Source organism: Falco peregrinus, chromosome 8 (assembly GCF_023634155.1).
Source record: "Falco peregrinus isolate bFalPer1 chromosome 8, bFalPer1.pri, whole genome shotgun sequence".
NCBI classification, from domain to species: Eukaryota; Metazoa; Chordata; class Aves; order Falconiformes; family Falconidae; genus Falco; species Falco peregrinus.
In genome coordinates this window covers 5,189,567-5,315,333 of record NC_073728.1, presented here as the reverse complement: position 1 = coordinate 5,315,333, position 125,767 = coordinate 5,189,567, and the positions used below count along the sequence as shown (strand labels likewise).

Genomic DNA, 125,767 nt, shown 5'->3' with positions numbered 1-125,767 from the left:
CTATGTAACCATAGTACAAGGAACAGAGCACTATTCAGTATCAGAACACGAGGATTTTGTTTTGGGTTGTCCTGTGGGTTCACTATGCTTCAGCAAGTCCCTAACTTTATGTCTCAGTTTGCACAGCCTTGAGAACTAAAATGATGCCACATTTTAAAAATCATTGAGTAGTTCTTTTGAGGAGTCCTCCTTTTAAAATGTTGAAAATCATTTCTATGGAGTAGGACTCCCCAAGAAAAATGAGAATCAAGTGTTGATCCCTCTCTGAATGCGCTGGGGCTCCTTGTTCCCTGCTAACTCTGAGTTTCTGAGCCACACCTCTCAGGCTAACACTGCAGATGGAAGAGCTTTCCAGTTAATTTTCACTCTTCTTCACAAACTCCATTGCTTCCAAGCCACAACCTGAAGTGATCAATCTCATCTTGTTTAGTTTTTAGGAAGGATTTAACTCGAAGTGCTTCTTTCCACTTGGAGATGTCTGGCCCCAGTAGTTAACATTCAAAGCTCAGGCACAAACTAGTTTAAAAGAGCATATTGTTCCAGCACAGGCTGAAACAATAAATCAAAGAGAAAATATCCTTCACTGCTGTAAACTTCTAGTCAGACAGTGTTGAATTCCTTCTGCTCAAGCAAAGCAAAAGCTAGAATTTCCAGATGTTCTACCAAAAAAAACACCCCCAAACCCCCAGACTTCTAAACTTTCATTTTGCACAAAAGCAAAGTCATTTAATTTAAATCTTATGTACATGTTTCTGGAGTTCATGAAGCTGTCTGAATCTATGATAGCCTACCAGGGACTCTCAGGCCAGCAAGAAGCCCACAGTCCTTGAACAGCAGCAGCATACATTCTTGGTAGTTATACGCTAGAATAGTTTGAAGACATCCTAATCCTTACGAACAAAATAAGGAAATATATATGATAAAATATATTTTAATTGCATCCAAATTGAGAGCACTTAACCATTACTAATGTTTTTAGCAAACATGTATAATCCAGCTGCAAAGGTTTGAAACAGAGTAGATATGCGGGGCTGCCACCGAACAGCAATTAAACAAATGAAAACAGACTGCAAAGGAGCTGGGAGGGTCCGAGGATGAAAAACTCAAGAGAGTTGGCTGCAAGGCATCTTATGACGTTTCCCAAAGCTATTAGTTGTGTTTACAGACAGGAAAAAATCATCCAAGGAAAACACAAGAAAGATGAATTGAACCATCAAGCTTTCTACATGAAACAGGCTGTTTGGAAGGGTGGGATTTTTTAGAGACTTCTTGTTGTTGTTGTTTTAAACTGTGAATAACTAATCTAATGCCAGTTTGAACTATGTTTCTCTTCTACTGCTTCAAAAATTTTCCAATATCCAAGCTACCATTGTCATATGTCTGCTTTGCAAAAGGAAGAAAAGGAAGGTTATATACTCAGACACTGGTAAGGTAGTAAAAAAAAAAAAAAAAAAATTAAAAAGCCTGAAAGCTTAAAATACCATCCACACTGTAAACAAAGGCAACTATCAGATCTGCAAAGCAAGACCTATTTAGGTGTTAGACTTTCTACTCAGTCTGTTCCTTTCTTATCTCTCTGACTTCTGCAAAGCAAATACAAATAGAGGAAATGAAATTGGTTTTACCCTTATTTAATTTTCAAATAATTTTACACGTGACTTGTAACTTATTTAACGAAATAAAATGCAGAAAGTGTATTTTTCAAAGTTCCACTATACACTCATAGTCTAATAATAAAAATTCTCAATTTAGTCCAGTCTTGAAGTAATATCAAATGAAAGTTTGAAGCTGAGAGGGGAAAAAAAAAAAAGCAGCTAGAAAATACCTCATGCCAAGTGCAGAATCTGAGGCAAGACATATGGAAATTCACAGTAATTCACCAACATCTCAATATTCCTTTTTTAACAAAACAGTAGCTCTACATAGCAACTGGGGAACAGTAACCAGCAAAGCCACTTTATATGCCCAAGTTTCCCATTCTATCAAGATACTTCTTCTGGTGCAGAATCAAAAATTGTTGAATAGATATGAATCACACAATGATGCTTCTTTGAGTGCATTCCAGAAAATTCAACCAAACTAGTTCATCTGGGTCATGCAGACTTTCTTTCCACCCAAGGAAACATTTTTTTTTTTTAATTGCAGCCCCACATAAGGAAGATGTGATGAAATCATCTTCACGGTTCCGATTTATGTGCGCTGGTTTTCAGATAGCGTGGTTTCCCTGGAAGTTTGTTGGCCCTGAGCTCTTCAGACTAAGCTCAAAGACAGTCACAAGTGAACAATTAGACATAATCATTTTGGGATACAAAGAAGCCATCACCAAGTTTCATATGTTTTTTACCATGACATAGATTAGCAGTTTTCATTCCCCAAAATACTTGCATCTGTCATCATTTCTGTTCCTACCAAAGCAGTCTGGTATTTCAGGGTAGTTATGCTTCTCCACAGCTTCATTTCCTTCACTTGGACATAGAAGAAACAGATGAGGGATGAAGAACTGTATTTTGAATATTTGAAAGTGACCCCAATTATAAAGGCACAAAGCTTTCTGGAAAAAAGAAAAAAAAAAAAAAAAAAATAGCCTTTTTTCCAGTTTGCTGTGGAAGCAAAGCTCATTCATTTTGCCTTATCTTTTTAATACATTGTCAAGAATCAGTGCAACTGGTGCTTTCTGCAGTCTACTTTCCATCTTAGAAATATGAATTTCTAAGATCTCTAGATCTGGTTTACAACTTAATCAAAACCAAAGAAATTGGAATAGGTACTTCTGTACGCTACTTAAAGTGCACACAAAATTTTAAACCAGGTATGGTAGTCTTATTTCATAGCCTAATTAATAAAATACCTTTTCCAAGCAAACATAGGCAAAAGGCAAATCTCATAAAAAGAAAATGGACATTCAAAGCTATCACAGGCAATTATTGCAATTTATGCCCCAGATAAAAGCTTATTTGTAATCATTTTTAACCAGGGAACAAATCAAACCAATTTGTACCAAGAGTATTTATTCTGCATTCCAGTCTTTTTATTTGCCTTTAAGTCACTTTTCTGAGCAACTTAACCTCTAGAAACCTAACACTTGTTTCAGGCTTTTCTATAATTACTACGAGATGTTTGTGGTTATTTTATCTATTGAATTATTTCTCCCCACTTTACTTTTTTCAACTTTGTTTATAACTATATTTCATCCGTGTGACAATAAAAATCAACCTGCTGGATGAAGCGCGTACTAATTTCACGCTTCAATAGCGGGCCCATATTTTCTGTCCCACAGTAAGATATTATTAGGCCTCACTTCCTTCTGCCTTTATCGCAGTCCGTACTTCGGTAATAAGGATTTCATTGCATCATTAATATAAACTCTAAACTGTGTGTCCAAAGTCTCAATGCTGTTGATACAATAATTATAGAAATAGATATAAAATTCATCCAAGTGATCAAAACCTGAACCCCAGGGAAATATTACACTGTGACTAAAAGGAAAAGTTTGGACCAACATCTGAGCACAGCCCCTTTCTCTGGCGGAGCTGGAGAGCTTTCTCCTGCAGCAAGAAGGAAAGCAAAGCAGTGTCACTTCCTCCAGCTTCAAGGCATCACTCATCAATTTCCCTAAAACCGCATTTCTCACTCCTATCTTTTTTCTTTGGAGGTCTACTTTTATCAGTATAGATCTACCATAAACAACTCACTTCACAGAGACTACTGCAGCATTAATATTTCCCATTTTTAATTCTCCATTTAAACCAGACACTCCTGTTACAATGTTATCTCACCGTTTTCTTGGCTATTAGTAACACTGTACTCCATGTAATAAAATGTTAATTGAAATCTCAAGACAGTCATGAAACCATTCAGGAGTTTAACAGCCATCTTGCAAAGCAAAATTTTGGTCGGTTAATGACAGAAAAGTTATTAGGTCTGTCTCATTAAAAAGAAAAGCTCTTTTCAGAATAATATATGTATTTTTTATGTCTGTGCATATATTTTAGTTTGATTTGTTTCAAACTCCAGCAGAACCTCCCAGCAACTGTTGTGACTAATTACCAATGCCAATAAAATGACACTATAATTATATATTTCAAGCTCCCTTTTGATAACAACCTCCTATATTCCAGCATTAATGAATTCATACTATCTTGCCCAGCTACCATAAAGAGCTTAGTGCAGAAATTACAAATATCTTTGTCAAGAGCAGATGACGAAAAACACTTTGTTTTCCCCAAAGATGCTGTTACTGTGTTTGGAAAATTGTATTTTACCCATTATGAACACAGCTTTGCTCTCCGAGATGAAACACCACTAGTGCCACTGAAATAAGCGGAGTTACCAATCTGCAAAATCAGCACAAGCATGAAAATGAGGTCCGTTATGGCCAAATGTTTCACATTAAACATACAATTGCTGGCATAAAACCTAATGCCTCTCATGTTCGTTTCCCTTAAGAAAGGGGCAGGATGTGACTCAACAGAATGTTCAAGTCACTTAACAGATCTCCGAAGCACTTTGCATTTCCAGTTTGAGTCTAAAAAAGCATTTGAGGAGCAGACTAAGAATAAATCTTAATTAAGGCATTAATAGTACCTCCCTGGCAGTAAAATGATTAAATTTGGTCCACTAAAAATGCCCTCCCTTGTTTAAAAAATAAATATATATCTATGCTGTGCCTCTTCAGTGCTCACAGACCCATTACCATTTTACGGTGCTAGCAATGAACCTTCCATTCAGCGAACACCGAATTCTACACAAACCTGTTTCAAAGCCCAATCCTGCTGCCAGCTCTGCCTTTCCACAGAGATAAATATGCCAAAAAGGTTTGAGCAATGCTACTTTCAAAAGCATTGTACTTCCTAAATACAGATTTTTCTTAACTTAGCACATCATGAACATGTCCAAAACCGCAATTCAAAGTTAGTTATGCAGCAATATAGCACATGATAGTAAAATTACATGGCAAATACGACATGGCATGTCTGTAGTTTCGCAGAAAAAAAAAAAGAGGCTACACATGAAGGAACGACCCTGTCTGCTTCAAACAGCAAAGGGTCCCATCATTATTTGCTAATTTTCAGAGACCTTAAGAGCCTTAAACGTGGAGACCGCCACGCTTGCTCTTGGTGCGGTTCGGCTAGGAGTGGTTCATCGGCAGTGGCACAGAAAGACGGATGTGGAGGTCTGGAGGGCTGACACCTGTTTTCCGTCCCACAATCAAGCTTGGCTGCAAATGCTGGAAAAAAGGCAGAGGGATACCAGAGTGGACACAGAACAGCCTTACAAATCCACAGAGGCTTTCCCTGCTGCTTTCTTACTTGCCCCAGTTCTAAGCAAAGGAACGGTTAATCAGAACACTACACATGAGGCTTATTCTCACAAATATTAAATATTCTCCGGATTTCCAGAATTAAAAGAAGTATAAAGATAGTTTCCTGGCAATGCACAGATTTTGAATATCATATCATGCACTGGTCACAGTGAGAAAAACTGGAAAAAACTCTTGTCCTGCAGTTTGCACAGCACCTATCTAGTAAGCTGGGATGCATGGTGAGTAGCTGCAGGGGAATTACAGAGGTGTAGAACGGTTACTAGCACCATTGAAATTAAATTAGGGGATGCCGAAAAAAAACTGAGCACCCTTTTCACTACGCAAGCTTTTTACTCTGTTGTTTGATTTTTTTGGTTTAGAAATACTGTAATTTTAGCATTGTGACTGCCGTTCCCATACATCTGACTACCAGTTATATCATTCCAGACAAGGCTGGTTGCTGCTGGCCAGATGACTCATTATCAGCCATCAAGTTTTCCACTGTAAAGAATAAACACTGTAGCCACTCAAGAGGGTGAGAAGATGCACATATTATATAATGTTAAGAGTAGCAGAAATAACTAAGAACTACAAAAGTATTTACAATTATTTTTTTTTTTTCAGTAAGCATGAAGCTTATATGCTACCATGATGTGTGCGTAATTCAGCTGATATGGCTGGGTTTGACTGCTGGCATATTTACCTACATTGCAAAAGAGACACCGGCACCCGAACTGAATTGTTAAGGTCACATACGTTTTTGAAGGTATGCTATTAAATGCATTTGCTCTCTTTATTTTATAAAAGCCACCCACCCTGTACACACCAGCTTGACTTTCCAGTTCTTATACCCTCCACAAGATTACTTTAGATTTTCTAAATTGCAGATATTATTTTCCTTCATTTTGTTAAAATATGTGGCTTATTTAGGTATTTAAATAAAGCAATTCCAGGAAAAGAAGGGGATTCAGAGGTTTGATAACAAAATATAGGTATTTTGACTGGTAGGCTTCTAAATCAAATGTAATCCACTCCAACAATACCTGAAAGTTAAATTTTAGTATGACTATATAGGTGATCTATGGTTTAAAAATTATTTTCTAGTGAACAAGTGTTATTACTGCATAAACTGTCATAACTATCCATCAAAAGATGCCCTAGAGGCTGATACATGCTTTAAAGTTGGCTCTCTGAATTAGGATGAGTAAATTAGCAGCTTGATCTACACCTGTCCGTACTGAGTCTGTTCTCATAGAAGATAAAGTTTATTTTTTAGTAATATCAACATGACATCTCACAAGTATATCTGATTTTAAAAAACAAAAACCAAACAAACATCCAAGGCCTAACCATCTTGACAGAATCCATGTAACCCTCAATCATTTTGCTATTATACTGCCAAATTAGAATTCTCCATTCACAAAATCCATTCAGTCTACATGGATATGTACACCCTACAGATACTTATTTATACACACACCTATGTAAATATGTATATACCAAATGAAGATCAGGGCAGCATACCCTAACAAGGATTTCTTAATTCCTGATTTCTTAAATGTGCCTATGGCTGCGACAGCTTTGGCAGTCACAAAATCCCACCTCTGCTCCAAAGACCATCACCGTGCTACCGATTACACGACTGCTCACTGATTTCCACAAGAATAATTATTCCAACGAAGGTCCTGGGGATATGAGGAATCAATCACCCAAAAGAGGGCTGAAGACCCACCAAGCCCCTTAGTGCCATCATCTGCCAGAACACCACAGCATACAACTCCCCAGACATTCACTGTATGCCCTGCCCCCCCCCCCCACGACACCCCCAATATTTTCAGATCAAGTTTTAAATGCATTAATTTTCTGCTAAGATCCTAATCCACATCCTGCTATATCTCACAGAGCCTGAAGATTAAACTGATATAGTTTAGCACAAGTCTTTTCTTAATACTTTTACCCTGTGACTATTGCTTAGGCAGTAGCCCTTTTATGTCCTTTCCCTCCCTTCACCATAAAATTAAGTTTCAGGATGTAAATTCAATCTGTGTATTCTGTCAGCTTATTTTACCGAGCATTCAAAATATAAACCATTCCCCCAACTAGCTGATCTTTACTGCATTACAAGACTGACAGTTTCTCCAGGTTTGCTGATGAAATGCCCCAATATTTTGTCATTAGTATGATAAGATACAGAAAAGGGAATAGATTCTTTTTTTCATTTTCCAATCAAATTAAAAGAGTCAATGGTTCTTAAAAAAGAAGCTTGCACATACAAAACTCAGGAAAATTCCTTTCACTTGCTTTCCTCCAGGAGTAGCTAAAGGTGTACAAATATAGGAGTGGCAAATTCCAGAGAAACTTCAAATAGATTATTCTATTTAATCGTATTTATCATAAGATGGTACTAATCCTTCCTTGCGGCCACGTATTTTAAAGCTATATTTGGATACTGAGAAGCGTAGGCAGCTTGCAGGGAACTCAAACTATCATTGGCCTGATTTTTAATTTAAAGTGATTTTGGAACTTGCCTGCTTCCATGCCCACTCAGATGGATTCTGACATAAGCCCAAAACAACTTCTTATTTCCCAAGAAGAGGAAAAAAAAAAAAAAAAAAAAAAGGGAAATTGCTGAAGCTTTCAGGCATCTCTTGAGTGGGAACTCCCAGCATAATCCAGGGGTGAAATCCTATGGCTATGAAAGGCAAAAGTCCTACTTGCACCCAAGATGCCCAGATTTCAAACCAGTCTCCATTTCCCTGACAACTGACAAGAGTTTATAACTTACTGCATTCTGCAGGAGTCTAGCGACAATTCCAAACATAAATCTGGGCTTAGGGTACGAAATTACATACTGAATAGGTATTTTATTGTCAAGGAAATATTAAATCACCATCAGCTATTTTTTAATCAATTTCACAACAGAATGAGAATATCAACACACAGCTGCACCAGGTATATTTGCCAAAGAAAGCTGTTTGCAAACACGACTTCTAAAGAGCAATTGCTTTCTTAAACCTTGGGAAAATGGGAAAGCAAAACCTATTAAAAATTAGAGATTAAGAACTTTATTTTCCCTTGCTTTTATTCAATTCTGAATAAAGACTGCAGAAGCAGGGCATGGGGATGGTTCTAGAACTGTTAGATTCCTGTTACAGTAGAAACACACATTAAAACAGTAAGCTTAAATACACTTTCAGCACCAAATAAAGATCTTTGCTACTTATTTGGGTATCAGAAAATGCCCACGTGTACCATATACATAACGCTAATGGTCAAGATAAATAGGGTTAAAGTCTATGGTTTATGTAGCAGACAGCAAAAATGAAAAGGCAATAAAACTGTTGGTCCAGGATATTCATCACATCGGATTAACATTATCACACACAACAGCATGCAAACATCCTTCCAAATCAGATGCCTGTGTACACCCCTTCTCTTTTCACCGAGAAAAACATCATCTTTGGGGTTCTTTCTGAACATTATAAAGACTTCCTGGGAGGCTGTTGGATAGCTTATTTTCTCTTGCCCAAAGGAGCCAGTTTAGAAGCAGCAAAGCAAAGACAAGAACCAGGGCCAGAAAAGATGCTCAGACACATGCTGCTAGAGACATGTCTTGGTTTCTGCATAAGGACCAATATAAAGATTTCCTGTAGGTAACGTTACAAAGACTGCTTCTTTAAAACACATCTGCAAAAGTCAAAGTCTGCTGCAAAACCTAAATCCTACTTTTGGATGGAGAGAGAAGTTCCCCCCCCTCTTCCAGTATCCTCAGGCTTAGAGAGGCCAGGCCTTCTCCTCCACGCTTTCTCTCACAGAGAATGTCAGCTCATATTTTGCAATACTTCGTATTGCAGTTGACACCTAGACATAGTTACAAAAGACATTTCTGCCAATTTCCTACTCAGTGTTGAACTTGATAGAGAGTAAGAATTTTCTCCAAAGCCAAAACATCTGTTAACACATTATCCCTCAGGTACATATGCAAGCAATTCTCCTGCAAGTTCTGAAAACAAACCACCAAATCTGATCAAAGACAAGGAGAAAAAACAAACCAACTACAAAAAGAACACAACCGGGAAAAGAGAAACAAAATAATTCAGCATTTCAGAAAATTTGGTGGGATCAAACATCCATGTCATAACGTAACACACAACAAGAAGCTGCCGTGTTACCACAATAAAGAAATTACTTAGATATAGATGTGAAGTTGCTGGACCTGTGCATACTGCATCTACTTCTGCATACGAGGGAGACTGTAGTGGGTGGATGCTTTCTTTAGGCGAGTTAGCCAGCCCTAACCGTGGGAGGGAGTTCAGTAGATGGAGTTCTAGAGTTCCCTGCTGGCATCTGGCCAGGGCGCTGCTGCTACTACCTCCTCTCTTCTGAAAAAGCAGCTGAAGAACTTGCTTATCATATGCAAAAGCTATTAGAGGACATTAAACAACTGGAAACTTAATTTCCTCTGCTTTTGTTCTTTGCAGACTTATTTGTACCTGAAGGAGATGTCTGTAAAATTCCTACCTCTCTAAGTAGGCAAAGCTACACAGCAATTTTGTACAAGTATTAAGAATTATACAGACACAGTGCAGTTGCGATTGCAGTCTTTGGACTAGAATAATCTAAAAATATTTTCACAACCGTATGGCAAGTCTCATTACTACCTTCAAAGAAAGAAAATCCCATAGAATTAACGTTTCTTTAAAATTCTAAAGAAACGCAATTCTAAAACGCCCAAACATCTAAACATATAAACTAATTTAAAATAAACTGGCATCAAAAAGCGATGGTCCAATAGTGACAAAAAAAAATTTCCTCATTACATATCATCCACCAATGTGTTTTAGTAGTATGTAAATAGAGAACAGGAACAGTTCCTACATACAACAGGAAACATTTCATGAAGGTAAAGCACTTTGAAGTCCGCTCCTGTAGGGTTACACACACCTGGCTCTCTAAGCAGCAAGCACAGACACAAGGAGACATGGATGACTTCTGTTACCCTGCCTTTTCGTGGGCATGTCACTCAAGTGAAGGGATGTTCAGCCCGATTTCCGCACACACAACAGTTCTCTGCAAAATTCAGTTGTAATCAAAGCGTAGCACAGGCTGCTGCCACCTCCATGGCGCAGGCACATCTTTTGCTTCACACAGAAGTTACTTGGAAAAGGTGAGAGAGTTAGCAGTAGGAGTAGGGAACTTATTTCTCATTCATCGGAGACTAAACATAGACCTTGTTTGGAACTCAGCTTTGAAATGGGATGAAAATAATCGTAATTCTGTAATCGTAAAGCTGAGTTTATTCTTTCAGTTCACACAAAAAAACTTTTACAGAGTAAATGGTTATTTCCCAAGCTCCTTGGATTGCAACAAAAGGCATGCCATGAGTGGGTGTTAGACTGAAAAAAGCGCCCACTTTCTCCCTTAGCCGCCAGGCAGAGGTTATTAAATAAGCTGAGATACGTTGCTCCAGAAATATGTTTTCCTGCTCATATAACCTGAAACCCTGGGACTTGCTCTAACATACCATAGTTTTCTGCCTGATGCTTTTCAGTCAGAGTTGTATGTGTTGGGATGCTTATAATTCTTTTTCTTAGTGAAGCGGCATTGCAATTCATGGTTTGAGTTACAGGGATAAGAAAAAAGGAATAGCAGAAGTTGCCCATTCAAATCCAGGGTATACCTGAAAGGAGAAATAGGCTGCAGCTTGCTGCCAGCAAAGACAAATGACCTGGCTTGGGATAAGTGGTGAGGCAGTGGCCTCAGCTGCTTGGTGGTCCCCACTGCGGAGGCGAGTGACATCTTCACCATCACCTCCTCAACTGGCACGATTCACTCAACAGTATTTTAAGGCAACAGAAGGCAACAATTTGCTTTTCTTCAAAAGCTACAAGGGAAACTGCAGTGGATTTCAATGCAATTCAGGAGCAGGTCAGACAATGCATAGCAAAGAATAACCATCTTATCAGCTACCCCCAGAAAGACACATCTTTTGCTTAATTTTAGAATGCAATTTAGAAACCAAGCTTTAAAGAAAGCATCTAGTCCTTTCAGTCTTGTTAGAAGAAGTGACATCTCTGGGCATAGATGGAAGTTTGTAGCTAGAGCTGGCCACAAACTGCTCAAAAATGCTGTTTCACACATCTTTGTTACATGACCCTTCCAATGCTCTAAAAATTCTGTAAAATCCCTTGAGCTGATGAAAAACATCACTATGAGACATAGCACTTCTTTCCCAATGGAAGAGAGGGAAAAATTAAAGCAAAATATTTTGCATCTACAAAATAGTTTTTTACAAACTGGCAATCTTTTTCAGGTCCCATTTGTTTTTTGCCAAAACAAGTGACCTATAATGCTGCTTTTGTGTGTGCAGTTACATGTAAACAGCAAGGCATTTTCCACTTACATAAGAGCTTTCTGTAAAGAAAGTCTTCTCTTGGAATGGTGCTTGCTAGCAGTTTGAATACAAATATTTTCTAGACTGCAAATCCAGTTAATATTCATGAAAAAGTTATCTAAAGCATGAAGCACACAGGTATTTCAATTCTATACATATATATAAAAATACACTATATATTAAATTAATATTTAGGGGGAAAAAAAACAAAACCAAAAAACATTTGGGACTTCTAATCAGCATTATACTACCTAGATATATAATTTATCCTTACATGCTTAGAACACCAGTATCTCTGATTTTGTCATTTCTTAACCTTATGTACTACTCAGCAGCACGCTGTTAGATCACACCACTGTATGGAAGATATCAACTGCTACACGTCTACAGTTACCAAAGGGTTAAACCTGATGGAGTGGAAAATACTTTCCAAATCAGAAGGCCTTTATAGTGTACTGTATGTGATGCAGGAACTCTTCAAATTGCTTCCAGACAGTGTTATTTTTATAATTCCAGCAGAAAAGCAAATCCTATCCTACACATTTGTTCCTTTGGTGCAGCTTAGATGAAGAGTGCATGTCTCGTAAATCAACTGTTGCCAAAACTGCTAAAAGAAAACTCAGATGCAAGTTCAGATAAAGCATTAAGGAGGTCAGGACAGGAATTCTGTAAGCCCTCACTTTTACACTCCACTCTTACTGTCTGTGGGAGCTGTGCTATTTAACTTCTGGGGGTTGTATTTGGATTATTTATATATTTATTTTCCCCCCCTCTGTGAGCTAATCAGAATGTGAGCAGCAGTGCAGCGGCTGCGCAAATGGAACAAACCCAAAAGCTGTGGCTGCTACCAGGTGCTCAGAGGGGCAAGCGAAGAGTAGCAAGAGAGGAGCGGGCAGACAGACACTGCAAATGTTTTTGTTGTTCTTGTTACGGTTCTTCGTTACTGTTTTACTTGGTCCGAGATGACTGAATTTTCCTACTGTTTTTACAAAGCAACACTCCAGAGCTGCATGGCAGCCTGGAAGCCTCCTCTCCACCAGCCTCCCCTCCACCAGCCCCTAAGAACTGCAGCTGGTGCTACCACAAAGCGGTAACATACAGCGTTTCTGCACGGCAGCAACCTGGGACTGCTGCTGGGGACGGCAGAAAGGGACTCATACCCACAATATTCATTTCCTTCAATGTAGTTTCTACTACATAACACATAGACAGGCCTTTGTCTAGCATACCAAAACGATGCTCCATGTGGCTTTTTCACAGACTGAGGGCAAGGTGACCTTTCACTCATCTCTGGAGTATATATGGAAACATGAGCTAGGGCAAAGTGCCAGGCATTGGGAAAAACTGAGACCTCTACCCATATGGGTTTTCCATGTGTTACATCAAAGGCACGTAATTTACAGTTTAACTCTGAGAGTTAAATTGCTAATACCTAGTATATAAGCAGGGAACTAAAGCAATTTACAAGCACCTTTTAAATTTTTTTCTTCTGATGGCTATAAAGTTAGTTGTCAGCAAATTTCACGCAGTAAGTGAATAAGCATTACAAGGCTACAACCGTTCCCATACCTTGTCAAGAGGAGGGGTGGAAAAAGCACTGCTTTTTGTGCTATATTTCCCGCTGCATTCCCCTCTGTGGTCTCCACATTGCTAATTTTGCAGTATGCAATCTTCTCATCCTGCAGGGTCAGAGTATTTATGAAACTTTTCCACCCAAAACCCCCCATATTTTAAAATATATCTATTAAATTTCACTTTTCCAGGTACGTTTAGAGAAGTATGTAGTTTATGGTTTGACCCACTGTGAGACCAGAACCTTAAATACATGCAAAATTCTTGGTTTGTCCACTTGATCTAAAAAAAGCAATTGTACTTCAGGCTCCTAGGAAGTACAGCTTGTTGGCTTGTAAGGTTATTGAAGGTCTGGCATGGGGGAACACAAGATTGGAGCAGCGTGAGCTTTCAGATTCCCATTCACAACAGCAGAACGTGGTATCACAATGTTGTAGAACATCAGGTTTGAGTTGTTTGGGGTTTTGGTGGGGTTTTTTTTTTTTTTTTTTGGAAGGAGGGCATATTTGTTTCTTTATTAAGATGACAGAACAATGATGTCAACACTTTGGGTAGTTTGGAGGTTTTTTGTTGTTGGGTTTGGGGTTTTTTTTTGTCTATACATCTCCTTACAAGTTTATCAGTGTACTTTACATCTTTATTTTTCCCATCAGTGTAATTCTCTAAATAGTTTTAGATCCTTCATCACATTTTATTGTGCATTTCCATGTCTGATGCTCTTAGAAGCCACAAACAAAGCTGCATTCCTAGTGCAGCAGTCATTGCACAAACACGCATGGAGCCACACAGCCCTTTCCCAACACCCAGAGGTACTCTGGGAAGTTCTCAAAGAATAAGAGTTCAGTGTTCAACTATAGTTGAATTTGAATGGGAATACATCACCATACAGCTGGGAAAGTGTTTTTCATAAAAACCCAGTGGAATTCGGAAGTGCTTTAGAAATAATAGTCATCTATTAAAAAAAAAAAAAAAACCACCATGATTTATTCTAATAAAGTTTCCCAGAACCAAACTTGATTCCCATCATATCTTATAGGATTTTTTCCATAAAATATTATGTTAGAGAATGCAGAAACCATACCTTAACAAATGACTGAAAAGGTTAAGTGAAAAAAAAACCAAAACATTTTTTAAGAAGATAACAAAGTTGCTCTCCTCCTTTCCCATTTATTATTTGGTCTTAAACTCAGACTCCTTCCTTTTCACAAGACTCTTCCCTTTTCTCCTCTGCTACATAACTTAGTAAAGATCCCAAACTACCTGATGAGAATCACAGCTAAGAAAAAAATCACACATCTGTGCAGCATGGAAAAACATGAAACTCACAGTGACTTACTGCAATGCTTTAAGTGCCTGTTAGAATTCCAGTGAGGAGGGAGAGGGAATAAAAGAACATGAATTCAAACTTCATAAGCATGAAGTTCAGAATTTTCTGTTCTATATAGAAGAAATACAGAACTAATTCATGAGTCCAAACCTACAAAGTTTCTAGCAGGCAGAAGTTGCAAGCGTTATTGTTACTATGAGTGATGATACAAATGAGAGTCTTACTAATTTTCAATTACAGTTTTGGCGGAAGCCATAACGACCATACACCAAAATCTGGATTTACTAAAGCATCTGGGCTCAAGCACGGTTGCTACCGTTCTTTTATCATTCAAGAGAGCATCTCTGTCACACCGCCAAGGAGCCACAGCAGAATTTAAGATGGTAAGAAAACAGACTTCAAAAGCTAATGCAAACTGTGCAGGCTTTATTGCTTTCCAAATTAATAAAACACAACCATCCATAGATACTGCTCATATAAAATCTCTAGTTATGTCTTTATAACTTACAAAATTGTATATAAAGATGTATGTCAATTTAAAAGAAAATATTCCACTTGTACAATGATTTATGTTAGATAAATGCAGCTGAGCGATGCCACACAGGCCTGCATGCAGAAGCTCAATCAAAAGAGGCTTTTTAGATCAGCATTTCAAAAACCGGTCAATGCTGGCATATCCAAAAGGATTGTTACTAGTTACTGATTATATACAGTTTTTACCACTAATTCCTTAGTGTTCTTTCAAAACACTGACTGATTTCCGAGCCCCAGAGGCACAGTGAATTCACCTGTGGGATTTTTGTGTGTCACACTCCTGGATCCACAGCTTCAGGCAGTGTCCTGCAAGAGTGTCTGCTTGCAAAAACTTCAATAGGGAAAAAAAATAAAACAAACCAAAAAACACACAACCCCAAAGATTTCTCAGTCCTTTAGAGGGGTATATGTGAGGAAAAAGCCCATCTAATCAAGTCCTCGCTGGATGTTTCCACATTGTAAAACCACTGTTAAATAGCAGTAACTGTTATCTCCAATGAGTTTTAATGCAGAGTAAGGAAGCAAGCTTACATTTTCTCCCTATCGCTATTATTTGTTATGCTGTGTAATCCCTTTGTGCTGTAGCAGCTGGATTAGTATCTCTGGGCCAAAGCTGACTACTATGGGGAAGATGGGGGGGGAAATATTTGGAGATATATTTGAGATTAAAAAAAAAAAAAAAAACCAAAACCACCATGGTATTTTGTCCCCCACAAGAAAGCTTATTCTTTTATTATTCCAGACAGATAAAAATCTTTATAAAAAAGATGGCTGTGTTATTTATGATCAATACAATTCCACAAACAGCCCTGCACATCCACTCATACTGAGAAAAAAGCCAATGCCACAATTCAAGTTCCCATACTTTCCTCTTCCTTTCTCACATTTAAATTCACATAGTTTTAGTCCTCCTTGATTAGAAAGAAAAATCACTTAATAAAAACCATCCAAAACTATAGCTGACAATTCCCCTAAATATTCACTGCTACTTTACAGAAATAAGCTTCAAAGTTTGACCACAGGAGACCTTAAAAATTGCCCATTTCTAACCTTCTGTTGGTTCAGCATAAAGATAGACGAGGCAAGAACTTTATACTCAGTTATAACATCTTGACTTGGTGGCAACACCACCCACAGTCCTCTAGATTCCCAACATCTAGAGGATTTGTTAATTTTTACCAAGTCATCCCGTCCCAACGTAAAACACAGAATTTTGCAGAAAAGCTCTTTATAGCTATTTCAAGAAGATAAAAGGTTTTAACAATTTCTCTTACCACTTTAGTTAGTATCTATCAATATACCTTTTTTTTTCTAAAAAATACATGCAGAAAAGATTTGAAACCACAGATCTTCATTCTGTCACAGATAAGTTCTGTAAGGCTAAACATCTCAAAATTTGGTTAATGTTCAGGGATTGGTTTGGGGTTGTTCAGTTTTGTTATTTGCTCTTTGTTTTTAAGGCAAGCAAAGTACATAAGCAATGAAGCTTAGCTGAATCGCTTCTCAAGAACAAAAAGATCATCTCTTCTACTTAGCAGTTACTTCATTTTGTTCATTTCTTTAAGATTTTGTACATTCAGAGTCCCGGTCAGAGACAACATATTCAAGGATTATTTCCTCAACCTCTGCACAAAGACTACAACTCACCTACAGTGAAGTTCCAGCTGACATGGCCACATGCTAATGTGAAAGACTCCTTCTGACTGCTTTTGGAAGAGCCCCCACCAAGCCTAACACACCTTTTCAACTCTACCTAGTCCCACCTGGTTTGTGAATTAACCTGCTAACAACCTTGATGAGTCACAGCAGTCACTGGGATCCCTTTTTCACTAACCAGTGAGCACCCATTTCTTAGCTACTGCACAAAATAATCACAGAACTGTAGTTAGCTGCAGGTGTAAAGCCAGCTTTTTTATTAACATTCTGCTCTAATGGGTTGCTGTATCTTTTTCTAGGTTTCTTGTCTTAACATTGTTAGTTAGTCTTAAGAAGACTCACCATTCAGGCGTAGATTTTCTATGAAATTAACCCATTTCAAAAAAACAATCTCCCAAGTAACTGTAGTTCCTCAAGTGTTTTAAAAAAAAGCAAATTTTAACCAGGTGGGAGTTAGCATAAAAAGTCTCATTTAACAGTGGAACACGTGAAATTCAATTCTGGCTGTGATAATGAAATGCAGGTTTTTATTTTTAAGATAATGTTCAGATACTTATTTTTAACAACCTTTAAGGGCAGGTTTTGTTTAGCAGTGCTCCAGATCAGTGACTCCCACCCACCCCATGGAAGTGAAAGCTAGAAGAATGCAGCAGGTACTGTAAATACAGAAAAGCATCAGTGCCCTTGGATTCGCTCAGTGAAGTATATAGCAGCAATTTGTTAAATGTGTTAAAATATTTCATTGTGACTGGAAAAGGGGGGAAAAATCAAGTTAATTTTAACAGTGTAAGGCAAGTAACCCTTTACAGAAAATCCAGCTATCGCAGAATCTGGCAGCATTAAGCATCAGTAACTTGGCCTCTATAACAGCATTTCTATTTTGCACTCCAATGGAGTCTTAAATATTTTAATAATAAAATAAAAATCAGAACATATTTCAGCTACTTATTGAATACAGTCTCTATTTCAGAATAATGACTGTTATAAGACTCTCAAATCCATCCCTTTTCACCAAAATGGTTCTTTCCTGCCAAGTGGATCAAATCTGCTGGTAAAAATAAAATTTCCAGTTACAGAGTTATATTAAAAAAATTACACATTTTGTCTTCAAACAACTGAGGTTTCCCTTCTATAATGACTCTTGCCCAGACATGCTTATGCACAGAGGACAACTTTCAGAATTTGGATCTGGAGACCTGCTGCATTCATGCCCCACACTGAACCCATTCATCATTGCGAAAGCTAAGCCTTTATCATCGCAGATGGAAATTAAGTTTTACATTAAACACACTAGTATCTTAAATCTGGTTTTATCTGACAGGATTTTGTCTGCAACGTGGGCAGGACAGCCCAGCAACTAAGGTTGGGCTATGACCAGAAACAGTAAAGGGACTAAACCACAAGCCTGGCAGGAACTGAAGCTCTGGTGGAGCATGCAGCTGTAGCCCGACTGCCCACACACACACGGGTAGCTTTTACAAAAGACCGGGTGGCTGGTACAGCCCCCACCGCGTTCAAAACCACAACAAAACTAAAATTGGCATTTCTCACAAACAGTTTCAGAGAGGGGGGAAATAAAAGCATTCAAGCACACAGGATTTTGCTGCTAAACATCTTTAAGATCTGCCCTTATGCATCTCACATGGATCTTAAGGTGGATAAATACCTTTAATGACCTGGATTTAGCTGTCCTATGATTCTAAATCTCAGCTAATGACTTTGCTTATTTGTCTGCCAAAGTATGAAAGTTACGAAAAATACAAAAATTTAGAAAAAAATACAACTTAAATATCATAAATTATCAAATACCACAAGATTCAGTTTTACTTTTTACAAGAAATCATGTTCTTTGTTACAGCAAGTTACAAGGTATTTTAGGCTGATGTACAGTTTATGGAAGCTCCAAATGGAAAGTTGATGCTGCAAGGACTGGACAAAGCTGTCCCGTAGAAGGATATTACTGGATCCCATTACCTCCCACATTTTGGCAGGCCAAGGCTGGTGCTATGGCTTCCTTGTTACAGAAATGTGGCGGGGATTTGGCCGGTCTTGTTCCCTGCATTGAGGCAGTACATGTAACGAAATATGCATTTCTATAACTGCTTTTCAATTAAGGGTTGTTATTGGAAATGCTATATGAAAACTAATTCTCAACTGTTTGTCTACTATATTGTTGGTAGTTTTCAGTACCTTTAAAACTACTATGTCCTGCTACATACTTTACTCAGGCTGATCTTTTTTGCAAACAGATCACTATCTTCTCATTGTGTAACACAGAGATTTTTGTGATCTAATAGTCCCACATATCAGCGTGGCCAGATTTCTTTCCCAAAATAAAATCTGTGCAAACCGGTAAATTAAATCAGGCTGAACACAGGAGCAATCTATGGAGCACCAGGCAAAGGTCATGCTGCATAGCTTGGCGTGCACACAGCCAGGCGGTACCCAGAAGATCCCTCACTGTTTGCTAGCTGCTCAGGGCACAGACTTGTCAAACAGAAATTCATAATAGGGAAAACGCAATTAACTGCCATATGAGAAGCCCAGTAAGAAGCACAGATTTAGTCAACTGACTTAATTCATGTTAAATAGAATTCCCTCGTGATCTTACAGCTGGACTGCAGAGAAATCACTGTTCTGCAACGGAATGGAAAAATGTTAATAAAGCCATGGCTGGACAAGACTTGTGAGTCACTACAGAGCTATCCAAAGGGATACAGAGGTCGTCCACTCGCTAGAACGTGGGCTGAAACAGTCACTGATGTATTTTCCAAGAATGCCAATAAGAGGCACTCTCAGGGGAGCACAAGACAAGAAACTTTGCCACAATTGCAGCTACAAAGATGACTACAGTTAAGAAATTCTGGCAAACATTAGTGGCTACAGTAGTAAGCCAATGCTGTACTCAGAAATCTTTGAGAATGCAAGCACTGATAAGGAAGCAAGACATTACGATAGCATCACTGGTATGAGAGTTTGTGAGTATTGAATGCATTTATTAATTGATTCATTCATATGCATTCTGATCAAAGAAAATATCTAGATTTAGTGTTTGGGACTCATGACTGAATGTTTGAAGGTGGCTTTGGACATCCCTCTCTGAATTACGGGATTAGTGGGTATTCCTTGCTAGGAAGGAATGTAAGCAGTGTTACGTTTACTGCTGTACTTAGAGTTTACCTACCCCCCTCATTCCACAGAAGAGGTGAATTCCAATTACTGTTTTCAGACTAGTGAAAAAGATGGACATGTAGGACTACTTGATGAAACGATAAATACAGAATATAAAATCTGATTACATTATAAACCAGCCTTTCTGCTTTAGGTTATGGATCAGCCTCAACTAGTTTAAATGCAAGGATTTATACTTTTATTTACTATATTATTAATTTAGTATTAAACCAATTTTGAAAATCTACCTCCAAGGCTCTAGATGGTTTAAATTAATTTACAATATGCTAAAATGCAATTAAACTAAACCACAAAACCTTGGCTAGCTACTACTTTCCTCTTCCATAATTTACAATGGAAGCATTTAATCTGCTTGGCAGAGGCATGTTTGCTGTATCAGTATCCCTAGAAGCCACCAAATTCAGCCTATTTCTGAGTGAGCCATGCAGAACCCCTGGTCTTTCAGCCCTTGCAAGATGACTCGGTGTGCAGCCGAGCCACTTTAACAACAGGGAGATACAGCTCTGGCAGCTCTTCTAGTTCCATCTGTAGCACACAGAAACACACGTTGAGGAAACTCTGACATGAAATGGTTAGAACAAGTAGAAATCACCTTCATGAAATGACATTGAAAAGCACTGGTCCCATATAAAATTAAATATGTAAGAAATACAGTTTTAAATGAGGACTCAAGAAAGGCAACAGAAATAGAGGACCTCAACCTTCTTTGATTTCTGAGTGGTCTAAGGCTGAAGAACAAGCCCAGCCATTTAGGTGGTACAAGGCAATGTGAGTAAGTCTGTAACTCTATGAGGTCACCTTCTGTTAGCCGATTTTGTCACACTCCTGTCTGCCCCAATTTCATCATAGGCATTATTTTCATGCTCAGACTCAGTTTTGGGCAACGTGTGTTATTTGCCTGTTTTATCCTCTGTAAGTAGAAAGCACAAGAACCATGACTCGCCTTCACTTCTTTGCCACCCTTCTGGTGGCAGCAGTTTGGTTTAGGTGTGGCTAAAGGCGGGGCTGGGCCACAGCAGCCTTGCTAAAGGTCACCAAGCTTTGACTGAGAAGTTGTTTGGTGCCCACATTTCTTCACAGACTGCAAGCTCTCCGCTTGCTTCAGATGTCTGTCCACCAGTTATTGTTTGATGAAGGTTCTGACTCAGATGCAAGAAAAAACAAAATAAAATCAAGGATAAGTTATGAATAGGCTCTTTGACTTCCCATGACTAAACCTGCATGTTTAACCACGAAAGCAGAGGTGGCGTTCTGCTGCCACAACCGTCCTCCCCTTGTATGATAACATATGTCACCACGTTTTAATGGTGTATGTGTTTTAAATGAGGAAAGTAATCACAAAACTGTATGAAATCACTATGCCAGATGTTGATGTAGTAGAAGAGGAATCCCAGAGATATAATAGACTGGAAGCCACAGTTCATCTAGGAAGCCAACCTGGAAAACATGACTAGTGCTGTGGGTAATGCTGGAGTTCAAACATCTGTCTTTTCTCCCAGAAAAGAAAAACCGCACACCCTGGAATTTTTTAGAGCTACATATATCAATGCACGCTCTGAAAAATGCAGTGAACTTTTACGTGCTATTTTCTGTCTGCTTTTTAAGTAACCTCATTTTGAGTGTAGACATGGCCCTTCATTTTTGTCTAGAAAAGATGACTAATACGATTTTAGTTAGAAATGTGCAGTTTTGAAAATATCGTCCTGTGTTTTGCATCAACTGTCTACACCAAGATGGGAAATATTAATCACTGTAGCAGTCTGCCACACACAAATAGATTCAGCAGATGTAAGATTTAAGTGAAACTCTGTGTGCTCACGATGTAAAATTTGGAGTAAATCCAGTACAAGGAAAATAAAGCACAAGACTTATTAAAGGAGGAAATGTGAGAAAGAAGCGTCCTAGACATCCTTCTCATTCTTGCCTTCTTAGGAGGACACCATGCTGGGCAACCATGGGGAAGGAGGAATAATCCTCTCTGCAACCTGAGGAAAAAATGGGGAACAAGAGAGTCATCAGCCCTCAGCCTTTGAAAAGCCGAGTCCTGCTCAGTCACTGCTTGCACACAAGAAGAAAGTGTGTGTGAAAATCCTGAACAACAGCACAACACCCATTAAGGGACATTCCTCTGCCCCACTTCCACTGGTGACTAGATTTATAATCTGAAAGACAAACTGTTCACATGCATGAAAGTCAAAAGGATACATTTATTTATTTTTTTAACCTGATGCAAAAGTCTGTAGAAATAGCTGAAAAGTTCTTGAACCCCAATAGGATTTGGATCACTGTCATTGAATTAGAGCATGACAAAATAAATTGTGCACTACGCTTTTTTCCCCAGCTAAAGTACTCCAAAAAACCCAGACAAATAAGAGCTCTTACAGTTTTTTTAGTAAATCAAGACAAAAATCCTTACAGAAAGACAGTTCCTTTCAGTGGTCAAACTATTACCTCATCTCTCAAAGCATTATTAAAATAACATTCTCACAATGTCGGTTGGTCTTACTACCACAAAGCAGGAAAATTTGAGTAAATGGAGTATTTAATTTGCAGTCTTACTACACAGCTAGAAGTACACTAACAGGTTGTAATTCTTCCAGGATAATAAGATGTGATATATGCTGTGGCTACTTTCTGGCTTCTACATATTTCTAAAATAGACCAGTATTTTCATTTTTCAACCAAGTTATTACAGCTTTAACATCATTTTATGTTACCACTGTCAGAATATACTTAAACAACTGATGACTTAATTTTTTTTTGTGGAAGGGCTTAGAAGTATCTGTCAAAGATTCTGCCATTACAGCATTATGGTGAGACAAGAAAATAGCAAGAGTACGTGTGGTAGGTGAGACTCCAAATCACAGGCAAGACTACAAGGCAATAAAGAGCTAGGGTAATAAGCAATATAACGTCAGAGATAATTCCCTGGCTAAATATTTTTGAGTATTTGGAGGTGTCTCTGGGTTGATGAGAGATAAAGATGGCCAGCATGTGGGGTTTGGGGTGGGGTTTTGGGGGGTTTTGTTTTTGGGGTTTTTTTTGTGTGTGTTGGTTTATTGTTGGGGGTGGTTTTTTGTTTGTTTTTTTTTTAACAGAAAGCATTCATGAATGACAAGCTTCATGAAAAGAACTGGTCAGGTTGTACGTAACTGGTAGCAAAGGGATGTGGGAGAGCTAAAAATACACCTCCCACACCCCCCCCCAAAAAAAAAAAAAAAAAAAAAGGGAGGGGTAGGAAATCTTGGTATTTTCCAGAAAACTCAAGGTTGCTGAAATTCCCGTGTCTAGAAAGCAAATATGAAAAAGCTGATACAAACCATCACATAAACTCACACAAAAAAAAAATCCAAGTCTTCTAATTAGTCACAATCTCCTTTCTGAGGATATCAGTATCAAATAGCACCTGCTAGTACTTCTGTACTTTCTACAGTCCCAGTGTTCCTGCTCCTTCATGTCCTTCGGTCATGAGCTTTTGGTCCATGTTGCATCTAGTAGGGGGTGTGGAGTTCCCTCTATTCTCAACTAGGGGAAAAGCAACTTTTTCATAAAATCTTACACCAGTATTTATATTACAGATAACATGGAGTAGAATTTCTTCAACAAACCCATAAACCAGCAAAGCATGTACGGTGGGGCATATGGAGCTCTTATTTTTTACTATTCATTATCATGGTTTTCCAAGGTAATATGAAGAAAAAGAGTCAGAGATTACAATTAAATACATTTCTTGCTAAGATAGCTTTCTTATTTCTATTACGAACTTAACATAGGGGAGTAACAGGAAGTTTCAGGTTCCTTCTATGTCCTCTTAAAATCTAATCTATTTTGACTCTGTGGTCTAGATATGTTTTCATACTTTCTCTTATTCTTTTCCAGCAGTTTATCCTAATATAAACATTAGTTTAGCATTCTTTTCAATTAAAGCAGTGTTCCAATTCTTTCACTGTTGGTATTCTCTCTCTCTCCAAAGAGATCTTTTTTTCAGTACTACTAAGCCAAAGTTACTGTTCTGCTTTTCTTCACCTTCTCCCTCCTCTGAGGGCCTAATGCAGCTTTCATTTACGGGTATAAATACTTTCACACCAGGGATCAATTAATATAATTTTGTATTTTAAAAATCTGCTTCCCACCCTCCCCCAAACTACAACCTATTCACCTGCTGAATAGCTGCCACTTAGGGAGACTGAAAGGTGTGCGTTGGGATTCTCTCATCTTTATGCATTTCTCTCTTAACACTTTTGAGATAAAGGCAAAACACTAAATAATATTTCAAATTTTTAACTATGAAGCGGCCATATGCTTGGAGATGGACATAGGTAATATTACAGTTTGGGGAACAATTACAGCAGCACTGATGTGGGTTATGTTTCATTGGTTCTGTTATAACTGAGCTGTGGAATATGCAAGTACAAAACCATTTTCCCTGTCGCAAAGGGCCCATGAGCATAAAATTAAAGTGACTATGAGTAATTCCCTCTTTACAAAACCAGTTATGGATAGCATGGTTAGTAGCATGTTAAATTAGCATACACCGGTAATAATGTACCAATACCTCTGAAATTTAGGAAACAAAATTATATCCAGACCTTCCTATAACAACATAGCTTGGAAGTAAGGAGGCTTGCATCTAAAGAGCAGCGTTAAGTGCTACTTCAAGTGTGAGCTAGATTAAAGAATACATCTTTTTTTGACAGAACTATAATCAAAGAAGAGATTTTCCAAGCATTTAACTTTCTGTTCCTTGACAAGCATTGCTATTTTCAGATTTTAGACTGTCATGTTTGGAAGTAGGTTCTCCCTAATGGGTTGTCAGGGTTGAAAGCCTTCCCCACTAGAATCTGGATCAGAGTAAGGACTTCCAAAATCTTCCCCAGAATCCAATACTGATGAACAAAGTAAAGGTGGCCCTTTTATAAAGGCACAAGTATGTATAATATGACAGATCTAAACCAGTTAATACCACTCAGAAGAGAGACCTGAGGGTTATAACGCATAGTTCTATGAAAAATATCCACTGTTTGGTAAGGTTGAAAAAAAAGAAGAATATGAAGAAGTATTAGGGAAAAGTAGAGAACAAAACATTTTTCTGCAAAGTGACAGAACCTGAGAAGCATTACCAGAGGTGCAGAGCAGTCCTCATTTGAGAAATACAGAGACTTTTTCTAGGAAAAAGATACTGAAGAAAGGACTATGGCAGATATCTGACAGAAAAATTGATATTGAAGTGTACAGAATCAGTTGCCTTTCTTTAAAACATGAGAATTAAGGGAAGGTAAATTATCGAGGGGCATAAAGAGGGGCAAAAGGGATACCTTTACATACAACAGGCTGTTTTCCTGTGGAAGTCTTTGCAGCAGGATGCCACAGAGGGCAAAAGCTTATGTGATTTTCAAATTGATAGTAGAATGCAACAGTTTTATAAAACTGATAGCAATTTTATAAATTGATAGTTGAAAAAATCATCAAGATCTATTAAACAACAAGATATTACCTTTGATTACACTTAACTTTAAGCATTGACATGATATATTTAACCCAAGATATTGCCTGTTACATGCTCCTCCATGATCAGAGGCTGACAGACACCTCTGAAACGCAATTCAAGTCACAGATAGGCTTTGCTTAGGTTCACTAAGATGACTCCAAACCAGCTTGTATACCCCCCTCAAAACTGAAGGTCCCAGTCAAGGCATATCATCCCCAACCCTGAACTCTAACTCCTACTGCGTACAAAGGCCATCCCTTTAACAGCAGTACCGTGCTGGCACCAGGAGTCACAGCACCGGGGCCATTCAAAGTAAAGCTAGCCAGCATCAGCTTCCATAACATGGTAATATTTCCCTGGCAATGATATGCCAAAAGCTCTTTCAGTCTGTGGATCACGACAGGCCAAGAATTCTCTACAATCCTTGCAAAGGGGAAACCCAGATTCTCACTCAGAAAGCAGTGTCGGTCGCCGCCTTAAAACCTGTCCAAACTACTTTATCCAAACTCCTTTTTCCACACCTGCACACACTTCCACAGGCTGAGCTTGCATCATTTTTATTATTCATTATATCAAGGACTATTATTAACTTATAATAACAATTTCTTTCTTCAAGTTTTAAGGCATCTTGGTAAAGCTAATACAATTTTAGTCTGCTTTTTCTCGTGAAAATAATTTGCCCGTAAACAATTAGCACAGCATAACTGCAAACTCCATGAGGATTTCCGCAGGCTGCACTTCTAGTATAGGTACAGCAGCTGCAGGTAAGTTAAGTCTAGAACTGGCTACGTTACAACAGTGTGATTTAACTGAAGATGCACATCTTAGCAAAATGCCTGTTCCTTTGCTGATACAATTTCCCAAATTACTTTCTAAGCAAATATTTAAAAAAAAATAATCAAAAAGCAAGTTTTCTAATATTTAACCACTATCAAGTATCTTTTGTGTTTTGGGAAAAAAAAAATCCCACTGTGGTCTTTCTGCAACAGTGTTATCCAGCTTGCTTCTCCTAAGTCATTTGTCAAAAAAAAAGCTGGTATAGGCTCCTGTGAGACAAACACATGTTACTAGAACAGCTTGGTCTTTAATTATAATATAATAATGTATCTTAATATTTTGTTGTAGACTGATAAAAGTGATAAAAGATCTTAGAATTATGAAAGTTATTTATAGTCCTATTCAGAATAACAGGAGTAAGGAAATTAAAAACATGTCAAACGATAGGGAATTATTTTTGGCATGTCATCTCCTTGCACTTACCTATCTATGCATGCCAAAGCCATACTAAGGTATACTGAGATGGGGCATAGAGTTGACATGACTCAGCACAGAAAACCAAGAAATCCTGGACACCTGCTACCTGGATACCTGGAATTAAGCAGTTGGGAAGTTCCCAGGCTACTGTAATTTGTGCTGGTGACAATCCAGCATGTTAGCCAGACTCTGCAGAGAAACCTTCATCTCAGCTTGTTTCAGTACAAGTGCCTCACAAAAATCCAGACCACTGGGCACAAACACCGAAGCAGGGTCAGTCATTTTCAGCAAAACAAATGACAACCAGTCAGGAAGACTCCAAATGGTGTAAACTGAAACAGCTCACTCTCCTGTCTGCTGTTGATAAAAAAAAGTTGTCTAATTACTTCATAGCTAGTCAGCTGCTATGACTTTTTTTACATTCCTTCTAAGAAATGAATTGCTTCACCTGCACACTTTCGAATAATGAAGCGTCACAATTTTAGCAAAAAACTACAATACTGTTTTCCCAACATCTAAAAAAAAATACAAATATTAAGTAAGCTGTCTTTAGCATGGCAAATAGCTTTTCATCTTTGGTTTGTTTAGCTTATGACGACCAATTGGCTGTCCATGTGTCCAGTATGAGTATCAAGTGTCTGCTGGCAGCTAATCTACTGAAACCATAAAGCCTATCTTGATTAATATTCAACAGGCTTGCAATTGCACTGAGGGCAAGAAGTATGTAATGGTAACAGGATGCTCTCATCCTGTGCAATGTCGATTTAGAAAGAGCATTTACGTTAAAGATGAGTACAGGTGGAAACACATGAAAAGTCTTCTCTGTATAACATACTTGCTTTACAATAATTGTCTAGAGTAGATTAAAAATAATCAATAATTACAATTTATTAATACGACTTTTTCAACCAGTTGACCTAAATAAATGTAGAGCTTTGTAGAAATAAATTAGTGCACATTTAAACTTATCTAGTTACTGGAATCAAAACAGTAAGTAATTCCGTGGAAGCCTGTAAGAAATCAAGGACAATCACGTTCAGGAGAGCAGAGCAAACGTCCCCGTTTCTCTCTGCACGCCCAGTATTCTATAAGGCCAGGTGTCACTTTCTAATCCGAGTTCAGTTCCTAAATCTGTTGCAATAGTGGCATTTCGATAGCACTTTTCATCTACAGCTCAGCTGCTGGCAATGCCACCTCACGAACAGGTTGTCACCATTCTGAGCTGCTGAGGCACTTGCTGAGCGGCCGGTGCAGAGGGGACACAGATGTGCCCTTCCACGCTCGTTAGCACAGACCAACACTGACATCTGGTGCCAGCAGAGCCATTGTACACTGGGGCAAAGACCACGCTACAGCCCACGAAGGGGTTCCTAGTTTGACACTAAGATAAAGCGGCACCTCCTGTTCCGCACCAAACCACATCCGAGTTTGACCATAGGGAAAAGAAACATTAAAAATACCAGGGGTTGACTTGAAAGCGAGGAGTACAGTCACAGCATTTTTCTGCAATGCACTGTTTCCAGAATGGTGATACTGGCTGTCATATCTCAAAATAATTTTATCTGCTACTAAAACAGGGAGTTCACTGTGTTTGTGAGGGGGTTATCTTATTTTATTATGTATTATTACTTATTTTTGTTAGCTAGTATATATATAAAATACCTTATATACTTGTATCATATCTTACTACATTTTGTATTAGGATTACCTTTGCAGGGGTGCGCAGAGCTTGCACACTAAAAGAGCACAAGAGCTGTTTGTGTTCTGAACGCAAGTGCTCAAATCACAACCAGCATGAGCTCCCCTCGCTTCGATGGCTACAGCAACTACGTGCCTCACTTTGTGGGCTGGAGAGTCACCCTGTGCCAGGACTTTTGGCTACTGGCCCAAAGCCAGCTGCTGTAGGCAATGGGGATTCCGCTCAATCCGTATCAGTAACTCCAGCACAGTTAGGGTTTGAGGTACAATCTTCATGTGGACATGGTAACATCCCCATGTTCTTGCAGGCCTATCAGTGCCAAGAACATCAAAGACAGGCTGAAAAACCAGAGAGGATGATCCCAACGGTAATCCAATGACTTTTGCCAACGTTGTGAAGAACCAATTACAGTGACTGTCTTAAATAATAAAGATCTAAACTTTTACACTACACTTGGTTCTGCTACCAGCTGCTAGCTCAGATAGGTCTGTGAAAGATGCCCAGACCTGCCACAGTTACAAGCCAGCCTCACTATTCTCTCATGCAACTCGCCAACAAAGAACTATTTCCAAAGCGTGGCTGTTCTGTGCATCTAAACGCTTTGCAACATGTTCTCATTCCCATAAGGCGCTCTGCAGCCAGCAGACTGTTGTAATAATATTATTTGCAAGAACAGACTTGGAAAAAAATGGCTTTTTATTATTGCATCTTTGTGCCAGTGCAGACAGTATCCTAACTTACCAGATGTTTCTTATTTCTTTTTTCTAAACTGCACTTGGGCTTTTGGTATTTCTAGAATTTGAAGGTTTCAGACAAAGAGCTTTCTGTTACCTTAAGAAATCCAAATTAACGCTGCCTCAAAAATCTGTGATTATATGAGTAAAGGTTGATTGTGAGAAACACACCGAACCTCCATGCAAAGCGAACACTTTGGGTAATTCTTGTAACCCCACCTCCTTAAAAAACACGGAAATAAGCTCTAAATAACATGTTAATAAGCTCTGCAAGTTCCATGAATGGAAAAGCATTCATTATAAGCAGTTTTGAGGGTTTGGGAGGGAGAGTTGTGCTTGTGGGTTGGTGGTTGGGGTTTGGGTTTTTTTCTTTGTTGTTTTTTTTTTAAATTGAGCAATGAAGTAAAAAATACTGAAATCCCAGAACTATGTAGAGCCCTGTATTTCACAGGGGGAAAATTCAGAAAAATACTGATGATTTTGAATGCATGTGCAGGGAAGGGGGTGCAACAGCATGAGAACTAATAAAATGAAGCATGCTTTGTCCTGTTAGTGCAAAGTGTTACAAATCAGTTTTCACTTCATCTTAACTGAGAAGGCAAGATCTTTTTTAAGTACCACAGCTAAGTCAGCAGATGCGTGACTGAAGTATTAGGTTTTCCTGCTTGCAAGAGATGCCAGTACATTTCAGTTCTTGAATCCCTAACAAGCAGCAGATTCTGCTGTAAGAAAACATAAGCAAGTATCGAAGGCCCACACTTTACAGCACCTTATTTTACTGACAGCTTTTGGAATTCAGTGTGCAACCATTACAAGAAACACATTTGAATTACGGATGGTCTCTAAGCCCTACAATAGGAGTCTGCATTGCTTTTGAAAAATAATTGAAATTCAAAGAATGTGGAAAACAAAGTGAAACTCTCAGTCTCTGGATAATAGATAAGACAGAAGGGATTCACAGGCGGAGGGGAGTTAAAGCAATTCCAGCACAGTAATGGACAGAGGGGCAAGAAGCAATGGCAAATGAAAATGTCCCCACAACTACTGCAAAAGCTCACCATACAGTTTACAATTTAAAGTAATGTTGCATTGCAGTGAAGACTCGGTCTGTCCTCTGGTTTATTTTCTGTCCCACTTCCAGAGTTTCATCATCAGACGAAGAGCTTGTTAAACCAGGACGGATCATTTGTTTTCTTATTTAATGACCTGCACTACAAACAGGCAGATGCAGCTGGCTTCTTTACCACTTGTCTAACTACAAAATGTTGCAGTCACATACTCAGTGCCAAAAAACCCTCACCTTTTTGAATTATGCCTTTACTAACTGCTTATTGACTTTTATAGCTTTAAATCTACTACTAAGTCTAAACAATGAGACATCAACATGGGTAACCAGGTTCCCTGTGATACAATCTTTTGGCACAGTGAAACAAAGCCTGTCTACAGTTTCAAAACACTGCATGACACTGAATAACAAAACATTGAACTACAAATTCCCTCTTGTGTTTATATTCTTGCAATCTCACATACATTTTTTTCTTCTGCCAGCATGCACGGAAATTCAGGACTCATCAGCACACAATTTTAGATTTGGGCACAGTCTCACCAAAGTAAACAGTACCATATCTGATGGTAAGACTTCCACGTAGTCATTCCCAACTTCTTTAAGGTCTCATTCCTGTTGCCTTCATTTTCCTTCTTTTCCTACCCTTCCCACAGTTAGGACAAGGGGGATTCCTGGTAGGTCTGGAAAGCAACTGTAAGAAGTAGGAAGGGGTTTGCTTGTGCCCTCCCACAGGCATCTCCAAAACATGCTCAGTTTGGGAGCCTGTCAGGGCCCAACACTCAACTGTCTTTCAACTAAACTAGGAAAAGAAACCAAATAGTACAGTCTCTACTACAAGAGCTAAACATTTAATGAACTACCTAAATCAATCCTGTGTGCAACGTTAGCAAATGTCTGTGTTTTGAAGAATTTCCACTCACGGAAGCTGCTCAAGCTTGCTTCTGCTCAAAGCTGTCCCATTGTGGTAACCATCACACACATTGTGACGTAGTAAATAGAAGTAAATACATTTTTTAAAAAAAAAAAAGTAAATAAAGTAGGTTTAAAAAAAAACCCTACCAGAGTAAATACTTTTTCACTGTTCGCTCATCTTCTATCCTCTCTTTATGTCTACGGTACAAAAGGCTGATTTCTTAGTGACAGTACTTGCACTGAATTTTCACTTTTGTGCCACCTTTCCTACCCAGTGCAGCTCGGATCCCTCGCCGGCTGTGCTGGCCTTCACAGGCACTATGGAAGCAGAACAGGTGCTGCTACTCACTCTGTAGTCTCTGCAGTGGGGCAGCTGACTTCTGAGATGTGTAAGAAGCTATTAAATAACATACACAAATGGTGTCTTAAAAAAAGCTTGGAAGAACCATAATAAGCATCCTGGGACCAACGTCACCCTACTGCGCTTATCGTTTAAGCACAGATTTACCAATTTCAGTTAAATCTGAACTCAATATAAACAATAAAATTGTTAGTTTTCCACAGATTGCACTGGGGTATGATTTTAGCCTGAGGTGTAACACTTTCATATCGACTGTTCCTCACATTAAAATCCATGTGAAACCATTCTACATGTTAACTTGGGTGAAAATGCACGCATTAATTTCTCAACACTCTAGATGGGGGCTACAGGAAGACAGCTCCCGCTGTCTATACGGCAAGTTAGCCAGCTCTCAAACTCCAAGAAGTGCTTGGAGTGCTTTTAAACCACCCTGGTATGCATTTGCAGAAGCCTTTAGCTAGCTTACGACCCTGCCTGAAGTTTGGACTCTGGGCGCCCAGGAATCTCAGACCAGGCCCCCAAGAACTGCCATGTGTCACCACACAGTACCATGGGGATTCAAAGAGGAAGACTCCTTCGGAAGCTGACTGTATGCCCAGAAATGGTTCTCATACCTCTACTACCAGTATCAGCTGCCTTGCTCAGCCTTATTTACAAGTTCTGTTCTCAAAATTTGTTTCTAGACCTCCGCTGGTTTCTTACTCAGCAGCCACGTAGCAGCAGCTATTTTCACTTTGGCAACTCACTCAAAAAGAGATCCTAAAAATGCAGAGCTACACACCTCCAAAACCTTCTTTCAACAGATCTGTGCATTCCCTGATGCATGCCAGTTCAAGGGTAATTTGTTTACAAGTGCATGTAAATTTACAAGAGATTACCAGGGGAAACCAAGAGTCTGCTGCCCTTGTGAGCTTTGCACCCTTAAGTTGGAGGCACAGCATGCTCTACAATGTAATTTGGTTTTTTTTTTTTAAAAAAAAAAAGCACATTTAAATTTGCAATAAAAAACCTGGGAGAAATAGATATTTATTTTTCCTACTTATGTTCAAATAATACAATTAAAAAAAAAAAAGTAATCCTTACAGCTGCTTCAAGTAGTTGGGGGAAGCATAACATGGAAAACTCATCTGCTGTGCAAGAGGTATACTGAGTGCAAGCTGCACGGTCAGCATGGAAGCCAGGAGTATATCCATGCCTGGAAAGCTTTATTACATCCAGGTGAACATAATGACATGCAGTGAATAGTTAGGGTTGTCCTAGGTCTGACTTCCTAGATGGTTAGAGAAAGTATTTCTGTCTTTACCTCTTTACAGCTGCTCATTCTGAAAACAAACGCATTTCTAGCATACTTCACGAAATAAGACATACAACACTAGATTTTCTGCCACTACCATTCACGCATTCTTCCTGCTTTCCTCCCTGACATTTGACACAGAAGCTTGAAAAAAAGGGTCTGAGTTTCATGTGGTATCTGTTGCAGAATATAAAAATTCAGTAAACAATGGATTTTTTCCCTTATTTGAACCATGTGTGCTCTGCTCTGTAATCTACCACAGATGGTACTTTTCTTGTTACGTAGATGTAGCATCCACTACTTGTAAGGATTTATATGTGTGTGGTTTATGAGGGAACAATATAATACCGTGAATTCAAACAAACATCTTTAAAACCAACCTGAAGGGTAGTTTATAAATTATAGGGAAGCACAAAGCTACCTCACCTTGATGTACACACAGAAGGGCCGTTAAGGATGACAGAACAACTGTGTGACTACAGCAGGACAAGGCCAGACAATTTCAGCTGCTGATTCTTTTTGAGTACACTCAACGTGTGGAAGTATTCAGAGAAAAAGTTCCACTTTTTTTTTTTTTCTACATTAATTACCAGGCTGTTGATGATTTCTTCGGTTTTAATTTAGAGCTTGTAAAAAACCATGAAATAAAAATCAAGCATACCTTTAACACCTGTAAAAATAAGGCAATTAATGGATGCCTAGGAGAGTGGGTCAGGAGAGAATATTTGAAGACAGATAAAAGCCATTTCCTTTGGCCACAATAGATTTTTTTTATTATTATTAGATACACATTTGAGGTCCTTTATTCAAATTCTACAGAGTTTGAAAGAGGCTTTAGACTAAAAATTGGTCAACTGGGTATTAGGAGATCTATGTGGTTCCTCTGATGTAGGACTAAAGGAATTAAGGGTGCAGATATATTTCAAGAGATACTACTCAGAAGCTTATTGTTATTAAAAAAAATGGGTTTGATTTTAAAATATAAAAGGACAGAATCTTGAGAATTGGATTAAATGCCTGTGGCCATCAGATATTAGAAAGCAACGAGAACAACAGAAAACCTTGCCTATTACAACAGCAGTCACCACGAATGTGTGTTTTGAGGGAATTTTTAAGGTATTGTGTCTTTCTGGGATTTCAAATCTAACACACAACACAAGCACATACACATTTTGATAGCTTAAAAGTGAAAATGAGCATAACAGCACACTTTCAGGCACTCAAGGGCCATTTGATCTACTTCATTATTTAAATCTAAACATCTCTCCGGAGGCTTAACGTTTTCACTCACTAGTTTTCAGAGAAAGAATATTCATTTTAGTGCCTGAAGGAAGGTGAGGATTTTGAGACATTTTCTTGATGCTCCTTAACCTATGTATTTAAGATAAACGGTGATAAAAGTCCAGTTAATTAATGACATCAATAATTCTTCTCTCTGAATATACATTCATTGGTATCCTACAAACAATGGAGAGTTTCAAACACATGGATGAATTATGCCATCACAGGAAGTTAAAGGAAAAATTTTTAAGGTTGCTTTGACATTGCGGAAAAGGCTGTGAAAAATAGACAAGCTCTACTACCTTCTATTAGAAGCGGGGAAAACTCTTATTTGTATTTCCCTTATCTTATATACACATGTGCTTTCTCAAACGCCTGTCAGAAAACTGTCACATTGGAAGTGAATAATGCAGATTAAAACAAAGTTTCACCTCCACATCACTTCAGGCTGCCTTGAGATGCACCTACAGAACAAGCTGAAATATGTAAATGACAACCAAAACAACAGAAGTGATCTGTCAGCCAGGCAGGCAGATCCATCATAAACCTCTGGTACAAGCAAACCAGTTAAACATTTTTTTACCACTACTAGAGCCCAGTAAAACAGCTTAGCTTTATTGAGAAGCAAAAAAGAAAACCAATCCAGATTAAGAAATATTACTTTAACTAGCAAATACTACTGCTCTATTATGTTTCTATAAAATTTCTCTTGTAGATTATTGGGCTGCTTGTAAAAACAGAACTTCAAAGAGATCCAACATATGGTTTGCAGATCAGATAGTTCACAGCTTTGCAGTTAGGTTTTGTGTTTTGATTTTAAGAAACAACTTGTACTTCATATACCACATTTATTAATGGGCATAGACCTAACCATCTGGTGTGTAAGCACACTCTAATTTTTTAACCCTTATCCAGCCCAGCTGATATGTTACCATTTTTCTGTCGTCAATTTATGAAGCTTTCACTAAAATGTCAATCATTCACATAGCTGACAAAGCCTGAGATAGGAGGGGAATTCACCAAACTGACTTTTGGAGAAAATCTGTAGTTATGGTAGTCATGGTGGTCACTGCCCTGGAATAGGTTCAGCTGGGGGATTTTTTTTGTGGGGTTTGTTTTTTTTTTAATTAAAGTAAATTAAATCAAAGAAGAAATTAAAGTCCACAAAAGCCAATAAATTATTTCCATTATTTTCACACATGTGCAACACCTGAGTAACTGAGAGGGAATGCAATCCACAGCTCTAGTGCTTGAAAACAAAGAATTCTAGAGAATATAACTTCTGCCTTTAGCTACTCATCTGAGCATAGCTGCATATAGTAGAAGTTACCAGTGCCTCATTTACTCCAGTAGGAACTAAGAGTTCACACAGGCAAGCATTTGTCTGTATAATTTTCCTTGTGTTACTGAAAATCAGCATGGTTAGGTCCTTAGTGGCAGATTTCACAAATGGCTGTAAAATTCAAGAAATCCAAGGGGCTTTTTGGTTTTTCATACTATAGAATTTCATCTACTCATCATCATTTCCAGTGAATTAGCTGGGAATAGAGAAATCAACAACACATATATTAGTTTCACAAAATATTAATCATTGTTTCTGGGTATTGCTGCAAAGTTTTACTGTACAAAATAACTCGTAATTCATCTGCGCTTGTGGGTAAAATCTAACATTAACATCTCAGAAACTAACTCCAACAGGATCCACAGGTGTCTCATACACTAAAGCATAGCTATTACAGCACCCATATCATGTCAAAAATAATGATTCCACACACTAGGAAACCAAACTTATGTTTCAGAAAATACTTCTTCATACGATTCATACGTCTTCATATTTCTTCTTGGCCCTGCCACACAGCTAAGCCCCATTAATTACTGGCTTTCTTGGACTAGTTTGTGGCAAGACTTCTCAAACCTGAAATCCTACTATATTTCAAAGCTCCATATTTTCTCCAGAAATGACTTCTTAGTGCAATTACTATTTCAAAAATTTGAATATTTTATCTGTCCAAAGTTTCCTTCTTATTAGAAAAGTTAGTAATTTCCAACAGCAGAAATCTCAGCTTTGCCGGCAGGTTTTGTCATGGAACATTCCATCATGAGAGCGCCATGTGTTGTTTCATTGTCAGAAAGGGCCATAAGCATAACCAGATGGGGAGATCTACTAGAAACCCCTTACTATTTTTTCTTTCTCAAATATTATTTAATGTGGTGGCACTTCAGCATTCAGTTAGCCAGCAGTTCAGGTGGTAAATTATTTCTGTGAGGAAATGGGCCTGCAATACACTTTTGCAAAGTGCCAGCACCGGTGCAACACTGAACTCAAATGCAGATTTATCATAAGCAAAGGTAAAATAATTGTGTTAACACCAAGCATGCAATAAAACTGCTTAGTGAGTCCTCAGACTCAGAATGAAAGTCCTAACATGGCAAAGGAAGATAATGCAGAAGGTGATACGTGACGAAGTATAAGCATCTTTGCTAAGCATAGGCTAGCGCTGGCATGCTGAAGATAAATTTATGGGAGAACAGACATAAGTCCATGAAAATCCCTTCCTTTGACCCAGATACGAACATTTATGAATGCTTGAAATCAATGGGCAAATGAAGTTCTTACTGATTTACAAAGCAGTGGCAGCTGCTATGCTATATAGCTGGTCAATGCATTCCAAAGAATAGCCATGAATTTCAGAGTTTAATTTCAGGGTATTTTTGTTTGACTGACAAGAGCTTTAGATAGTTCCTGGATTTCTTTTTATGGCATCAAAACCAGTTGGACATAATCTCTGGAATATCTACTAGCGTTTATCCAGTTTTATTCTCCTCCTCTAGTTTTATAGCCTCTATTAATGGGGGGAGCGGGAAACAACCCACAACTTTCCATCCCCTCACAACAAAGCTTTTTCAAATTTTATTTGCCATGCTTCAAATCTATCCAAATGATTTGTGAAGCAACTTTAAAAAAGGAGAAGCTGTGCCTCAGCACTGTTATTGTTACTTGCAGTAAGGTTAATCAACTCTAGTTTGAAAATAAACCCTCAACAGAGCCAAGAGGCTGGATAATATAATAGAGAGGCAAAATACTCTATAACAGCCTGCTAAAGAGGCTCAAAAGCTTGTTTCATTTTAATGTCTTGGAAAGCTGCTGGTATGTATCCAACCCAGTTTTGCTTGTATGTATATGAAACTGATGAAGGTTAAACTTACAGTGTATGAACACTTCAAAACCAGCTGGTTGCTTGGAAACTTCATGCATAGGGTCCATCAGGCTCTAAAAATCTGTATTACATTAGCAGACTTAATTAATTGGGGGTTTTTGGGTTGGGTTGGTTTGGGTTTTTTTTTTTGGGGGGGGGGGGGGGTGGGGAATAAAATCAACTGAATAATAAGAAAGCAATGAAAGCCAGGAACTACAGTACATAGTCGAAGCCCAAATTTAAGATGTTTGCTCAAAAAGGTATCAGTACTTATATGATAAAACACATTTAAAGAAAAGCTAAGAAACTGAGGCATTTCTTTTGTTCAGTGATCTATGGGATGACCTGCAGATTGCTCCTGCAGTTTCACAGCAAGTGAACACTTACGTGCTGAATGTGGTGGACTACCTACATGACATATACCCTCACACACACACACAAAAAGAACACCTAATGGAAATCCCGATATTATGAGACCATCCTAATTATTTTTTTCCAAACTTTCAAGAAGACTGATACAAATTTCAGAGGTACACACGCTTCCTAATAATAAAATTGAGGGATTTCACCGACAGCTCATGGAGCTCCTTCTGCCAGTAAAACTGCTTAGAACCCTGTTCTTTAACAAAACCCAAACACACACTAACATGGGTAAAACACAAGATGTGTCACGGACCCTTTAATCCTACACTTTGCAAGCAAGCAGGCTATGACTTACAATACACAGCTCTTGGGTCTGACTTGAAAGAGATCTTTGAAGGCTGGTTCTGAAGGAAAGAATAGCTCAGTTATTAAATTAACCTTGTTTTCACATGGCTGATCTTTCACAAACCCGTGGCAAAGTTTGGATTCACATTTGTATTGAGAGTTTTGCTGGAACCAGAAGTGGGATTACAAAACCAGAAGCAGGTTTTTAGCTGTAATACCACATCTTTTGCCACTGAATACACTGTGGATGGAAAGAGCTATAATAAATAGCACAGAATGTTCCAAAGGCTGGTAGAGGTGAAAAATCTTGTGGGTTTTTGGTTTTTTTTAATCCTGCTTGGCTTAAGCTTTGTAAGCACAGACAAAAATGTGAGCAAGTCACAGCTGATTCAGACATAAGAAGATTTCAACTCCAAACTGAAATGCAATGGGGTTTTGTTAAATGCTTTATCCAGCTTTATTCACAATTCTGAAGCAACAGGAACAGATCACAGTAGGATAGATAGTATACAGAGCTAGGATGCAGTTTGATAATTTCCACATAAAATAATTTAAAATCTAAGGCTGAAGAAAAATTATTCAACGATTTCCTGAAAAAGAGTTTTGAGATCTCTATGGGTAACTCCATGCTGAGAAAGAGGGGGAGATATCATCAGCTGTCCTGCATCAGCACTTCCAGACATGTGCGGGAGGCCAAGTCTTCAAAACTTGGAAGTTATCTCCAGCTCTAGGACTCAGTCACTGCCATTTTCATTACCTGACAGCATTGGCTGAGATGCCACAGATTTCCCAACTCTCTTCAAAGAGGATTCAGAAATAAATTCACCAGCACATATCTCAAAGACTTAGGAAGACTGACAATAAATAGTGCCCCGTGCTGCAATAATAGTGATTTTTAAACTTTTTATATATAAATATAAGAATTATATACATATATAAATAAAAATTCCATTAACAAGATTATGTATTGCTGCCTCTGCTTTGCAGTAGCGTTTCTAAAGCAGAAACTGTACCTAAAAGATTAGAGGAGTTATGGAAAAACTGACCTTTTAGCTGAAAAAAATCAGCTGGCTTATTTTAGAAATTATTTAACCGGCAGTTACTACACTTGGCCTTTTATCTGTTCCACAGCATAAACTCTGACAATCTAACACACTCTCTCTTTCTCTCACTGCTGGCCAGTTCAAAGTGCATTTTCTAGCGACTATGTAATTCTGCTTTGGACTGATGTCATGGCTGCCACTCCAGCGGACCCATTAAAAATATAAAACATACACATCTAGAACTTAAGCTGTTATCCAAACCAAAAGCATGTGAGTGCAGAAGGAAGCTATGCCACCTTATAAATGAGTTTTGTTGTACAGCATCTGTTTCACTTAGAAATGCTGCAGATTCCAAACCACTAAAAGTACACACAGTTTAAGAGCATTTAAACTCTAGAAAAAAAAATATTGTGCAGCATTACAAGAATACCTGCTTCCCCCTGGCAGACTTTCTCTGATTGCAACTGTAGCCATAAACATATAATAAATTGATGCACCTATAATACTTAGCAAAAGCACTATTCTACTGGCATTATCTCATGTAATTCTATTTTAATTCACTGTAACGCAACGTTAAAGAGCAACAAGGCTGCTGCTTCAAAAAAGCTTAATTAAGGCATCAAACTATGACTGAAATACAGAAGTCAGTGTTCCTTCAAAATGGAATCTCTTAGGGAATGCTGCATGAAAGGGGAAGAAGGATTAAAAGCTTTAAGAAACTTGATGATGCTGGTCAGAAGACAAGTTGCCAAAAATCCATTTTCATGCACAGAACACTCATTTCTCAGCACATGCATATTTGAGAAGAGACAGTCAGAAATAACTCATAGGCATGTTTTGACAGATGCTTAATGAATATGCCTTCTTTCCTCCTGACTTAAAAAAACATGCCATAAACATGAGGCTCTGCATTTTGTCATAGCAAGGCCAGGTAACAAATACAGAAGAGCTTTAGTTCAGATTTACGAATCAGAAGATCAGTAGAATTTCTGAAAATGAGGATGGCATATGTGGTACTAAAACTGTCAGCAAGAAGCAATTGTTAAGAGTTCTAGAAAAAAAATGACCATTTATTAAGGTTATTTCTGTCAGTGATCTCACCTAAATATACACAAGCCTACACAACTGTGCTTTGAACTCAGGGTGATGTTAGCTAATTAACGTAGCTGTAATAGCGGAAAAGTCAGCAGGGTTAACCGTTTATCTAGTTTTCCTCAGAATGTAGAGCACACCAGCTCAAGCAAAAGCAAGTGACAGGCTAAAGAACAATACATCATCCACTACTGACCCACAGAGGCGTTAACAGATGCTGATGAAGAACTACAAATTCTCAAGCCTGACAATGAAAAGCTTGAGAATTTGAAAATGCATCGGCAGTTCATCATTTCTGAACTGTTCCTGGTTAGGTAGTGGCTAGTAACGATGAAAATCATGACAAGAAAACAAAAGCCAAAAATTTACATTTTCATAAGGAAACATTTCATGTCTCATTAGCTAACATGATACCTGGGACGCCTAGACATGGAGAGCTAACAGGTCAGAACAGACTGCCAACACAGCTTTAAGGCAGATAGTTTATCAAATATATTGATTAAGGGGTTGCAATGAGCAATCAAAAGGAATAGAGATCTTGAAAAAGCTAGGTATCAATTCATCTTTGGTTTTGTTAACACAATTTTTAAGTATTTACGGCTGCCTTGTATCATATACACAAACCAACTCATCTGTAAGTCAACTTTCCGACAAAAGGGTTTACAAAAGAGGTTCAAAACATACCAGTACTAGTTCACCTAGGAGTAGAAGCTTGCCATATACTTTTCTTTCCCATCCATCTCAAACATGTTAGGCAAAAATAATAGTCAAGACAGTAGCAAAAATTTTTCTTTCACTACAGCCACCTACAAAAACAATCTCATTTAAACTACTGTATCGATGTACACACCAGCGTAGTCTGGAGATAACCTAGGCAGCAGAAGTGAAGGTACCAGCAAGCACATGTGATTTGCTACCTCTGGTTCTGTCTGTCTTTGGGGAGAGATGGAGTAGTATAATACTATCTTAGATTTACCTTCTTTGGAGCATCTCCTTGTGATGCCAACTATATACATCACACACCTCAATGACAGTCAAGAAAAGAAGACAGTAACCTGATTACTCCAGGGGTCAACAAAGTCCCACTTAAAGAACAGCATCATTCTCTACTGCAAGTTTTGGTATCGGACGGGGACAGACACAGCTGACAAGTCCTCACTGTTACGTGGCACTGGTATCCATAAGGGAACAGGGAAAGCTTCAGAGAGACACAGAGAACTTTAAAATTTAGAGCTAACTTTTCTGAGTTATTGTCAGTAAGTGAATTAAACTGAGAACATTCCAATGCCATAATGCAAACTACGTAACATGCTACGTCATTTTCCTTCAGCCTCCAATCTCCTTTTGCTCCATCCTCTTTACTATATGAAGAAAAGAGATAGTCACTAAAGCATTCTTTTAGATACTTAGGGTCAGAGTATTTCCTTTTCCTTGCTTTGGTCACTTCCTGGAGAAAAACCACACCAATGTACAAATCCTGTGACCTGACACAGGCACAACATGCACAAACCAAAGTGATCTAATTAAACTTCGATAGCAACACATTTCAAAGCAAGGATATCCAAAAACTGTGATGACTACATTTACACTATAGTTTATTTTTGTCATCCTAAAACTGTAAGGACTTCTTTTTCTTTTTTCAAAAAAAAAAAAAAAAAAGGAACTCTTGCACAGCAATTCTTAACTTACCAAATGTAAAAATATCATTGTGAATTTTCTTCTGGGTTTTGGGATAGGTTGCTTTGTTTTGGCATGTATAATTTAACTGCTACAGTTCAGATGGCATGGTGTCTTGGAGTTTAAAAAGTTTATTGATTAGCCTTCAATAATTAACCTTATTTCTGCCTATTCTGAAAAAAAGTATCTGTAAAGAATCAATAAACCAAACAAGAGCAAACTTCAGTTGACTGATGAAGAAGTTTACTACCTGGCTGACCCATGCCAGTGGCTAACACAGCATGACACTGGCTGATAACACCACCTGACTCTTCCAGTTGTCTCTGTCAAATACTGCTGGAAGACTTTGTCTCATTTACAAATTGAATAGCTTTCTTTTTATTTTAGTAATTTTAGTGATTTTAGTAAATTAGGTGAAAAAACACCTCTAAAGCAGGAATTCTGTGTAACTCTTCAGGCACAGTTTGAGCTGAAATTATCATGTGTATCACATGACAAATTCTATCCTTAATGCTATTAACAAGGGAATATCCAGTATTTTGTGCAATAGAAAGGAGTGCTGACAGACACTTTTAGAAGAGTGCCAAATAACAAAAATGAGGGAAGATTTGGCCATCACTCATGTTTATTCTGCCTTTCCACTCCTGACAAATGTTCCCGTTACCTCTTCTCCAGAGCAGCAGTAGACCTTCCAGGACTTCCAGCCACAAAGAATAAAGTGAAGTTCCTGCTGCACTGTTATTTCTATTGAAGGGGGTATGTGCTGACCAGTATATTAGAGAGAGTGACGGTACGACAAACACCTTACAGATTGCAAAGTTGGGCATTATATGTCATGTATAACAACATGGATAGACACTGGAGAGAACCCAGGCAGCACATGGATCTTTGTTATCTTTGTTAACTTACTAGTGGTTATTAAAAAACAGACCTTGGAACACAAACCTGGACCCTTCTGGTCCCATTAGTCAAAGGCACAAACACAGACAAGAGCCAAGAGAGTGCAGATTTTTTTAGATGCTAAGCTCAAATGATCAGATAGATGACTGGGTTTCAGTATTCTTTTTTTAGGCCAGTACTAGCTATGTTTGCAAGAAATGACAACAAAAAAAACCAGAAAACTGAAAAGAATCTGCTGTGGAGTCAAGGAGATATATTTCATCAGCACATTCAGCTTCTCTCAACTACCTCATGGGAGCTTCAAAAGACAGAAAAATAGCTTGTAGTTAGAAGGAAGGTTTTCAATATGAAAATATTAAGCCCTTATGAACACTGAAAATGTTGTTCAAAAAGAATAAGAGAATGTGTGTTTATTTTACTAAAAACAAACAAGAATGAAGAAACAAAAATTATTTTTAATCTCGCTTTTAAAAACACAATGATGGACCGATTGTCCTGTGACCAACACTGGCCAGCAGCAAGTGTTAGGAGATAATCACATGTGTAGGTCAAACCTATACTGATATTTTCCCAGTGTCGAGTCATCTGAGATAGCTGGTGTCTGTAGGTGACTTTCAGTCACCCAACCTACATATAGCGTGACTGAAAATAAGAGGCATGCACAGTTATATCTTGTAGTCAGTATTTTATTTTGAGAACTTTGAACCAAGAAGAATTTAAATATTAGCTAAATTTATCATTCTTAAAGGCCAAATAAGACACATCTATTTTCATTTATTTGGGGTAAGTGTCTCTGGAATACAAAACAAAGCTATTCTTAGAAGCATCTAATGCGTAAGCATCCTTTTTTAAATGCCACATTTTCTGAAAGCAGCATAGAGGATTAAGAGAAAGTAATCCCACTACTGCCCAAAGCCAGATGGAAGCAAGAATGCAAAATATTTGTGTTAAGAGCATTGTGCTGGAAAATCCCAAACCTCTCTACAAAAAGTAAGATGTTTGGTGCTCATACATAGAGTCTGTGAACTGCAGGTTATCTAAATAGTTTAGTGAAGAGAGCAGTGCAACATGAAAAAAAAGCAACGTCATGAGGATGGCTGTGCAGTATACTGTGCTGCTCCTCATGAAACTTCCGCGCTTTCTCTTCTGCATGTGTGCTTGAAAGTAGATCCCATAAAACTGCCCTTACAACTGAACTAGTCCAAAGTTTGCAATGAACAAGTTACTTTTGTTTTCAATTTGCCTCCTGAATCTACTTATTCTGGCATTACTATTGTTATTCTGCAAGTGTAAATCCAATTTAGAGGATTTGTTATTCCCACCCCCACCTTTTACGGTGCCACCTCTAGTATCGGCCCCAGCTGTACATCACAATTTACCTTGCTAACTGCTGTGAAGTCAGAAGAGCTACTTGGGGGGATTGACAATACTTCTGAGAATCAAATCCCTACACCAAAGTAGAACACAAAAGAGCCAAATATTAACATTCATATCTCCATTTTATCTTAAATTTTAAAGCCTGGTTCTCAGAATAGATGGATCGTGTATTTCCCAGTAAAGTCAGGTGCTTTTGAACAAACTCCGAACTGAAAAGTGTCATGTGATATATGGCTTTACGTTAAGTGCTTGAAAGATGCTGGCTTTTCCCTGTTCAATACAGGAAGTTATTCTGTAGGTGTCTGGATTATGCAAAATAAGCAGAAGTCTTTTTTTCCTAAAAATATTCTAATTTTTACATAGATTTCCAAATAAGACCTCAGAAAAAAATACACAACAACCCAATTTCCCTGCTGCTGTTACAGCCACTAATACACATACCTATTTCATGGTACAGCTAAAACATCAGGACACCTCCTTGAGCAGGAATACAAGTTTTCTCTTTTTCCTACTAAAAGCCAATATATTATTTTGATTAATAACATGTCACAGATTTGCTTGGCTGGTCTAACAACATGATGGAATGCTTTTTCCGCTATAACTAGAAAAAAAATTATTCCTATTCCAGCAGATGAATGACGACTTTGCTTTCCTCTAAAGAATTGGCTTTGAAATGGGTTTAGGCAGCACCTTAAAAATAACCAGGGCTGGATACTTCTTTTACTCTAGGAGGGTCAGTTCTACTAGACATCACTGTAAGTAAACACTGGAAACAGAATCAAGCTTTGAGATGCTCAAAATAACTAAAACTAAAATATTAAAGACTAGTTTATACGGCCAAGTAATCTATATGTAGAATACCTGTAAACTACAAGTTTCACCACTCAGAGAAGGTGGGATATTCAATGGCTGATGTAGGTAAGAAATACCTTTACAGAATACATTAACCGCTGTAGCTCTAGGCTCCCAATGTATGTTCACGTCAAAATTTTACCTGCAAGTTAAACATAGTAGTCTGATGTTTCTTTTTTCAACCCACAACAGTTCATTATCATTCACATAAGAACAAAAGAAACACAACAGGTGCACTGCTAGAGAACTACTAACTACTAAATGCCACTCTTGTTAATAGCTACTATATCTCTTTCACCTCAGGAGGACTTAGTCTTTTTCCTACGCGGAGTAATCTGTACCTAGAAGGAGCTAGGTTAGTTAGGATGAGATACAGGCTTTGTCCTTCTCCTGCCTAAGCACCATACACTTTAAAGTTTGAATCTTTTGGTATTTATAACTCAGTACAGAACAAGTGATACGCTTCAAGCAAAATGCCTTGTCTTGGAGAAGTAATCTTTCCAAGTCTCAGCTGTGCTCCTAAAGGCTGAATGGAAACACATGCAATTCAGTCTTCTCCATAGGTTTTGGCTGGTGCTTCAGATTTTCAGGTATTTCTACTTCTCTCAAAATTAAATCCATAGTCTCAAGACTCTTGACTACACAGTGTCTGTAGACTCCCCTCAAATTTGCTAAAATTGATAACACTAGTGTGTGGAGAGGACTAAAAGGAATTAATTCAGGTTTTATAGAAGACTGTCTTGAAGACCTCTTGCTTGAGCACTTAATAATTATTTTTATCTCCTTTAAAAAATTTGATGTCACATTCTGGAAAGTGAATCCTGTGTTTGCCAGGGGACAGGCTTAAAAGAAAGGTTCAGCCTTTAGGCAAAGGGCAGGTTATTCCAAACACTCTCCTTACTTATTATGGCAAGGTGTCCTGGAACTAAAGAGCATGGCTGGAAATGAGTTGAAGGATACCTATTTTCAGTGAAAGGGAGGTAGAAGACAAAGTAGTTCATTCAAAATAAAATGTCACTATTTTACTTAATAGCTGAGTATGAGTCATTAGGCTCCAGCCACTCCTCTCTTCTATGCCAAAGCACTTCTATGCCACTTCCAGAGTGGGGGGAGGATGACTTAGGAGGTGACTTCATGTCAGCTCATTCAATCAGGGCTGTCTCCTGATTCCAAAAACAGATGCTAGCACAAAGAAAGTAGAGGAATGGATTTTGAAACCATGTAAACAGATAAAGGTGAACTGATAAACAACAGGGAACAGGATGATATGATTCAGGTTCCCTAATATATATCACAGGTGTACTCTTCTGAAAGCCCAAACACGGGGGGATGTCCTTCAGCACCTGCTATGGTGACTATTTACTGAGCAGCTATCAGTATCTACACAGTGTATATTTAAACATATATCCTATTGCTGTACACAAATTATAACTTCCTCACCCTCTCGTTCTGACAGCTAATTCATTAAACACCAGTGTGTAACATAAGGTGTTCAACAGTTAGCTCAGTGGAAAAAATGATCAAATTGTTCCTCTGCCTCCTTCTCCCTCAGCCCGCTGCCAGAACACTGGGCAGCTGCCAAGGGGGAGTGTACAGCAGTCACACGAGTTGATCATATTCTATGTAATGATCACAGGAGACTGTCTGAAGGAAAGATGTGGGTGAGCAGAAACAAGGCTGCATGCTCTTGACAGTTGCTGAGCATCCCTCTAGCATCCATCCCACCGAGGTTCCCTTCTCTAGCAACCCCATACCTTTAACAGCTTGAACAGGAACCAGTATTTCTAAGGCCAACCAAGACAAAAAGAAGCCAAAAGCTGCACAGAAGTTAACTTCTACTTCCTTTCTCTCTTCATTCATTTTTCAGCATTTCATATTATTCCTCCTACCCAAAGAAGGTCCAGCACCTTCCTTCCCTCCTCCTGCATCCCTCATTTAGGCTTTTAACAAATTTAGACCACAGAAAACTTTTATTTTGATTTTTCTTCTTCTTTTGATTTTTTTTTTGTGCCTTTGCAAACAAGAAAACATTGTTGCCAAGCTTTGGGCAAACAGGTCTTCTCCATCATTGTTACGCTAGTTACCTGAGAGAATAAGCCTTACCAACATCATGCCTACTCTCAGTTTAAGTTTCTTTAACCCATTTTGAACTAAATGTATGCATTGAAATGGAATAACTTGAGAGGGAAACATTACTTCAGGAAACGCAAGTATTACCACCTCTTCCCCAGACACATCCAAGGATCAGTTAGCTCTCCTAGCTACAGCTGTGCACAGCTGTTCATCAGTCACCTCATGAGCCACCACTCCCAGCTCCTATAGACAACCGCCATTTCGCCAGACTGTTCTCATATGCCTGTACCAACAATAATTGCTTCTGTCTATGTGATAGAAATACGTGTTATTTAACTTTAGCCTTTTAAATATCCATAATATTCTCTATCTGTAACCTGTCCTTCTCCTAATTAATCATGACACCAGTTCTGCTATCTGCAAACTTTGGTAATATGGGCTACAGGCGTTATTAAACAACCTGTCTCTGCCTCCTCTTTCCAGATCTATCTGCTGCAAGAGAATGCTCCTGTTCAGACACTGGCATCGTGACTTCCCCAGCTCTGGGGCTGTTTGTAAGTACAGCCACATACATCAAGCAGGCTTCAGCATTTATGGAAGTTGCTCTCAAAGAATAAAAGGGCCTCAGTATCACATATAAAATCACACAGAAATATTTCTGTTAAGAAAGATGCACCACGACACAGTAACATTAGTCCCAGACAAAAACAGGCCAAATCAATTCTTGATAAAATTCTCACTTAATACAACAAGTTTCACATGAAATAATTTAAACTGAGTAACAAAAATGCTTATCATGTGCCACTTTTACATCAGAATTGAAGATACAATTATCAAGTTCGCTTAGCTTGATCTTCAGTTTAAAATGTTTCGCTTGCTTAGTAGCCCACTTGTTTATGTAAACTCTGAATTATAAAGCCATTTTATAGATAAAATACAACTGCATTCTTTTTCCACTGCATAATTCCAAATCAAAACATGTCCAGCACTTCCATTTCTAATGGAATGACCTAATGAAAGCATCTGAAAACTGATGATTTTTTTTTCATCATCAGAGAAAAAGGGCTGGTATCATCCCAGTCTGCGTGACACTGCCAGCGTCGAGGTCCTTTCCTAAAAAGGCTTATTACCAAGTTCTCCCTCGAGTAATTTCACTTTACTCTATGTAAGTTGCATCATCCACAGAAAATGTAGAAATAAACCTCTGTAAATCTCCTTCTGTTCTCCTACGCAGAGTGAACAGTACCTACATCTTAAGTAATTTGGCCATTTTGATGGAACTGCAGCGTGGTTGCATGTGATTGTGATTATTCAGTGCAAACTGAAAAGCTAGATGTCCCTATGCCATACTGTACTAACACTGCTGGTGAAAAACCCTTGGGAAGGATGCAAAGACCCTGACAAAGAGGCCTGTCTTTGCTGCCAGGATCATGTTCATTTTGTTATCTGTGAAAGATTAGGCTGGAAGCTTCCACTGTTTAATTTAAAAAGTTCTCTTTTTTCAGACTATATGTAACTTTATGGCAAATGAAGTGGAAGACAACAGTGAAAAATGGGAACTGATTTCACCCGTACAGCACAGGCAGCTGGCACTATAGTATCTCTTTTACTATCTCCATGGATTCTCAAAACTCTGGGCTAGAAAAAAGTCAGTAATTCAGTTTCATGCCCTTCCAGTCCTTTGTACTTCTGTCAGTCCTCCACCCCAAGTACAAACTGCTTCTTGTTGTGCCGATGACATTCCATAAATATCTTTTTTGTACCTTGATCTTAGACTTCTCGGATCCTTTCACAGGGGACACAAAAGGAAAGACATTCCTCATTGTTAAGCCTCACAAGTTCCAACCCAGGGCCTGCCTTTTCAGGCTGTAATTATAGTTTACAACATTCAGCTCTGAACACTGTCTTTCCCGAAAGCCTCACCTTTTTGCCCCAAATGTTCTGTTGTTCTGTTCTGGATCTTCTAAGAATTCCTGGTGCGCTTAATGAGCCAGAAAGCTGTAACATCACACTGAGATCTGTTCCCTCACTTATCATATGCTCTGTTCACCTATCGCCTTTTCAGTGTTGTCAAAAGAAAAGGTGATATTTCTACCTTCACACTATCTTGCTTTGCTGTGAACTCCCTCCCTATTTTTTATACATTCCTGCTTGTGCTGCTGGAAAACTCAGCTGTCCTCTAGGTTTCAAAATCACAGTGAGACAAACAACTGATCTATTCAACAAAACTTTTTCCTCTTGTCCTTGAGGAGGTTCCTTTTCATCCATCTGTACCTAACATTAACCTAACATGCCTCTTAGGAATCTAGCATAAATTATTAATTCTTTTTGAAGGAAATGCTTGATAGAAACCAAAAGCTATTTTTCAGCTTGAAGTTTTGAAGCAAAATTATTATTACATACGCATCCACAAATAAGAAAGGAAAATAAAGCTTTACTGACTTTTTTTCCCCCAAAGATTATTCCATTTTAGTTTCAGGTGACTTGTGTTTTCAACATTTGGACATCCTAGGTCAAAGCAGGCTCTGTACTGGAAGCCTGAGTAATCCAAAGTGTGACAAAGTATAAACTGTATTAATTTTCTTTAGACTTCCAAGGCAGCAAACAGCCTAGCTTGCAATTGAAGTAGGTAGTATATTTCAGAGAAAAATAGTTTTCGTTGCTTTCAGTCCATATGAGACAGAGAGGTTTGTTACAGAACTTTGATATTTATTCCATTTTATTTTGGCTTATGTTTCAGTTTCTTCCACACACCTATAAATTAAACACTACTCCTCCTGCACACACCCATAACAGACTTAGAACCACAACATGGGGGACAAAAGGGTGAGAAATCACTCTTCTGACATCAACACATCAATGCCCAAAAAGGAGAACAAGAAGGAAAATTGCTCAACTCACCAGTCCGTGCCAGATACCTGCCTACCAAACACAACTGGCAAGGTCTGCTAGTGTGATGGAAACAAAAATGCTTCCTGTTACAACATTGTAAGAGTGACACTCAGAAATTACTTTTCATCAGTAAACATTCAATCAGCTTCAAGTAACAGAAAATAGGAAGAACCTGCTGCACTGTCCATAGAAATGTTTTAGCATTACAGTTCTTTGCTTGTGGGGTCTTAGCAATAAATAGCAGCATCCAAGTAAAAATAAGCTGTACAAAATTTCACTCAAACCATTTAATATGGTATTCTCTTACACCATTTGCCTTTTGGGTTTTTTTTTTATCTAAATTGAAAACTCATAATCCAGAAAGTTAACAGTTCCTTCCGTGGGCCTGAAGCACACTCATTCAAACAAAATGCAGATGTAAGCAAATTTCAGCATTTGCCATAAGGCCGACTGAAGCCTGGCTTTCTAGATTTGTACAGGAAACCTTTGTTGTATTTGGCAGCCACTCTTTTGTGGAGCTCTCAGGATTTTTTTATTTTTTTTTTGTCTACAGACATAATTGCTCAATAGAGGAAGAAAATTTAGCCACAAAAAGTCAGTTGCAAATACCTTTGCTATTTTACTTTGACAACCTAGATTATTTTGGATATTTCAAAAGCTACACATCCTCTAGGGCAAGATTATTTAACACTGCAAACTAACTTTGGTCCTGCTTCTCTGATCTGATACTTAAAAGCACAGATTCCACAGAAGTCATCATGTGGCTAACAAACAATACAGTTTATAAAGAAACCGAGTACTTATCAAACTCTCTGCCTTGCCAGCCAAGTACTTTAGTTCCTCCTATACCATCATGTAAGAGACTAAACATTTCTGACTCCTTTTGCTCCTCCACACAGAGCACTGCATTAACAACGTACCTAGTCTCTGGGGGAAGGGAGGGCCCCAAATAGCTCAACAGCTAGTCTGCTGGCTGACCAAAGAGAAGATTTTAATGGTTCTGGCAGGAGCTCTGTCTGGCCTTTCACAGCCAGTAACCGTGAGTTCTCCTAAATGATGACAGCTGCAAGTCTTAGGGAAGAGTGGAGGCAAAATATTGTATTTGACGTTTGTGGATAAATCTTATTTAATCATCTTTGAAATAGGAAAGACCTGCATATGTCAATATAACTGATAATTAAAGGACATTAGCTACCTAGACATCTACTAAGGCTGCAAAACAGCAGGACAAACTATCCACTAGTTTGTGCAATGTGTTGGGGCATTTTTCTTCAGAAACAGAGGCAACTGCTAGGGAGTGTCAGCTTCTTTTCTTCTGATAATGCTCAGGAAACTACTCAAATTTTGAAATTTGGAAGAAAATAATTTGGATATGAAAGCAGGCAAGGTTGTAGCAGTAGCAGAGTAAAGACAAAGGGCTTCAGACAAAAACACATTTCACACAGTTTTATTGCAGTTTACAAGCAGAATAGCAGTGAAGACAATGCAAAGCCTATTACGGATCCTGAAGTGAAACTACACAGAATAGACCACAAGAATTTAGATCAATTACCTTCAAAGAGGGTGGAAAAAAATTAATAAGGTCAAGCTGAAGTCTGCCATGGAAACCGTAACAGCTTGAGGATGTATTAATTTACCAAGAGCAAGCCATGACTTAAATACATAGTCAAGACAGGAGAATGTATTGAAATGAAAGAGAAAAAGAAACAGAACCAGCACAAATAAGCAAAATATCCCAATTAAACAATTTGGAGGGAAAGGATCTAGAGGAACAGGTATCTCAGGAAGTTTCTCTCTCTCAGGAGTAACACGTATGCAAAAACCAGGTAAATCAAATTAACATTAATTTTACTACAACGTCCAAAGAATTTTAATTGGCATAAACTCACACAGATGTCCTCCAACAGTACAACCTGAGGTGTTTATTCGTAAAAGTGAAACATTTTAGTCCAACAGAAAGAGAGCAAAACTAGATGAAGTATCATTTGGAACAGTAGGCTGGCTTAAGTGTTCATGAACACCAAGGTACCCCAAATAAATGTTTTCATTCCACGGTGTGTTTTCTCTCCATTTAACTAATTATAAATTGTAACAAATACCTTATAAACTCCAACAGTTCTTTAATTCCTGAAGGTAGGTTTCTTTTACAGTGTTTGCTCCAGATGGACCAGACGTATGGTTTTTAGCAACTTAGGTACTTTCTGCAGGAATACATTTCTAGCCTGTCATGAAATAAGTCCAGAAGTTCATGCAAATATTCCTCTTGGGATCCTTCAATAAGACCTGCCATCATCTGTGTCATTTGAAGACAGCAAGGATGTTGCTACTCCTGCCTGCAAAAATATGGCACTACCGTTAGTTCATTGGACCAGTACTTTCCTTCTAAGTCACAAAATCAGCTGGAGTTCATTACTATGAACTTTTTACTCTGTCAGTGCCCTGCAAATACACCGTGTGTATCAGGAGCACACTGTGCCAATATAGCATGCAGCCTCCAGAAAAAATATGTGCCACTAAAAGCTACAAAGCATTAGCAACAATCGCTAAAGGCAACAAACATAAACACAATCTTTGCTCCACCACCTACCAAGTTCTAGTAAACTGGGAAAGGGTGTGTAAAGTATGTAATGGATCGATATGTGCATACCATTTTATAAGATCCTTTAGTTATAATTACTGCCTATGAATTCAGATTGTTGAAAGAACAGGCATAGAGTGGTACAGCTGAGCAACTCTGTCTGGGTTAGGCAGGAGAGATTTTGGAGGGTGTCATGCCTAAACAACACTGCACACATTTACCTAACCTGTTAATTGCATGTAAGCTAGGAGGTATTCTCCTGTTAATTTCTGTCAGTCCAACAGACTTCAAAATACAAAGCTATTCTGTGATGACCAACTGTTGTTCCTAGTAGCTAAAAAGCCCCAGTTTGGAATACATCATGGTATGAGGTTTTTATTTTTCTTCTGCTACTTAAAGCAGCAACATTTAATCAGAATAATAAAAACACTGTACATTAAAAGACACAACTCTGAAATAAAGAGTAAATTTGGATTCACTCTCCCCTCCAACATCCTTCTGCCAGTAGAGATGATGTTAACAACCACTTGGCAACAAAAGATTTTTCCCTGCTATGAAACTCAATACAACCGTTGAAAAAAAATCCACTCCACAGCTGCTGCAAGAGAAAAACCCAAACCTAATAGGCATCACTTGGCCCTTGGAAATAATTTGGGAAATTAGTTTTACCCCAACATCAATATACTTAAAGAGGTCTGTTGGCATCGTTTACCTCAGAGGAGACCTGTAAATAGGAAAGGGTACATACCCTTCAGCAAACATCAGACTACGTGTGTCAGACAAATGCCAAGGCATGAAAGAAACATCAGTGCAAAATGCAGGAAGAAAGCAGAGGATACATTTCTCATGAGAAACAGGTGTGTGAGAGGGAAAAAACAGGTAAACCCTGCAAGCTTCAATATCAGAAGAGGGGAAGTGGGTCATGACCTGACCCATTGTATTACATTACTTGGGAAAGGACTCCCATCAGTTCTGAAGCATCACCCTCACTGATCTTATCTATGAATCTTTGAGGCCCCTCCCAGAGTTTTCTGCCATTAAAGATAAAAAAAAAAATCCTAAAGAGAGATGGTTAAGTAAATAATGAAAATACAGAAAAAAATAAGAGTCTATGCTTGCTTTCTGAATTGCTTCTGGAAAAGTAGTGCAAACGGTTAATCCAAATGAAGTAATGCAAAAAAGTACCATTTTTATTCATGGGTTCCAATTTTTTACAGTGCAACTTTTCACCAAGACACTAGAAGTTGCACCCAGACCCCAGTCTCTTTGGCCTGCCAGTCACTAAGCACGTAATCCACTGCTGGACCCTATTCTTGCCGCTTTCAACAGGAATGGGATGGGATTTAAAAAAACTGAGGGATTATCAGTAGTGGAAAAGTAACACAGGTCAGATGAACAAGAGAACAGTAAAGCTTACAATCCAGTACTTTGTGGCTGGGAACACTAGCAGCAGAACACTGTTTACACACAGTAATGCAGAGTTACAGCTTGTTTGTACCAGAGGCAAGGCCATGAACATTTGTTAGACTACACGCACAGAGTTTCTAAAGGACTGAAAGTCTCTCCATTTAATCCAGAATCTTTCTGTAAATACTGCAGTACTCTCCTTCCCTGGCTGGACAAAGCTTGGCCTCCTTTGCCAGTGGTAAGGAGGTAAAAAAAAAAAACAAACCACCAACTTTCAAAGCCATTATGGAACAGGGAACAGTAGAGATTCAGCAGCTGCTTGAGGTAAATAAGCTCACGAGGCTCATTTGATCCCCACTCCTCTCAAACTGTATCTTTGCTTACTAAAAGCCACTATTTAAAGTGAACAAAACTTGAAGCAAGATCTTCATGCAAAATAATATATTCTTACACTATGTCTGCCTTTTTATAGCACATTCTCTGCACAGACCAGTTTCAGTTCCAAAAAAAGTTAAAAATATAGGCTCTGTTTTGCTAACTAGGGTATCTTTGGGATACTCAGCATCTCTTTAGGAAGTTACAAGTTGCCTGTTTTAATTTTTGTGGAAAGGAAAAAATATCCAGCAGTAGCCAATACCTTATCAATAAAGTAATTTAAAGTAATTTAATGTCATGGCTGCTTATAAAGGACTTATTTATTCAGAGCTTCTTTTTGTTACCAGAATAGCAGAGAGATGCCAGAATACAAAACCAGCATTGCACCTCTACATCTGGCTGCTAGCAATAAGCAGTTAGTAACAATTGTATTTGACTGGCACTGCCATCACAGAACCGTACAACATAACAGCTATTTTTCATTGAGCAAAAACAAGCTTTAAAATGCATATGGATTAACACTCTGGCTCCGCTCTCTCTATTGGGTCAATCTGGAAGACACTCCTGGCACTTTATTTACCAGGCGCTTGCTGGCTCAGTTGAATCCCTGACTCTTCTGTGATTGCTTTGGTATAAAGCACATACAGATGCATAAAATGCAGATGATGCACAGCTTTTAAAAACTGCCATATGGGACAACACATATACAGGACCGTAAGTAAGTCCCATATATAGGCTAGAAGACTATTCACAACCTGTGTATACAAAAGCACAGCTGTACTTGTATGTTCAGTTGGTACCTCGTCTCCACAGAATGTCCTTTCCAAGAGGAAAGGCACAATCCAGTGAAGGAAGAAGAGGTCAGGCTCATCTACACCACCACAAGGTGAGCTTCTGCTGGCCTTTTACATTATGCTTTTTTCTATTTCCATAAAAGGAAGAGATTACTAACTACTAGAAATGGCCAGACAACAAAGCCTATTCCCTTTTTTCCCATTAAAAACAATATTAAAATATCAAGAAATTCATGAAAAGGGAAGAAATTTATGTGAAATCCATGTTGGCAAATTCTAATATGAGTTTTCAGTTTTGCTTCCTTGCAAGGCTTCTCACCTTGTCATTACCTCCCTACTAGGTAACTGATATCTCCTTATCAGAAAGTGTTGGTAACAAAAATTCTAACCAGCTCTACTGACAAACTAAATATGCTTCAAAAATTTGAGTACTTATCAGCCAGTATTTCCAAGATACTTAAAGAACTTATAAAATCAAACCATTATCACATGACATTATAATCAAGAACTCAGTAGTATTAAATATTCTTCTAACCTCCAAAAGAGAACACTACATTCAAAATCAAATATTTAAAATTAAACTCAAAGTATAACAAGTACTCTGTTTCACAATTTACCAGAGACCAAAGCATACACAGGGATGAAATTATTTAAAAGGCCAACTCTGGAATCACTATCAAAATTCAAATTTCCATTTATAAAGCCTGCCTCTACACACTCTTGACATATGCTAACTTAGTCCCTCGATACAGAGATGTCTCAAAACAAAAATTCTTTGACAAAATTATTAGTCTGAGTTACATATGTCAAATAAAAAATACTAGCTGAAATAATTTTATGATGATATTTGGCACCAGGATGTTGCAGACATTCCTCTGGCACCCTCTAGTGCTCACGGTAGTCACGAATCATGGCCATGGGGACACGGTCCCATTACAGACCAGTCTTCCTCTCTAGGAAGAGACGCTTTCCCAACATGAAAAAGAAAACTACTAACGTGCAGCACTGTAGGGGCTTCTCATAACGCCATGTGTCCCTCAGTTATAACCTCTGCCCTGGTAAATTTCCTTTCGGTAAATGAGATGCTAGGTTTTGTGTACCACAGGAAGGAAAATAAGGTGATTTCCCCTCAAATATATTCCCCAAAGAGGAAATTTAACATATGAATTCACTACCTTCGCTTTAAGCACCTGCCTTCACTTTCTAAAATATTCACCAGAATGAGAGAACAACACAGCTGCTCAGCCCAACCACTGTGACTAGGCAGAAGTTGTAAATTCTGCTCTCTACTTCAGAAGGCACACACTGTTTAATTGTTAAAGTACTTGAGATTAGGAGCCAAGTTTCTGGATGCATTATGCTCTCGCACATCCTTACCTGGTTCCCTACAACCGTGATACCCCAATGTGTGCACTACTTTCCCGGCACAATCCTCACTTTATTTCAGTGGTGTAAACAGCAGCCAAAAATACACAGCTGTGCAAGAACCGTCACTATTTCTGAAGCAGAAGTGCAGGGCCCAGACAGCATAAATCATGCCTTATTGCAGACGTTCAGATTGCGCCTGACAGTTTCCCTTCAGACATAAGAACGTTATGTCCTCAGTTAACTCGGCGAACTCACAATGCGTTCCAGCCAGGGAATAACTGGCGTTTTAACAAAGCGTACCTAACTATCTCTTCTGCACAGCCTTTCTGCCTGCTTTTAGCCAGGGAATTAGGCATTTCTCCCCTCACGCTATGGTACCCGCGCGATCCCTGACGCGGCCTGAGGGCTTGCTGTCCCCTGCAGCCGCTGGGCAGCCCTTGCCGCGCCGGTGCAGCAGCCACCGCCGGGGCCCCGAGCAGATCTGTGAGCTTGGAGACTTGGGCTAAGCTCGGGAGGCGGCAGCGGCAGCCCAAGCCCGGCCCCGGCCCCGGGCCCCCCGCGCTCTCGGCCGCTGAGCGGAGGACGCAGCCCCGCCATTACCGGCCCTGAGACGCCGCGCGGGCGCACGAGCGGCCCGCCCTGCGCGCGCCACAGCCCAGCAGCCAACCAGCGCCGGCGCGAGCCTGCCCCCGCCGCCATGCCGGTGGCGGGCGGAACTGGCCGAGGAGCCGCGGGCACCATAGAGTCGCGGCGGAACGCGGGGCGAGAGCGGCCGCGCTCGCCGGGGCGGGGGTGAAAGGTCGGGGGTTTCGCTGAGGCAAGATGGTGGCGCCGGCCACGCTCCGCGTGGTGCGATGCGGCGGCAGCACCCTCCACGGCGCCAGGGCCGTCTTCTCCGCCGATTCCAAGCAAGTGGGGCCGTGCCCTGAGCCTGCCACCCTTGGGGGGGGGGGGGGCGGATCCGGAGCTTTGCGGCGGGGGCGACAGCCGGCAGGGGTCCCTGCGGCCTGCCGCTCGCCGGGCGTGCCTGGGCCCCTTCCCCCGCGGGCGGCGCGGTGACGGCTTTGCTCCCCCGCCAGGTACCTGCTGTGCGCCTCCGGCGACTTCGTGAAGATGTACTGCGTGGCCACCGAGGAGACGCTGCGGTTGATGGGCGGCCACGCCGGCCTGGTGACGGGCATCCAGCTCAACCCCCACAACCATATGCAGGTCTGGGGGGTCTGGCCGCGGGGCCGGGGGGGTGCTGGGGGTGCTCCTGCCCCTCGGCCGAGCTTAGTGCCTCCGCGGGGGCTGTCCCGGGTGTTTGGGGGTTGGCTGGAATGGGAGGACGAGCTGGAGGCGGTTATAGCACTGTTGAGATAATGTTTCGCCAAAAGTCTTCCTGGGAGGGTAAACTTTGAATCTTGTTTTTTACAAGTAAAAACGTGAAACACCATGTGGATAATACTTGTTGAATAGAATGACAGCAAAATTGAAATGTCAGCAAAATTCCCTTTTCATTATTGAAGGGGGGAAAGGCATGTGAGAAAATCAGCAACACGTGCTGTGGTTGGTGTTTGCCCCAGTCCATTTGCTGCTACAGATGCAGATTTGACTAAATCCGTTAAGTTTGCCCAGTGGCTAGCTTCGTACTGGCAGCCTGCCTTCCCTGTTCACTGCTGCTGTGGCTCTGGGTCTCAGTTTGCCTGGAATTTCTTTGTTGTCTATCTAGAAACAATAATTACTTGATTACTTGCCAAAGTAGACTGCATCAGCATATTATCAATGATGCAAATGTTAATAAAAGTTCGCATGATGGGTATCTGTGCATGCTCTGTAAGTCTCAAGTTATTAAGCCCAAACACCCGTTTCTTTCATACTTCATGAAAATGTAGATTTCAAACTAGAATAATACTGTTGTATTTCCATTGCACTTTCTTTGAAGGCAGTACAGAGCTGATATGGGTCCTGTTTTTTTGATGATTCAGCTGCTCAGAGTCGCAGTTCCATTGATCAATCCTTCAACTTGTAAGCTGTGATTTTATATAAAAGCTGGCTTTGATGCATTACTTTAACTTACTTTTTTTTTCCCTTTTTTTTTCCCTCAGCTCTATTCTTCCTCTCTTGATGGCAGCATTAAGCTGTGGGACTTCATGGATGGGATTCCCATTAAAGTATGTTGAGCTATACCTGTTGAACACCTGTCAAAATTATTCTTGACCCATTGTTAGTGGAATAAGGCTTGCTGTAGCAGTTGCTACAAATGGGCACAAATTAGTCTGAGACGTGTTGGTTTGCCATGAACACAGCCTGAAAACCACCAATGCATGGCAGTAGTAAAATGCAGCAATTGATGTGCGTGTCACTGCAGAAATTCATGCTGATGCAAAATCTTTTGGGGAGAAAGATGGGATCTGTGTTGACATGCTAACTTTGCTACTTGCTGCACAGTGTAGCTTGTAGGGAGTGTGCAGCAGTTTGTGATGTGCCAGTAGGAATTGATACAATGGCTTGAAAATACGGGCTGCAAACTGTCCTGTTCCTCCTGTTTTCTGCTAAACAGAGGCCTTTTCCTATAGATGGGCCTTCTGCTTTGTATTAAGGGTAAGGCAACTTCAGATTTTTCTGTAAATCTGATGTCTCATATTTTATCAGTACTGTTATAAAGTTTGTATTAGTCCTTGATAGAATAAAGGTCTTTTTATTTGTCTTAGAATTGAATATTTTAATTGATCTGTCGAGGTTTCTTCAAAGCACATGTATTTTCCTTCTTGTAAAAACTTAGCATTATTCACTGTTGAAAGCCATACACATCATTGTAATAATTGTTGAAGTCCATGTCTTTTTTGTCTTTTTTTTTTTTCAGACTTTCACTGTAGGATCCAAACTTCTGGCACTGTACGCACTTGCGAGTTCTGAGGACTCAGTGTTTGTTGTCATTCCAAAGAGTGGTGAAAGAGGTACAGTATGATCAGCGTCTTCCTTGCCATCTAAGTAATTCTGTGTCTAAGCTACTGTCATGTCAGTGGATGGTATGTGGCAAGAACGTGCTTTAATTTATTAATTTTGAAAATATTTCTTAAAATCCTGTGACAGATGTCTGCAGTCCTGCATTTTGTGCCTTTTTTCTGTTTTCATTCTAGGACATCTGTTTTTAAAAAAAAAAAAAAAAAAAATTAGAGGAGTGCTTATCTTCACATTTGAAGCATGTACTGCATGTATCTGATGTAGATGCAATAAATCTTTAAGCAGTGCTTACCATGGCACAGGGTATGCTACAGTACTTCAAACTACTCTTCCACCTTAAGCACTGTTAACTCAAATAGACTTGTTCTATTTGACAGCATGCCTAGATTTTTTTCCTAGAATTTTGTCTGGCATAAATACAAACATAGCTTGACCTTACTTTTAACTGTATTGCTACAAATGTCACTTCAGAGCAAGAGCAAATATTATGCAGCTTTGCTTGGTTTCTGCTTACAGTTACACTGGTGTCCACTATCTAGTCCTCAATCTTCAGTAATGTTGTCTGAATCAAAATATTTGAAACAGTTATTGTTTTTGAAAGGTATTACAAACTTTTTCAAACTCATTAAAATATTGGAAGGTACTAACATTTAGTTTTAAGGTAGAAGAGATGTAAATCTCCTCTGTAAGGGGCGTATGTAAACTTGTTCATAAAAAACCTTTTGATAACAGGTTTTTCTTTGGTCAGATACATTCCAACTGGTCTCAGTTAAGCTGACAAAAGCAGCAGGCCAAGATCTGGAAGCCAAGGAATTGTCAGTGGTTTTGCATGGTGTGGGTGCATCACCGAAGTCTATTGCATTTGGGAGAGAAGTATGTTCACCTTTTGGTTTTGTTCTTTTTTCCTTCTGTTGAGTGTTGGTTGGTTGGGCTTCTTTTCTCCCACTGAACTGTATGCTGTTTATGCTTTTATACAAGCACAGCAGCACTGAAACAAATGGTTCTGTGTAAGACTTAGGTTTATTTTTCTAAAGAAAAGAAAAAGAAACAACAGCACTTACAATAGGTAAATATTTACTTAACATCAGCTTATTTTTAAATACTTTGTAGCAAAACATATTTTATTTGTTTTTCTTTCATGTGTAAGAACATAAACTGTACCTCCTAAGCTGTTGTTTTGTTATACAGGGTGAATATGTGGCATCAGTGAAGGACCTTAATCTCCAAGTTTATTTTTTCAAACAGAAACAGTTGAACAGGTAAGACTGAAAATGTCTGGTATTGATTCAGTCTGATATATCGTAAAGGTTGGTTTTCTGGTGATGTGTGCACATAGTAATTTGTATGTGTCAGCAACTATTTGGTTTTATGCAGGAGGGGATGTGGTCACTATACAAGAAGTTTCCCGTAGAGGCAGACAGTGAGATGCTGCATTGGTATTGGTAGCTCATCTTTTCAGCTCGGGCATATAGTTTTTTTCAGGGAAATGCTTAAGCTGATGCTGGACTGAAACAAGTGACATAGTTTGGTCAGGGCCAAAACAAGGGCAGAGGGCAGAGCAGGGGTGGAAGGAGAGAGAGAAAAAAAAAGGAAAAATCTTACGGCTTGGCTGAAGGCAAAGAACTAATGAAATAAAGAGAAAAATAAGTCTGTCTCTGTTTTTTGGAAGGTGCATGTAACTGTAACAACTTGGAGATGTTTAATTTTGCTGGCCAGAATTATTTTTATGTGCATTAGATGATCCTTTTGAAGCTTTGTTTAAAAAACAGCAAACCAACTTGTGTAACTAAAGTTACTTTCTTAATTCTTGAAGATTTTCTTTAAGTGCAATGAAGACAAAAGGTGGAAACAATCACTTCACTTGCGTAGCATGCCATCCTACGGAGGATTGTATTGCAACTGGCCATGCTGATGGAAAGATTCGCCTCTGGTATGTGCATTTTAATTCAGCCGTGTAGCCTGTAAACTTAGGTAACCATAGGAATTAAGTGAAACCTGAGCAAAGCAGTCTAATTCATCCTTAGCATTGCTTATTATGACTTCTGAAAATGGCAAAGAAGGGCAAGTGCCATGAAGCTACTGTACTGGCTAACTTCAGTTTAATGTCAAATGGGAAAATACTCTTGTTAAGCTGTGCTCCATTGAAAAAGGTAATGCAGGAGCAGCTGAAGTACCTCCTTATGGGCAAGTAGAGTCCTAGAGAGAGCACACTAGTGGGATTGTGTGGTTAAGAACAATATGCTTGCCAAGTTGCTCTACAGCACTGAGTTGCTCAGCAAGATGCGCAGTGTGTGCTGAGAAGGCGCCAAAAACCTGCTAGCATGGTTCCTCCCTTTGCATCACTTGATCACGCAAGAAACTGGAAGTTAGAGGAGAGGATGGTGTACTTGATTTAATTCAGTATTTCTTTTTGTTTGCTGTGTTGCTGATGGTGTGCTCCCCACATAGGAGGAATTTCTACCACAAGAAAGAATACACATTTTCCACACTGCATTGGCATCATGATACTGTCATGGATCTAGCTTTTTCTATAGAGGGTGAGTAAAAAGCCAAAAACTGCAAACCACAAAAGACCTCCAACAAACAAACAAACCAACCCTCTCAAAGTTGAAGAGTTGGAGCAGGGACAGAAAAATCAATAGGCTAAGTTCAATTTTGTCCACGTACTAACAGATTAATTTCTAGAATATTAAATATGCCCAGGAAGGACTTGAAACAAAAATGGAAGCAGCTGTTTATTTTTTGATATATTTTGATTGGCATTCATAACATCAAATATCTACCTTCTGTGGTAGAATATAAAATTTAGCCCCTCCTTACCTATTTCCCCTCATCTCTACTCTCCTGCCCTGCTCCCCGCCCCCTTCATCAGTAACACTGATGAATTCTTGCCAGTCTTACTTGCATCCAAATAAAACAAGCCAGCCTTGTCCAAGCTCAAACCTAGTGGCAAAAATATAGTTCATTTTTTATATCTGAATTGCGTGATCTGAACTGTTCTCCTTAGGATACTTCTTGCTGCAAAGTACTTCTGATAGAAGGAGAACAAATCAGCTGTATTCTAACAAGAATACTCAGCTCACTGAGAAAGTAGTGGGATTTACTACTCCCAAGGCATTGTTTAAATTTTATTGTAGGCACAAATTCTTGTTCCTGTGTCCAGCAATTTAACGTGGGGTAATGAGAAACATACCTGTGTTGTCCACACTTGGATATGAGGAATAATTGCTTTGTATGTGACAGTTTAAGAAAGGTTTTTGAGAAACCTGCGGTTGCCTGTCATTGTAAACTGATGATACTTTTTTTTTTTTTTTTTTCTTAACCAAAACCTATAACTGTATTTTCATTACCGGAAAAGGAACCAGCTTGCTGAGTGGTGGAGTTGAATCTGTTCTAGTTCTGTGGCACAATGGATCAGATTGTCGAAAGGATTTCCTTCCCCGTTTGGGATCTCCTATTGAGTACATCTCCATGTCATCTGATGGTGCACTCTGTTGCACCTTGCATACAGACAACAGTAAGCCAATACATAATTTAAGTATCATTTAATGCAAAATGGAATGCAAATAACTTCATTTTGTTAGTTTTAGATTCATTAACTAGACATAGAAGTTCAATATTGATCTGAAAGCGCAGATGCTTGAAGTGATCTTTTGCTTTATCGTCGGTCTGTGCATTTGCGTGGCGACTGCTGTAACTTGGCTTTCCACCTTGATGTGAGGGTGTCATAAATTGAGAAGAGATACATTTATAGGATTAAGTACAGTTGGTTAAGGTCCCTTCCCCACCATGGGATGTGGTTACATTGCAGAAGCCTTTTGCAAGCCTTTATTTGCTTTTCTTTTCAGGAATTACAATAATCAACAGCAACCTAAGATTTTCCAAAAGTATTCAAGGGCTAATCAAAAGTAAGTGCGATAAAACTAATCTTCCACTTAAGAGGGTAGAATATGTCACTTTCAGTCTTAGGTTATTTGTCATCTGATTCTTGTTTCCAGCTACGGATGTCAAGACAGGTCTAGTGGTTGATCCTAGAACCAAGGCTTTGGTCCTGAATGGAGAGCCTGGCCACTTGCAATTCTATTGTCTCCAAAGTGACCAACAGCTGTTCAGTGTAAGTTGCATGGGCTTGTCCTAAATTTTTAACTTATTCAGTCAAGTAAGTTACGCATCAGAATTTATTTGAAAACTTAATTTGGCAAGCAGGAAAAAAGCCAGCGGCTCTACCCTGAGACTGGATTCCAAGCTGAGATGGTTTTGGCTTTATTGCCAGCTTCTTTTACTTGTTAAGCATAGTTAAACTTTGATAGTTGAGTAAATACTTGTGCTACTCCTGTTAAATGTCAAAAATTTCTGGAAAAGCTCCCTCTTAAATATATTTCTTTTTTGCTTTTCCTTCTTTTCTACACTTGGCATTATTGTGGAATGTACATGCCCTAATTATGCTTTCCCCGCATTTTTCTTTATGCCACAGCCCAGTCAGTCCTAATTGGTGCTTTCAGAACATCCTTTCTCCATGGTTTTATAAATGATACCTCTAAATCTTTGCTTGAATTTTGAAATCTAAATTTCATCTTGTTGTTTTGCAGTTGGATATTGTGCAACGACAATACATTCATCAGGCAGGTTTGAAGCAAACTGACTTGGTAAAAGTTGCGTTTAGTGCACAAGGCAAGTGGTTGGCAACAGTAGAGGAGAGAGACGAAGTAACCGACCCTGAGTTACAGTTGAAGCTGTGGTTCTATGATGAAGAAACACAAAGGTACTGGTAACAGAGCTGGCCTTCTGGGTGTCAAAATCTAAAGTATCGCACAAATGTCTGTACAGGCTTTGTCTTGCAAAGGCAGAGGTTTTCCAGTCAACTAATAAAAATCTAGGGAAGACTGGTGAGAGTTTGCCATGCATGCTACACGCATCTGAAACCACACACAGAGCTGACATAAATACAGATTGAAAATAATTGCTGTGAACCTAATTTACTTACACAGGCTATTTTAACCATGGGAGTTAAGTTCACGTTTACTTCGTATTAAAAATTATGGACTTGATGGAATGGTTGTATAACTTGTTCAGTTTTCCCAACTTGTGTCTAATCCACCATTAATTGATTAGTCCTTCTAGGGTAGAGTAGATTATGTCTTTATTGTTGATTATGTGTCTTTTCTTTAGCTAACATATGCATCTGGTTCATACACATTCCCTTATTTTCTTGTTTAAAAAAGAAGAATTTACTATAAATTGTTACTGTCTTGAAGAAGAAACAAAGCAAAATAAAGCTGATCTGTGTAGTAGCTATGTGACTGATTTTCTAAGTGCTGGAAAGACTACCCAGAGTTCAAGCTGAATATTTGAGAGTGATCCTTGCTTAGTGATAATTCTTTCTCAGTGCTGGCCTACAATCTCTCTTGCTGTATGGAAGTGATAAGGAAATCTGGTCTGATACCATGTAGCTGTCTAATTAGACAGAAGTTACTTTGATTCCTCTTCTGCACCCCCCCCCCCCCCCCCTTCCAGAATCATCTTGGACTGAAATCTTCCCCAAGTTCCAAATGAAATAAAATGGCAAGCTTCTGTTTTCTTTTCCTACAGCTTTAAGCTGAACACTAGAATAAATATGCCCCATGAGGACCACATAACAGACATGTGCTTTCGTGACATGGATGAATTAGAAGATGACTCTCTGATACTGGTAACAGCTGGCAGAGACTGCGTGTTTAAAGTCTGGGTGATGGTAGAAGACACTGATCCAGAAGGTAAATATGGTCAAAACGTAACTTACTCTTACTTGCCACATTATAACATGCTATAGAATTTCTGACCCTAACTTCATCCTTTCAGAACTAGGCCCTTTAGTCGCATGCATTTACCTGTTTCTGCTGATGAATGAAGTATTGTGTTCTCCTGAGCATCCTCTGTGATGGAGTTCTCTTGTAGGTTTCTTGCAGTATTATGGATTGATATGGAGGTTCCTGAAATAGCAAAGACCTTGCCAAGCCTGCTGCAGAAGGCTGTGACAACCTGTATTTATTGTTTAAAGGATTGTTTGTAGTAATGATTTGTCCATGCTGGGAAAATGGATGTTTTGTCATTCATCTGGGTAGTCTTTTTATTTGAGAATTCTGCTCAAAGGAGCAGGATGCAGAAATGTGTTACTCTGTTTCAGTTGACTCAATATATAATAATAGCACTTTGCCATTCCGCTGCTCCACCACTTCAGAGTTCATTTTTTGAACATCCTTCTTACCCATAGATATTTGAAAGTCCTAGAATGGATATTTAGGATCCATTTCCAAGATACTTAAGTAACGCAATTTCACCTCTCAAAATGCATGCTGATACTCACTTATTTTAAATAGAGTGTCTGAAGGAGCTGTATTACCCTGTATGCCTTTGCACGTGAAGTGCAAGACTTTTTCTGCTTCTTCATTTCCTTTTACTTAATTATTACTACAGTGCCAGGCACACTTAAGTGAGCTGGAACTTTCCTGCTACCTGGGCGTTTTATCTTTTCATGTCCCCAGTAGATGTGGTAGTGCTTTTGCTGAACCGCTTGCTGTTTGATAACATGTTTGTGTTTTCATGGGCAGGTGAACATGTTCAAAAGTACTTTTGAGCTACTAGTTTCCATGTGGCAAACTTACTTTGCCGAATTAACTTTCTCTTCCCAAGCCGTTCGCTCCTCAACAGTGGCTGCTCATGAGAAGAAAAACAAAAGCTTGTATCCATTTACTAGGATTTGTGTATATATTTACTTAATAGCAACTCTCTCAATGGTATCTGAAAGGGTGTGTGGGGGGGTCTTTTTATTTTTTGTAAGTGATTCTAAGCCTAGATTATATCTTAATGAACAGATACTTCGATCTTGGGTACAGTGTGGGCTGGGGATGAAACCTAGTGGGGTCTGTTTCCTTCAGCAAGATCGTATCTGCTGACTGGCCTCATCAGGGTCTTTTTTGTGTGAATTTGTTTTTAAGTGACTGTACAGAGTTCTGTTCATGGCATGTGTAAAATTACAAATCAGTGCTGACTTCTGTGGTGTGTTTGCCTAGCAGGGGCAGGGTAGGAATGCTCAGGTAGAAAGAATTGACATGCTGCAGCTTCTGTGCAGCACATATTAATAAACTGATTGGTTTGTAAGTAGCATACACTCTGGCATGCTTTTAATTGCAGCAGATCGATCTCTCACTGTGCCTCTAGATGGTGCCATGCAGTTGAAAGTAGAGAATTGTTCTGGCTTTTTTTTACAGGCAGGTCTTTTAATCATCAACTGATAGCCATTATATAAAGGATATCTTAGCATAGGGTGAACTTATTTTCCTTCCTTTCTTCATCCTACTCCTGTGTTTCAAAAACATGTTGTATAAATCTATTTATACTGGGAAATGTATGTTATGTGGTAAGTACATCACTTCGCTTCTGTTTATTTTATGGTAATTATCAACAGTAGGAAAGGTATCCCAGCTGGACACGCTGGCAGGTTAACCAACACAAGGAAGCATGCTGGTTGGGTCACTTTGTGATCTTCAAACTTTCTGTAAATGAACCATGAGTTTTGTTGGACTGAAATGCAAGCTGTGTTCAGATTTTCAGTAATGCTCCTGTTCTTGCTACCAATTTAAAATAACACTATATTTCAGAACACTAAATGCTGAATCTACTTAAGTATCTTTTTTTAATTTTTCCCTTTTATCTAATATCTGCCTGTTTGAGACCTCAGTTAATGCAGTTGGTAAAGTAAACGTGAATGTTGTACCATGTCAGTCTTAGGATTCACTGTTCAAATGCAAAACTGAGGACAAATGAATAACCTACTAGATGTTTCTTGTACTAGAACAGGACAGATTCTCTGTACTCCTCGAAGTGTATGTTTTCTGAAACAAAACTGTCTTGCTCTTGAGCCTATTTTGCAGCCCTAGTACTTGAATTCTTCTTCGTGTATAGACTTGAATTAACTAGCCTGTTTATTCAATGCAGCACAGCAAAGTGTGAGCTGGAACTGTGACTTCGTAGGCAGCTACCACAACTACCAAGCTACTAACTGCTGTTTCTCAGAAGACGGCTCTGTGCTTGCTGTTAGCTTTGAAGAAACTGTCACTGTATGGGATTCAGTTACTTGGGATCTTAAGTGTACGTTTTGCCATCCACCTGGAAAAATAAGGTATGCTTTTCATCTGGTTTTTTATGTCATACTTGAACTCTCAGAACTTAAAGAATCAATTCATAGTAGTCCAGGACCTTGTGTATGTTCTTATAAATGTTGAATTTAACAGTCTGAAGTTCATACGTAGAAAAAACTCTAAAATGGCTTTTAGGTTGTTGATAGCTTACTGTTAATAAGATTGAGCTTTGCAGTTTCATCTTCTTACTTGCTTGGGACTCTTTTTACCTCCCGTACTCAATGTATCGTTGGCATGCAGTAGGGTATTAATAGCCCTTCTTTTTCCTCATTAATCTAGGGATGAGTCAAAGTACAAATACAAAATATTATTTCTTTAGGCATGTTCTCATGCATACAAACAGAATTTATATCAATAAACCATTAAAGGCGTATTGACCTTGTTATCTGCATTACAAAATATATATCCTGATCCTTTCTAACCTCTGCTGGAAAATCCACGTTTGCCTAGCAGACTATCCCAGCATGCTAAACTGTGTGCTGTCGTGATAAAAGACATCCTGAAGGTCTAGATACCGTTCTGTTGTGTAAGGATAATGAGGAATGGCGTAGGTCGATGGTAGAGGTAAATGTCAGAGACTCAGAGAATAGGGCAGTCTTAATACTGAGCTTCCTGGACTGTGCAAATATACAGCCGTTTCTGTTCCAGGTAAAGTATCACATTTCTTATGATAATCTTGAATAAAATGGGGCAATAGGTGGCCTCAGTGGTTCATCTACTTAATCTCTGTGCCAGATCTCTGTATCTAAACAGTTGCTGAAACAGGAAGATGCTACACACCTACTGTAGCATTCCCTTTCAGTGCTGAGGTTTTTCGAACTGCTTCTCAGACTTGCTTCTCAAAGGCATTACTGCCGTAATGTTAGAGGTATTTCATATACCCCTTTCCAGGAAACATCTAAAATGGAGAGCAACACATTGTGCAGTCACAATATTTTAAAGATTCTGGCATGAAGAATCTTTATTCTTGTGTGTATGTTTGTTATCTTTTCTTCTGTGTGATCAAGTCAGTTTTGTTTATACTGGTCCTCTAAAATTAGAAATTTAGAAACATGATTCTAAAACTTGTGTGCAGGAAAATCTGTAAGCCACGTCTTTACTATCTATGCAGAAAACTTCTCTTGACAGCTTGGTGCAGTGGCAAGCTTTTCCCAGGACAGCTACTCCTTTTGTAGCCTTACTATATGTTACATTAAAAGGAAACTCTAGGGCTATATTAAATGACTGTATTAGTATCATAACTTCAAAGGGCGATGTTTCAACATAGAAATTCTGCCCTTTATTAGCTTTTTTGAAAATGTTCTATAGCATTAGAAATCAAAAGGCTCTTCTAATATTCTCAAACAAGAGACTGGGAAATTAAAATGCGTGAAAACAAGTCACAGTTTCTTCAGTTGGAGCAGCCTGTAACTTTTTTTTTTGTCCGTCCTTTCTAGTGCTTAGGGCAATAGTAAGGATTCTTTACATAAGGAATTTATTTACCAGGCTTGATGTGAACAGTTACTATTACTTAGGGGTTTGTAACTTACTTAAGAGTTTAAAATCACTCCTTGAAATCAGAATGTTATAGGAATATGTAATCCTTATAGATTTATTCATACTTTAAATCTCCCAGACCTATCTGGTGGTTGTATGTGAAGTTTCATGCCACTAGGGGTGAAAGCAAAAAGCAAACTTAGCCCGATTTAAATACAAGAACTAAGTTTTAACTGAATGGTTTTGTGACTTGTGAATCATTGCTACATAGAGAAAAGAGGAGGAAATCTGAAGGTCACTAACTTGTTTTGGCTTTTTACTTCTGTAGGAACATCTGCTTTGGGAGACTAACATGTTCCAAGTACCTTATTGGTGCCACTGATCATGGCTTTCTGTGTTGCTGGAACCTACTCAGTTGTGCATGTAAGATCAGCTTAAATGTGTGCTAGTGGTAACATTTAACACCTGAATTTACTATGAAACCTTAAAATAATTCTAGTTTGATTCCCGATTGACCCACTACAAAATGTCCTGTGGAAACATAATAATTTTCATACTTCAGTCAGGATGATATCCTGCCCAGCATGCATGTGCTTTGTGTGCATGTGCATAGTAACTTCTAAGTTAAATGACTGATGAGACAAATAGTGTTTCCTACGATCGTGTAGAAGTTGATAGTATTTCTCTATTTTTATTCATCTGGGAATAAGTGAAACCGCGTTCCTCTTCCAGAGGTGAAGGCCCTGTGTGTCATTCCCATTTGACCTTTTGTTTGGCAAAGTAGTGGGATAGAACTGAATGCCGCCTTTTCATGTCTGGCTGTTGCTGTGTTTGCTTTTCAGTGGAATGGAGCGCCCACCTCAACATCTTAGTTCTGCAACCTGATCCCCTTTCAGAATACATTGCTGCTGTCTCATGGCTCTCAAAAGAGTCCAGCCGTAAGTACAAAGGCTTCTTTGACAAGTCATGGTCATTGGAATTTAAAACTGTGAAAGCATAATTTCTAGAAAAAGGTTTTCTTAGAATCCATCCCCATAAAAGCCATAAAACAGACTTGAGTCTGTGTTTGCACCTGTGGAAAACAGCAGCAGCAGCAAAATATGGAATCAGTTACATTAGAAAAGACATGTTGGCTCCCCATATTTTCGTCCAACAGTTATTTTACGGTACAGGATATAGCACAGGGTTAACCATGCTTTCTGGGTGAGGGTCTTAAATGTTCTTAACCCTCTCCTGTAAATGCAAAACCATGGTTGAACTGTACAGCCACGTTTCAGAGCTTTGACTGTAAATTATGGTTACTCTTCCTAGAGCTACTGTTCCACAGAAACATCAGTTTCCAAGTATGTTCTCTGGATTGGAATACTGTGAAAGGTACTTTCTGTTACGCCGTAAGGTTACCCGTTTATAGCTCCTGCAAACTAGTGCTTAAAGGCAATCCTGTCCAGCCCTTTCTGGCTATGATACCTAGGGCTTTGACAGCTATCCAGGAAGGTAAGAATTTCATGATTTAACGAGAAGATGTCCTTTATTTTGCAGTGTTTGTGTTTAAACCAAATGAGCCACGACCAATCTATATCCAGAGGAACCTTTGTAAGGAAAAGATCCAGCTTGCTGCCTTCATTCCAAGAGATGAACCTGAAACAGTTGGCTCAGAAAAATACCTTTGGCTAAGAAGATCCCAACTATTTTTTCTTACGGATACACAAGTAAGAAATAGTGATTGGCAAGTGGTTCCTGGGGAAAAGGTATTTTCCTGAATGTGGATTGGTACAAATTCAGTGTTCTGCTGTTGAGTATAAGAGTTTCTTTTTGTGATTTCAAGGCAGTGTAAGCCATGCTTTGTTCTTCATTAGAAGCTTTGAAGATCAAAATCGATTATTTACTGGTTTTCTACTGCTAATAGTATCTGCTGCCTCATTCATACAAGAATCTAGATCATTTGGGAGCATTGCCTACGTTGCTGTATTACTGCTGGTTATCCAAACATTTCATATGATACTCACTTTCTGCGGTCATTGGTGGGTGGTTTGGGGTCTTTTTTTGTTTGTTTTCCCAAAAAGTCTATATAGATCTTCTAGGCTGTTGCCGCTTCCTTTCAGTTTCTGTATAAAATAGAGAGGAAGAGGTGTGTTTGCCTCTTCCACTTGACTGACAAAAGCTTTTGGGCCAAGTTGGAAGCTTCTGTAGGCAGGGTGTGGAAATATGGAAAGCAGGTGCGCATTCTATAACTTTGCTACATTGTTCTGTATTTTAGGAGCTAATGACGCTTAGCACAAAGTCTCTAGAAGAAAGGCTTACACCGTCAAGCAAACAGGTACCTCTTACAGAAGTTCTGACAGAGCAGTTGAAAATTCAGTTGTTCAGTTTGTCAGATACAGATTCCCTTCTGTCATGAAAATGCACGCCAGATCCTTAGGTGGAGTCATAGGCACTTAGGGGCAGTAATCTGTATTTGCTTATTTTTTGACTGAACTGGTGTTTGTAAAAACCTTCAAAAAAAGTATTAGTGAGCTGCTGCTTCCTCTTCTCATTTCCCCTGAACAAAAAATGATACCTTTCTAAAAGGATTCCAGTTACACAACGAAGCAAAACCATTGGTTTTGCTCTCATTTTCAAGATGTTTGAATAAGCCCTTTCCTTATCTTGGTTTCTTTAACACGTGGAAAATAGTATTGCCTGAGCGGCGCTTTCTGATGAGGATGAACAGTTGCCAGTCAATTGTGGCTTATCAATGAGAAGGAATTTCAAATTTATATTCCAGTACGTACTTCTGTGCAGAAGTAGTCTGGGAAATGCAATCTTTTAAATTCACAAAGTGGTGTTCCATACCCCCTGAACAGAGTTAAAACAGCAGCACTTGATTGATTTAGTTGGTTAGATAAAATAGATCAAAGTAGAAGTTAGTATCATTCTAATGCAAAATCGAGGGGGAATGTGGGTATAAGTAATCAGTTTCGTTGGAGGGTGGGGGAATACTTTGGTACTCAGATTAAGGTATATTGATCTAGGAAAATGCCAGAAGGGAAGTTGCCATGTTTTGCTTCCAGTTATGTAATTAAATCACTTGGCACATGATGCTGGGGTATAAATGACCTTTTAGTTGTAAGTGGTATCTGAAAGCCATACTTAATTTTTCTGACACATGCACCAGCTTCCGTATTTGGAAGTTAATTGGTTCATCAGCCAACTAAAATCTGGCATTCTTGAATCCAGATCCAGATCCTGGTGAGTTTTACTACCTCTGCGTAGGATTCTCTCAGGATGCCTGACAGGGAATGAGTACAAAGAGCCATATGTCTCAGTTGAGAGAAATGTGAGTGCCGAGTTTTGTCACAGAGGTTGATTCTGAATTTTGGTAACTCAAAATGAGATAGGACTTAGATTTGTGACACTAAGATTTTACTTAAAACTTTCACCTTTTTCAAGCTGGCAGTAGAAGAAAGTCTTCCTGTGACCCCATTTAGCTTGCTGTTGGGAAAGCACAGATGTCAGCAATCACAGCAGGATATAGACCTTGGAAAACGAGTTGTTCAAAATAAGCATGAGCAAGATTCACCTGCTGTCAAAGAGGTAGGAGTAATTACAGTAAGCATCCAGACAAAATCATGACAAACAAAGGCTTTCATAAAGCTTCTGTTTTATCTTTTCAGCTTTTGCACACTCCAGCACATGTTTTGCCATCTGCTTCCTTCCTCTGTCCTATATTTATTAATTCATTGCTCATCTCCAAAGAGAACAAAAGGTAAGAAAGATTGAAGAACTCTCTTTAGTTATTGAAGTTATTTTAAATTACGTATGTCCTCATTTAAAGTACAAAAACAGTTTACCAACTCTCCATTCTTCTATTTTAGTAGAACGCTTTATGGTGGCAAGATGTGGTTTTTAAAACTACATAGGTTTGGGGATGTAAGCAGACTGGCTGTTTAGTTGATTGGCTCGTTTGTTGCTGTTATTTTTGCTGCTGTTTAGCATAATGTGCTCATACCCAACATGTTGCCTTTGGTACTCAAATGTTCTTTATGAGTCTGACTTTATTCCAGGGATTTAATGGTTTTGGTGCCATTTTTTTGATAGATGCCAGATTCTCAGCTTTATCTGATATTATGATGACTTCCTGCATAATTCTTGGTTTCTGTTTCTAGGTACACCAAGAAGTTAGTCCTTAGCTATGAGTTCTAAACAAGCTGTTAAGATTAAATTTTGTTCCTAATTAAGCTACAACATATGAGCATATACTGTGAAGACAGTTGGCTAAGCTTGTCTTATGATGCATTAGTCCCAATTTAGTGGAGTCATTTGATAGGTACTTAATGTATTGTAGCTTGCTCCTCTGAGATCAATGTCTACTGCTAGAAAATGAATGCAGGCACAGGGGTTGTGACTGTAGTGTTAAGATTAATGTTTTGTCACTTACACAGAAGCCAGTTAAATGCTTGTACTTTTTGTGCAGTCTGTTTTTTAAAGCCTCTAATGAAACTGCCAAGCCAGAGATGAAAATACATCATTGGTATCAGCTGCCATTCTGAATTTGCAAAGACCAGTGAGAGGATGGTTTATACTGCCAGGGTTTACTCGGGGGGGGGGGGGGCGGGGGGGAAACACCAGTTTGAGTAGTTTTTGCATGTGCATTATATTCTGCCACAAGAGCACTACAATCAGGTCTGCTACCTTGCGCTGGCCCGTATTGCTAGCTTTGTTACTGAATGACACAAGTAAAAGTCTTTTTGGCACATCAGTAAAAGACTGGCAAAATCTAATCCGAGGAATGTGTAGAAAGTTGCATGTAGGTTCAGTACTGCAGAACTCAGGAGTTCAGCAGCTGTGTAAGTATTGGCACATGTAGAGTTTGTACTTTGACACTGGGAGTTGGTACAACTGCACATTTGAAGTTACATATAGGGGCTGTAGAATCGGGCTCTGGAATAACAAGAATATAGCACTGTATAGAGTAATTTTCTTATTAATGTTAAATCATTTTATTTTCCTTGGCAGTATAATATTAAGGTATTATGCATGTTTCACTGTTGACATTGAGTAAGTGATAAATACTTCGTATTTGAGCAGATGATTTTTAGAAGACTGGTACTGTTCTGCCGTGCAGGTCATTCCTAATAAGATCCAAAATATTTATACAACAGGCATGTGAATTAATTACCACATTGTAAATGCTGACTGTTCTGTATAATTCTTGGGAAGTGTGCTTTCTACTTAGCACATTTTAACTCTTGGAAGTCATAAGGGAGTGGCCATTTTAAGCACCTCCCTGTGTTTAAAAAAACAAACCAAACTTTACTTTTCTAGTAACACTCTAGGTACTGTAGCAGTTCGTAAGACCAAGTGACCTTTTTCAGATTGGAAAGAGAAGAATTACTTTCTTGAATATTGTCTCGCCTACCAGTGTGACCAATGTTTCTAATACTGTAGGACTTTACTTTTTACAGAATATTGATCTACCTGTTCTGACACTGTGTTATGTTTAGAGAAAAAAAATACAGACCTCAAGTTTACTTAAAACAGAGGACAGCTATTTGAAAAATGGCTTGTCATTGAGATGGCAAGAGAAATGTAGTAGTTTGTAAGTAGCCTGAGATTAAAAAAAGACAAAATCTAATGTTTACTTTGTTATTTGCATGATAACTTACCTCTCTCCTATAGTGTGCAATACTGTAGTGTGTGAAAGTGCCCATTAATTGGGTTGTTTCCAATCATCTTCCTCTTATAGTGCTGAAGTAGCTGCTGATGAAGTAGAAATGGAAAGTGAAAAAGCAGAGGATGAATCAGATGAAGAAAGAGACATTACTGAAATGGAACAAGAAGATACAAGTCCTATGGAATTATTAGGAGAGATGACATGTAAACTGTCTAAATCCCAGGAAAAAGAGCTACGAAAAATAAGAAAAATGGACTACAGCTGGATATCAGCTTTCTAAACAGACATCTTGGTTTTTTTATATTGTAAGATGAAGCTTTGTGGATTAAATATTCTTCAAAAAAAGCTTTCAAGTCCTTTGGCCATAAATTTTAGCAGCCTCTATTTCCATGAGAAAGGAGAACTGAGGGGAGAGGGTTAAAGTTTTGGAAAGCTGGTTCTGCTGCTAGTGCTGATTCTCTGTGCCCTTTAGAAAACACCTAAGTTCTGGGTGGGTTTTTTTTCCCCTTGCAAGTGTTAAAAGGCTAATAGCAAAACTGGGTTTGTTATCTAACTTGTGATCGGTTAGCAAAGTGACAGCTAAGCTGCTGAAAATCTCCCCCACTGAGGCCGGGCTACTGCTGCCAAAGCAAGAGCAGCAACAGCGTCAGTTCGTAAGAGTACTTAATTCAAAATTAGGTAGGGGAAATCAGGATAGGTGTTAGCGTTGCTTACCTGGATGCGGCACTAGGCCTCCTCCACAGAAGTTCCTCTCTAGCTGCTGAGACAGGTGACAAAATGGTTTAATATGCCCGACTCTAGGATATAGATACCTACATGTTTGCTGGTGTTCGGAGATTCTTGGGCATAGGGTACTTACATGTATCAGCATAAGGAAACCTTCCCAAATACCATGAAAATAGCACCTTGTAGAAGGAGACGCATCTGTTCTCCTGGCAGCCAGCTTAGCCGATGCACGGGAGGCCTGCTGTGGTATCCATACATCACTTTAACGACCTATTTCAGAGTGCATATTTGAAGTAGTAGCTTTGAAGGCCTGAAAGCGAATAGTCTCCTGTGTGGTGCAGTACGAAGGCAAGCTGCTGGAAACTACGCCGCTAAAAGCTCTGAAGAAACATTTTGCTAAAAATACTCAGATGAAAAATGTTGGAAACAGGAATGACGCTTCATATCTTGTCAGTGAAAGCCACGCTCTTCCCACTTCACTACTGCCTTTCAGACAAAGTGGTGGACCCTGTCCTCCCCCTCCTTGTCTAACACCATGTACTGGAAGGCCATTAGTGGAAACATTTATTTTTTATTTTTTTTTGAGGGGCGTTATATCTTACAGCAGGCAAAATCTTGTCACTTCCATCCATGTATAGAAAACAGCAAGCTTCATCCTGAGGCACTCAAAGCAAGCCCCTGGGAATGACTCTGCTGGAGGGTTTGACTTCTCGCATTTTAACACCAATGCAGATATTTGTTGGGAGTAAGCAGTGCTGACCCGTGACGTACTGGTAAGTCAGCCATCCTTCATCTGAGTTACACGGTTCGCAGGCTGGAAGGCAGAGGGGAAGGCTGTAGCATTACTTAGAATGGGAGCAGCCGTGACTCCACCTGTATGTTTAGCAATGAGGTCGTTTGTTTGTTGGGGCTGCCATGGTGATGGCGGGGCACGGGTACTCTGCTCTGAACTCTGGTTTATATTAAGAGGATGCATATACCTCAGAAGCCACTTTTGAGCATGCTAGTAACAGTGCTGCTATAACGCATCTTTCACCTGGTGGGAGGGTGGAGGGCAGAGCTGCACCCACAGGAGACGCCCCAACACCCACCCCAAGGTCTTAACCCCCGAGAAATGGAAACGCAGCCCTGTAGGCAGGCGGGCTCCCTCCCCGCAAGGCCTCAGGCTCTGGAAGGGGCAGCGGACAGGCTGGTGCCTCCCGGCACACCCAGCTCCTGTGATCCCTCGCGGTCAGCCGGCATCTGGGCTCGACCGTTCCCTGAGCCTTGGCAAGCCGTGCTTGTGCATGCTGACCTGCCGAGTGTGTCCTTGTGCCGGCCGAGGACTGTGCCAGTAGCGAGACCACCTGATCTTTGTGTACAGTTGTCATGGGGAAGAAGCTTCCAGAAATAAAATACTTACATCACCTCCCAAACAAAACCCACACGCTTGGGTAGGGACAGGGTGCTCGTTTCAAAGCCAAGACCATGTACTCTACAATACAGCAGCTGTTTGTAAACAGCTACGGCGCTGAAAACTCTTTAAAAGTCATCTGTCATTAGGTGTGAGTGCTGCCTAATCAAAGCCAAAAATTAGTTTAAAACACATTGTTACAGAAAAGTGGAAAAAACTAGTGCACTTTTTTTGTTCTGTAAATTTACAGTCATATGGATGTCAAAACATGAATGTAAACATGCTTCAATAGACACCGCTTTGCGTGAAGAGCCTTACTTAGAATTCGTTTCCACAAGTTAGTGAGCTCTCAGATGATAGTGCATTGCACACTTTGTATTTCCTCCTAATCAGACATTAATGTGAAAAATAGACAATTAATTGTTACGGTTTCAGACTAAACCAGCTAGGGTTAACTCAGTTACTTGGCAGCAAAGGGCTTCTCATACAGTCAGGTTGCACGTCGTGGCTCTTCGGACAATATATTACTTAACGACTGTGAGGGACATTTTCTTCTCTTGTCAATTATTTACATGGGACTAATATTATTATGAATTTTAAGGAAAGTTTTTAATTAGGCATTTTGCTTTTTTTGTTTATAAAAGCCTTGGTATGACAGAAAATATACGTATTTTAAAACCTGTAAAGGTTTGTCAAAATTTGTTTGCCTGAGAATTCCTGTATTTTTTTTATTTCTCTCAAACGTAAAGGGAGAGGAGCGGGAAAACACAACGACACTGTTATTAACTACAGCCAGTTTTCTGCTCTTGTATTTTTCTCTCTTTTTTATAACAGGTGTTTAGATAACCTTCCGGTATACATAGCTGAAAAGAAGAATCACAGCTCCCCAAACATTATGCAATTTTTGTTTCCATCCCTCTTATCTAGAGATCTAGAACTGATACCACCTTTTCAGAACCTTGGACCCGATGGATTTTTCCCTAAATGAAAAATTTCAACAGAACAAATAGAGAAAATCTGTTAAGACTAACTGACAAATGACAGGTTTTGAAAACTCTGAGGTTTTAAAAAATAGAAAGTACAGAAAGAAAAAAAAAAAATTGAACTGATTTCTCCCACCCCCACAACCCCAAATGTGTGCTATAGCAGGAGAGACACACTGAAAAATTTTTGTCTTTTTTTCTTAAATCAGGCTTCAGCTCTGTGGCAAAACAAGTGCAAGCTGAGCAGAGAGATCTGTACGGGTGTTGTTTCAAAACCACTGGCTGCACCAAAGCCTATTACTGTGTAATTGTGTCAGCAACACTTTAGCACGGCTTTAGAGGTAAGAAGGAAATCTCAGTGGTCATTAAAACTTCACACATTCTCATGAAAGTGCTTTACTGGCAAAAGGTGGGTATTCACAGGAGACAATTTACATGCAATTCAGCATCTGAAGATGCAATTTAGTTTAGTGTTCAGACAGTAGAGCCTGAGTGTTCAGAATTTTCGTCAGGAAAAAACAGTTGTTAGCATTGTGTTTTCTAACCATTGTCTTGACTAAATTTGTTTTGCTTCACACAGTAGATTGAATGCACTGGGATAACAGAGAGCCCTCACTTTGTAGTTCTGTGTGTATGTTTGCTCTGCTCGTGCAGGAAATACATTGCTGGGTAGAGTTTTAGTACATTTAGTAGGCACGTTCTGACCAGACTTTTCCAAAACTTCTTCTGAAAGATACTGTGATTACAACAACGAAGAATTCAGAGGGAGGGCTGCAACCCATCTGGCTGTGCCTGCTTTGAAATGCTTTATTTTTAAAACAGTTACTTTCTGCTGGCCCTCAATATTTTTACTTTTTTTTTAAGCCTCATATATCTCAGTGGCCAGGAAAGCTCTCCATATTTACTGTGACGCCCCAAGTCAAATCTTAAAAAACTTGATAATTTTTGGCTTCTGCTTCTTTCTTCTAAAAAAATTACAAAAAATAAATAGATTGGCAAGACCATAAGAGCTGGATCATGGCAATGGGATGTGACTGAGATGCTGCTTCCCTGTGACACTGCTCAGGTGCTGCTCTAAATGTAGAGGAGAGGTGACCAGTAATTTTAACCCACTGGTTCCAGTCCAGGTTAGTTCACAGAGACTGAAAATGACTGCTGTGGACTGGTGTTTGGTGGCCCCAAACTGGTTACCCGTGAACAGCAGCTCCAAAACACGCTCTGGTCCTTGGTGGGCAGACTTGGCAGGGAAAGCTACGTTAAAGGCTGCTGTTCATAAGCAGCGGTGGCTGTATTTTTCGATTGATCAAGAATTGGGGGAAAAAATAAGAAGTGCCCATTGTGCAGCGTGTTTTAGGATCACCTGGATCCTTGTGCCTCACGTATATTTCTGCCTCGCGATCCTTTGGCTCTCTAACCCTGGGGGAGCCTTGTTCAGATAGCTCAAGCTGCCCAACCCCAGTCTGCAACGAGCCTTTTGAAGCACCCAGAATTAGAAGCGGAAGAGAATAGGATGGAGGGAAACGATGATGTCTTGAGATACAACTCTGGGAGGCTTCAACAGACCTTCCAAGTCCACCCTTCTGCCCTGAAGCAGAGTAGCTGAAGTATACTTATTCCTTGCGGATATTTGTCTAAATTTGCAAACCTCTGATAAAAGTCATGCTATGATCTATGTAATCTGTTCAGTGCTTACCTATTCTGGCAGACACAGTTTTTCCTAATAAAAGTAATCTCTTTTCCTGCAAAATTTCTATTCTAGTCTTCCATGTTTGTTTGTGGTAAGCGTCTTTGATGATAATCTTTAGGTGAAAAAATAGATGAAAGCATGCTATTGTTTCCATTAAACAACTAAAATCATCATTAGCCTTTCATTTTCATTCTCTTGGCCCTTAGAAGCACCAGAATCATCCTCCAGACCTTCTTCAGGCTAATTGCTTACAGGTCAAACATTGTTCAGACTGAAATGATAATAAAGCAAAGGCAAATTTTGCCAGGGTCATTTAATACTGATAAAAGTATCCGGATAGCCCTAAAGCCACTTCTTTCTCTGTTCTGGCTTATATTCCTCGTTGATTACCTTTAGTATCTGCCGCGGTCTGGTTTGGCGATGGCAGCAGCAGCAGAAGCAGGTTATCCCTGAGCTGACACCGCCTCCAGCGTGGAATCTGTGCAGGGCACCGTGCTCCGTGGGTGCCCCGGCTCGCATCGAACGGGGCAAGCGCCAGCTCCGGCCTCTGCGCAGCATTTCTTCGGGGAGTGGAATAGCAGGTTATAATTATGTAAACTGGAATTTAGCCCGGGCAGCAGGGTCACTCACCTTGAAGGTTGCAAAAGACATTGAAATAATACTCTGAACAGCTCAGGATTTTAACTGCTTGACTGACTTTGCACATAAAGGGGAGAATGTGTCACAGCTGTGTGTCTTTGCACGAAGACGCCATCATCGGATGGCAGAAATCGTGGCTGCAATTGGCGTTGCTGTAAAGCAACTCAGCACGAAATCCTGGCTCCTCAGAAACCATTGACAAAGCACCCTTTCGCTTTATAGTCCAGGGTCACAAACACGCATGACCAACAAGATAAAGTTCTAGATCTTAAAATACTGCTATAAACAGTGCTCTGAGCGCTATGTTTGGTCTGAAAGCGGCTGGAGTCTGAGCAACTTAAAGAACAACTTCTTAATATTGTTCATAATACAGCAGATTAAGCCTTTTAGGTAAATACCATAGTGTGGCTGTAAGGAAGGGTCACCACACGGCTCTGGGAACGCGCGTACCAGCGCTTCCCCAGCTTGTGGCTTCCTCAAGCACTTTGAAGGCGTAGGCAGCCGCCGTGGAAAGAAGCATTCCCACTTTCCACCCCCATCTGCTGCTTCTGATGCTCCTGCATCGCCTGCGCCAACACAAACTGGCACTGCCTTTGCGGGGAACTAGGCTGAGGGAACAAAATCTGGCTGGCAACGAAACCAGGTGATACACAAATAAATAGTTTAAGATGTTCACAGAGCTACAGCCAAGTTCCACCAAGAGGGAAGGGCCTCAAGAGGATTTTGGCTGCTCAGGAGGTGAGGTTGGAATGTTATGCATCTGAAATCCCACCCTGTTGTCACAGGGCCTGTCCCTGGAGTAGGAGAGCGGCAGCCAGACCTGGAGCATCCCTGGGAGGTGTTTGCTGTGATGCACGAGGCACCTCAGCTCCCATGCAGCAACTCCTGGTCCCCCCTTACACCCTCTTCCTCCTCGCCCAAACTAACGTGCTAAATAAACAAGCTTCAAATAAAGCAGTGGCCTGCGGTCCAAAGAAAATACTTTTAGAGTGACACTAGCATGGCATTAACCTGCTGAGGGGGAATCTTTTCTTAGCTTCTAAAATGAAACCAGTTAAAGAATTACAAGTTTTTTAACATGCGGTGAAGTATCTTTACTGGAGCCATGACCTTCGTCCTCTGTTGACCTTCACAGATACAGCTGTGATGCTAAGAATTAAGCTTATCTTTCAAGAACAGACACTGCTGCCATAAACTCGTCTAATTTCTTCATGAGAGTGGGAACAAAAGAATAGGCTTTGAGATAGAAGGTATTACCCAGAAAAGCAAGACTTTTTTTTTTTCCTCCCCATTTTTCAAAATAGCTTTCTTATGCTCCTAACTCCTTCATTTTAAAACCAGCACAGAATTTAAATTATCTCAGACATAAAGCCAGTTATCAGTTTGCTATTGATGCCTCAACCTCTGTTTGTTTGCAGTGCTGCTTAGTTTATTGTATTTTTAGATTTGAGACTATGAACAAAGCTTCAGATATCTCGGCTATTTTATTTCCTTTAGTGACCAAAGGAGTTTTCATTTCTTCCTCAATCCGGTAAAACAAGCCAACAAACAAACAAACTCTCCAACATTATCTGCGATGTCATCTGTTTCATTCTTAGCCACCTACTTTACAAATAATAAAGTAACTTGGCACTCTTGTAAAGTTTGTTACTCAAAGGCAACGTGCGATTTTCCCCACCAAAGTCAGATGCTTCTGTAATGAAAGAGTTTGCTCAGGTTAAGCTTCCTCTGTGCTTTGAGCTTCCCTGGGTGCTGCTCCTCTCTCGCTTACAGTCCCAGTGCTTCTAAGGAAGAAATACAGGAGAAACCAGAGGGATCTCACAGTCCTCTTCCTTCCACTTTGAAAATTAAGCCTAACCTGGCCAGAAGTTCAGGGTGCATCATTAAAATTATGTTACAGATGACTTTTCAATACGAAAGACAAAAAAAAATCAACGGCCTGACTTGGAAGAAGACTCGGAGAGGGTTCGTGCCTCCTGCTGCAGGCACTGCAGCAGATCACAGCTGCAAAGACAAGGAAGCGCAAGTCGCACAGCGCATCACTTTGGTCTCCATCTCTTCCAGGTGAACCAACCGAGCCTGCTCCATTCCCCATGCCACTTCAAAAATCATAGAAGCAAAAGTACTAAAAGTGTAAACCAAAGCAAAAAGCCGCGCATATACTCTTAGTACAAGGAGACTATTTAAACCCTGAAATGCGCCATACTGAAAAGAGCCCTTTTGCGCTTGGCGTAGTCCAAGTGAAAGCTGGATTTCTGAGAACTATCACATGTGCTAGGAAAGGAAAATATTCGTAGTGTTCGCTCCATCAGTCAGCGCAGTGTGTTATTTCTGGACTGCATATTCTGTGTGTAGACTCAGGATACAGTGACAGTTTGTCTTTCCTTTTCTATGGAAAATCCACTAGCTGATCTCAAGGATTAAATGGAAAGAAAAACTCACATCACTTGCAAAACAAAACCCCACTTCTAAATCAACTGGCTCAGATGAAGCCAGAAAACCACCCTGAATGCACATCAGCACAAATCACCTGGAAGCAATAAATAATAGCTTTCCAGTTACCCAGCAAAGAATGTTCCAAACCCATTTAAACTTTGAATAATGCGTTGTAAGGAGAACTACTTACAAAACAATTAAAGATGGGCTGGGATACACAAATAGTGGAGGTTTCCTGCCACCCTTCTTAGCTCAGCAATAAAACAAGCCGCTCACGTAGTTAGGGAAAACAGTGCAGTAGACCCCACAGCAATGCTGTGAAAATCTGTCTATAACACAACCTTGCTTGAGACCTCAACTTCAAGATGGGTACCAGTTCAAATACAGACATTGGGGGGGGGGGGGGGGGGGGGGGGGCAGGGGGGGGAGGAGCTGCCTATTTGCACTAAAAGGGTATTTATTCAGATGTTATTCAGGTTTTCAGGCTAAATACAACTGTGTGATGGATAATACAGAAATCCTACATCCAGAAAAATATATTTTCAGCGTGCTTAGCTCTTTGTTACTCAAGAAAGAATGAATCGGCAGGCTCACAGGTGCCCGCTCAGGCTGCAAGACTACCATCAGCAAAAGAAAGAACAGCAAAGGGGAACAGTTTAAAGAAAAGAAAAAAAAAAAAAAAAAAGAAAAGAAAAAAAAAAACACCAAAGAAAGAAAGAACAAAGAAAAAAAGTGAGAGAGAAACATGCCTTGAAGCTTTCGGAGGAAGAAAAACAAAAAGGTTCGATGCACAGCACAGTGTTGCTACTTTTTGCATAATCTCATGGCTTTGGGTTTCACTTGGTCTCCAACGGCTACTTTTTGTCTACCTGGAGCATTCACGTCCCTTTTCCTTATGAATTCTGTGGTGCCAAGCGACAGGCTCCTCTTCAGCAGGACGCTGATGGCAGCTCCCTCCTCTTACCACCCGCTCGCCCCGGTGTCGGCAGCATAACCTCTCCACCCAACAGGGTTAACACTGACCAAAGGGTTCAAAAGTTATTGGGGAGGGGAGCGAGATGCACACAGAGAAATTGCAGCAAGTTTCATTTTTCGAACAGAACCAACCTAGAACGGAGTTCTCTCCTTTCCTGTGACTCCATTGCCCAGCCGTGCCAAGGGAAAGGGGTGGCCACTGCGCCGCTCCCCCGCGCTCCCGCCCGTGGTACCCAGGGACGGTGACCCGGGTGACCACGCACTGATGCGCAGGGACCAGATCCTCGCATCAAAAACCTGCTGACCTGCAGACTTCAAAATAGATTCAACAACAACAACAAAACCCCAATTAACAAAGTCAGTCTAGGTCACAGTTTCTAAGTAAGAATGATTAGGAGAAGCAGAAAGGAGGCTTCCTGTAGCCACGTCAAATGGACTGGAAGAGTTACTAAAATGTTGTAATCATTTTATTACAGTAACTCAGATTAGTATAAAGATGTTCAACCGGAGACAACCCAAAAACAGTACAGGCGCAACATAGCAGATCGCACAATAGACACCACCACTATATAACAGCTTAGGTTTGACTCTGGGCAACAATTACTCTTTTTAAATTTTTTTTAAAGGAAGATTTCTGTTGATGTAAGGCTCCAGGGTCTGTGAATTTGGAGCAAGCTATTATGAAGATAATTAAAACAACAACAGCAGTGATCAACACAGATGCAAGTAACCAAACAGCAGATGCTAAAGAGCACTATTACAGAACAAATTTATGAGACTTCAGTAAATCTGCAGAAAATAACTAGCTGGTCTATTATCCAAACCTGATAGTCACAGGAATAAAATTAAAACAAAAAGGGTTCTTAAAAAAAACAAAAAAGAAAGAAAGGAAGAGCTTTACAGAGAAGTAAAGGGTCTCCAAAGGAAGATACAGATAGCATCTGGGAACTGTTGTGTTTTGACTCTAATTTCCACATGCAGTCAAGCTCTGGCCATCGTGTCTGTGGTGCTCCTGGCTAAGTGCAGTTTGCTTTTCCACAGAAGCACTGGCAGGAACAGTGGAGTTCTGCTGTCAAAGCATACATAGTTTTCCCATTCACAAGTACTTGCTGATCAAAAAATCCGCTATAGACGTGAACACAGCTGCTTGGTTCTCCGCATCCGTCGTGAAACGTGGAACAGCCATCGCGCTCCATTTCATGTGCTAAATATTCACTAACAAGAAAAGAGAATTGAGCTGTAGGAGTCAGCTGCTTTCATTAAGGAATCTAAACCGTACGGTGGTTTCAGACACCTTTTTGAAAAAGATTCAAGAGTTACCAAGAAACAATACCTAGACTAATGCAAACATGGCTCTGGTCTAAATAAAGTGTAAAATATGAACAGCTTGACAGACCTCAGAAGACTAAGCCTTTTTAGGAGTTATTGGTTATATTTTTTTTTCCACAATAGGAAAAAGAAATCTGTCCACTTAACAATTGGGATTAGGTTAATTTTCTTAACATTTTACTGAAATAATCACTTTAATTGTCATCTTCTTTTAAGTTGTATAATAGTTGTAGGCTCAGGTCTGTGGAATTTAGTAAGAATGAGATCAGCAGGGTTCCATAGAAATGATCGCAGAATCTTTAGGTCTTGTTATTTCTCAAGAAATTAGAAGAAAAAGGAATTCCATAGTAAACATCCAATTTAAAATGATAAATTGAAAAGTCTACCTTTTCATTAGATCCAGTCAACATTAATTATTTCTTGAGTGGAATCTGAAAGGTACAAAGCAGCTTTTTTCTATCCAGTGTTCATTTTCCAGATTCCATTTGACTATGCATTAATGAGATCACACTGCAGAGAACGAAACGTGAACCAACCCACTGTGCAAGTTTGCTAATCCTCTACTCACTACTCGCTGAAACTATCAGAAAGGTTAGGCCTTCCACCTTCATAATGAAAAATAGGCACGAAATGAAGGAAACCCATATTTAAAGAAAGAAAAACTAGAATATTAGAAGCCTTCTGAAAAACTTGAACAATTGGGGAAGGCTGGAGCGCCCTGCAGGATGGTGTTATTGAGAGGGGTTCCAAAGCAGGGGGTATTTCTGGTGCTAGTTTCTGTAAAGCAAGAGTGAAACAGGGATACACGCTGCAGATTCCAGACCAGAAGGGTTGCAAGGCACAGGCAAATATGTTGGTCCAAGTTCTTCAAGCAAAGAAAGGATTATTGTCGCTGCTTCTGACCAGGTGAAGACCGCCTGGCTGAAATACAGCCCAAATGTCACCTGCAGCAAGGCAGGGCTCGTGCCTGGCCACCTACACAAGTAGCGAGGAGAGTCCAAAGTGAATTTGCTGGGTTTGTACAAATACACATTCCCCGTACGGCACAGAGGGGACCCTCTGCATGTGCTCGTTGCCGCCACACTGGTGGAGACAAGATCCACCCGACAAGCAATTAGTAGAAGCTCAGCTTGGTTCATTTTATGGCTTCGAGGGCAAGTTACAAACCAGAGGGCAACAACATCAGGGAAAAACCAACCCAAACCCAAGCCAATTTCCCACCCCCACACATGCCCCTGGTTTGGAGAGCAAGTATATTTGTCATTTGGGATTACAGGCTTTGAAGGAATCAGGTTTGCCAACCCGATGTGTTTCGTTTGCTCACTTAGAGTGTCCCTCGCGAGAGGAGCAACAACCGAACAAACACACAGAACAGCTGTGTTTGCATTTAAACAAACATTAATTGATGGAAGTAATGAGTAACCTCAAAAATAGTTTAGAAAGTTCATAGCATCCTCCAAATATTTGTAGACTATTCGAATTTAACTCATTTAATTACGTATGTAATCTTTTATTGCAACAGTGTCTAAAAGCAAGGAGGGGAAGCGGCACCATGTTTGTACATCTGAGTATAACAGACAGAAGTAAAAGATTAAATCCAGGTTCAATACTTCGAAAAGTTTCTTGACAGTAAATCTACCTTCAGCCTCAAGTTTCCAGAGGACACAGTTAAGTTACACACTTCTGCTCTTTAAAAAAAAAAAAAAAAAAAGAGGAAAAAATATTCTAGAAGTAACCAAACAGCTGTGTCTCTGGCTTACTCCACTACTCCACCTCCTGCAACTGTACTGATACAACCCGTAGATATATGAGAAGAAGTTAGTATTTACAGCATCTTCTCTTTTGAGAAAGACAACAAGTCCTAACCGATAGCTTAGGGAAGGCACATGGACACTGCCTGGAGCCCCAGGCACGGTGGAGGAACCCCAGCACCCATTGCTAAGGTAACGTTATCCCATGGCTGCACTTAACTGGAGAAAATGGAGAGAAAGGAAGAATACATTTTAGACATGCATAGCCCACCTTTAAAGAAATTTGACAGTATATTCCATAGAATAATTGGGAATAAGAATAATCTTATTCCATAGAATAAATCCATTTAAAAATTGATGGTATATTCCATAGAACAAGACAAGATTTCTTACCACATCCTTTATCAAGTGGCATTCCTGGGATGTCAGATATCACTGCTTAGACAGATTTTACTAACCCCTTGTTCCACTAAACTCTTTCAGTCACGTACACTGTCACACTCTGAAAACAACTGGTCATTTTGAAAGAGGAAATGTGACTTTCAGGACAATTTATTTTATTTTTTAATTCATCTACTTTTCTGAACATCTTAGGCAAAAGAAGTTACTAGGAAACTGTCTGCTATTTATTTACCTTAAATTTCACGCCTATACTTAATTTATGTTCCTGTGGTACTTGAGCCACTTGTTTCTGACTTTCTTCTATGGAAATCATGGTAAAAGGATCCTTGAAGTACTGCATGAAGACAATACAGGGCACCGTTCCATAGCACAGAATCTGTTTGCTTTCGGTATTTCGCCTGGTCTGTAGTTAGGCCATGCCAGCTCCCAGCTGCGTGCTAGCGAGAGCCATCGGAGAACTCTCTGCAACGCACCAGTAAGCCGAGAAACCACTGAGCTGTGCGGTGGGTGAGTCCCAAACATGTACCTCATTAATCAGTACCATGCCTCTGGACTGCACGCCTGTGAGCTGAGCAAGTTCCACCACGGTTTATTTTATTTTCTGAAGTAGGTAATTGGAGCCAGATGATATGCACAGAACATTCATGATTTGTTCGATTTAATTTTCCTAAAACTGGAGCAGATAGCACTGCTTAAAAGGATAAAAAGAACGCAATTCTAACATTGCAACACCAGCAGTTTAGGGGACTAAATAAATAATTCTCCCCGATCAGGCCCTGATGGCAGGCACACAAAGCTGTACGTGCAGGGAACGCACAGCAGTAGGCACTGCTAATTAACTACGTCTAGTCAGAGAGACTAATTGCTTTGCCAGCCAGCTGAAGTTGTTCTGCAATCCTAGATGCAGTTCTAGCCTGTCGGTTTTCACAAGCCCAAGTAAGATCTAAATCCGAATGTCAGTCTCTCTCTGTTCAGAACTTTAACGTCATTAAAGTTACAGACTGAAAGACCCAGTCCTTTCATGTGAGTTACACACAAAGTTAGACTAATTTAATTTATTGGGACAATTCAGGTGTATTAGAAATTACTTACGTGTTTGCAAAACTCAGACTCCTAGAGGCCTTCAGAGGGTGGGAAATGGAGGTAGAAGAGGCAGAAGTTTCATGTCAAGGAGGTAGCACCACATGTTCTTAATGAGCTTCTGGATTTCAAACACCACATAAAGCGAAGAGGTTCTATATGATTAAGCGTGTGCTGCCAGTCTGTTAAGTTTAATGACAGTCTTTAGCTCCCCAAAGACCTGAGTTCCTAGATCTACCAAAAAAAAAAATAAAAGGAAAATGCTTATTTGGACAGCAGTTCAGCTCCCTGTGCGTGTTTAGGGTTACAGACAAACCCCAGTGAAGCCCCTGAGGTCAGTCAGATGGGAAGGTTGGGCAGATAGCACCCTTCTGCTAAGCAAGAGTCTCAGCTGCACACACACATACGTGATCTTTCTGGGTTGACGTGTGTAGCGTACACCAGCAGGTCAAGGTGATCAGGCATGTAATTGTATTTGCACTCAGTGTCTGTGTGTTTCCTAAGGTTGCGTGGCTAAAAGAATTCACAGCTTTGAAGCAACTATAATATTGAGTATTTCAAATATCTATAGATGCTTTTTCACATTTCCCATTATCAATATACTTCTTTATGCATATAGGAATGAATCCCGCTGAGGTAACCTCTACAACCAGTTCTTGGAGTCACGAAAGATGCAGCTTACCTCCTGTCCCTGGGCTGCCCTGGCTGGAAATAACGCACATATTATCGATCGCACTCAGCACAAGCAGTTGTCTACTGCAGCAGTTCCTAAACCAGGAGCTAAGCCGATGCAACCCAAACCCAACCCACTGAATTCCAAGAGAACCCTCACATGCAGAAATCATATCACACCTCCCTAAACCCAAAAGTGAGGTTGCCACCGAAAGGATGAGGACTCTTGCTCCACGGCACTGAAGTCACGTGCAATTTGGTGTTAACCTTCTGCATCCTAAGCGAAGCTAGCGCAAGGAGTCACTAGGCAATGTGTCAGCACTCAAGGAATTTATGAACTGTATAGTTGTGAACGATTAAAAACAACCCCCCTCTCTGAAAAACCTCAATTTGTGTCAGGGACTTGAGACTCATTTCTTGGGGTCATTAGGGCAACCGGCAGCATTAGTGCACAAATTCGAGGCTTCTCCGCTAGCAAAGTTAAGGGTCCTGCTGAGAAACTTGTTTCATGCACCGTATTGTTGAAAAGCTTTTAAAATCTGCAGCCTTTTAAGAAAGACGGGGGGAAATGTATTCCGTATTTATGTAAAGGATTAGGGCAATGTGTAATGGAAGAGCAGCTCGTAGCGGGTGACTGTGCGGTCCCTGCGCGCCCGGCGGGAGGTTCCTGTGCTCAGACGGGCAGCCAAGCCTCCAGGTACGTCGGCGCTGTTTCAGGATATACATTTTTCACTTCTGGAGAAGCTAAACCGATCCCAATTTCTGATCACAAACTCAGAAAATACACAAAAAGCACCGGATACAATTTGTCAGGTGAAATTAAACAGTTTTGAGGCCACAGATCCCAAAGGTTAAAGCTAAAAGCACGATCTACAGCTACTTATGCTGCTGAGAGCGCTGATCTCACACAGCAACCATGAGATTACCGTAGGCAGCACGCCGAAGCCGTTCAGAGGCTAGTTGGATATTTTTCAGTTTTCAATTATTTCTCACACACAGTTTTCAAACCCATACTTCGCCACGTGAAACATTTTGCCTTAGTAAATTAAAGCTGGAAACCATGCCAGGCTTTGTCTTAATCGCAAGAATATATTCTTCAGATCAAAATCACACGATCAAAGGGTCATTTTTATTCTTTAACCATTACTTTAGGAACGGCTGGTCATTGAACCAGGCACCAGCCACAGCACTTCTCCCCTGCAGCCAGCACCTCAACCAACGAGCCGGCTGATACCACAAACGCTGCGGCTTGCGCCCCGCGCAAACGGGGATCTCTGGCGCTTAGCAGCCCTCGCAGCCATGCCAAAACAGTTTGCCTAGCCACAAAAAAACAACACAACTATTGAGTAACGCGCTGCCTTCCTTTCAGTACTCTCACATCCCGTTTTTAAGGTGCTTTTCTCCGTTTTTCCTTTAAGTTTCCCTACACCGTTTATTTAGTTTAATGATTTTGCCAAGGAACAAACCACCCAGCAGGTACAGCGAGGGGGGGTGTGTGTGTCTGTAGTTTCGCTGGAATATGTCCCCACAGAGACCTGCAGGGCCCCAGGAAGGACCATGACAAGGAGCAGAAACGATCCTTGATGGCTCCCTTCCCACAGAGCATGCCTCACGCTGCTGAAGCATCTCCTAGACTGTCTCAAAGCACAACTTTTGTCCTAGATAAAATCTATTTTTAGAAAAAGAAACCCTGTAAAATATCTGAGATGGAGAAAGAATGAAGTATGCCTCTCGCTAAATACTTTTATCTTTGATTTGTGATCTGTGGCCAGATATACGAACAAAGGAAAAATATACCATTTTTCCCATTAAAAAATGTGGCTGCACCAGAGATTCCATACCACGTTAGAATTCCAAAGAGGAAAGACATTCAGAGATTAGCAATATACACCTCTCTCTTTGTACCAACAAACTGCAACCGGTTAGATTAATGACAAAAGTAGCTTTAGCGAGGGCTAACATGAAACAGGAAAAGTGTTTCCTTCCTCTGGTTCCCGAGGGCTGACTTCCTTCATGAGGCGGCATGTCTTCTGTACGGCTGGCCATGGAAGCAGCTCCCCTGCCCTGGCCGCACCGCACAGCCATCCCGGCAGAACACGCCCTGGGAGGAGGGGGGAGAAAAGGAAAAACTAAAAAAAAAAAAAAATTAAAAGAAGAAAATAGAACATGCAAATTCACCCTGGCCCCTGCAGGAAGAGAACAAGGGAATGATGACTTCCACTAGGCTCTGGTCACTAGAAACTATTTTAGTATTCATGGTTTTTTCCTGCAGAGATGGAGCCACCAAGAGGTTTGACACGTGGGAGACGCAGACTCAGCGTTGGGGTTAAGGGAGTTCATGGCGCTGCCCTTGGGTTGGACTCCAGCGAGTCTGGCAGCCTGGACGAACCGGTCTGCAGGCGGGCAGCGATGTCTAAGGGCAGCCAAAGAGGTAAGCAGGAAGCACAGTGTCTAAACTGGACTCCCTAGACACTTCGTTTTTATGTCTATACATACAATGTTGATGTTTCGTTTGTATTTTCATTGCCAAGTTTCCTCTCTGGGGCTGGCCTGGAAAGAAGCACAACTTGCTGTAGAACTGAGAGTCTGTGAATAGAAAAAGGAGATGGGGAGGTGTAAAGTGAAAATATAAAACAGAACTGTTGACACACTGCATAAGGAGCAGGTAGACACTAAGAAGAGCTATTCCAGTTGATACTCCTGCCTGGTATTCCCCCCCCGGATGGAGGTTAGGGGCTGAGGTTTCCCTGCTCTGAGGGAACCCTCTGCCCCTCGATGTCACACCACCAGGAAAAGTCCCGTCCGTGCAGCAGCGCCCATCTCTGCTGTCACCTGTGCTGCAGCAGCCTGGGAAGCAAAACGCTTCTGCTGCCTCAGTTCCTGACAGCCAGGGACTGCAGCAGGAACGAAAACAAGTTCTGTCTTAGTTTTGTTCTTGAACTTAACCAGGAGCTAACCCTGTTTAAAAAACATCAATTCTAGAGATCCTTTAAATATAGTTATAATAGTGGTAAATATAACACTGCAAAAGAGCTACGCTCACCTCTTGCCCTATGTAGGCATATAGCTCCTTCGGAGAACTGCAGACACAACGGCTGGAATGGCTATTTACCGTGAAGGCATTACGAAATTAAGCCATTTTAGCCTTTTCAGGAAAAAGCAGCGTTCGGTTCACATCAGTTTTGGACCGAGCGTGAAATTCAAAAGCAAAGTGTTCACAAGTGGCTTTCTGCAAATAATCTGCAGGACCAGCAGTTTCCAGGGCCGGACCCAAGTGCACTGCGGCGCAGGGTCACATCACCACGGCGGCAGCACCGCACGCAGCTGCACCCCGGGATCACAGGCAGGGCTTTGGGTACAGGTAGGAGTATCACTGTCCACATTCTTTATTAGTTAACGCTCAACGCTTGCCTTGAGGATGAAAGAAGTTGCCTAATATGCGGATCCAAATATCGGGGTTATCATGGAATATCATCTGTGTTCAATGGTTGTCTCAACTGATAGACTCCTACAGCACAATACACAGAACATATAGATTTTTTCATATTAATTTCTCTTTCTAATTCATTTTTTTCAAGTGTTGCAGTTGCATCACGAACGTGACATCAAACAACTTGTTCAGGCAGCCCTTTAAGCCATTAAGCATAAGACAACAGGCCTGGGTTTTATTTTAAATTCTTACCCCTAGGAACAACCCAAGCAGCAACAAGGGTATGATCCTGAGAGGCGAAGTTGTACGATATCGGACTAGACCACCCAGATGCTTAAAATTAAAATACTTGGAGATATATCAGACCATAATCCTGCTAAGGTCACACAGCAGGTAAGGTGTGGAGGTGGCTGCTCTCAAAATTCTTTGCAAAACCAGGAGGAATTAGCAACAATTAGCAGCAGTCCTTACTGTCAAACAGCAGACCACGTTTTCTTTCTGGCCAGCAGCTGGCTCGTTAGTATTTGTAAAGTATAGCGAGATCTACCAGCAGAAAGCGTGAGGGGGGGAAGCACATCACCACCCACGCATTACACAGACCTGCGTTAATGTGACTCCTTTGAAACCTAGTCTGAATTAAGAACTACATAAAACTTTGATGTAAAGCAAATAATCGTTCCGCTCCAAACACAAGCTGGTTTTGTGCTTTGAAGATGCGTGGCAGTAAAGAGAGGGAAGTCACAAATGATTTCCATGGGAAACATATGACTCCGCAGTACTCCTGGCGTTGCTCAGGCATCTGCTCCTGGGTCTTCTGATTACATTGTGAAAGGATGTGAAACCTCAGAAGTACAATTTCTTGTATATTTTTACGTGTCATGAGCACAATGAATGCGATTGCTCCCAGGGGCCAGCCACAGAGCATGCTTGTTGCTGGAATCGGAATGCACTGGACTCAGGGTTTGATCTATTAAAATAGACTATTTACAGCTAAGGTTTCCTTTTTAAAGAAACTTCCCCTTCTGAAATCTCAATTTTTGTGTACATTTAGAGTTGGATAGTACACGTATGCTTACATGAGGATGCACCATCACGCCTGGTGCACATATTATGGGTGTAGTACTGAACAGTATAACCCATTTTCCCTCAAACATGTAGTTCTCCACCAGAACTTAGCTGAGGAGCCCAACTTCCCTGTTTCAAGAGGCTGGAGTATTTGCAGGACTTATAAAAAAAAAAAAAACACCCTGCATTTCTGATGCTATAGTAAGTAAATTGAATAAAAAATAACTTTCATTCACCAAAAGGCAGGAACAACCCCTGATGGACTAACTTCAGCAGATGACATGTAAGAAAACACATTCTTAGAGCTTTACAGGCAGACAGATTATGTGCTTTTATTTACCTTACTGGGTTTTATCCTGTTCTACTTAAGTTTTCATCCTGCACTTCGCGAAGTGCCTGGGCACCTTGGCAAGCCCTCCTGCTGGGTGCCCCTTCGCAGCCCGCAGCCGCTTTGTCCTTACCTCCTGCCCGCCGCCCCCCCCCCCCCCCCCCCCCCCCTTTCTGGCGAGCGTCCGTACAGCGTGACAAATAACTTCTGACCCACCATATGAATTCTACAAAACCACTTTTTAATTAAAATGTTATTTGAGAATCCCTTCTTATCCTAGCATCTGAAATTACTTGAAACTAATATTACACATATATTTGTAACTCATATTTACCTGAAGTTTTAAGCTTCTTTTTGTCGTTTTTGTTTGTTTGTTTGTGTGGGGTCTTTTTGGTTTGTTTAGGGGATTTTTTTGTTTGTTGTGTTTTTGGGGGGTGGTTTTATTTTAATTTCTAGTTTGCATTAATTAAGAAAAACCCCAACAAAGTAACTTCTCTAAACTAGGGCAAACAAAAGCTAGGGGTTCATTCCAGACCACATGCAAGGTGAAAGAGCACATTAGCTCTTTTCAAGACAAAAATAAAGATCATGTGAAGCATGTGCCAACTTTCCATAGATAACTAATAGACAGCAATTTGACTTCCTAATTGCATTTCTGTTTTTCCAAGGGCAGAGGAAAGAGAAGAGTTTCAAGGAAATGAAACTCCCCAATTACAAGTATCAGCATGATTATATTTGCTCTATCTGTGCTGAGAAACATGATTTTTTCTTTCTAAGACCAGAAATAATGCAGAAATAAGGCAGATGTTATACCAAGCGATCCTGAGTTAAGGGTGCCGCATGAATTCTCTGGTTCACGTAGACAATGTTGTGGGGTTGACAGACCCTCGTACCCAGAGGCATAGTGACCCTCCTGATGGTGACAGGGAGGGGAGCATCCCGGCTAGTCGCAGCTTCTGAGCAGCGGCGAGCAGATGGAGCTGCCCTCCAGCACGCTGTTGCTTCCCCAGCACTGCCTGCGCAGAAGGTGTGTTTCATGGCTCGGGTGAAGTTTGCCGTGTTAAATTAAGCAGACTCGGTACACTGCAGATGGTGTTTTATACATCACGTGCCTCACATCCACATCTCTTCGATGTGCTGAGAAATGTTTTACTGTACACCGCATCTCTCTTTAAGGAAATATTTCCACTACTTTGGCAATAAATGAGCGTTTGAAACCTCACAAATTATCATGAAGACTACTGATTTTCCATCAAAAGCAACTCAAAAATACACTATTTTTTATTCCTCCAGTACTAGACACGCTGTGACAGGGATGCGGCACGAGAACGGAGCCCTGTGTCACAGTCCATTTAGAGATGCAGTGCTCCAGGGAGGATGGGTGGGGGAAATGCCGACGCGGACAGGAGCTCTGAGCCGTTCCTTAACGAAGCCTTTCGAAGCGCTCCCACTCTTTGGAAGCTCAGGAACATGCTCAGCCTGGGATATCAAGCTAAAGATGATCAGCCAGGCTGAATGGTAGAGTCACCTTTAAAGCTGGTTGTCTGCTAGTTCATAGAGAACCTTTGTATTCACCCTGTCAGAGAGCAGGACAGCTGAAGATTCCACCGTGTTAGTAGTTAAGCAGAAGTTTTCCAGAATCTGACCATTTTTGGTTTTCTGCAATGGGTGATGAACAACAATCCATGGGCAAAACATGAGAGCTTCTCTTAGAGTGCTGGTTATTGCAGATAGGGTTGGGGTTTTTTGTGTGTGTGCCCACTCCTACACCTCGGCCAGCCAACAGAACCTAGGCTTTTTTGAAAAACTTCCTCCATGCATATTTTTCACTTGTAGTTTCTCAGCTTAAAGCGCATAATTTTCCTGGCATCTGTTAAACTCAGGAAACAAACCCAATAATGAGCGCTGTTACAGGCAAAGGGAGAAGTAATTGAGCTGCCATGCCAATAGTTCATAAAGCTTAAATCATTCCAGCAACTGCTCCATATGGTTCCTTGAATGAAGCCTAACTTAAAAGAGAAGCTTGAACTTGCAAAAAAAAAAAAAAAAAAAAATTTAACAAATCCTAACAAACTGATTATTACAATTCTACCTCAAAGCACCACATTGCTTCCTCTTTCAGAGATAGGTTACTGCGTTCTGCAACAGTGCTCCGTGACTCGTAATCAGAGTTCAGGTTCAGCGATTTAATGCAATTCAAAAATCTATACTAGCCGTGATAAAGCCGTCTCGGAGCAGACGGCACACCTTTGCTGATCCTGAGAGCAGAACTCCCGCTCAGGGCAGCAAAGAATCAAAGTCTGCAGTCGGCAAAGTGGACTGTGATTCTGTGAGCAGCTGTAATTGTCATTCTGATAATACTTTACTAGTAAGAGCAGCAATGCTTTAGTTCCTTCTCATTCCCGAGGGCAGCAGCCCACGCAGGGAGTTGATTTGTGTCAAGTGCTTGCCACAAGAATTTAAAGTCAAAGTTTACCTTGAAAAATAAAGGTTTAGGCTTCAAATCGATAGCCTTACCAGATCTGTGGCACCCAACCTTTATGTTTATATCCTTCTCATTCTAAACATTTCCAGAATCTGAAATGAAAGATGAGTGGTAAAGGCAACGTTGTATTAACTTTTAAATGATGGAAGGTCCTGTCCAGATTTCTCTCTGATTTCATTAAACAGTGCTTAATGAAAATCACAGGTGAAGTGATTTCAGAGCCTGCTTTAGAAGGGTGTTTGGCTCTCCGGGCACATGGAACCACCGGCATGCGCGATTTGAGCAGTATATTATTTTATATATTAGAAGAACAAAGCTTGAACGGGTAGGAGCAAGTCCTGCCTCCGTCCAGAAGCACAATGTGTGTTGGTAAGGGACTTTCTTGCATATAGGGGAAAAAAACCCAAATCCAAACAACAAGACCAACAAACCACCAGACACAAAGAAAAGGCTGTCACCACCTAGGAACTTCACGAGCACCTTTGCTAAAAGAATCTAAAACTAAGTGCAAGCTTTTGCAAAACCGTAACCTTTACCAGTGCCTTGGATTGCCAGAGATTTCTGTTTAACAGAAGGATCTGCCCAAAGTGTTGGGAACTTCTAGTGAAATTTCAGTGCTTTAGTAATTTCCTCAAGGACCAAACACAGCAGTGTCAAGAGCTGATTTTAGGGTGGGTTTTCTTCCCCCGCACCAAAAAAAAAAAAAAAAAAAAAAAAAAAAAAAGGAAAGATACAGGTAGAATGCCAGACGTCCTCTGTCAGCTTCTCAAAGACTAAAACAAGGAGACATTGGAACCGGCCATGGCACGGCTCCAGCGGCGGTAGGAGGAAAGCTTGGGCTGCCAAGAATCCCAGCGATGGAGCGCAGAGTGCTGAACTTTGCCTTACATAGCGGCTGACAAGCCCAGAGGTCTGCAAGGCATTCATATTTTCATTTAGCTTCACTTGCTTACAAAAATGTAAACTGTGGGAATCCAGGGGGGGAAAAAGAGGGGGGAAAAAAAAGCAGCTTCCATCGTCAGTTACTAATTCATACTGCGTTAAGGCAGCAGGCACAGGCCAGCTTTCGCTGGGGTATCCAGCTACTCCAGATTTCTTTTAACGTACCTTCTGATAAACACTTTTCCCCCTGTATTGACTGGTTAGGTCAAGAGGTGAGTAAAGGCACCCTAAGGGCCCTACTTTGCCAGCAATAGCCAAGGGAAAACCTCCCGTGACATGCCTCACATTTGCATTTCACTGCCAAAGTGTTTAATCCTGCCCCTGGACAGCTGAGTGAACAAATTCCCAAACCCTTCCACAGCCATTTTCTTAGGTTACCTTTGCCAAAGGGCAACGGATTCATTCTTGGAGGGGTTTTATTGTCTTGATTCTTTGGCTTGTTGCTATGCTGGTGCCTTGCTGTGGCATCATGCTCATTCTTACCGGTTCATTTTCATACACCTGGTACCCTCCAAAGCACAAGTCAGCAGGCTGGGGCTAGGGTGTTAACTAGCTTTGTTGTGAATTTGGTTTAAATCAGAACAGCTTCAACTAAAATAAATAGATTTTCCTCTTCACTTCAGTGAAAAAAAGCAAACAAGTGAGTTGTTCAGGTTTGACATTTAAAAACATCTGAATGTTGCACTTCGCAGAGTTACTTTTGTTTAGAGCATGTTGCTTTTTCAGTCATGCTTTGGATAAGGCCCAATAATTTGGCTTTCCCAAAATATATTTTGGAGCACATGTTCTTTTGTTGTTGATTTTTTGCAGGTTTTGCCAAGAATGTTCAAATGTTTGAGGCTGAGCAAGATCCACGGTTGTTTTTTTCCCCCCTCCCTTCTCAAGAAATCTGTTTCCCCAGTTCAGTCACAACTGATCTCTAGTTTTATTGCCCAGGTGGAAACTTCAATTCTAGATCACGGACAGAGTTTGCAAAGGCTTTCAGGTGCCTCACTCCCATATGAACAACAGCAACCACTAAACTCCACGGAGAGCTGTGCTGGTATTTCATGCTTTCTCAGCAAGCACTGTGCTATCAGGTCAGATTCTTTCCACCTCTCATTCCCTGCCCCTCCCTGCAAAGGAAATACCAAGAAATTGTTCTCTGGAGGAACACGTTCGATTTCAGGGACACTGGAAGTTGCCCTGTTACAACCCCACTAATCTTCATGCCCCTCAGAAGACAAATGAGCTGGGCAGTCCCTTGGCAGGGTGGCTGCTGCAGGGAGCTGGGAGGCCACTTGCTGGACCCTGGCCACCCCCTAGCTCTGGAGGCTGCAGCAGCTCCCAGGGGAGCATCTTACACACGGGCTTTCCCTCTCCCGGCGAGGGATGGGCTGGATGTGTCCAGGGGCGTCGGATGTGCTGCATCCTATTCTCTGCCTGAAGATTGAGGGGGAGCTGTGAAAGCTGGCTTTATGGGACAAGGGGGCTGCTGTAGTAAGGGAACCCAAGTGCCTTCCCACAGTAAAGCACCTATTCAGGGTTCCTGCTGGGGAAGCTGGAGGCAGAGATGCTCCTACACTTGCTATTAGCCAGTGACACAGCAGGATGGCAGGGCAGCGGGGAGAGGGGATCTGTGCAAAGCAGTCCTGTGTGAACAAAGAAAGGGGATTTGTAAACTGCTGAAGTATCCGTCATGTGAGTTTTGTTTCCTTTTCAGTTCTAATTGAGATTTTTAAGGCAGCAGGAACACCACTTGCTGCTCATGATGCTGTATTTCTGCTATGCAGAACAAAGCCCCAACACACGACAGTCACAGTAATGCACACCCGGCTGCAGATTAAACAAGAGCCTCCCACACGCACATCCCATATTTTAAGACAGTTGAATCCCACCTTTTCCATTATGCTTGTGTTCACACTTAGGCCATCAGGTCAAGTTTCCAGCCTGACAGCTGACCTCTGACCACGGTGTTAATTTTTTCTTGTCAATGTCAAATAGGTAACCACAACCAGAACCCCACTCCAGGAACTACAACACCAGTTGCTTCATCTGCACTAGCAGCCTTGAGAAGATTACTAATCCTTCCACCCGTGTGCAGCGTGACATATAGGTAGGATGGTACAAAACCAAGGAGTTGACCCTGCTGGGGTTGTATTTCAAGGATTTCAGACCTTGTTAGTTCAAAGCTTAGTTTTCTCACAAGAATTAACATATCTTAAAAGAGTGCCGTAACAATTACGTTGAACATGAGTACCTTTAGCGGCCACTGTATCCATTTGACTGAGCCCTCCCACTGTATTGTATAACCCAGCGTGCTCCCATAGTTATTATTAATGAGTGATACATTAATAGATTTACCATATAATCACAGATAAAGCAAGAGAGGAAAACTGTTACTAAGAAACACATGATAGCAAGTCTTAAAATACTCTGGGATAGGTTTGAACTACTTGCTAGCTAGGAAACTGCTGAATCATACCCGTAGGCTCATACCGAAAATAGTATTTCACTTGGCAAAGCACATACAAGCTATCAGCGTTCCCTGCGGTGGGAAGTCTGCTGAAGAGCTGCAGAGGGTGAAGAAGTGTCCTCCTTGAATACTTGGAAGAAAAAGAATAGCAAGTTTGTTTTCTCCTACTGCAGCTCTTCCTTTCACATTAAATGTTAACAGAACAGGAAAGCCCCCAACACATTTTCGAAGCATTCTGAATTTGAGACACCTTAAAAGAAACTGTACTTGCCTTTCTACACACATGGCATCGGTGGGTAGCAGGTATTGCTCATCCCTCTGTTGTAGTCCCCTCTGGTGGGGGGGCAGTGCTCTCAGTACATAGTCTATAAGCTATTTCTTAGACCTAAGGAGCAGAAAGAGCCTTGATCATTTAAAGAAGATTGAATTAATATGAGGGAAGTGGTTGTCCCTAAGGTCTTGGAAAAAGTGACTGCTTAATGCCCTTAACAAGGAGGGAGGGGGTTTAAAACATTGAGTTCAAAACCTCCAGCTGGAGTTCATTATGCTCATTAATAGGCTCTGTAATGACAGTTTGCCGGCCTTTGGCATCCCACAGGCAGGGGGAGAGACAAGAGCTGCCCTCCGAGTTTCTCTGGGTGCCCTGTTACCTCCTCCCTTATTCCATCTGCCCTGCTGCGATGGAGCCCTGGGCTGAAGTCCTGGGTTTATCAGCAGAGAGCACGGCACAGGCTGCTGGGACGAACTTAGCAAAGTCCGCCCGCGGCGGCCGGGCAGCCCTTTTCCAGCAGCAGGGGAGTCATCCCCTTCCAGACCCCAGTGCCGGCGTGCGGCACCTCTTGCTTTGGCCCTGAGGCACCACGGCTGCTGCTGGGCGCCCAGGGAGCGTTTACCCGGAGAGGGACAGGGCACGCCGAGCAGCCCCCGGGGGATGGCCACGGAGACAGTGTAGGGAGAAGCCTAAGAAGGGAAGAAATATTACTGCAGTTTTCCCTGCTCCCTCTGGGAGTGTTGCTTCCCACCCCTCCGGTCGACCCGACCTCCCCGCGGTGGCTGACCGCCATCCGTGTAACATCTGGCCATTTAAACCGCGCTGGTGTTTTCTAAAAGAACATAAAGTATATCACCCTCTAACCATCCGCCCTGTAACCTTTACACAAGAGTCTGGGTATCGCGTAACGAAACATTCTCATGCACTTCTTATTACAAGAGGGGTAAGAAAAACGTCTGCGGTGACACAGCTCCTTGAAGTTGCAGCCCTTGCATTTTGTCTGTAACTTACATACAATCATGTAATTTTTCTTGCAAATAAAATCTGTCTTGGAAAAACAAAACGGTCTCCAGGCAGGAAGCGTGGGCAGCCCGGCTCGCCCAGCTCAGCAGAGGGCAGTTTACTCAGCAGAGGATGGTATTTCCAGAATTTTCTTTACGGAACTCTAAGTTGTGGTGGCTTGGACACATGAGGTCTGTTGAAGAGACGCGCTGAGCTCGTCTGCTGCTTCAGCAAAGCTGCCTGGCAGGGGCCACCTGCCACATCCGCGCCGCACGGGGGGTCCTAGGTACTTCGTGCTACCCATTTCTGCTGTACGGCATGAAGAACCCTTAGCACAGGATAATTACAGCTACCTTTGTGCTACCTGTTTCTCACTAGTTCGTGAGTAATTCGCTGAACTCCTCAGCACAGCTGTGATTAGGTAATTGCTCTTGGTCTCTGCCCGATAGGTTACTCTTCCTGAAATCCACAAACACGTTTTGTTTCTTGGTACGACTTTTTAAGATTTCAGCAGCGAATGACCGAGGCTGATATCAGAGCCCAGCAATAGCGGTCTTCTGCATTTATCAAGCCCAGGACACAAACGACCTGTATTAATTAACCTTCAGTGGGTATCGTTAGGATGGCACAGGACCGTCTCACTGAGGATGACCTCAGAGGCAGGAGCAAGATCTCGAGGTGTTTTACTGCAGCGTGACGAGCGATGCTCCAGGGGTAAGGGTGCAGGGAAGGGTGGGAACGTCCCCTGAATAAACTAGAGGTCTGAAGGGTGCAGGGATTTAAAGGATGACTAGAAGAGAGGTGACCACGTGAAACTAATTAATCTCATTCTGCAGGATCTGTGAGGCCTCTGTCACACACCCCCGGTGGGCTGCCGTACCTCCCGCTTCCTTGCTGTTTTATACATTTTTATCGTCCCAGTCCGAGCTCTCCAACGTGCTCTCCTACAGGTGCTGGACAAATAGTCCATTATAGAAACCGCTTTCTCCCCTGCCTCTCTTGCTATCAGCCATGCTTTGCTGCTCTGTGAAACCCAGAATCGTCTTTTCCATTCCTAACCAACTTTTACACTGAAGGCTTCCAGAACTGGTTGACTTTCTCCATCCTATTGTTTTGTGATCGTAGCCCAGCTTCTGGTATAATTTATTTAGGGTGATGTAAGATAAGAACGCTGACTCATCCTCAAGCACATCTAATAGTGCCTTGTATCACTTCCTCAGGATGGGCTTGCAAAACTGGTCTTTCCCTTTTCTTTGAACAGTGTTATTCGTAGATGTAAGCAAAGTTAGCTGAATAAAAACGCATTGGAGAAATCGCAGTCAGTACTACCGAGGTGAGCTATTCCTATTTTATGGCTTAAACTTTCACTCAGTAACAGTTCTCACAGGCAGCAATATATAGGGACTAAATGGTTTTTGATGTCTCTAACGAGAAGCAGGATAACATACTGATACCCTTCTATTCTGAAGTGTTAACAAGGAGGATCAGAACAATTCTGTCTTTTAACGAAGAGAATTAGAAGACCGAAACGGTCATAGAAAAATAATTCTCTGAACATATATCTGTATTAATTTGGTACCACATTTGCTTGTTGTCCTTTCCCAAGGTGAAGTGCTTGGAATTTATAACAGCAGTGCACGGATGTCTGCACAGAATGACCTCAAGTAGTGCTTGGGTACGCCCCCGAGTAACACTGCACACAGCTGGCGAGCTAGGAGAAGGAAAGCTGCTGCTGCTGCCTTGGCCGCCTTGTTTGGCACCAGGCTGCAAGCGACGCCGGCACCCTGAGGCTTAGCCCCTGGCGAACACCGACAACCCTGCTGAAATGCCACTGATCGGGGGTGCCACCCTCTTTACTGGTGTCAAATCTGTCAATGAATAGAGAATTGCTTCAGCAAACAGGGGACGCGTGGGAAACGTGCAGACCCAGAACCCGGCACCTATCCTGGACACACAGACGTAACTGGTGCGGTGTGGAGCTCTGTGGGCACGGTGGTCTGCGGCTAGGGGTGAGGGGAACGCTGCTCTGCACGCCCAGTCGTTCGTCACGGGTCAGAGGACTTACCAGGAAGCACTGAGGCGGTCGGTATGATTTCCTAGCTCTTTCGTTGCCATGCCCCGATGTCACCTCACCTGTGTCCCCTGTGGCCAAGGGGATGCCAACCAGGCAGCGGATGCAACAGGGGGAAGAAGTACAGAATCAGCCCGAAGTCACAGCCCTCTGCTGAACGGGCAGCTGTCAGCCTTGGTCTCTTCTGTTTGCTCTGTTCCATTTAGATAAGACAACATTTAGATTTTACCACAGCTGAGCAGATAAAATGAAACCGTACGTCCCTCTACAGCCCTGAACTTGAACTGGTACGTTAATAACCCAAGTTACCATTTTGTTACTGAAAATCTAGTCTCGGTTAGCAAAGTAGATCTGGATAAGAGCTCATAATTTGTGGAGGGAGGATGTATCTAAGCATTCATATTAAGAAAAAAAAAAAAATCTGTTATTGCCTAATCAGGCTTCTTTTGCTGTGAGTCCAAAGATTAGGCACCCTCAGGTCTGATTGCTCTATTGACTGAATTCCTCTGTTCAGAAAACCTGTTCTTCCTTGTGTCCACATAGTCACACAAAATTAAAGAACTAGAGGGAACAAACAGCGGGAGAGCAGTTTCCCTCTCTTGGCTGAGTATGAGCCTAATGACACGGATTCAGGGCAGGGAACCGAAAGCGATGAGATCTGTTTTATTCTTTTGTAGACACTGTGGGGTTTGCACTGAGGCTAGCGGTAGCTGCCAGCTTCAGGCACTTGTTAGAGCAAGATAATAGAAAACAAAAGAGCAAAAGCACGACTTCTCTTTCTTTGACAACTGAAAATCCCCGGAAAGGCTATCCTGGGACAGTAAAGGCAGTACAAAGGCTGTAAAGGTAAAGGTCCTTGAGGTGTGCATGACAAAAACAGCTGTTGCTTTACAGTAAGATGCAGTAAGAGAAACATTCTGTCTTCAAAATAAGTAAATAAAGGCTTCCTGACACAGATGACGTTTCTTGGTATTTCAGAACGGGGAAGAAGCTTTTCAAAAAGACATTCAGGAGCCTTCCCTGTACAAAAATTTCTTCCTGGGAGAAACATTTTTTTCCCCCATTCTTCCATGGGCATATACCACTTCTAGTGCTATTTGCTGTGTTTCTCCCCGGGAACCGGTTGTATTCCAGCTGCCCCGTGGTGTGCAGGGGTTGTGGGAAATGTTTGATGCCATCCCCTCAGTCCACTGCTACCCTGAGATGATGCTACTGAAATTTGCAGGGGGGGTTGGCGGCGCAGCTCCGCCTGCACTCAGACACCCCCAAGGGAGCTCTGCAGCGTTTCCTCGCTCCCCAGCTGCATCCCAGTTTGCGCTTTTTGGACATGGCAGGGGAATGCCAAGGTCAGTACAGGATGACAGAGAATAGGACGTTGCAGCCAAGCAAGTAAATAAATTTTACAAAAGCTCCTGAAGTTTCGAGTCAGTTTTGTTCCTCTGAAACTTTTCTCAAAAATGTCCCAAAGAATGGGTTCTTTATCTTGCTTTGTTATCGTTCGAAGATAAATGAACTGCAGCACACTTCATACTGTAAACAGTAACGTTGACTGGCCTTACTCCAGTAGCAGCTGAACAAATATTTCTGACATGGACAACTCCTCCTCCCTCTTTCTCAGCTGGATAGACCACATATTTTTATAACTCCCTGTCGGTTCTTATGTGTAACATGGTCAGCCAAGGGGAGGGAGCTCCCAGAAGTGAAGGGATTCAAACTTTTTAGCATCCTTAGAACCCAATTGTGCCTTTCTAGGAGCAGCCCCAGGAAACACACTGTCCAAATCCTCCAAGCTGAGGTCTGCAGCCCTTACTGAAATCAGCAGGCCACCGCCAGCCTGAAGATCTCAAAGCAGCAGGCTGCAGGGGATACGTACATACCAGGAATATTACATGTGGGCATTCTGGAAAACACTCCTGGCCAGTCTGCCTAATGAAAACAGGGATATTCGTCCTGTCGTAACAAAAAAACTTGAGGGCAAATGTAGTATTCCTAACTATCATACTAAATAATTCAGAAGACTTTGTTTAGTTAAAGAAGATTCTTGGCTGAAATTATGTGAACATTAATCAAGAGGCGTCGGTTTCAGTCCTTCAGTGCAAGACAAAGTATCTGAAATGGTTTGAACTGTATTGCAAATGTTAACGTCAGGAGTTTTCTTCGCTTGAGGTGTCCTACTTAAAAAGGATCTTTAGGTGAAAAGGTGCTGAAGCTGCTTTGCTTGTACTTTCCAAGCATAAAGAAGATTTTCACATGAACTACTTTGTTCTTTCGAACACGTATTTCGGCTCTCCGTCTTCGGCCAGCACCCCTTCGCAAAGGTGCTGGATCACTGCTCCACGCAACCTGACCGCGGTGACTGCGGGCTCTGACAGCACCCAGCAAAAAAGCTTTCGCTCGTATAAAAGATGCCTGAAAGCTCTAATAATCCCGCAGAACAGCTCGTAAGAGTGAATTCAGAGATGGCTCGCAAACTGAAAGCAAAGACCAAGACATTAAACGAAGGGAAAAGATATATGGATTGATGGACCAGCTGCCCACTGGGCAGCTCTCTGGAGGCGGTTAGCTGGCAGGGCGGGGGGTGTTGTCCGTGTGAAGCACCCGGCTCTCCCAGCAGTGGTCCTAGAGGAAACACTGAACTGGAAGAACTGCAGAAACACATCACATGCAATCGGAGAAGAACAGAGCTGGGAAAACGGTACCTACCCTAGAAGACATTCAGGATTAGAAACTCCACAACTTCCAGGGTTTCAAGCATGCTGTAATCTGACTTTGTTGATGCTCGTCTTCTCAGGCAGGATTATACCTTAGTCCCATCCCCTTTTTACCAGTCAGGTATTGTTAGCACATCACCTCTCGTCTCTAAATGACCCTAATTCTTTCACCCTCGTCTCATTTCCTAGAGCTGTGATTACAACCGTTGCACTCTTCTGGTTTCTTTCCAGCCAGCACAGCTCTTCAAGGCAGACATGAAGGAAAAATGGGATGCAGCACTCCATTTTTCCCAGTTTGAAAGAGAACGATTCAGTTCATGAATCATACAGGCTACATACCGCTGTCTTCTAAGCCAATCTGTACAGCTTTAATCAGCAGTTTGCTGTTTTGGGGGGTGGTTTTGGTCGTAATGAGGTATGCTTAGATACCCACTGAAGTTCTAACAGCAGCATCTACTGTACATTCTCTTTCCCTTATCTGCCAAAGGAGAAGAGTCAGATTTTCTAAACATGAGTAACTTCCCGTGCATTTACAAAGGATTAAGAACTCTTGACTCGGCATGTGTGAAGACAGATTGCTCCATCACTCCATACCTAGAATAAGAGTGGAAAGCACACAGTTGCATGCTTCTCCTGTGACCAACTGCAATAAAGTTTAACTAGAAAGAAGTACTGACCTGCGCAAGGACAAGCTGAAGTATTTGAAAAAGCATTATTGAACAGCGTGCACTTTGTCCATGCACTTTGCAAGCCTTTAAGCAAACATCCTTGCTCAGTTGTTTCTGCCCTTCGGAGTTGCAAAATATAGTCTGTCTTGTTTAAAGCAGAAGCTAGAGGCATAGCCTTCCTCCAGGAATAAAATACTTCCAGTCCTACAGCGATTATTACACCCTGCAGGTAACGGCACCCCCAAGGAGGAAAACCAATGTGCAAGTATACAAGGTGAGATAGTAAGGACTAGTAATACATACTGCTAGCTTCTCCAGTACCGAGTACTTGAGAAAGATCCGAACGCAGGGTACGGCACAACTGGAAACACGTCAGTCCTGAGGCAGGTGAACAGCATCAGCACCCCCACAGCGCCAGGCTCAGAAAAGCTGGATCTCTTGTGCTCTGCTCTAGTAGAAACAAACTTCACTCGGAATTACTCCGGGTTCACTTGTAAACCATTACCACTTCAAAGTCACAAAGAACCTATGACTTGGCATCCACTCAGTAGTAGCTGCTAGTTTCTAATACCAAAAAGCAGTGGAAATGATTATTTTTAACGAGCCTGGAATTGCCTGATCATAGCAATTACAGAATATTTGGTTTCTTTCTGAAGCTCTACCTTCAAATTGTGATCCTTTATAGATTAAGAGCTTAAATACGTGCTTTGCAAAAGCAGTCACGTAGGAGGCTGTGAAAGGAGCCTCTGTCCAGTGGGAAAGGCGTGTGTAACACCAGGACATGAAAACCTGTGATCTTCCCCAGCCAGCACCGAGGGCACGCTCACCAGCTAACGGAGGGAACGAGCTAGCTCTGCCAACCTGGGGTACGTATACCACACGCTTTGTAGAAGCAAAGACAGCAGTAACTGTAGTATTTTAAAACAACTAGATATTAACCTTTCGGGGAATTTGTAAGAGACAGCTTTCTCATTAAGGAAAAAAAAAAAGTTTAAATTGAAGGGACTGAGTTCACACTACCTTTTTTCCTCTAAAAAGATTCGATTTTCAATCCCTGCATCCTCAGTGCTCAGAAAAAAAAAAAAACCCAACAAAAAAACAAACCACAAAACTTTTGAAAATAAAAGCAATTAAGTATTCCAGAGCAAAACAATAAAATATGTAACATGCAATACACATTGCCTTCCACAGGCAGAGCTGGTATCTCAACTACCTAGTAAGCAAAGCAGTGCAACAAGCAAGTAAACAGAGTGGTGTCTTCAATCATTCTGCGTTTGTTTGCTGAGCACAGAGTTCCACAGGGTCTTACAAAACTCAGAACTTCCCAAAACATGAACACCTGAGCAAAGGAAAACCCTGAAGCCATGAAAAGGTAAGCTGAGAAGGGCTGCCTTCAGCCAGAAAAAGGGGGTTTATCCACCAAGTTTGCTGCACAACACGACTCACAATTCTTTTTTCTCTGTACCTACAGGAGTGGATCAGCATGACTACATTTTCAAGTCGGAACTAACACTTTTCTCAGTTTGTACGTGGCAGCAAAGGAAGTTAACGTTCCTAAAAATGTAAAACCGGTAACCTGACTTCGACATTTTTGCAGCTCCCATTACAGGGGCACGTCACTTACCCTAATGCTACCAAGTCTGGTACATGCAATGAAGGCTGTAGTTTTAACGCCTTGCATTCTAATTCCCACATGGGAATAACCAAGTATTACTAGCAATAATTCTAATTCCCATAGGGTATTAACATGGTAATAACTGAGGACAACCCACACAGGTATTTTTCTAGGAAAACCTCTAGTTCAAAGAGGAATCAGTTCAGGGAAACCCCAGTGACTGAGCACAGCATCCTTCCAAAGATGGATTCCTCACCTAAGTGTATCCTAATGCACTGAACAAGAACCAGGTACTTTTCAAGACTAAAACTGGAATATTAAAAGCATCATGTTTATTTGTGACCACTCTTCTGCCCAGTGTTCTCCCCTACGGGTGGCTGCTGCAGAAAGCCATCAGCTCAGATTCAGTACACTAAAAAGATGACTGAGAAGGCAGAATCCTTTTCCTTCTGTCGCTCAGCAAGCCAATACACCAGACCGCTGTATCACCAACACCGGTCCTGGGCTCAGGTTGTAAGACCACAGCTTCAGCTATTGCATCTTAGGTTACCGCTGCAGATACTAAATAAAAATCAGTTCACTAAAGCCAGAGCTCAGTCACAGAAAGGCTTTTACTACACTTGTCACCTGCTCCCTCCTCAATGCTATTTGTTTGTGCTTCACAGCCGTTTCCATCCCATCACTGTGGAAAACCTTCATCTGCAGGATCTGTGCTAAACACAGCACACCAAGATGCCCACAAACAGAGTAACACAGGACAAATAATATTTTATGCAAATTTATTCATTAGCTTTAACAACAGCAATACATGAATCAATACTATGTCCAGCATAAGGTTTTATAATAAAATATGCTATTCTGGTAAGATTGATTTCTAGTGCGTACATTTTAAGGCAGTTTTCATCCAAATTGGATACATTTTAGAAAAAAAATAAATAAATACAAGGCCAAAAATGCTTACTTAATGAAAGTCCTGCTAAGTAAGACTTCAGGCTCCACATTGCTTCAAAGCACTAATCAGTACAGGTGTCTGCATACATCTTAAAGACTTATACACAAATGGGTTGTGCTCAAGCAGCGTACTTTTTTTTTGACATCCAACTCAGACCAATACATAACAAGATTTCCAATTTATACATCTTTATTCTTCTTAAAGCTAGTATCCACCTTTCTTCTCTTTTAGGATTGTCTTGCCTTCCAGTCATGTATCCAAAAACAAATCCTAGCAATATTATGTGTACAAAATACCAAGGTCCAGTCCCTCCATTGCTTTTTTTTTGGCTCGAGATTCAGACTGCACTATCTAGTGGATCCATTCATGCAACAAATTTCTATGCAACTCAAGACTACATTACTCTTGGAATAAAAAAAACCCCAAAATTTTAGGAACACATGGGAACATGGTATGTTCCCAGTTCTGTTATGTTTTTAGAGCACTCTAGAGGAATACATCCTCTCTGGGATGTGTGGTGCTTAGTGCTGCAGCATTAAGCTTTAGGCACACTGGGTTCTGTAGGCTACAGACAGCCCACAAGAAGCTGCATTTCCAGCTTGGCTTCCCTGATGGCCAGTGAATCCAATATATACAGTGGCATTCCGATGTTCAAAGTGCATATAGAGGCATTCACTGACGTTCAGGCTACCTTTACGTTCGGCAGTATTAAAATCTGGTCCCAATTTAGATTAGATACACATAAGAAAACATATTTGGCAAATCAGAGGTATTTCATTTACTAGTGTACTTATAGTGTATAAGCTATCCTCCTTTGGGCATATTTATTCTACAAATGTAGATATGCTTGTTTTGTCTTCTGACTCAAATTCTGCTGATGGCAAAATTCCCTTTTCCTTAAGAAGCTACACTCAGTCCTGAGTCACAAATTTCAAAGCTATTCTAATTTACATATTTTACTTGATTATATCAAAACCCAAAAGCTTGGTCAAAGTATAAACACTTATAAACCTAGTGAAAACATCCCTGAGAAACTTTCAGTAACATAGCAGTAATGACTACATTTGGTCCATTAAGAGGAGGAAGATTGTTACATCCAGTTGTTGAATACTGAGAGCTACAAGTGCATTGGCTGTACATTGGCTTCCTACTCCTTCACTTCCCCTCCCCTTACAAAATATTGTAATTTGAGACAAAAGCCTCTAGAGGTTTTTGTTTAAATTCTATTTAGTTTGATATATAATGTAATTCATTGCAAATTTTATGATGAATGGCCTAGGTTCAGCCCTGGTGTAACACCTTCAGTGTCAACAGAGTTCACACACTTACATTCCAGGGTTGAAGGCTGGCAACACAGATGACTGTGTGAAGGACAGTACCTAAAATACAAAAAGCCTTAAAAGTCAGAGGACACTTTTTGCAAGTTGTCATATGTTTTTGCATACCACTTATTTTGCAAACAAACATTGTACAAAGATTGAAGTTCAGAAGTCATACTGTCATGCCAGAGGAAAACTCAGAACACCACCAGGTTCAACTCCACTGCGAAAGCAAAGTGCGTAGAGTAGTTCCTACAAAAGTGCACGTATGGTTAATGACTATTAAAGTACTGTGTTAGTACACGTGCAGGGTCAAAAAAACACCACACAAGAACTTCTTGAAAATCAGAGGGACATAACATTCTTCATCAGTCTGAAGTTGCTTTAGAGGGCCACGCAGTCCAACATCCCATTGTCTTAGCAGTATCAAACTAAGTCAAAATTCACACACATGTAAGACAGCTAAATGCAAGAAATCCACTTTCCGGCTTCTTTTGTCTGGAATACTAATAATTTTCAATATGTCAGGTTTTAATAGGGTTTCTGAAAACAAAAGGTGTTCAAAAGAAACTACAGCTGCTTGTACTCTGAGGCAAAAACTAAGTTAGCCCTAGACTTTATCTTTCTGTACCAGTACTCCTGACCTTAGCACTTTCTGCTACATCAAATCCGAGCAGACCTGTCACTTGCAATTAAAAAAAGCCATGCTTTATAATGTTACATTAATAGCAACTGTTAAAATGAGGCTATGTGTTATGTTATCAAGTGCAACAAAAGTGTAATACAATATCCTGTACCTAGCACTTGTCTAATTTGTAAGGCAACACACAAAACTACAGAAGTGTTTCTCTAAAGTTAAACCAAAACAGATAGAATACTAAACAGGTGTTTGGGGAAAATATTGGCATTTGGAGTCCACTTCAGGAATCCAAGCAGGATGTTTATACCAATTTGCGAAGATAGGGGAGCAGAACTATTCATGGTATGGGGGGGGAAAAAAAAAAAAAAAGAAAAAAACCCAGAAAACTAAATACTGTATATCAAGTTACTCTGAAGCAACTAAATAAAAGATTCCTCTCATTTTTCTCTATGAAAACAAGAATTGTTCAGAATTCATGAAGAAATTGAGTACGTATACCCACTAAACAGTATCGCTGTGGGGGTCAGCAACACAAATTCACCTTTTTTTGCGATCAAATAAGTACTAGATGTATGACTTGCGGGATCCTTTGAAACACCAGCTGTCAAGATCCAACTACACTGGATTTTCTAAAAGTGTAAAAATGAAACTGAGATGAATTTTAGCTCTCTTGGGACAGCATCCTCAAACAGCTAACTTCTGCATTCAACTCTAGAGAAACACCTTAGGCAGGGTCACAGAAGGCAGCATGTGTTTAGCCATGATATTCCTGTAGCAGGTTAGTAAGAAGTGGATCCTTTCAGACAGTAGATGTATTACCAGGTGGTGAACCGTCAGAGACTGCTTTGGGATCAGGAGTGCAACAAACAAAAAGTTGTTTTCCCAAGCTTTTTTGGGCAAATCTGAAGTACATGATGTGGCCCATTGCAACAAAAGACACAGAAATAAGCACCAGTAAGCCAAAAGCTTCAGGGTTCGGGGCCAAGATGACCATGATGAAGTGCAGCAAATCAAGAAGATAATTCATGGAGTTTTGGACACCATTTATGATACCTCTTTCAGATTCTACCACATTTTCTTGGAGCAACTGTGTGACAGTCAAATCAAAGGACCAAAGGCCTATGGAGAGAAAAAAACAGTTATCCATACGACTGGGCTTCTCATGGTAAGTTCATTACTGCACAATTAAATTTATACTGCCACACACTCACTTCTGGCAGAAGTGCTGAGGACAAGCTAGCCTCTTGGCAGACTGCAATGGATTTCACCACGACAGTCAAGAGCAATTTACTTCCCCTTTACTAGTATTTCCTGAAATAATACATACAGCTTGACACATTACCTTGCCTGTCACATACTTCTTCAACACGTCTATCAAGTTAACGCTTCACTCGTCTGTTCCTTATTTAAACAGCTGTAACAGCTCCTTACAGTGTGATCATGCTAGCTACAAGCGCTAAGTTTTGCCTAAGAGGCTTGCAAAAAAGTCAAACACATTTTCAGCTATGCAGAACACCTAACTTACAGTCTCAGTTGGCACAAGCTTCTGTACTAGTTTAGTCTATTAAAGATTGAGTTTTAGAAGTTTATCTTGCAGACAAACCTAATACATGTGAATGAAGTATTTTATTCCTCCAAAACCCAGAAAAACCTGCAGAAATTAAGAGTACAAAAATTCTACAGATGAGAACTACTGTTCATTACATTTACACATTTGACTGCCTCTTCCGCTGACAGACAGTAATACTAACGCTAACCAGCAACTCCTCAAAATTTAATCTGTCATCCAAATCTAAGTTTCTGTTCTAAATCTCCTTGCTGGTCACAAGTTTAAAGGTCAGACAGTTTTAGTGAATGGATTCGTTTAGTGAACTGCTAAGTTTGAAGGTTTTCATAGCAGATGTGTTGAGTTCTGTTTCCTATTAACAAATGGTTTTATTTGGTTGTGAAGGAAGATCATTTAGAGATGAGCATTCCAAAAAACGTTACATTCATTTCCAGATGTGGTAACTTTTCCCCTATTAGGGATATACAATACACAAGAAATTAGTACTGCAGTCTGTGCAGTAGTGGCACTATTGCAAGATTGTTCTATTTTTATGTGGAATACAATGAATTAGCCTTAGAAATGTGACACAACCACCATAGCCTACAATTCTGAACTCAAACTTGTATTTAGTGGACAGGCAGCCAGTACATCAGATTTTAAACAGAGATGTAATACTTACCAACTCTAGCAGCAATGACTCCTGCAAACAGGAGACTAACAGAGATTAAAGGCACAGGCTCAGGACTCATCTCTGGGTCGCTGTTAGCAGGAGTAGTAGACCCGTTTAACAAGTTGGGCATTCCAGTTGCAAAAACCATTCCAGGTTTGTCTTCTGGAGATGCTATAGTAGGTAATCGTTCACTTTCAAACAGCCTGGCACTGATGTCAGCGAACGGGGAAACAGTCAAATCCATAGGACTTCCAGGCATGAACACAGAGATGGCACATAAAACCAGACAAGCAAACTGAGCAACTCCAGAAATGAGGCCCGTGCGAACCAGGCCACATTTGCGACGAAGCCAAGTGAAAGCTACTGTTCCCATGATTCCAGTGACTGCCGAGGCACCCATCAGGAGGCTCAGCACAGAGCCACTCAAGCCCTGGGTGTATGCATAGCCGGTGGTGATACAATCAAAGCCCAGAACAGTCATGTACAGAAATGCAAGACCCATGCCGGCAAGGAACACCGGCTGGTTGTAGTACGCCACCCATCCATCACGGAACGTGATGAAAGGTTCGGCGATGCGGGCAGCGCAGCCGATCTCCTTCTCCTGTTGGCGCTCAAAGCCAGTTACATCTTTCTCAACAATTAACTGCACTCCTTCAGCTGGTTTCGTGTCACTCTCTGTAAACAGAAATGTAACCGTTAGGCAGACGCCTGCCCGGAAAGCCCGGAGTGCAAACTGCGAGACAATCGCTTGCAGTTAAGCTCGCTGCTACAGAAGTGCATCAGTTAAATTCTGCAGTCAACCATCCTCTGATCACCTGAATGTCTTGAAGTGTCCTTAAATCCCACCTGTCTAGTAAGGTCAGCTAAGGTTTATCCCTGTCAGACTCCTGCTTATTTAATTAAATTGTGCTCAGAGAAAACACAGCCTGCTTCTCTTCCTTAGACTTGTGAGCAAGTGCTCCATTTCCATAAAGAAATTGTTTGCTTAAGGAATGCCAATGTTGGTTTGCATTTTAACATTGCATGTTTAAATGCACTAACCACAGAACATCGGGAATACTTCCCCCACCATCAGTACCTCATATCATGGTAGAAGAACTAAGGCAGATATGCTTGCTGAAGGCTACCAAAGCCAAAAGCTTTCAAAACTTGACTTAAAAAAAGAAAACCATAAGACTCAGACGATGCTTTTCTACAATTCCCTTTCCCCTCCAATACAGGAGAAAGGCACTTCCACCGGTCAAACAAAAATCCAGAAAACCCACAGATTAGTAACATTGATAGAAACCACTAATGTTGATAGATGCTTGAATGCCTGAGCTGTGTTTTTACACTGCCGAGTCTGAAGAGCTCCACACACAGCAAGTGAAACAAAGTATTTCTGCAACTTTTAAAAAGGCAACTCATCTACTGAAACAGCAAACTTCAGGAGATGTTTCCTACATACTGACAGTTGTTAAATGCTTCATTCCTCAGGGGCATTCAAGAACCAGTTGCAAAGCTACAGAGCCTTCTATGCTCTTTATCTTGCTCCCCCATCCTAGGCTGCCATCAGCTTAGTCTTGACAGATTAGTGGACCAGCTATTACCACAGGGGATCCGCTAGCTGGGAAGAAATGCCTCTTCAATACTTTTAGTAGCAGCCTCCTATCTCACTATATATTGAGCAAAGAGCAGATTCCTAACTAGCTTTTAAAATCCAAATTCTTTATAACTTTTCTTTAAAAAAATAATCAACCACAGCAGGTTGTAGTTGGGAGCCTATAGCATGAGCTTTCAGGGGTATCCACTTACTGGTACCCTGAAAATGGGAAAACACTTGAGTTTAGTACCCTGCTTTCTTAGTCAAGCTGAACAACTGGGATTTAGAGCAGAGTAGCTCAAAGTAATTTATTTTTTTCTCCACCATTTCCCGCAGCATGTGGAACTCACTGAAGCATGCCAGACTAGAAATACTACCACCTATTCTACAGCCTCCTGAAAGCCTGTTAGTACTACGTGTAAGCAGAGCTGAATTAGCAGGAAAGAGTCCTATGCAGGCTGTTTTGCTCGTAGATCACACAAAGGGCTTCGTCCAGCTTATTAACTATGGTACAGATGGACAGGAGCGTTCCTCATCATCAGCCCCAAGTAACAGGGCAGTCACTCTAAAGGACTAATTAAAAGAAGATAATTCATTCTTTGGCTGCATTTTACAGGTTTCCTCAAATAGCTGCACAAAGGGTTGTTACTTAGGTTAGAGCCCCTGGTATCTGTATCCAACACCTGACATGTCCATGCTACGAGCAGGCAGCTATACAGCCTCACAGCAGCGTCTGTGAAAGGCAAGTCCACACTTCAGTTCGACTGATACAGTGAATAACTGTTGAAATTCACAGAATACTTCTGTGTTTTCAATACCTTTCTTCACATTCAGCTGTTTCAGTTCCGATTCTTCAACTTTTGCACATTTGAGAGCCAGGGTAGGGGTTTTCTGATAAACCTTCCAGAGCAGCAGATATTCCACACACATTGACATCAGGTTCCAGCCAGAAATGAATCCGCAGCCAATCATCGGGGAGCCAAACGTCATTATCTGACCAACTGCCATTGGGGCCAGGATGTTGGTCAACTGGTCAATTCTTCTTATTGTGGCATTCATATCTGTCAAATTATTGGAAGATACAAAGTAATTGCTGAAAACTTACAGTAAAACATTCACTAACACACCTGACGACTGCACACGTATATATACATCCAGCTACAAAGTCCTGCCCCAGCTATAACTGGTTCCAGCAGGAGTTACAGCTGCTAACCAGGGGCACCTTTAGAGCATTGCAACATTTAAGTTGTGATCAACCAAGGTGTTTGTAAGCCAAAACCCCGCTCCCAACAGTTTTGCCTGCAGGAGGTCTTCCAGGTTTAGCTTGCTCCTGCAAGTAACTGTTAGTCATGAGATCAGACTACCCTGACATCCTAGTGATATTACGGACCCCTAAACCTGCCTCTAACATTCAAACCCAGCATGCCTAACTCCAGACATAAAAAGGAATTCCACACAGTAGAATTCTTTCCTGTAAATATAATTTTAGCAACTACTACCTCCCAGTACCAGACCATGTATCCCCTAATCTCCTCCACTGACTTCTTATAACTGGTGACCACAGCACCCACCATGATAGCAACAGACCTTTGAAATTGCCTACAGCTGCCATCGACCAATGTGACTCAATAAGGAAATTTAGTAGTCTCAGAACTTACTGAGCAAAGTCCTCACTCCTTTCTGGTCCACACTTTGATGTCTCCGGTCAAAACAAGGAGCCCATTCTTAGCACAAACACATCTTCCATTTGCTGGTAGGTGACATCTCAGCCTCCCCAACCTTATCCACTTTAGCATCACTACGCCCTCCGGGCTCCTGTAAGCTTCCCATTAATGGTACCATTGTTCCACTTCTAAAAGTCACTTCGACACTCAGTAGTTTTACACATCAGGGCTTTATGCTACTTAGAAGTGCATCTCAAACCCTTCTAGAGTCCTATTATGAAATCAGAGCCTTTGAAGGGCAAGTGAAACCGTATACTAGCATGAAGCTGCTTTTCTGAATCTGTAGAAAATTACTCTTTGCTGTTCAAAGAAATGTTTAGGTTATTCTATTTAGAATTCAAAAGTCGATTCGATCTTAACTATTTGACTGATGGTTAACTAAGATAAGTTAGATACTTGCACAATATTTGGCTTTAGAAATTCCAAGAACTAAGCTCTGGGTTTCGAGCTGAGGAAGGCAAATACTCCCACTCAGAAAAGGTACAAACTAAGAGTGAATAGAAAAACTAATCAAGGACAACAAAGAAGGGGAAGCCAAGGCATTTCCTCATTTCCCTAACTTGCTTAACTAAGGCTCCCCTGAGGAACAGCACAGAGCTGGACAACAGTATCTGCTGCAGAGTCAATGCAGGTGTTCAATTTTATGTTAAGCAATTTCCACAATCTCCCAGTTACAATTACTATCACACACACAACAACTCTGTTCAGCCAGGAGGAGATCCTTTAGATAGATCCATTGAACTAAGGCACTTGCTCAGTGGGGCTTTTTGTTTTTAAATTAAGCTGCATGAGAGTTTGGAGTAACCTCTTGCCTGATTTTTCAATCCAGCCTAGAAGTGGTCATACAATTCCAATGGAGATCGTGACACAGCAGAGAGGCAGGACTGCCTCCCATGCCGCACTTCTCCCCAGGCGTGGCCTGTGCCTTATCTCATGTGTAGGAAGCAGCACAGGGACTGGGGAGACAATTTGCTGAGTAAGATCTGACACAAGAAAGGTTAACGAGGACCATTAGAACTTTAAGACTTTTACAGATAGATGGCATTTTTCTACTAGTGATTCACACGCATAAAGAAAGTTAACCTGTACTGCTGCTCTGTACCTAAAAAGGTACTAAAACGTGCCGTAAAAGGCACTGCAAGGTCAAAATAAAAGACTATGGTGGAAAATCGGTACACTGGGAAATGAAAGCAAGACACTTAATATATCTAATAACTAGCCTCTCCTGGATGAAACAGGCAAGTAAGATTCCTTTACTGGAGATACAGAATAAATCTGCAATATAGGATTCAAATCCCTAAAAAGACTCAGATATGTAAACTGAACTTTATGGGCAAGTTAAGCAGCTTCATCCAAAATCAGAGTCCACAAGCTGAAATGCTGTCTAGGCCTGGAGGTATCTAAACTCCACAAGTGTCAGACTTAAAACTTTGGTCCCAGAGTTACTCCAGCGAGCTGAAGATGTCTTGGCTATGTTAAGCTGCTCTGTGCCTTGTTCACACTTCAGCATCAGTTCTTATATCTGGGAAGGCTTAAGTTCCCTTATAGGGTTGACTCAGAGCCCACAAAGCCTGGCCAAGTTCACTGCAAAAGAAAATACATGTTGCTTCCCACACCGTCTGTTCAGTCAGAGCCAGAGGTGAATCACACACCCCTTGGGGTGAATGGGCTTGCAGCCAGCAGTACCCTCCAGCAAGGAGGGTCAGATTCAATGCATCCTTGGGGAAGAGGATCCCAAACAATCTCTCCCATCTAAGCAGTGCCACGACTACCAGGCTGCAGCAGAATTAGAATGGGAACTCACTCTCTCTCCTAATAAAGCCACACCACTGTGCAAGAAAGGGGAAAGAAGGAAAAATATTTACTAGGCAAAGAGGAAGATTAAATCTATAGCCTAATAACAAAGGTATCTGATATTAAAGGAATACAGAGCTTTCAGTTCCAACTGAAGAAAAGTGCTCACAGCTCTGAGTTAGACATCTAATGCTAGAGAAGTGCCCTATTTCAAATATATCTGCATGCACATCATTTCCTACCAGCAATTTTCTCATCTGCCTATTTACAGTTCTGGACTTCATTCTCATGTACCTCTTTCTTGATTCCTATGTGAGGAGCCCAGTTATGCAACAGTTTTCCATTTCATTCCAGGGACCTAAAAATAAAGTATTGCGACACTTCGCTTTAAGTGCCTGGAAGTTAAATAGCTTTTCTATTAAACACTGGTTATTTGATTTAAGAGTGTGGTGTCTGTTTTTGTTCAGCAAGAGTAAAGTTTTCCCAACAAAGCTGCAGCAGGACTAAAAAGTGGACAAATCAAGTTTAGGGATGCCTAACTACACTGTCATCACAACAGTAATTTCTAATCTTCTAAGTGTAGTCTAGAGCAGTGGAGAGGAAAATAAAGGCTGCCCTTTTTTACCTGCTGTAAAATAGTATCTGGGACTCAAAGATGTGCTGACGTCTGGAAAACTCTAAAAAACAATCTTTGAAATTAAGACATTTAAAGGTATTAAAAAGGCAACATATTTCACCTGCCAGTTTGCTTCTGTCTTCCCCTGCAACCACAACAATCCAGTCCCTCTGAATTGTGATGGCTGTGGCAGTGCTGGCCAAATTGGCAATATTTGCTATTGTGATAACCAGGATATAGCACATCGTCTAGAGAAATGGGGGGAAAGAGTTACAATGTGAGAAAATTGATGGAGATCTCCACTCCTACCCTGTACAACCAGAAAAGACATTTTTACATTTGAATCCATACATTTTAGTGTTGTTCTTCAGAAAAAACACGACCAAGTCTACTTTACAATTCCTGACAGAAAATGTACACCTTTGTTTATCCAACTAGCTCAAAGTTTATTTGCCAGTTTTAGCTCCCAGAAATGTCTAAACAGACTAGAGAGAAATCAAAATTCACCTGTCTCCCACGCTCCCCATAAGTTTCTTTGCAAATTAATTCCTTATCAACATGTTCAAGCACTCACCAGAAGCCATCCATGGTATAAGGTCAAAAGCTCAGTCTTAAACAAGAAGATAACCATCAGGATGATACCACACAGGATGACAGACGCATTCTGTACAATCAAGGATGTCTGGGCCACTGTTTCAAATCAAAACAGACAGCAACAGCTATGAACATAAGAATGAGCTAACTATAAGCTTAAGGCAGTTAATATTAAGGAACATGCACAAAAAATCTTTAAATGCTTTTATTTCTTATTCTCCCCCTCAAAACTAAGTGGTAAAACTATACTTCACACTAGATTTTGAATCTTCCCTTGTCTTAGAGAAACAGTATTAATGTCTGATGTAACTTTGTGGCTGTTAACAACTCACAGCTTTTAACAGTTTACAGCCCAAGTAGGTCTTAGTCAAAAAAAAAAAACAACAAGCCATCAAACTGTACCTGTTCAAATGCTGAAACTATTTTTAAAGGGGCAAAACCAGGGCTTAGCCTGGGTCTCTAAAATTCATCTTCAGCATACCATGGAAGTGATGCTGTTTTGTATACTGAAGAATGTAATATCACATTATTTATAAAACAGAGCAGAGCATACATATTTAAAGTAAGTGTAAACATGCACTGCATTTACATTACACCTAAGTGGAAGATGTTTGTATCCAGATGGAAGACAACAAATAACGCGAGTATATGTTAGTATTAGGCTATAAAGAGCTGGGCCTGTAGTTCTTGAGGAGATGTGCTTTTTACCTGTTGCATGTCCACACACTAATATGTACTATACAGGTTTAGCCTGAGTAGCAGATACATTGCTATGTAAAACTGTTTTCTTCCAGTCTGTGACACTATCTTTGTATAATCATTACCACCCTCAAACATCACTCTTCTTCAAAAAAAAAAAAACCACAAAAAACTTAGCAAGCCCCATTCTCATATCTGACTTGAGGAGTTAAGTACCAGCTTTATCCTTTCACATTAATTTGATCCATCCTTCAGTAAATAACCTGCTCTGTGCATCTAACCTTTGAGCCTGGAGTTCTTGTCCACCCAGTCTCCAATAATGGCTCCCAGGAGAAGAACTGATCCCGCCACAACCAGTCCGTAGACTGCCGTCAGGAGTAAGCTGTTTCCGTAAAGTTCAACCAGGAATACAGACACAGCAAAATGCCACATACGATCTCCCTTAAAGAGTAACAGAGAGTACATACGCCACATCACTATACGCACCTTGCGAGGACCCAAGCTGACTATTTCACTAATGTCCTGACAAAAGTTTGTGTTAAAATAAAGGTTTGTTACACATGCAGGGGCAAGGTGTGGGGTTGTTTTGGTTTCTTTTTTTTTTTTTTTTTTGGGGGGGGGGGGGAAGGGGCAGGGGAAAGATGTTGGGTTTACTTTATTTTGGGGGTTAGGTTGGGATTTTTGATGACTACATCCTGCCACCGTTGATTTTATCCTAGTTTCACTAAAATAATCTGTCCTAATCAAGTGCAACATCACAGTTTATAATACCGTGTCAAATATCCCAGATTTTTTCTATTATAATATTAACAAAGTCCATTACATAATGGACTTTGTTAATATTATTATAATAGATATTTTTGTTACCAGCCACAACCAACAAGGCTCAGAAAGCTTACACAGATTCTCCAGCACAAATCAAATATCAACAGATTCATTGATTACCAGTACTATTTAAGTAACTTTCCAAGTTGGCAGTTTGTTCTTAGATGATCAAAGCTTAAACGCTGCTTTAAAACACAAGAGCCGGTCAAGCCAAAACAAGTCAACACAATTCAGGATGGATATGGCTAAATCATGGAAGATGTTCTCCTAAATATTAACTGAAGTTTCCGAAGCCAATGGACTTAAGATCTTGTAACAACGTTAAACATCAGCACATCACTAAGAAGTAGAATATCAGGTCTTGTTTAACCCATTGCAAACTCATTGCTAGTTCAACCTATCTAGCCTATTGCTAGTTTAACCTAGTGCTTAGAATACACAGTTTTCATGTTCTGATATCACTTAACTACAGCTTAAAAAACCCCAAAATGCTAAACATGCTCAAGTGAAGTAGTTTTCATACTATTCAAAACATTAATTCTGCTACCAAACAGACCTGTGGCTTGCGAATGAAATCACTGAGGTTTTTGTGTGGTCACATGATAGGAGTCACATATGTTTTTGCACATACTGAGAGAAATGCACTACAAAAAAACACTTTATGTAATTAATAATGAAACAGATGAATAGAAATCCTTCACACTATTCTAGGCCACACAGTGTTTAGTAAGGGTCTCTAGTGTTAGCCTTTTATAAACCAAACATGAAACTGTTTTCTTCAGCAATTGCTTATTTAAGATAAGGCAGCAATGTGATACAGTGAATAGTACAAATTTCTAAGGGGACAGCATTAACATAAAAGCACTTTTTAAAAGCAAAGTCTGCCTGATCTAACAGATCATATAACATCCAAAGATACATAAAAAGCATACTATTTGGAGGTTCAAAATAATTGCAAAGTTTGATTGAAGTCTTCAGTGTAGTACAGATGCACAAAAGGAATTTGCCTTTTAATGTTACTGAAGCTCCTTGAAGGAGGTTACTTCAAATATCGTAATATTAAAACATTCATAATTGTTTCTTTAACCTTAAGTGGAAAGAAAGAATTACATCCCAATCACGTTCACCTGTTCAAGAAAAACCTCTGGATTTTGTACATTTTTTTTTGATTAAAAGCAATTAAAAAAATGCAAACATAAGCACATCAGCTTAGATGTGCCCTCTCATACATGTTAAACCATTTTTCACTCTCCAGAGAGATGTAAAGTCTTCTGTAAAATATGTTCCACTTTTAGTCCATGGTTAGTAGAAGTATATAGAAAGTATTCCAGCAATGAAAACACCGGGATGCCACTTCCCAAGTCTAGCACTCACACTTAATACAACCCGAGGCACCTCTTTACTAAATTTCACTTAAAATACATGCAGGTGGGTTAACAAGTTTTGATTAGCCTGCATACCCGTTTAAGCTAGAAAAAATAGGCCAAAAGAGTACTTTCACATTAAAATTTCATAACAGAAGTTTGGTTTGGGTTTCTTTTTTTCCCCTTTCAGCAGTGATGTTTCAGTTACTGAATTCTCACAAGATGAAAAAGGCATTTTTAAGAAATGTGAGCATGTGATAATCAATGCCAGCCACTAATGTCAGAGTGAAAAACCTGACCTCACTTGACACTCACAGGAAGATTCCCGACTCCAGCGAGATCACAATTTTGCTACACAATTCATTTAAGGAGCCTGTGAACTCCGTTCAACTATATCCAACGCATTTACCCAGACTATTTTGAACAGGCCAATCAACACAGATAATTTTTCAAGTAACTAAAGCTGTTCCAACCTGGAAGTAAGAGGTTTTTTTTCAAGAATTAAAAACCATGAAGAGCAAAGGTAAATTAGTATCAGGGAAGAATAATATTAGTGAACTACAGAGGTTTGAAGCAGGTATGTAATTGCAAGCTAAGTTCTACCTATTGAAACGTAAACAAGTACTGCCTTCAGAAACGGGCAAAGTCAACTATATATACACTTAATCCCACCTTAAATTGTCTCAAAACGTGGGTATTTCAACTCTTGACAGCTACAGCTGTTTAGCATCCCCATCCTTTTAAAGATGGTTCTGGCTCTTCTGCTGTGACAATTATCCGTACAATAATCTCGGGCCAAATGTATACAACCCCCTCTCAGAGCTGCAGGCAGCAGATCGAGCCGTAGCCCGGCTACTCCCTCCTGACAGGCCTGCTGGGGTCTGAGGGGCACAGGCAAGGCAGGGGACTGACCTCCCGGCACCAACAAGGGGAACGCCGTTTCATTCTGTACTTTCTTCACTGCCGAGTGACAGACAGTAACAAATTAAGCACAAAAAAAAGGCAACAGCGTAAGCTCGGAGCCTCCAGTTCAGCAGCGCAGCCCGGACTATTAAGATCACAGCACACATTCAAGGGCCTTACTCAACAGCAGCCTAAGACATAGTCCAGGCTTTGTTCAAATCCAAGCATTTGCAGAGATGTGACACGTTTAATCATTTACAGCTTTTTTCTGTATTTGGGAACGGCTTAGTAACACAGAAACCAAATTAGCTCTCTCAATCACAGCAAAACCACATTTCTGTCAGCTTTTGCATTGCAGATGTAGCCCTTTTAGAACAAAGATGATTTATTACTTCTGAGTCCTGAAGATTAAGGCGCTCGTTTATCATTCCTGTAAGCAAAAATGTTCAGACCACAGGAACACTAAAGCTCAGGAGATAGAAAAGGTGCAGTCCTGTGCCCAGTCCTGTCAAAATAAGCTGTATTTATGTTGCTTCAGCAGGTTTGGTTGGTTTTGAGTCAAGATTTGCAGCACAAAAGAAAACAGACTAGACCAAAGAGATAATCATTAATACCACTAAACGGCTAAAAAGACACCTTGCAGTCTTAATGTTTGTTATGGTGTGCAACACTGTTTTCAAACGCTGCTTTGTCACCTTGACTCATGTACCCCGAGAGCAGCCCCGCTACCAAGCTTTGCTGCTCTCCTCAGAGGAGTACGCAGGGCTGAGCCAACTCCCTGTTGGGCACTTTGTAGGCATTGACCTGACAGAAACTGTTGCAGGTTACAACCCTGGCCTCTAAAAAGCAGCAACCTGAACAGAACCATCACCACTCAGCTCCTTCAGTAATATTGATAATTGCTAAAATCGTGCACTTGTTTAAAGCAGCGTGACACCACTCCAAGGCTGCTCCCATTAACAGAAGCATCAGTGTGACCTTTCAGGTTAGCGCCAGCAAGGAGCTGCCAGGGTTCTGCATGCAGCGGTGTAACCGTATATCAGCCACTTGTTCAATGCTATACAAAGCACACGCTAAACTGGTCCAAACACAGGACTAAAGACAGAACAGGGAATAGTAGGGCCTTTCCACTTCTTTTTGAATCAAGCCACTGGATGGAAACTTAAGATTGCATTATAAGATTTTATCATAGGAATAGAACCAGATTGTCTATTTTTAGTGCATATTTTAAAGATTATTATTTTTTTTCAGTATGCTTCAAATGATTAAAAACTGGGTAGCATGTTACCTTAGCCAGAAGGAGAGCATTTGCTAAGGCAAACATTTTGCCAGAAAGACATTCCCTGCTGCTCTCAAGAGGTTTGCTAACAAGTGGCAGTTATGGGTCCGTGGCAAACGGAGAGTATTGCCCCTTAGTAAATATCCAAGTCCTTCGAACACATGTTGCAACAGACTGTCTCTCATTCTGTTACAGCCTATGCTTCGCTTCTGTCACTCAGAGCTTACTCTAGGAGTCTCACTGCTTCTGTGGTTACCTACAAGCACAAGAGGGTACAGAACCAGGCCCCGGGGAAACCCAGGGCAGCACTACTGAAAGCTGCGCCTCTTGCAACATACAAAGTAAAGATTATGGAGGCTTTTAACGGCCAGACGTTGTAACGAGCCCTCCGCCTTCGTGGCGGTGTGCTATTCCGTGGAGATTTTCTGCAGAGTATCGACCCCGTGCAGGTAAGTCGCGCTAGATTAATAAAGCCCTACTTCTGCCAGGCTCTTTACTTACCCAAGTGGACAGTGCATGCCCAAGATAAAGAAGGAACTTTGCAGACGTAAAGAAGGCAAGCACGGATCCTAAACGAGAAACAAGACACACGCTCAGGGAGTCTGGGGCGCACCCACCGTGCCCAGCAGCCCCGCCGGGGGGGCCGCCCCCGGGACGCGCGTTACGGGGCGGCGGCGCCCCCCGCCCGCCGGGGCCCCCCGCCCCCTCCGCGCCGCGCCGGTGAGCGGAGCCCAGCGGGAGCCCGGCCGCCCCCCCGCGCACTGACCGCCGCGCCGCCGCTCGCCCGCCGGCCCCGCTCGCCGCGCCATGCCGGCCCGCTGCGCCGCTGCCTCAGCCCGCTGCACGGAGGAGGCGGGGGACGCGCGGCTTCGCTCCGTGTTGCCTTCCCCGACTTAGCTAGCACTGTAGCTGAAGTCGGAAAGCCTTAGCCTTATGCGCCGCGGCCGGGCACCCTCCGCCGCGGCCGGGAACGGGGAGGGGGCCGAGCGCCCTGCGACGCCCGGCTGACTCCGGGGTCCGCTGCTGCCGGAGGCGCGGGGCTGCGGCTTGGGGGGGCCCCGCCGCGCACCGCCCTTTGTACGCGGCCGCCGGCCCCGCCCGCACGGCACGGCACGGCACGGCACGGCACGGCCCGGGGGCGGGCACGGCACGGCACGGCCCCGCCCCCACGGCAGCGCCCGCCCTGCGCTGGGCCCCCGGCGCCGCCCCGGAGCGGAGTGCCCCCGCCGGGCTCCTTTCCCGCGCCTGGAAAAAGGCTTGAAACTCCAGGGTATCCATCCTGAAGCTGGGGGAGCAAGGCCAGCACCAAGTATCACACGGCTGTGGCAGGAAGCCCCGCCGGTGACAGTGCTCCCAGTTCAGAGCTCTCAAAAAAAAAACCACAACCAAAACACAAACCCCACGGGGTACCGAAATTTAAGTTATTAACTGGAATAACCTCTTCTAAGGACGATGGTGCAGAGATCGCTCCTTTGATGCTGGCTCAGGCT

General features: G+C 40.8%; 2 protein-coding genes and 4 long non-coding RNA genes across 12 annotated transcripts; 2 read left to right on the top strand and 4 right to left on the bottom strand.

The window, feature by feature from the left end:
- Positions 1–51,779: 51,779 nt before the first annotated feature.
- Positions 51,780–56,995, bottom strand: LOC114013191 (uncharacterized). The gene is made up of 2 exons (XR_003556101.2): positions 56,409–56,995; positions 51,780–52,210 (listed from the first exon to the last, which is right to left on the bottom strand). It is a non-coding gene; the product is annotated as an uncharacterized LOC114013191 (long non-coding RNA).
- Positions 56,996–57,153: 158 nt separating this feature from the next.
- On the top strand, positions 57,154–75,087 carry WDR75 (WD repeat domain 75). Of its 2 annotated transcripts, none has more exons than XM_055812113.1 (21): positions 57,154–57,307; positions 57,479–57,608; positions 58,487–58,552; positions 59,245–59,338; positions 60,094–60,218; positions 60,534–60,604; positions 61,159–61,275; positions 61,794–61,882; positions 62,704–62,862; positions 63,194–63,253; positions 63,344–63,459; positions 63,935–64,107; positions 64,935–65,098; positions 67,320–67,503; positions 69,327–69,421; positions 69,841–69,936; positions 70,538–70,707; positions 71,256–71,315; positions 72,428–72,571; positions 72,652–72,743; positions 74,724–75,087. In XM_055812113.1, the coding sequence occupies exons 1-21, from the start codon at positions 57,222–57,224 to the stop codon at positions 74,929–74,931; spliced, it is 2,499 nt and encodes an 832-aa protein (XP_055668088.1). In that variant the 5' UTR covers positions 57,154–57,221; the 3' UTR covers positions 74,932–75,087. The 2 variants fall into 2 exon arrangements, with proteins under 2 accessions (XP_055668088.1, XP_055668089.1); XM_055812114.1 differs by having other exon boundaries at positions 57,202–57,311.
- An 853-nt stretch (positions 75,088–75,940) lies between these two features.
- Positions 75,941–82,901, bottom strand: LOC129785010 (uncharacterized). The gene is made up of 2 exons (XR_008748420.1): positions 79,831–82,901; positions 75,941–76,191 (listed from the first exon to the last, which is right to left on the bottom strand). It is a non-coding gene; the product is annotated as an uncharacterized LOC129785010 (long non-coding RNA).
- A 1,043-nt stretch (positions 82,902–83,944) lies between these two features.
- Positions 83,945–88,676, bottom strand: LOC114013187 (uncharacterized). Its single transcript, XR_003556096.2, has 2 exons — positions 88,065–88,676; positions 83,945–84,705 (listed from the first exon to the last, which is right to left on the bottom strand). It is a non-coding gene; the product is annotated as an uncharacterized LOC114013187 (long non-coding RNA).
- On the top strand, positions 85,209–103,728 carry LOC114013186 (uncharacterized). 6 transcript variants are annotated; one of them, XR_008748324.1, is made up of 3 exons: positions 85,209–86,762; positions 88,672–91,155; positions 102,309–103,728. It is a non-coding gene; the product is annotated as an uncharacterized LOC114013186 (long non-coding RNA). The 6 variants fall into 6 exon arrangements; XR_003556095.2 differs by lacking the exon at positions 102,309–103,728 and adding an exon at positions 91,971–99,810; XR_008748325.1 differs by lacking the exons at positions 85,209–86,762; positions 88,672–91,155 and adding exons at positions 99,829–101,083; positions 101,539–102,035.
- Positions 103,729–108,529: 4,801 nt separating this feature from the next.
- Positions 108,530–125,339, bottom strand: SLC40A1 (solute carrier family 40 member 1). Its single transcript, XM_055811604.1, has 8 exons — positions 125,044–125,339; positions 124,779–124,846; positions 120,188–120,347; positions 119,188–119,303; positions 118,735–118,861; positions 115,298–115,540; positions 112,907–113,572; positions 108,530–111,797 (listed from the first exon to the last, which is right to left on the bottom strand). Exons 1-8 carry the CDS (start codon positions 125,084–125,086, stop codon positions 111,478–111,480), a joined length of 1,743 nt encoding a protein of 580 aa, XP_055667579.1. The 5' UTR covers positions 125,087–125,339; the 3' UTR covers positions 108,530–111,477.
- Between the last annotated feature and the right edge of the window lie 428 nt (positions 125,340–125,767).

What these genes read in the sequence shown, in the direction of transcription:
- WDR75 (XM_055812113.1), top strand. Translation starts at nt 57,222, where the DNA reads ATGGTGGCGCCGGCCACGCTCCGCGTGGTGCGATGCGGCGGCAGCACC. An exon ending in GATGGAAAGATTCGCCTCTG is followed by an intron (nt 61,276 to 61,793) that starts GTATGTGCATTT and finishes CTCCCCACATAG; the next exon opens with GAGGAATTTCTACCACAAGA. An exon ending in CATCCACCTGGAAAAATAAG is followed by an intron (nt 67,504 to 69,326) that starts GTATGCTTTTCA and finishes TTACTTCTGTAG; the next exon opens with GAACATCTGCTTTGGGAGAC.
- SLC40A1 (XM_055811604.1), bottom strand. Translation starts at nt 125,086, where the DNA reads ATGGCGCGGCGAGCGGGGCCGGCGGGCGAGCGGCGGCGCGGCG. An exon ending in GGGCGAGCGGCGGCGCGGCG is followed by an intron (nt 124,847 to 125,043) that starts GTCAGTGCGCGG and finishes TTTCTCGTTTAG; the next exon opens with GATCCGTGCTTGCCTTCTTT. An exon ending in ACAGCTGAATGTGAAGAAAG is followed by an intron (nt 113,573 to 115,297) that starts GTATTGAAAACA and finishes TTCTGTTTACAG; the next exon opens with AGAGTGACACGAAACCAGCT.